The sequence below is a fragment of the Podarcis raffonei genome, chromosome 9, assembly GCF_027172205.1.
Source record: "Podarcis raffonei isolate rPodRaf1 chromosome 9, rPodRaf1.pri, whole genome shotgun sequence".
Taxonomy (NCBI): Eukaryota; Metazoa; Chordata; class Lepidosauria; order Squamata; family Lacertidae; genus Podarcis; species Podarcis raffonei.
In genome coordinates this window covers 23,022,400-23,166,578 of record NC_070610.1, presented here as the reverse complement: position 1 = coordinate 23,166,578, position 144,179 = coordinate 23,022,400, and the positions used below count along the sequence as shown (strand labels likewise).

Genomic DNA, 144,179 nt, shown 5'->3' with positions numbered 1-144,179 from the left:
ATGAGAAAGGGTGTTGCAAATATGTTTTATTTAAAAAAATTTTTTTTACAATTTTCAGGTTTATACATTTCAACAATTTTACAGTCATTTTAAAATTTCAAAACTTGACTTCCTTCCCCCTCTTTTTGTGGATCCTTAAAATTATTTTTAATATCTTCTGCATATCCAAATTCACTTGTTTATCTATTCAACTACTTTAAATATATACTCTTATGGAACTGCAGGTTATTACAATAATCCTGCCAACGTTCTTAACTGTCTACAATATATCTGTAAATATTCAATAAACCATTTCCATTCTTTTATAAGAAGTTTGTTATCTTGATTTCTTATTTTTCCAGTAAGTTTCGCCATTTCTGCATATTCCATCAGTTTTTGTATCCATTCTTCCTTTGCTGGGACTTCTACTTCTTTCCATTTGGGGGCAAATAACGTTCTTGCTGCTGTAGAAGCATATATGAATCAGTTTCTGTACAGTTTGGGTAGTTAGGCATGAGAAGGGGTGTTGCAAATATGTTTTAAGACGACGAGTAGAACATGCAACAAAGGAAAAGAATCAAATAAATGATATTATTGAATATCTTGTTATTTCCTAAATGTCTCAACGGAAAAGTTATTGTGTATTTTAATTATGTATTTATTTTATAGCTGCAAACCACTTAGGAGCCATTTTGGCATTTAAGCAGTAGATAAATAAATAAATGATATATAGGCCAAACCATTTTAGTATTCTAAGAAAGAAATAAGGCTGTAATCCTATGCACCTTTTCCAGCAAGTATGTTCCACTGAACTCAATGAGACGGACTTCTGAATAGACATGCACATGATTAACTTATTAGGGAGGTACATTTACAGTGGTACCTCGGGTTAAGAACTTAATTCATTCTGGGGGTCCGTTCTTAAGCTGAAACTGCTCTTAACCTGAGGTACCACTTTAGCTAATGGGGCCTCCTGCTGCTGCTACGCAATTTCTGTTCTCATCCTGAAGCAAAGTTCTTAACCCGAGGTACTATTTCTGGGTTAGCGGAGTCTGTAACCTGAAGCATCTGTAACCCGAGATACCACTGTAGTTCCTTGCCAGTTTACTTTAAAACCAGCTTTAAAATGTTTTTTTTTTTAAATTAAAAATTAAAAAATCAGTTGGTTAAAGACAGTGTGCTGGTTTTCAAATATTTAATTTGCATGCAATTGGGGACATTGTGTTTTTGTAAAAAAAAAAACTTTTATTTTTATTGTTGGTTTGAAATGTTTTAATAAAGTTCTTTTCATTTTAATGTTTAAGGCAGCAGTTTTGCTTTTAAACTCTTTTTTTATGATAATAGATTGTAAAGTCACTTTGTTTTCGGTGTTGGCATGGAAATCCTTAAACAGAACATTGTGGAAGCTGCCACTTTTGGGAGAGCTGAAACCAGCCAGTTAGAAGAACATCGCTTGGCATTTTATGGAGATGTGATGCTGTTTCTTCTTTTCCTTCTTTCTTTCTTTTGTAACACGTTGTAGCAAAAAACCATTATGCATTTACGCATCAAACATCCTTGCTTCTCATGCAAAAAGAAAACAAGTGAAATTTTTTTTAAAATGGAAAGAAAAAGGCACATGAAGAGAAAAAACTAAAACTCCATAATACCATGAATATATTAAGAAGGAAAATATCATCATTTACTTTGTCATTCCAGAAATGGAAAAACAAGGCCCACCTCTCAATAAGTTTGTTTTCTTGATTATCAAGTATTACATTTCTATTGTATGTAAGTTTTATCTTTCAGATGATTTGCCAAGCTTTCCTTAACCAATCAGTTGTGGCAGGGGGACCTTTATTTTCCCATCTTTCTGCAATACACAGTTTTGCTGTCGTTAGCACTGTAGTGGCCAGTGTTGCTTTTTAATACAGATGTAGGAGAATGGAACAGGAGATAGCAAACCAAAGATTCTGCCAACCCAGCCCAGCGCCTTACTCCTGACGATGGTGGACGCGGTTGCCTTGCTCACTGCTGCACTGCAGCATCACAACTGCAAATGACCAGAGGATGAATCATGCTGCAGACTTCAGCCGGCCCTGTAGGATGCTGCTGGGATCAGGAAGAGCCAATTTGGCTCTGTAAAGCTACTGACTTGGACTCGGCTTCTCGGCTTCAGCAACATGTTGCTCAGATGCAGGCTAAACCATTGCGTGTTGAGACCCCGCATCTAATACTGAAACTACTATATTCCATTGGATTTTTTTTTTTTTTCCTTTTTAAAAGGCAGGTGCAACGGATCTCAGTATAGCCTGATGGCAGGTACTTCAGACTCGGATCAAGGCCCAACCATAGATTTGCTGGGTGGTCTCACCTATGCATCTGCCTCTTAGGTAAAGGTAAAGGGACCCCTGACCATTAGGTCCAGTCGTGGCCGACTCTGGGGTTGCAGCGCTCATCTCGTTTTATTGGCCGAGGGAGCCGGCGTACAGCTTCCGGGTCATGTGGCCAGCATGACCAAGCCGCTTCTGGCAAACCAGAGCAGTGCACGGAAATGCCGTTTACCTTCCCGCCAGAGTGGTACCTATTTATCTACTTGAACTTTGATGTGCATTCGAACTGCTAGGTTGGCAGGAGCAGGGACCAAGCAACGGGAGATCACCCCATCGCGGGGATTCGAACCACCTACCTTCTGATCCACAAGTCCTAGGCTCTGTGGTTTAACCCACAGTGCCACCCGCATCCCTTTCTGCCTCTTAACCTGGTTCATGAGTTTTCCAAAGCTATCTGGAGTGATATCCAACTAAGTCATATGCAGAGCTGACCCGTTTAAATCGATCAACATCTATCGTTTCAGGGCGTCTACTCAGAGTATGATTAACATTGGATATCCCCCCGGCAGCACCATGTTCACTTTTGCTATCTGTTTATAAAATACTATAGTCTGGTTTATGTAAGTAAATGAAGTGATGGAGGTTTGAATAGGATGACCTCCTGTTTTTCTAGCTTTGGGTCCTCTGGCATTAGATTTTTATTTGTACTATCACCTTGTGATTCCCTGAAGGTCCCTTCTAAAGGCAAACAAGGACCTGAGTCATCCTATTAAGACCATCTCCAGTCTCCAAAGTGTTCTGCAGTAGCCCTCACGGTGTGCAAGATTGGAACAGCAAAGGTGGTTATTTCATACGGTGGGGACGGAATTAAGAATTATCTCTTACCTGTGGAGCAAGGTAGCTGTTGCATGTCGAAACCCTGCAGCCACCCCCTCCTTGGGAAATAACTCACACAAGGATACAGATATTAGGTTAAGTTATTGGGCAAATTTGGCCACAACTTTATTGAATTACAGAATGTGAGCGGTATTGGCTTAGGCATTGATTGGACCCAACTATATCTGACTCCTGGCCGCCGCGCAGGACATCCAGTAAAGGTAAACCACTGGTAGAGGGAGCCCTGTCGATGCAGACCAACTCGAACTCCCCCTGGTGTTCCCGTCGGGGTCATGTCATGGCCCTAGCCCCCGACCGGGCTTCGGACAAGATCAACACCCCTGGATTCCTTTAACGGAATACCCTTAAGCATGGAGGGGCAGGTGATGGCCACACCTCCCCTCCCCCCCCCCAAGGTCAAACAATGCCTAACCGCAACCCTAACAAAATTGTGACGATTGCTACGAGGTAGGCAAAAACCAAGTGGCCAGTGCCAATTTGCCAAGTGGAAAAATTCCTACCAGGCCCCTCAGACAACCAAGGCGACCAACCGAGGTCCATAGCAAGGCCAGCGCCTAACCTGCAAATAGAGAGGGAGGGCGGGTGATTGAGGAAGTGAGCCAAAGAGGAAGCCCTCTGGCTCACTCCTCGGTTTAAATCAGAGGATTGGCTGGCCGGGCTCTGACGTGGCCGGGATCCCTGGGCAATGGGGGGACAAAGTCCCCCGCCCCCGGTGGGGAGTGGGTGACCATGCGGTCCACCGCAACTCCTCCCAACTGGGAAGTGGAGCAGATCTCTTGGACCTCCTCCCCATCAAACCTTCCGGCTTGCTTTTCTACTGAGCTCTCTGCAAAGCCATCAGCCATGACTCCTGGACTTACTATTTATGCATCACAGAATTTTCTAAATATTGTTTTCTTCACCCAGCAAAAATAGATAGCTAAATACTGAGACTCTGTGGCAATAACAGCTAGGCTGGGTCTACCCTCTAAACTTGGGGTGGCCAATGTGAACAACCATCACCCCCAGCCAAGATGGGCAATAATAACACAATGCATCCACCTGGTCGCTCTCTTCAGCGTTCTCTGAGCATAATGGCTAAAAGAGTAACACAGGTGGAATCTATGCACACATTAAAAAATGATGTGAAAATGCTTTTTTTAAAAAAAGGTTTGATTTTTTTTAAAATTTGCCATAGCTCACCGTCACCATCTAGAGTCACATTTGTATATTGCACTTTACAACACACTTGAAATGTTCTATTTGCAGCTACAGCCAAGTCCACAGTGACTGGACGTTGAGAGCTAGCTGAACAACACAACACAGAGCAGCCTAAATCCCCTACTTAGAAGATTGCCATGTTTGATTAGAACTAGGTGTATCATTTTAAAAATATCCGTGACTCACTTCTGTGGTTCTGAAACAGAAATGTACAATGTGCTAAATGGTGAAGTTGCAATATTGTGACAAAGTAAATTGTTAGCATTGAAAGTCTAATCTTGCACTTGTACAATGTAATTTTATTAGATTACTTTAGCTAAAGATCTAATATTAGAAAACAGAGTCTCTGCATCAAAGTCTGCACAGCTCCTACAATGAGCAGAGATTTTAATGAAGTAAAATGTAAAAGACACCTCTCTCTGCTTCAAGCAATGGGTGCATAAAACAGGACTTGGACCCATTTGTCTGCCCTCCAAGAAATCAGAAATCATCTGTGCTAGATGGCTGAGCTCCAAAAATAAAGGAGTCACCCTGAGTCATTATTTATCTTTCTCTCTAAGCTGCATCCTGCCCTTCCACTTAAGGCAGAGCTGAGGATATTGTATTGTATTGTATTGTATTGTATTGTATTGTATTGTGCCCCGCCTTTCCTCCCAGGAGCTTAAGATAGGGTTACCAGATGTCCCTGTTTCCCAGGGACAGTCCCCGGATTTGCGAATAAGTCCCCGGACAAATTCCATCCCCGGAATGTCCCTGGATTTCATCTCATATCCCCAGGAAATGTAGCAGCAGCAGTCTCAGCAGCCCGGAGCAGTTGGCTTGGGCTGGCTTCAGGAGCTGCTCAGAAGTCCCCATATGATGGTGGTGCAGGGGCTCTAAGATGCAGCTTCCACGCTGCCTCCACCTTCCCTGACCCCAGCAACTAAGGGGATCCCTCAGCTGGGAAGGGAGGCTTCCCGTTGCCTAACTGAGAGATCCCTGCCCCCTCCTGCTTGCATGCAAGCTCTGATAGGCAGTGTGAAGCCTCCCTTCACAGCTGAGAGATCCCTGCCCCCTCCTGCTTGCACGCAAGTAGGAATGGGATTGGGGCTGCTCCAATGGGAAGGGAGGCATCGCGCTGCCCGAGCCTCACCGTCGCCACCGCTCTTGGCCCTCCTTCTCCACCTTCCATGCCTAACCAATCGCGCACCACTTCCCCACCACCACCACCACTGAAGAACCAACAACTCAGGGGTTGCCCAGGCTCATGGAGAAAGGAGATAGAAGCCTCGGAGGAAGGGGAAACATGGTGATTGAGGTCAAGGTGGCAGCCGCCCCTCTGCCACCACCATCACTGCAGCATCAACGTCCCAAACATGTAGTATTTATATATTTAAAGTGTCCCCAGATTCCTTGAAAAAAATCTGGTAACCTTAGCTTAAAGGGGAGGACCCCTGTCCATTAGGGCCAGTCGTGGCTGACTCTGGGGTTGCTGCGCTCATCTCGCTTTATTGGCCGAGGGAGCCGGTGTACAGCTTCCAAGTCATGTGGCCAGCATGACTAAGCCGCTTCTGGCGAACCAGAGCAATGCACGGAAACGCCGTTTACCTTCCCGCTGGAGCGGTACCTATTTATCTACTTGCTTTCGAACTGCTAGGTTGGCAGGAGCGGGGACTGAGCAACGGGAGCTCACCCCGTTGCGGGGATTCGAACCACGACCTTCTGATCGGCAAGTCCTAGGCTCTGTGGTTTAACCCACAGCGCCACCCGCGTCCCTAACCTTAGCTTAAGGTGGCATGAATGTGTTTCCCCCTCTCCATTTTATCCTCACAACAACCTGTGAGGTAGGTTAGGCTAAGAGGTCCACAATCCTTTGACAGCAATATGTCAGAGGCTCCATACTAGCAGTGAGTGGGACTGGAGCCCAAAATAACTGGAGCCTTTGCCCTACCACAATGTGACCCTAGGACTACAGGAAATCACACCTAGGTCCTCCCAACAATCCATTGAGGCAGCTTAGTAGCTTAGTCTCTCCCAACAACCCTAGCTTAGTCTGAGAGAGAGTAGCAAGCCTTGAATCCTTCAATGAGCTTTGTGGCTGAGGCAAGATTTGAACCCTGGTCTCCCTAGGTTCTGTCCACTAGATTACTCTGTCCAGAGGCTGAAACTGCCTAAGGAATGCGTGCACAGCATCACACACCAATGTCGTTTCAGCAGTCTCTTGCACAATGCAAAGAGACAAAAGGTCTGTTCTGCTATGCTATATGTGACATGCAATCCCCGTCTAGCTTGCTCATTACAGAATACAACGCATGTGGCTTTTAGTGACCTAGATGGCTCTGTCAGAGGAAGAATGCCCTGAAGCTGCAGAGGTGAAATCTTCTTATGAGAGGGAACATAAACAGCCATAGTCAATGGAACTGGCATCTAAAACACAACTTCAGATGCTTTGCTTATAATGAAATGTTCTGCCCTTAGAGTAACCCTTGTTGAAAAGGAAGCATATCTAGCTTGCTAAGTTCAGCCAGGTGCAAGCAAAAAGGTTGAGCACAGCATGTGGCTGAATCCAAAATTAGAGCATCATATTGTCAACAAAGGTCCGTATAGTTAAAGCCATGGTTTTCCCAGTAGTGATGTATGGAAGTGAGAGCTGGACCATAAAGAAGGCTAATCGCCGAAGAATTGATGCTTTTGAATTATGGTGCTGGAGGAGACTCTTGAGAGTCCCATGGACTGCAAGAAGATCAAACGCATCCATTCTTAAGGAAAGTAGCCCTGAGTGCTCACTGGAAGGACAGATCGTGAAGCTGAGGCTCCAATACTTTGGCCACCTCATGAGAAGAGAAGACTCCCTGGGATAGACCCTGATGTTGGGAAAGATGGAGGGCACAAGGAGAAGGGGACGACAGAGGACGAGATGGTTGGACAGTGTTCTCGAAGCTACAAACATGAGTCTGACCAAACTGCGGAAGACAGTGGAAGACAGAAGTGCCTGGCGTGCTCTGGTCCATGGGGTCAAGAAGAGTCGGACACGACTAAACGACTAAACAACAACATTGTCTCTCCTAAAGTCCATGTCTGAGAGTGAATTGGGACCGTGACCAAGAACCCACTGCACTTCAGTGGCTTTCAGCACAAAAGCAACATCTTAGTCTTGGCCCAATCCTATGAAACCTTCAACAGGATCAGCTCTGGTGGGCTGTGAACCCTCCATGTGATAGATTTCTCTCCTGGCTTTTGCTGAAAACCAACTCACTGTAGACCATCACTCATCTTCTCTCCCACCAGCAGGAATGAAAGACATCTGCTGCAGCTGGGCACAGCCTTTGGCAGAAGTAGGACTGTGCCATATCTGCTGTCCAACATTCCAGGCAACCTGTTTGCTGAGCATGTAGCCTGACTTGTCTGTGGGGAGATTAGACGACGTTGCATCAAGCATCACAGAAAGTTTCCTGCTTCTCATGCCTGTTAGCACAATAGGCATAATCTACATTCCCTGCGTCTAAGAATCCCCCTTTGTGGCTCTCCAGTGCTTAAGAACGGGAGCCAGTGTGGTGTAGAGGTTAGGAGCGGTGGACTCGTAATCTGGGGAACCGGGTTCACGTCTCTCCGCTCCTCCACATGCAGCTGCTGGGTGAACTTGAGTTAGTCACACTTCTCTGAAGTCTCTCAGCCCCACTCACCTCACAGAGTGTTTGTTGAGGGGGAGGAAGGGAAAGGAGAATATTAGCCGCTTTGAGACTCCTTTGGGTAGTGATAAAGCGGGATATCAAATCCAAACTCCTCCTCTTCTTCTTCTTCTTCTTCTTCTTCCTCTTCTTCTACTTCTTCTTCTTCTTCTTCTTCTTCTCAGTAATATTAGAGATACAGTGGTACCTCGGGTTACAGACGCTTCAGGCTACAGACGCTTCAGGTTACAGACGCTTCAGGTTACAGACTCCGCTAACCCAGAAATAGTACCTCGGGTTAAGAACTTTGCTTCAGGATGAGAACAGAAATCGCGCAGCGGCGGTGCGGCGGCAGCGGGAGGCCCCATTAGCTAAAGTGGTGCTTCAGGTTAAGAACAGCATCAGGTTAAGAACGGACCTCCGGAATGAATTAAGTTCTTAACCCGAGGTACCACTGTAATGTGGAATGGTGTGGTGAAAACCATACTAACATCAGAAGATGGATCAGAATGCAACATCAACATGGGCCTTCTCGCACAAAACCTTGCCTCTCTTGTGGTTTCTATAAAAGGTGGAGTCATGAGGGAGCTTCCATAACCTAAGAATAGGACCCAGGAAAGTGGTGGTGAATGAGTGGTTCTCCAGATAAAAGGTAAAAGGTAAAGTTACCCCTGCCTGTACGGGCCAGTCGTGTCCGACTCTAGGGTTGTGCGCCCATCTCACTTAAGAGGCCGGGGGCCAGCGCTGTCCGGAGACACTTCCGGGTCACGTGGCCAGCGTGACGAAGCTGCTCTGGCGATCCTGCCCCAGTGCAGCACACGGAAACGCCGTTTACCTTCCCGCTATAAAGCGGTACCTATTTATCTACTTGCACTTTAAGGGTGCTTTCGAACTGCTAGGTGGGCAGGAGCTGGGACCGAACGACGGGATCTCACCCCGCCGCGGGGATTTGAACCGCCGACCATGCGATCGGCAAGTCCTAGGCGCTGAGGTTTTACCCACAGCGCCACCCAAGTCCCCACCAGATGCAGAATCTGGTTCTCCAGATGCAGAATCATAAAATCATAGAATTGTAGAGTTGGAAGGGACCACAAGCATCATGTAGTCAAAATCCCTGCAATGCAGGAATATTTTGCCCAATGTGGGTGTCAAACTCATAACCCCGAGATTACGGGTTTCATGCATTATGAACTTTGCTATCCCAGACTGGCACCTTGTTCTACTCCAACTCCCAATATCCCAATGGCCAATGGGCAGGGATGGTGGAAGTTGTAGTCCAGCAACATCTGAGGGAGGCCACAGGTTTGACACCGCTGACCTAAAACATATGAATATGCAAGCTCCTTTCCACCTCTTTCATAAGAACTGTTATCCCAAATATCCCAACTTAAACTCATGCACAGAAAGCACGATCATTATAGATACGAGGAACTGGCTATATTTGCCTCTGCTGTAGAGAAAGGTTATATAACACTGCATTAAGACAAGATGATAAGTTTTACTAGAGTTTCATAATGAAGTTCAAACACATTAGAATGTGCTGAAGTGTGAAGAGGGATCGTTTTGTTGCCATAGCAGCACCAGAAAATTTGGAAAGTTCTCAAGGTCTACCCTGGAAGGGGAGAGTACATTTTTATATCTCTAGGATGGGAAAGAATGCCATGAGCCCATAAGACTTTTGCACTAAAGTGAATTGGAAGGGCTTCCACTTAGTCCGTCCTCATTTGGGGAAATTGCAAGTGCTGTTTCGGAACTTCCAGTCCAAATCTGTGGGTGCTTCAACCCATGTAGGTTCCCCACATTTCACACAGCTGGAGGTAGGAACAGTTCAGTCTGTGCATCTGCAATATGCACCTGAAGAGAGATGTATACTATATAGTTCATTAAGAGGCATTGAAATGGAGCAGCCTGGGTCCTGTTAGCCCAAAGATGGAAATAATAATAATAATAATTTATTATTTGTACCCCACCCATCTGGCTGGGTTTCCCCAGCCACTCTGGGCGGCTTCCACAAAGACCAAAAATACACTAATATGTCATACATTAAAAACTTTCCTGAACAGGGCTGCCTTCAGATGTCTTCTAAATGTCAGGTAGTTGTTTATTTCTTTGACATCTGACAGGAGGGTGTTCCACAGGGCGGGCGCCACTACCGAGAAGGCCCTCTGCCTGGTTTCCTGTAGCTTTGCTTATCGCAATGAGGGAACTGCCAGAAGGCCCTCAGTGCTGGACCTCAGCGTCCGGGCAGAACGATGCGGGTGGAGACGCTCCTTCAGGTATACTGGGCCGAGGCCATTTAGGGCCGTTTAGGAAAGAAGAACAGTTGCAAACAATAGAAGAATGGCAAATAAAACTTACGGACTATGCAGAAATGGCAAAACTGAAGGCAAAACTCAAGAGACTCAGACAATGACATGTTTAAAAAAAGAATGGGGAAAATTTATTGTGTATGTGCAGAAATACTGTACACAAGTTGGTACATTGGCAGGTTTAGATTAAGCACATGTCAGTAGTAAAGAATTAGAGAATGTAAAGGTGTAACAAGTGGATAAAAATGATAACAAAACACAGAGAATGGTGTAAGATGTAAAGAACCAGTAGAAGGGGGTGGAAGGAAGTCTTGAGGATTAAAGAACCTCAAAAGAAGGTTTCTAAAATAGTAGGATTTTTTTATTAGTATAAATGTTAGATGGTGGTTTGATTTTTGTATCCTTATTTTATTGATTATTATTTGGGGGGGGGAATTAATAAAAATTTATTTACACAAAAAAAGAAATGGAGATTTCAAGGCACATAACTTTTAAGCCAAGATACGTCCCCTGATCAAGAGTCATTTTATGTACAAAATGATATGGTTGTGTAATAAATAATTATTGCCTGCTTCCATCTGAGTTATTTTCTTCTATACACCGTGTAGCACATCTTGTATCTTACGGCCACTTTGCATGTGGCAAGATGGAAACAAGATGTGCAACTGTCTTGCACTTCATGTTTTCAACATCCCTCAGAGGCATCTAGTATTTATCTTGGCCGTTTCCTCCACTAAAAGAGATTGATGTGGAACCAACCAGAGGATTATGGGGAACAGGAAGCACAAATAAACTGTGCTTCCTGTTTCTTCTGCACAGTGTCATAGCCATCTGAAACAGCCCATATCCACACAAAGTTCTCTACACCAGGCATAAAATAACAACATGCCTCCGGTTTACCAAAAGCTTTTTATGAACTCTTTACTCCTTCTTAGGTAAAAGTAAATGGACCCCTGCCCATTGGGTCCAGTCGTGTCCGACTCTGGGGTCATGGCGCTCATCTCGCTTTATTGGTCAAGGGAGCCTGCGTACAGCTTCCAGGTCATGTGGCCAGCATGACTAAGCCGCTCTGGCTTAGCAGTGCACGGAAACGCCGTTTCCCTTCCCGCTGGAGCGGTACCTATTTATCTACTTGCACTTTGATGTGCTTTCAAACTGCTAGGTTGGCAGGAGCAGGGACCAAGCAATGGGAGCTCACCCCATCGTGGGGATTTGAACCGCCAACCTTCTGTTCGGCAAGTCCTGGGCTCCTTCTTAGTCCATTACTAAGTTTCGACAAACAAGAGATCTCTGAAACACTTTGGTGTTTCATTTTCCTCAGTTTTGTTTTTAGTCAAGAGATACATTCAGTGCTTGTTTTATTTTCTGTCTCTTTGACACTAAACAGCAGTTTGTACGTTCAGAAAAAGGAAAATTATTAGTGAGGGGAAAGGTGTGGCCCTGCAGATGTGTAGGACTCCAACTCCCATCATCCCTTTCCACTGGCCATGCAGCTGAGACCTGGAGTCCAGAAACATCTAGAGGACCACAGGTCCCCCCCCCCTATACACACACACACACACACACACACACAGTCATACCTTGGAAGTTGAACGGAATCTGTTTGACTTCCAAAACGTTCAAAAACCAAATCACGGCTTCTGATTGGCTGCAGGAAGCTCCTGCAGCCAATCAGAAACTGTGGAAGCCCCATCGGACATTCGGGTTCCAAAAGAACATTCGCAAACCGGAACAATCACTTTTTTTAGGGTTTGCTGCATTTGGGAGCCGAAACGTACAAGTTCCAGGGCATTCGACAACCAAGGTACGGCTGCATTTACGAATTAAGCTTCAAAGACAGCTCTTACATTTCCAGCCCCCATAGGTATTTAAATTAGAGACACGGTCACTGTGCTGAATAAAGTGCAAAAGTACTGTAAAAACCACTGTACTGGAAAAAAAGACATTAAAAAAATAAATGGGATCAGCTGCAAGATCGAAAGCTCAGGTTTTCGTGAGCTTACAGAAATAGAACCCAAAAAAACTCCAAGTGTTTAAATTACTTTGGGATTTCAGTTCTTTTCACTTGACTAGAAATAAATCTGACTAACTAGAAAATAATGAGTTCTTTCTGCCAAACATGCTTCCCTCATAATTCGGGGTGTCTGCCACTTACTATCCCATTATCCAATCCAGTTTCATCAGGTAGGTATCCTGTCCTCACCCAGTTTTATGTGCCCCAAATCCGTTGATTTAGTAAGACATCTGGTGATTCAATATGTGCCTCCAGCAGGAAAGGACTAACGCATTTCTACTACCTGGGTCTCTCTCCCTCTTTTTTTTACAAAAGGCAATCATAAAAACAAACCACATTCTGCCTGGTTAAGAGACTAAGCATTGTGAATTGTGTGGGAGGAGGCACTTAACCATGATAAGGAGATACATTAGAAAAAGGAATTGCTGTGATAAAGTGCTGCAATAAGATTTGGAGAGATATGAGAAAAGATTGAAGGTGGGGGTTGGTATCATAACACAGTACATCATAAAGCAAATAAAATAGGGAGGATCATCAGTAGGGCTGTGTGCCCATATAATCATAATTATACCACCAGAAAAACTGGATTGTGACCTGAATAAATTGTGCAAAATAACAGACCCTCCAAGTGCCCCTGTTTTCCAGGGACAGTCCTGGGTTTACAGAAGCCATCCCAGTTGATCCCAGAATGTCCCACTTTTCCTTAAAGGTAAAGGTAAAGGGAGCCCTGACCATTAGGTCCAGTCGTGGCTGACTGGGGTTGCGGCGCTCATCTCGCTTTATTGGCTGAGGGAGCTGGCGTACAGCTTCTGGATCATGTGGCCAGCATGACTAAGCCGCTTCTGGCGAACCAGAGCAGTGCACGGAAACGCCGTTTACCTTCCCACTGGAGTGGTACCTATTTATCTACTTGCACTTTGACGTGCTTTCGAACTGCTAGGTTGGCAGGAGCAGGGACCGAGCAACGGGAGCTCACCCCGTCACAGGGATTTGAACTGCCAACCTTCTGATTGGCAAGTACTAGGCTCGGTGGTTTAACCCACAGCGCCACCTGCATCCCCACTTTTCCTTAGGACGTCCCTATTTTCATCAGGAAAATGTTGGAGGGTACGGAGTTATGCGACCTCTGAGCCAAGGAGATAAGTAACTATACAACCTTTCGAAGACATCTGAAGGCAGCCCGGTATAGGGAAGTTTTTTAAAAGTTTAATTTTGTATTGTGTTTTTGTAAATGTTGGAAGCTGCTCGGAGCGGCTGGGGCAACCCAGTCAGATGGACAGGTTATAAACATTATTATTATTATTATTATTATTATTATTATTATTATTTATACCCCACTCACCTGACTAAGTTTCCCCAGCCACTCTGGGCAGCTCCCAACATATATAACAACATAATAAAACATTAAACATTTAAAAACTTTCCTATGCAGGGCTGCCTTCAGATGTCTTCCAGAGGTTGTATAGTTACTTATTTCCTTGGCTCAGAGGTCACATTCCTTGGCTTATTATTATTATTATTATTATTATTATTATTATTATTAGGACGTCCCTATTTTCATTGGATAAATGTTGGAGGGTACGAAATAAACAATCATGAGTTCATCTTATTTTTCATAATTTAGTTTGCATTGTTACCATTTAACATAATTTGTCCTGTTATATAGGACACTAAGACCCTAATCCTGCTACTTGAAATCTTATTCAGCAACTCAGATGGCCGCTGAGATTTCGCTTTGCATTGAGAATCTTCATAAGGACTAGAAACTGGCTCTTTTTAAAATGAAGGCTAAGATTTCCCAGAAGCTGAATTCTGCATCCAGTATCACATTTCTTGGCCTTTTTGTGCTCCACCAGGATTGCAGTATAGCTCCAACCCTTATCACAGATAAACAACTCTTGGTCTCTTATTCTTTTCTTAATCGTTAAAGCTCAGGCTTACGCAAAGTTTGCCACGCCTAGGGCTGCTGAGATGAATGGGTCCAGGAACAAATAGCTTTACACAGAAATGCAGCCTAGTATAGTTTGGTCTGCAAACCACAAATCTAATTCACAATGAAATGATCTTAAAGTAGATACAGCCATCTCTCCAAATTTATTTTTTTTAACGTGTACAGTTATTGTGTTATTGCTATTACATTGTGAATTATAATGAAATTTCTTTTTAGAAAACAAAAGCGGTTTACGGCTCATTACACTAAATAATAACTAAGGCTCACTGAGTTGCTTTATTAAGAACTTAGCTCATGATGCTCTTTCCCTAACTAGCAATCTTTCAAAGCGATTGGGAACGAGAAGAGAAGAAATAATTTTTTTAATTTAAAAAAAACCTTATTTACAACGTCGTTCATTTTGAGAGCTTTCCCTTTTTATAAAGGCTGAAACGAAAAAGCTCTCACTTTATTTTCCACCCCGGGGGAGGAATACTCCTGGCATTGGCTTATGATGGGCGTCTCCAAAGAGCTCCATTTGTAGCAAAGACAAATGCCATCTGGCCAGAACTGCAGTGCAGTACTAGTGGAGAACAGCTTTAGAGAAACAGAGCCAGCACAGCCAATCTGCAAGGAAGGAGAGAATATTATGCCTAGAGCAATGAAGTCAAGCAATGCCAAAAGGCAGACCAACTAGCTATGATCAGAGGATCTTGATTACTCCTAAATGCCTGCATCTCCTATTCCCCCGTCTCAGAATTTAATACACACAAATAATATAATTTATTCTCCCCCCCCCCAGTACATTCTCCAGACTAGAACAGATGATTGTTTGTTCTTTTCTTCTTTGAAAGGGCAATACAAAAGAGGACATAGAGACATAGTTGTCAACTTACAGATTTGAAAATAGGGACCAGCAGCCTCGAAAATAAGGGATCAGCAGCCAAAATAAGGGATTTTACTTCATTTATACAGAAATCCGGCACTGATGAAGCCATGCTGCTTTTGCTGCGGCTGACTGTGTTTTGCAGGGGGTTAGACTAAATGATCCTAAGGGTCTACAACTCCCACCAAAGAAGAGTGGCAGACAAAACTGATGAATGACGTCCAGATGGCAAAGTTTACAGGCAGAATTAGAAACCAGGAAGAGGACCTCTTTAATAAAGAATGGGGAAAGTTTATAATTTATTGAAAAGCTATTGTCAAGAGTTACATACATTGGTAGGATTGACAGAAAACTTGTAGTAAAAATTTGAACTATGGATGGACAAATGATTTATAAAAATAGAGTTATGAAAGGGATGCAGAGGGGGAAATCACTACATTAAGATGCTGCACTGGTTGGAGGGTATGCTAAGCAGCACATTGGGGCTGCCGTTGTCCTGGTGCAAGGAGTTCCATCGGCCCTTCCCTGCCCGAGAGGGGGGGGAGGGAGAGAGACTCTCGCCTACGCCACCCGCGAGCCTGGCATGAGGTGATTGCGGCGCCGCAGCGGCTGCTGAAGCGCCGCCCTTCTGCGTCCCTCCCCATCCCCTCCTCTTCCTCCTCCCTCAGGCCGCCTCCTCAGCCGCCGCCACTGCCGCCTCCGGCTTCCCCTGGCAGCGCGGTGGAAGTCTCACAAGAGAGGGGCTGCCTGCCTGCCCACCGCCACCCGTCTCCTCACGACGCGCCCCTGAGGGGGGAAAGGGAGAGACGGAGACGCAGCAGCTCGTGCACGTGCTCTCTCGCGTGGCAGAGGGCCCCGAGCCGCTGTTTCCCTCCTGAGCCAGGCGAGCATAAAACCCGGGAAATTTAAGGGACATCATCAGTAAGGGACAGCCGCGGGACACGGCACTGGGATAAGGGAGTTTCCCGCCAAATAAGGAACAGTTGACAGCTATGCATAGAGACATGCATGCCGTACTTGAGGAAGTGGTGCTTTCTATATTCAAAAGCATATAATGTCAAATAGGAGTCCTCAGCCAGCATACTGTGGGCCCCAACCTGCTCGTGGGACGTTATTGTATTTTAATGTTTTTCTGGAAGCCGCCCAGAGTGGCTGGGGAAACCCAGCCAGATGGATGGGGTATAAATAATATATTATTATTATTATTATTATTATTATTATTATTATTATTATTACTACTACTACTACTACTACTACAGTGGTACCTCAGGTTAAGTACTTAATTCGTTCTGGAGGTCCGTTCTTAACCTGAAATTGTTTTTAACCTGAAGCACCACTTTAGCTAATGGGGCCTCCTGCTGCTGCCGCACCGCGGGAGCACGATTTCTGTTCTCATCCTGAAGCAAAGTTCGTAACCCGAGGTACTATTTCTGGGTTAGCGGAGTCTGTAACCTGAAGCGTATGTAACCTGAAGCGTATGTAACCCGAGGTACCACTGTATGATGATGATGATGATGATGATGATGATGATGATGATTCCAAGCTCCTGAGAGACTCCCTGCATCAGGATTTGGGTGTTGCAACCACTGCTATGTGCAGTGGGGCTGCCTTCTGTGGAAGCTATTTCTACCTCCTGGAGCTATAATTTCTTCCCCAAAGGGGTTTATTTGGCCTCCAGACCTAGGCCTCTAAAGGGAAAAGCACAACCCTCCCTTGGAGAGTACAGATCTGAGCAAGTGGAAGAGGGCAATGCATAGTCCCATAGCTTAGGAGGAAGGCTGGAGATGTACTATTTGGGGGTAGCTATGATAAATAGATTGACTGTCAGGAGTCCCAGGTCTCAGCTCGATAACACAGTAAGCGTAGGTAATTAAAAAGGAAGATTTATTGCAAAAACAAACAGATAGCTCCAGATGGCTCTAACAAAGCCTCCGGCATCATTACTCAAGATGACTCTTCTGAAGACTTCTTCCGGTGTCTACAGAAGATATTGAACTTATGAGCTTTACGTCTCTTATTTTGCTTCCTATCTAGCAATCCTCCCATTCGCCGACTCTTCAGACTTAGCGGATCAGCTCCACCCTCTTCCTGGTGTGAGAGGATGTCTCTGAGACTGTTCGTGCCTTTTTGTGCTTTCTGCGAGCTTTGGCTGTGTTCTAGCCTGCTCTCAGCTACTGCCTTATCAGCCTGCCCGTCAAGGTCAAGAAGAGCCGGAGTCTGCAGCTGCCGGCTCTCCCCTGCCTGACTAACATCTAAGCCTCTCTGTTCCTAGCTTCTTTCTGCAGTTGGCTGCAAACCTTCGCTTGGAGCTGGCTCATTCCTGACATTGGCACACCTTTTATCCTCGCCCAGCTACTCTGTAGTTCAGGACAAGCATGATCACTTGGGGGGCTGGCCCCCTATTCCACATATAGGCAGAGATGTCTCTAAGGGTGGCACTGTGTCAGGAACTGGAATCAGGCATAGGTCAGCAATAAAAGAATAAAGCACCTGATGTCAGTGAAACAAAACAGCTCAGGCCTAGTTGTCATAGCAAACCTTCCCAGTTGTGATGGCCTGGGATTCGGACTCAGAGGCTGAACCTGAGGAATCCCAGCCTGCACAGGAGTCCCTGCCTCCAGAACCAACTGAGCCAGGGCTGGGGTTTGAGCCTGAAGGGTCCTCACCTGTGCTGGATCCTCAGGTGCAGGCACCAGCTGAGTCTGCTCTGTCTCCTGAGGTGATAGAGGACTCATTGCCTGCAGGTGCTCCACTCTCAGCCCCGTCAGGGGAAGCTGAGGTTGCCTCTGGGTCCGGTAACCCTCCAGTCTCTCCTGAGCTGCAGAGGCTCAGGGCAGAGAGGCGGAGGGAACTGAGTTCCCGCAGGAGGAGTGCTCGCCTCCAGGCCAGGAGAGGCAAGTCACCTGTGGACCAGGGCCGCCCTATGCCTCGGGGCAGATAAAAGCCGGCCAGCCCCAGTCCCAGGCTGCAGGAGCAACGTTGTTGGTAGCCTATTCCTGCCTGCACCCTAACCTACTCTTCTGCCAGAGTTCCTGACCTCGCCCGACTCCCTGCCTTGGACCCAGCTTCAGCTTTGACGGACAGCCTCCATACCGCACCCTCGACCCCGGACTGGACTGGGACCTCGCCGCACAGTTAACCCTCGGAACCAGCACACCAGTAGATCTTGCCCCATTGAGGCAGTTGTGAGAACTGAAGGTCCCCACCTTCCCACCACACTCAAAAGCTCCTCCCCCAGTTCCTAGCAGCCAAAACTCTGTTGTCTTGTCTCTCTTTGCTCCACCCTCTTATTTTCTGTGTGTTCTGGGAGACCGGGGGGGAGGGCAGTTGGTTGCAGCAGGAGGGGGGAGACTTCCTGGATTCTTCAGCAGCTTGCCTCTCTTTCTCCTAGCCCTCCTCCTCTCCAGCCTCTGCTTCTGCCTCTGATTCTGGACTGCTCTCTGCCACAGCCTCTTCCTGCTCACTAAAACCTGTCGTCTCTTCAGCTTGTGAGACCTCCTCCTCCCAGCCTTCTCCTTCTTCTCCCTCTGACCACTCATTGTCATCCCACCACCAGTCCCCTGGATCTGAGCCTTTTTCCCTTGGGGGTTCCTCAGCTCATGCCTCTCACCACTCCTCTGTATCCAGCCAGTCCATGACAGGCTGCCTGGTCAGCCCTGATGTGTCCCACTCATCCAGCAAAGCTCTCCATCTCCTCTTCCTAGAGCAAGGCAAGGAGCTGGCAAATGGTAATGGAGGGCTCAAATTGTGTGATTTGTGCTGGGCCCCACATTCCTCTAAGGATGGCCTTGCAGACAGAAGCCAACTGGATGACCAGCTGAATCTTACTTCACTGCTGCAATGGGACAGAGTCGTCAATCACACAAGTGTTGACAGCAGGCTGGAGTAGGGAACGCAAGGCATGTGGCTCTTTCTTCTAACACGTTGGCCCCATTCTAACAGTTCGGCCTCAGGCAGCTGCTTCACTCTGCCTAATAGTGCGGCCGGCACCAATCCCTTTGTTTGAAGGGGCAAACAAAGGGATACAGTCATGAACAGTCTTGAGAAACCATTTGACTGAGCTTCGTTGACGGGCAAAAGACTGGATATATGGGTTGCTGAACTGAGCTCTCTGAAGCAGGTCACTGAGAGATCAACATAACATCTTCAGGTGTTATATGCATGCTGCTCGGGTATCATATTGACTTAGCGATGAGGCATTAGCTTTTAAATAAAAGCCACGAGCCTATTCGTTCAGAAGTTGGTCAACAATAAATCACCCAGATTCCATTTCAAGTATTAGCGCAAACAACACCCATGCACCAGAAAGAGAAAAACCATTAAACAGTCAGACTGAGGAGGAAGAGATACACAAGAGATAAACAGAGCTTTGCCTTGGGCATGTTTCTTCCTAATGAAGAGCAGGGCATGCAATTTCCTGAAGTTTCAGCAGGAAACAGTTGTAAGATATTGTCAGGCTCTTTGCAATATTTACCCAGAGCTTGGAGTGGAATATTAAGCAGAGTAGGAGAACCACCACTTTATCTATTCTGAATTATTACATTGCATTGTCGTCGTGAAACCATATCAGCGTTATATGAGACATTGTGTGTGGCCTCAAAGGCCTGGCTACATAACATGATGATAAAATCATTTTTAAAAATGCAAAATAAAATCCCCAGCTTGCTCCTGGTTAGAGATGTGCACAACTAGGTGTGAGTCTCTTCCCCTTTTTGGCAAGGAAACACCCTGTGCATATCAGTCCAATTGGTAGGGATGGGGAAGAAATTCAATTCCATTTGCATTTAGAATTACAAGGAACTCTCGGAAATGATACAGAAAGCAAAACACAGCCATCCTACAGAATTGGCACTTTTGCGAATTTTGCAATGCCATGCAATGTGTACAAAAATGCATATATTGAGGCAAAGTGTGCATAAAAAATGCACCTATTAGTGAAAGTAACATACAAAACTGCATTATATTGAGGAAGGTTAATTGGTATGTGTGTATTAGGCTCTGCCCATCACTACGCATGGATATGGAAAATCTAGAAAAGCAGAACTCAAGGCTTGAGAAAAATGCTCATTGCACCAAAGGGCAACGAAAACAGGCTGAGTTCTACAATCAGGGGAAGCACTTTGGAGCAACTCTGGATGTCCTCAGGAAAGCTTCAAAGATCCAGAGCTGCCTGAAAGTACAGCCAACTGGTATTGCCCTCACAACTCACATTCCACTCTTGATGAGAAGGGAGGTTGCAAGCCCCTGTAAGTAAATAAAGAGATGTGGAGGCTGATGTTTCAGAGAGAGAGAGAGAGAGAGAGAGAGAGAGAGAGAGAGAGAGAGAGAGAGAAAGTAACATGGAAATGTTAAAGATGAGTAAATATGTGGCCGAAATAGCTAACTGATGCAGCACACGAAATCAATACAAAGCCTTTCTTATTATGACACTTTGTGATGACTACAGAAGCAAATGAAGAAAAACATATCCTCCCCCATTTCACGTTCTCAGAAAGTGTAACAGAAACTAAAAGTCTGAATTGTTGCACGGTTTCTCAGTATAAAAACCACATTGCTTACTAGGAAATCTGGGGGGGGGGCACATGCCAGTGTGGGTGGGACCAGAGTTAAATGAAGCAATGGATTGTCATCTGATTCTTACCTTTTTGCAGTTATAAATCGAGATTTGTATACACACACACACACACACACACACACACACACACACCACTTTCCAGGCAAGCAAGACACATTGGCACACTTCAATGGCACATTTAGCCAGTCAAAGTGCCTTGCCTCATACCCAACCCATGCAGACCTAAAGTAAAAGATCTTTATTCAAGCAAGCAACAGCACAGGCTTGGCGGCAGACACAGAGATCAGGAGCCATGATTCAGGAATCAGGCAAAACAGAAGAAACAGAGATGTCCCAACAGCTTCCATGCCCTGCCCACCAAGCTTTTAAAGACAAGGTGTGACATGCTCACTCAGGAGACTCGCTCACTTTGCGGGAAAGGCTGGGTTGCAAATGCACCCTCACTCCTCCAGGAGTACAGGGTCTGCTCTCAGCTGCAGAGGTGGCGGGCTGCATCCTGGGCTGTCTTTCTCCTTGGCTGCCCAAAGCACTCCCCAACCTCCACTAAGAACCTCTGCTCTGCCAGGAGGTCAGGGACAGGCGCTGGTAACCCTGCTCCCCTTCCAAAGCAACTGAGGAGAGCCCCTGTCCTGGAACCCCAATTCTCACCATTCAACTCCTGCCCTGTTTCTTCCTCTGTCAGCGTGTCAGGATGCTGCCAGTGGCTCCCAGCTGGTTGCCCAGGAAATTATAAAGACAAGGGAAAGTTTCTTACAGTCCTTTTTTATATTAGTCTTCACAGAAAGAGGCTAAAGAACCCAGTCTCTTGGATAATGGCATTGTCCCGAGTGAATCTCCACACACACACCCCACCTCTTCCACTTCCTGATTCGTCACTTCTACGGGTGCTGCTACGTGCCCTCTGTCTTTCAGCTCTTTGCTCTCCTACTTTTAAGGCTCGCCAGGTTCTGGGAGATGGAGAGTCTGGGATGCTTTCTAATGACACCGTGTCAGCCGGCCGCTGCTCTGGTTCTGCCTCATCTCCCATTATTTCCCAACTTTCCCCCTCATCTGCCTTTGAGCTGTGACCTCCCGCAAACCACTGTTGTAAATCCAAACTGTCTTCCTCCTCCCTGGAAGGGTCAGGATGGGAGGGCAGTCTCCACCATTCCTCCTCTGCCCAGTCCCTGGCACAGGCCCTGCCAACAGAAGTTAGTTCCTGTCAGTGCTTCAGGGCCCACAGCACAAAACATGCAAGGAGGATATGGAGCAGGATTGGGGAGAGCTTGAGCAGGGACATGGCCTAGGAGAGTCCAGGGGTCTGCATGGAGAAGCTTGGAGGAGTGCATTTGGCTCCCAGGGCCTAAGGTTCCCCAATCCCGTATTATTGGCATCGGGGTTTGTTTGTTTGTTTGTTTGTTTGTTTGTTTGTTTGTTTGTTTGTTTGTTTTGCTCCAAATCATTCCCACAGTGCATTGGGAAGGAATTCCATCATAGGAATTATTGTGGGATCCATCCCATCATAGAAAACTAAAACTTTAGCTGAATAATGTTGAATGCATTAATAATCCTCACACACTCAGTTATATCCTCACAATGTTTTGTGAAGTAGGGAACTTCAAGCAGCCAGTGAACTTAATGGCTGAATGCTTATTTGGCTTCACGTCTCCCTGGTCCAAGACCTATATCTGCCATTCCATCAGAGGCGGAATTATTATTATTGATACCCCGCCCCATCTGGCTGGGTTTCCCCAGCCACTTTAGGGCAGCGCAACCGGTTCCACCTCACTGGGTGTTGCTCCTAGGAGATGCCTCAGATCCCCACAACTGTGACGAAAGGTGAGAGGTGGAGTAGCGCCATATTTTTGCCTCACATAGGTTGCTGCTGAAATCTGAAAGATCAAAGTCTGCCCCTGATTCCATGCTGGCTCCCATCTCTCTTTTTTTGGCTGCCGCCAACTGCCAAAACAGAGGGATTATCAAAGACCTAGCAGACCACAGAACATACCTGATGGCGGCCTACATTCAACCTAATGCATCTCAAGTTGCGCTGGCCAACACAGGTTTGTCTGTTAAAGGTATGCACATCCTCATCGAGCCCCTTTTAATCTTGGCATTCTGATGCAACCGTTCTCCATTTTGTCAAACTGAAACGGGAAAACTGGGTAGAATTTGGACTGGGCTGTGCAGAGCAGTCGGCAGCCTTCTGTCTGTTGAATGTGACTGCTGTTCTAAAGCCTGTCAGAGCGGTTGTCTTGAGTGTGTGCCTCCCATTTATTTCAATCGGCAGACGTTCCGAGGGTGGTAAAACGGCAAGACTGAGTGGTGCAGAGAAAACGGGTAGAAGAGGACAGAAAGCAGCTCTTCACACAAAGGCTAATTAACTTATGGAATTTGCTGCTAAAAGATCTTGTGACAGCCGCTGCCTTTAATGGCTTTAAAAGGGTACAGGGATGGGGGGAGCTGTGGTGGATTAGTCCATCAATGGCCATTAGCCATGAAAGCTAAATGAGAATAGCCTGAATACCAGTTGCTAGGAGAGGCGAACAGTGTTGCCTTCCAGCCCTGCTTGTGGGCTTTGCTGAAGTATCTACCTGACTGTGGTTGGGATGGTCTACTAGCTCAGCATTCGGACTGCAACTGGATGCCTCTGGGAAATTTACAAGCAGAAGAGTTTGGATTTGATATCCCGCTTTATCACTACCTGAAGGAGTCTCAAAGTGGCTCACAATCTCCTTTCCCCTCCTCCCCCACAACAAACACTCTGTGAGGTGAGTGAGGCTGAGAGACTTCAGAGAAGTGTGACTAGCCCAAGGTCACCCAGCAGCTGCATGTGGAGGAGCAGGGAATCGAACCCACTTCACCAGATTACGAGTCCACTGCTCTTAACCACTACACAATATAATAATCCTGCTCCACTGTGCATCCCAACCACCCGATAGGGTATACTGCATCTGAACACAGAAGCCCCACAGAGGTTTCAATGCCTAATAGCAATTGACAGACCTGTCCTTCAGGAATTGATCTCAAACTTCCAGAGAAAAGTGTGAAGGTTGTTGTGGTGGTGGTGGAGCGGGTGGCGCTGTAGTCTAAACCACTGAGCCTCTTGGGCTTGCTGGTCAGAAGGTTGGTGGTTCAAATCAGCGTGATGAGGTGAGCTCCCGTTGTTCTGTCTCAGCTCCTGCCAGCCTAGCAGTTCAAAAGCACACCGGCATAAGTAGATAAATAGGTACCGCTGTGGCGGGAAATGAATGGCATTTCCATGTGCTCTGGTTTCTGTCATGGTGTTCTGTTGCGCCAGAAGCAGTTTAGTCATGTTGGCCACATGACCTGGAAAGTTGTCTGTGGACAAATGCTGGCTCCCTCGGCCTGAAGCGAGGGAGCCTTTGACGGGATTTAACTGTTCAGGGGTCCTGTTGTTGTTGTTGTTTCAATGGCAACCAATCCAGAATGTTTGGTGTTGTTAAAATAGTGGTCTCACTACTTACTTTAAGTTATGTTTGTACTCAGGACTTCTGTGTTAAAACAGCAAGTCTAACAAGTCTAGCATTATTCAACGATAAAAAGAAGTCTGTGGTTCGGGGGACGGGACCTGTGGCCTTCCAGATGTTGTTAACCTACAACTCCCATCATTCCTGGCCACTGGCCTTCCCAGCTGGGGCTGATGGGAGTTGTAGTCCCACAACATCTAGTTCCCCACTCCTACCTTATTGTATCGCTAGACAGATCTTCTGGATAGTTGACCCATTCCCTTTCATTGCCTTCAGTAGCTGGCAGGATGAGCTAAACACTGGGAAGGAACTCTCTCCAACATCCTTCTCCACCATTATGCTGGCCAACCACAGTAGAGGTTATTTGTGGAGCCTCAATGGTGCTTGATTCTATGGATTTATGACTTAAATGGGTTGGGTTTTATTCTAGCCTTGTTTTCAGTGTATTGTTTAAATGCAATAAGCCATATTAAGTTGTTTTTTTTGATAGTATGAATAATTGCAAATTGATGTATGCTTTCAGCTGCAATAGAAAAGCATTCTTAGAGGCTTCATCATCTAGCTTCTCTAAATATCTCAATGCTTTCATTTTGCAAGCTGTGAAAGATAATTTCTCAATGAAGATTGTACACATTTTATAAAACAGGGACAAAATTTCCAATACCCACAGTGCTTAGAAGAGTGGAGATTGTATAATGACACTGATAGGGAATTCTTATAATCTGCAGTACATAAAATGAAATCACCACCTAGAAGCTGGAAGCAATTAGAAATCTATTTGTGAAAATATGCACCCATTGCATCACCATCTGTTTGCATTAACGGCAGTAACATCATCAAAAACCAAAAGCAGATTGCCAGCGTGATAGCATTGAATGCTCCATTATAGGGTTGCCGAAAGTTGTTGAGTTTGGGGGGGACAATGCCTTCCCCAAAATGTGATTTTACTTGTTGAAGATCCAGGACAAACCACCTTTGTGGTTGCAGCACTCATCTCGCTTTCAGGCCGAGGGAGCCGGCGTTTGTCCACAGACAGTTTTCCAAGTCATGTGGCCAGCATGACTAAACTGCTTCTGGCACAGCAGAACACCATGACGGAAACCAGAGCGCAAGAAAACTCCATTTACCTTCCCGCCGCATGAGTACCTATTTATCTACTTGCACTGGCGTGCTTTCGAACTGCTAGGTTGGCAGGAGATGGGACAAAGCAATGGGAGCTGAACCCATCACGGGGATTCAAACCGCCTACCTTCTGATCAGTGGAAAGGTAAACGGCATTTCTGTGCACTCTGGTTTCCATCATGGTGTTCCGCTGCGCCAGAAGCCTTTTACTCATGCTGGCCACATGGCTTGGAAATCTGTCTGGGGACAAACACCGGCTCCCTCAGCCTGAAAGCGAGATGAGCGCCGCAACCCCATAGTCGCCTTTGACTTGACTTAACTGTCCAGGGGTCCTTTACCTGGAACACTCTGCCTCATGAGACCAGGGCCCTGCAGGATCTGATTTCTTTCCGCAGGGCCTGTAAGACAGAGTTGTTCCGCCTGGCCTTTGGCTTGGAGCCAATTTGATTCCCTCCCTCTCTCTCTTTTTTCTTTTCCTTCTCCTCCTGCGATGAGGCTACATTTTAATATTTTAATGTTCCATTATTTTAATGTTGTATTTTATTTTTGTTTTTAAGTTGTAATCGTTCATCTTGTTTTTATTACTGCTTGTAAGCCACTCTGAGCCCGGCCTTGGCTGGGGAGGGCGGGGTATAAATAAAAAATTATTATTATTATTATTATTATTATTATTATTATTATTATTATTATTATTATTACCTTTACCCAGAAATGGAGAGATGTGCATCTGAAGTCTAATCTAGTTCTATTCTGTGCTCCAAAGCAAGTGTGATGCATATTATTTTATGTAGAGAAAAACCAATAAGCCCACAAAAACAATCAATCTTTTAAAAGAAAATAACTCTGACATATCAGGTTCATGTTGTCTTCACTTTCAAGCAGTTAATCAAAACGTTCATTGATTTCAGCATTTCATTAAGAAAGTTGTCACTTCGAATGCTGCATTCCTCTCCACACAGGACCACAAATGCAAAAAAGGAAAAACTAGGCTGAAACCTTAGTTTGTCATTGTGGTTTAAAACTCATGGGGGTTGGGTGCACAAATTTATTTATCACAATCGTATCTCACTCCCCTTGGGGCTACTTTCATGGGCTTGCCCTATTTGATCCTCACAACAATGTTGTGAAGCAGCTTCAGCTGAGAGGCAGTGACTTGCTCAAAGCCCACCTAGTGACCCTTATGATAGTGAAGGGATTTGTGAAACCCCTTGTGATATAGTGGTTAGAGCTTTGGACACAAAAAATATGAGTTGTGTCTAAGTGAACTGTTCACTCTAAACTTCTGACATCCCAGTTTTCTATGTACAGTGGTACCTTGGTTTAAGAACAGCTTAGTTTATGAGCAACTTGGATTAAGAACGCTGCAAACCCGGAAGTAGGTGTTTTGGTTTGTGAACTTTGCCTTGGAATAAGAACATGTTTTGCTTTCTGTTGAGTCTGTTCCATTTGTAAATTGAGTCCCCCGTTGCTATGGGAAAGCACACCTTGGTTTAAGAACGCTTTGGTTTAAGAAGGGATTTCCGGAATAGATTAAGTTTCGTAAACCAAGGTAAAGGTAAAGAGACCCCTGACCATTAGGTCCAGTCGTGGCCGACTCTGGTGTTGTGGTGCTCATCTCGCTTTATTGGCCGAGGGAGCCAGTGTACAGCTTCCGGGTTATGTGGCCAGCATGACTACGCCACTTCTGGCGAACCAGAGCAGCGCACAGAAACGCCGTTTACCTTCCCGCCAGAGCGGTACCTATTTATCTACTTGCACTTTGACGTGCTTTCGAACTGCTAGGTTGGCAGGAGCTGGGACTGAGCAACGGGAGCTCACCCCATCGTGGGGGTTCAAACCACCGACCTTCTGATTGGCAAGTCCTAGACTCTGTGAGTACCACTGTATATAAGTACCTGAAGGGCCGTCTCTTTCTGAACCTAACTAGACCCTGAGAACAACTTCTGAGGTTCTTCTTCATGTGCCTCCTCCACAAGAGGTCCAGAGGGTAGCAACTTGAGAATGGGCCTTTTCTGCAGGTGACTCCTCATTTGTGGAATGCTCTCCCCAGGGAAATTCGGCTGGCACCTTCATTATACACCTTTAGGTGCCAGGCAAAAATGTTCCTCTTTAACTAGGCCTTTGGCTGATGGACATCTGGTGCTCTTTTAAAATGTGTTGGGGAGGGGGCATTCTTAGGTTGTTCTTGTTTTTGTTTTTATTATGTATATTTTATTATGTATTTTCATATTATGATTTTATCTTTTAAACTGCCCTGAGACCTGTGGGTATTATTATTTTAATAATAATGCAGTCGTACCTTGGTTCTTGAAGGGAATCCATCCCAGAAGTCTGTTGAAAACCAAGGCTAGGTTTCCGATTGGCTGTAGGAGCTTACTGCACTCAATTGAAAGCCAAGGAAGCTGCGTCAGACGTTTGGGTTCCAAAGAATGTTCGCAAACCAGAACACTCACATCCGGGTTTGTGGCGTCCAGGAGCCAAAACGTTCGAGTCACAAGGCGTTCGAGAACCAAGGTACAACTGTAATAATAATAATGCTTTCAGTTGTAGCCAACATTAGTCACACCCAGAAAAGATAATAAGAATGTACGAAGAGCCTGCTGGATCAGGAAATGGCCCCTCTAATCCAGAATCCTGTTTTCACTGTGGTCAGCCAATGTCTGTGGAAACCCTCGAGCAGGATTCGAACACAAGAGCACTCTCCCATCCTATGGTCTCCAGCAACTGGTATTTGAGAGCATTACTGGCTCTAGCTGTGGAGGCAGAAAATAATAATAATAATTATTATTATTATTATTATTATTATTATTATTATTATTATTATTATTTATTTGTACCCCGCCCATCTGGCTGGGTTTCCCCAGCCACTCTGGGCGGCTTCCAAAAAAGATTAAAAATACATTAAAATGTCACACATTAAAAACTTCCCTGAACAGGGCTGCCTTCAGATGTCTTCTAAATGTCAGGTAGTTGTTTATCTCTTTGACATCTGATGGGAGGGCGTTCCACAGGGCAGGCGCCACTACCGAGAAGGCCCTCTGTCTGGTTCCCTGTAGCCTCACTTCTCGCAATGAGGGAACTGCCAGAAGGCCCTTGGCGCTAGACCTCAGCGTCCGGGCAGAACGGTGGGGGTGGAGACTTAATTAATGGGCATGACAATTCAAGTAGAAATTATTTGGACACACTGGCGGAGGAAGAGGTGTGCAGGGGGAGCGCACCGCCCCTGGCAGCGTGATCCCAGTGGGGTGCCATCGCGGCTGCCCCCCCCGCTCACGCTGGGCGCCACACCCCTATGGGCGGCACACCACGCCCCCAGGATGTGCACCACGCCCCTACTGGCAGTGCGCCCCACCCCCGGGACTCACGCCAGCCCCGCCCCCACCTGCTCTCCACCCCCCGGTGCCAGAACATGAAGCTCTGCCACTGTTTGGACACAGACTTTTATTGGCGTAGCGGGATTCTCACTCATATGATCGTGCTGATCTTGCAACCTTCCCCCAAATAACCTGAAAGAGAGTAGGACAACACAAGTTCAAATAACCAGAAATGTTACATTCATTTGCTGCTTGAGCAAGGTTTCTTTTAGATTAGTTTAGTTTTTTTTTCCGCTGGGATAAAGATCTGCTCAAAGGTTGCTTGCATGTTTTGTGGGCCTTGGTGTTCATGATGTTTGTGAACAGAGTTTCTAAATTAGTCCTTGTAAATATAATTAGTAACTTTAATTAGAGAGACCATTCTCCTGAATAAGAATAGGGTGAATGCTATTCTCACACAGTATGCCTGCCCTACTTTTGGCTCATATAATGCTTATCATGAGAGCTCTCCACTTTAAGCACTGTTACACAGTGTTCTATTATTCAGGAAAATCATAGTCCAGCTGGAGGACCCAATTTTCAGCACACAGTTTGCATGGCTCCCCTGCCCCTGTTCACTATTTCTCAAAACACCTTATCTTCCCACCACATCTTTCCCAGCCCCTCATGCGCTGATCGAGCTATTGCAGCGTCACTTCCCTGTGGAAGTCCAAAATGGCAGAGCATATCCATCCCTAATGGTTAGTTGTTGTTTTTCCCAAAAAATTTATTGGTTTTCACAATATTATAAACAAACAAACAAACAAACACACAAGACAAACAAACAAAACAAACATAGATCATAGCCTTATTAAAAATTACAGTTATTAACTTTGTTAAGTGACCTCCTCGCTTCCGCTTGGTTGAATTTCATTGCATGTCCTTTTAACGGTTTTCCAAATCCCAATTTTTATGAAATTTAACTTAAACATTAACATCCTTAAATCTTCACCTTATAGAATTAAACATATTAATTCATCACTTAACATAAATAAAATCCTAAGCCCATTAAGTATCTGCAAGCTATTTCCAGTTAGTTTAACTTAACAAATTTAACTAAATAATCATTAAATTTATTCCATTCTTCCTGATACTGCTCCTCCTTCTGGTCACGGAATCTTCCGGTCAGGTCGGCTAGCTCCGAAAAATCCATCATCTTCATCTGCCATTCTTCCACTGTTGGTAATTCTTGGGTCCTAATGGTTACTTTATGTGATGGAGTACATCAGTGGCCATAAAGCTAGTATTTGAATAGGTAATGACTGCTTCTTCAAAACCTCTTATTTTTTTTAAAAAAGCCTGGACATCTATCTGGTAACATTAGCCAAAGCACAAATATAGGTGGGCCAGGGTGTGAACCCATAAGGCACAGAATGCAATTTAAAAATAAAATTGAATTTATTGAAGGAAATTAAAATGGAAGGAAAAGTTAAGAATAACAGGGAAATTGTAATAATCACAATTCGGTTTTCTATACACTATTTATCAGGTCAGGAGGGTCCTCAGGTAAATGTTCTTCCTTGTGATAAAACCTTGACTATAACCAAAACATGTGGCCTTTGAATCTTGCTCAAAACCAGCTGGAAGTTCTCCCCAGTGAAATGAAGAGAGACGGCCCATTTATTAGTGGTGCTTTTCTATAAGAACTATTGGATTTATTTATTTTTTCGTTCTCTCAAGCTCCTCATGAACAGTTGTAGACTTTTGGAGAATGGAGCATGGAGAATGTCTGGTGAATCCATCAACGAATTTTGGACCAGTGTGAACTAACCAATCAGCTTAATTCAAAATACAGTGAGCAAAAGACTGCTGGAGACTTTTGTTCCCTCCTCAGAAATAGCTGGCAACACACCCACCCACCATTTTGATGCCTGCAAATAAAGTAGAGAATTTGGAGAGACAAATTGCACTTCGCCATACCTTACAATGAGCTTGTCTCAAGCTCATTATATCAGTTGTATGTAGGGGGGCATGCAGAGGAAAGTCTTAATAGGTTAAAACAGGTTAAAAATGGTTAAAATAGGATGCATGAGTTGTATCCAGGCAGGTGCCTAGCATAAATTTTTCAGAGCACAACTAACAACCATTGCCACCACTCCCTGGGTGCTTTCAGATAGTATCAGAAATCTACATCCAGATGAGACAAATCATCTCCTAACACTTCTGTGTTAATTCCATAGTTCCTGTGGTATTTGCACAGCTCTCTCTATTTGGGTCATGGGCCTTTTCATAAGTCTCCATTCATGACAGCATGTTTCCAGGGCAACCAGAGGCAACACAGTCATAAATCCTAAGGTTGACCCATAAACAAACAATGCAGCAACCACAGATAGAATCTGCGGGAAGATGTGCTCAAGAATAGTCAGGTTAACATATTGCCCCAGGCCATTCCTTTTGAGGCAGCTATTTGGTTAATCAGTTGACCGTATTTTTTAATGAGAAGCTCAGAAAGCTCCTCCTAAAATCTGTCCTTTCATGTCAACTTTTTCCTTGCTCTAGGTCCTTCTCCCTATATACTGTATCAAGAAAGGCACCTTTTCTCATCTGACACTGTTCATTTTTTCACACAACGAACTAGGCCGGCTTCAGCGGGATCATTTCCTCTTCCTCACAATCTGGTTGTGCTAGAAAATACAATATCATGACATAATGGCGCCAGGCGAGCCTCTCTGGGGAGGACATTCCACAATCAGGGAGCCACCGCAGAAAAGGCCTGTTCTCTTGTTGCCACCCTCTGAACATCTCAGAGAAAGGTCTCAGATGATAAAAACAGAGTCTGGGTCAGTTTATACTGGGAGGGGGTAGAGTAGTTGCTTTGGGAAAGGATAATCGGGCATCTGCACAACATGACTCTATTCCGGAACTTTAAAATGGTAAGCGTAATGCTGGTGGTCAACAAAAGGCAAATCTTTTAAAATGTAGTATAAACACCGACAACTGGGAAACACTGGCCTGCGAGTGCTCCAATTGGAGAACAGCCTTTACCAAAGGTGTCGTGGGTTTTGAAGACGCTTGAACTCAGGACGAAAGGAAAAAACGCACTCAGAGGAAGGCACGCTTGGCAAACCCACATCGTGATCAACTCCCACCCGGAAACCTATGTCCCCACTGTGGAAGGACGTGTGGATCCAGAATTGGCCTCCACAGTCACTTACAGACTCACTTTTAAAACTGTGTTTATGGAAGACAATCTTACTCGGCTACGAGTGATCGCCAAAGAAGAAGAACTGGGAGAGGCGATCCTTAAGGTATTGAGGTCCAGAGCCATGTAAGGCTTTACAGATCAACACCAGAACTTTGAATTGGGCCCGGAAACTAATCAGCAGCCAGTGCAGATGTGCCAGGGTTGGTGTTACGTGCTCAAACTGCCTTGTTCTGGTGAGCAGTCTGGCCATTGCCTTTTGCACCAGCTGAAGTTTCCGAACCATCTTCAGAGGCAGCCCCATGTATAACACAAGGCAGCAATCCAACCTAGAGGTTACCAGAGCGTAGGCTACAGAAGTCAGGCTATCCCTGCCCAGATGTGGCACAGCTGGGTCACCAGCTGAAGCTGATAGAAGGCATTCTGTGCCACCAAGGCCACCTGGGCTTCAAGTGACAGAAGGGGATCCAGGAGCGCCCCCAAGCTATGTACTTGCTCCTTTACCATCCTTCATGGCCCATTTGAAAATTAGTGTGAGGGTCAAGTCTGCATCTGTATTGGAATTGCTTGTAAGATGTTTTTATTATTTCTTCACTTATTGTTTGCCACACTGGATTCCTTTGGGAGAAAGGGAGGTATAGAAATACAGTGGTACCTCGGGTTACATACGCTTCAGGCTACATATGCTTTGGGTTACAGACTCCGCTAACCCAGAAATAGTGCTTCAGGTTAAGAACTTTGCTTCAGCATGAGAACAGAAATCATGCTCCGGCGGCGCGGCAGGAGCAGGAGGCCCCATTAGCTAAAGTGGTGCTTCAGGTTAAGAACAGTTTCAGGTTAAGAACGGACCTCTGGAATGAATTAAGTACTTAACCCGAGGTACCACTGTATAAGGGTGGTATAGAAATATAAGAAATAAATAAAGTAGAAGAAATGTAGAATTGTGCCCCGAATATTCTGCCCAACTGAATTCTCACCTGTCGAATGGAGTTACGTTAGAAACATGCACATAAACAATCATGAACTTAAGAAGGGACAAATTAGGCAAATATACCCAATGCTTCGTTTTGTGTGGCCAATCAGGTGAAGTTAGTAGTAGTTCGTGGAAAACAAATGTCTCCATCGCTTTCACACTGTGTGGGAGAGGAAAATGAGAGTGAGATTGTATGCTGACTACTGAGTCATTGCTTTGGTTTGAAAATTATTTTTGAGCTAATAATGTTTGATCAGTAGGTGTTGAGTAATGGTTTGACTTTGCAAACGCTTGGAGTAAAGCAATATGCATGTAAGATTAATGGTAATTTACCAAGTGGAAAAGAAAACAGAAGTACAATGATTCTGTAATTATCTCAGGCTATAACCCGAAAAGCATTTACTTGAAAGTTAGTCCCTTTGAGGTCCGTGGCCCATATTTCAGAATACAGGCAGCAAGTTTACACCATTTACGCACGTTTGATATGTGCACGACCATGTATACACACGCATTCCACCGAACCCAGGAAACCAATGACCAGAAAACACCATAAAGATGTCACCGAAAAGTCAGAAGTAGGGGTGCTTGCAGGCTTTTTCACTGGGTTTCAATTATATGTGATTTCACAGAGACACGCGCTGCCTCAAAACAGGGGGCTGCCTGTATGCATTTATAGGATTGTGGTGTAAAAGTATAATGATGTGCCTTTGGAATGATCTTAGAATCGTTTTATTGGATGTAAAAACTGTAAATGGAAAATGACCTTTGCAGAAGTGCTGTCAAACATTTCGTCGCAAACATACAGTCTGTAATAAGCCTTGTGATAATGCAAGATTTCTGGAGTGTATTATTGTTTGCAGGCGTTTCTGTTGCACTTAAGGGTATTCAAAGTGCCTTGCCATTTTTGCCCAACAGCTCTGTGAAGCAGGACAAATGGTATGAGAATAACTCCCACCAAGTAATTATCACAATAGATATTGGCCTTTTCTTGGCATACACTAAGAACTTACAAAGAAACCAGCTTGATCAGACAAAAAACCCATCTAGTCCAGCATTTTGTTCTTCTGGTGACTAATCAGATGCCCATAAGCAGAATTGAGGGTAACAACACTCTTCTGTACAGTGGTACCTCAGGTTACATATGCTTCAGGTTACATACGCTTCAGGTTACAGACCCCGCTAACCCAGAAATAGTACCTCGGGTTAAGAACTTTGCTTTAGGATGAGAACAGAAATTGTGCTCCGGCAGCAGGAGGCCCCATTAGCTAAAGTTGTGCTTCAGGTTAAGAACAGTTTCAGGTTAAGTACGGACCTCCAGAACAAATTAAGTACTTAACCCGAGGTACCACTGTATCTGCAATCTACTAGAAGAAAGCCCAACTGAGTTCAGTAAGGCTGGCTGAAGGCTGGTAATCTCTTTTGGGGGGAGGGTTTATAACTTTTTTTATAAAAAGAGAGGTCTTGTTTCCCTGTCTTATAGAACTTGTACCCATCAAAAGGCATTTATTCAAGCTCCTTTTTCTCTGATCAGCATCCCATAGAGATGATACGCTCTTTGATTATTCCCTTTTCACTAAATGCAAATCAAGATCTTCCATTAAAATCCACTCTGCACAGAGTGTGTGTTCTAAAGTGTTCCATTTAGTTCCAGATCACTGTGCCCTTTGGGTTATAAACATTCTGTAAAATGTATTTCAAACCTTACATGGGTACAGACAGAGTGCTGTCTGCGTAGCACCGCTAGTGGCATTGTAAGAAATATTCACGATAGCACATAATCATTGCTATAACTGTCGCTTTTCATTAAGGTCTTTACTTGTGCAAAAAGGAAGGTTTATTTCTGACGTATTTTATGGGAAAGGGAAGCAATAGTGTATAAAAACAGCAGCTCTGGCTGTGTTTGGCAAAAAGTATTCAGTATTTGAAAAGGCAGCACTATAGTGTTGTTCTAAAAAGTTTCATTTAAAAACACATGATGTAAACTGATGAAACCACTAGCAGCAGATGTGCTCCTCTATTCCTTTCACATACTGAAAATGTAACATGCATTTACCATATATTTTGAATCATCCCTGCACAACTCAGCAAGTGGCACGCAGTTCCACTGGCTGTGAATGGGAGCAACCAGCACCTTGATAAACCTTGCTTGCCTAGGACTGGAGGACTGCCATGCACCTGACAGCCTACGATCCAAGGCTTGTGGACTTTATTCAGCTTGCTAGATCACTAGTCAAGCTTGATGGATACCTGTCAACTGTCCAAATCTGACCAGGACATCCTGGAATTACAGAAGCCATGAGTTGCCTTGCCCTCGCATGAAATCTTGGGTTTACAATTTTGGGAGAGGGGAGACTGCGGCACTGGAGAGAGGGTACGCTGGTGAGGCCCCCTAGTTTTAGCTGCCGTAGGCTTCAGCCTACTTAGCCTATACAGTGGTACCTCGGGTTAAGTACTTAATTTGTTCCAGAGGTCCGTTCTTAATCTGAAACTGTTCTTAACCTGAAGCACCACTTTAGCTAATGGGGCCTCCTGCTGCCGCCATGCCACTGGAGCACGATTCCTGTTCTCATCCTGAAGCAAAGTTCTTAACCCGAGGTAATATTTCTGGGTTAGCGGAATATGTAACCTGAAGCGTATGTAACCCGAGGTACCACTGTACATAAATCCAGCACTGCCCCCACCTCCATCCAGACGAGCAAGGAGCATTATCAGAGCTCAAGGACGTATTCTAGCCCAATGGTTGCATTTAATTTGATTTTGAATTGATTTTAGAATGAATTGATTTTCGAATGCTGTGTTACGTTTATGGTTGCTAGCCGCTCTGAGCCTGGCTTCGGCTGGGGAGGGCGGGATATAAATAAAAATTATTATTATTATTATTATTATTATTATTATTATTATTATTCCAGCCAGGTGAAAACAGTGGCATAATACGACTTGTCGAGGCAGTAGCTCAGTTGGTACAGCATGAGATTCTCAATCTCAGGGTTGTGGGTTCGAGTTCCAGTTTAGGCAACAGATTCCTGCATTGCAGGGGATTGGAATAGATCGTCCTTATAGTGCCTTCCAACTCTTCAGTTCTATGATTCTACTTTAAAGGTATAGTTCAGGTGGGGTGCTGATTTTGCATGCTTCCTCTCTTCACTTTCCTTCAATTCTTCTGTGTCAATTTCTAGATTGAAGCCCCTTGGGGGTAGGGACCTTTCATCTTTAACTCTGTAAAGCATCATAGTAAGGTAAAGGTAAAGGGACCCCTGACCATTAGGTCCAGTCATGGCCGACTCTGGGGTTGCGGCGCTCATCTCGCTTTATTGGTCGAGGGAGCTGACGTACAGCTTCTGGGTCATGTGGCCAGCATGACTAAGCCGTTTCTGGCAAACCAGAGCAGCACACGGAAACGCTTCCCGCCGGAGCGGTTCCTATTTATCTACTTGCACTTTGACATGCTTTCAAACTGCTAGGTTGGCAGGAGCAGGGACCAAGCAACGGGAGCTCACCCCGTCACAGGGATTTGAACCGCCGACCTTCTGATCGGCAAGTCCTAGGCTCTGTGGTTTAACCCACAGCACCACCCGCGTCCCTTTGTAAAGCATCGTACACGATTGCAATTCTTTTTTTAAAAAGAACCTCAACTTTTTAGCACCAGCTACATGCTACACACTATGCAGATTACAGTAATTGCCTTTATGTCACAGGTAGGAAGCCGTGTTGGTCTGCCGTAGTCATAACAAAATAAAAAAAATTCCTTCCAGTAGCACCTTAGAGACCAACTAATTTTGTTATTGGTATGAGCTTTCGTTTGCATGCACAATGTTTGCTCAGAAGGTAGTCTCACTGAAATCAGTGAGATTTCCTCCCAGGTAACGGGTGGTAGGGACTTCAGAAATTTGCTTAAGCTGCAACTCTCTATTCATATACCTGGGAGGAAGTCCCACTGAGCTTAATGAGGTTTCCCTGATGCTGGGAAAGATGGAGGGCACAAGGAGAAGGGGACGACAGAGGACGTGATGGCTGGACAGCGTTCTTGAAGCTACCAGCATGAGTTTGACCAAACTGTGGGAGGCAGTGGAAGACAGGAGTGCCTGGCGTGCTCTGGTCCATGGGGTCACGAAGAGTCGGACATGACTAAACGACTAAACAACAGCGGGTGGTAGGGACTTCAGAAATTTGCTTAAGCTGCAACTCTCTATTCATATACCTGGGAATATGTCCCACTGAGCTTAATGAGGTTTACGTTTGAATAGATGCATATAGGGTTGCTCTGTTAATTGCTGTAATGTCAAAATGCACAGGTTATTAAGATTTCCGTGCGCCCCCATAGATTTCTCAGCAAGCCGCCCACTGTTTCTCTGCTCCTCTGTGCAGATTTAGGTTGTTGTTGTTGCTGCTGTTGCTGCTGTTGTGAATTGGAGCAGAAGGGAACCCTGCATAGGTGTCCATCGTAAGCCTTTGAAATGTTCCACAGATATATCTCTGCAGCAGCTGTTGCGGTCTTTGTAATGTTATTAGCCTATGACTCAGAGGGATTTTTGTATTAGTGGATTCTGGCACGTAGCACAGCCCCAATAATTTCCAAGACCGGGGAAATCACTCCCGCTAAAGAAATGAGGAGGTATAGTGTGTAGATGAATCGACCAGACAGAAAATAGTCTGCACAAGCCATTTTAGAAGATTGGTGTCATTTTCAAGCCTGTGGAGGCACACACCGCAGAAGAATGAGTAAGTTTTCATCTGTCTAGGCACACCAGACTTGGCTGCAGTTGAAAACACCGCATATGCAACCAGTCTGAGATTTTTAGGAGGGCGATTTTTGTCTCTAAAGCTTATTTGTGTAATTGTGTCAAAGCAGGGGATGTTTCTCACATAACCTAGTTTGTAAAATTACGGCTGCAATCCTGTACCCACTTACCTGGGAGTAAACACCACTGAAAACAACAGGACTTACTTTTGAGTAGACAGCATGCATAGGGACAAGGGGTAGACAGCAACAAATTTGTGTGTTCCTCTTCCTGATATGCTTCAAATAGATCTCTAAAACGTCTTCATGTTCAAGTTTTTAATTATGTCTTTATGGATTACTATTATTATGTACTTTGTACCTTGGAAGCTGCCTTGATGTATTTTATGAATGTGTAATAAATAAACGTCAGCATTTTCCAAGTGTTAACTAAGCTTCTGATTGTCAGGGAGGTTTGGAGACTTTTAAAACCGTAACATTTTTTAGGATTAATCACAAACATTCCAGTGAGACAGCCACTTCCCGGATAACACAGAGTCTACCGCCTCTGTAGTACATGTTTTGCATATACAGTGGTACCTCAGGTTAAGTACTTAATTCATTCCGGAGGTCCGTACTTAACCTGAAACTGTTCTTAACCTGAAGCACCACTTTAGCTAATGGGACCTCCTGCTGCCGCCGCGCCGCCAGAGCACAATTTCTGTTCTCATCCTGAAGCAAAGTTCTTAACCCGAGGTAATATTTCTGGGTTAGCGGAGTCTGTAACCTGAAGCGTATGTAACCTGAGGTACCACTCAACTGTAATATGTAGCTATACAAGTAGCCCAGGACAACAAAGTCCAATTGCATACCCTCTACAGTACTCTATTTCTCCCTCGCTAAAACGTTAGATTTACGTTACATTTCAAATCGTATTATGACTACTCGGTTAGACAGGTGATACCAATAACTTATAGGCCCCATAGATCACTTTGGAGGGTCCTTACGCAATGCGTTTGACGGAACGTTTCTTTTCAAACATATTTTTTCATAACTGGCAAAGCTATATATGTCACACCGGAAGAAAAGTGCTTTCATCTTTTATGTATGTACAATATAAATTTGGTCTGCCCTGCATGAAGCATATTTAAAAGATGATTTCAAACACGTTGAGCTCAAGTTAGAACTTATGCAATAATTCACGGATGTTCAGCCTGATCCTAGCCATATTAACCCTGATCATTCTCATTTGGACTTATTTCCAGGTAAGTTTATCTTGGATTTCATCCAAGGCCTGGTTGTATCATTAGGCAGTAGATACTAGAAGGCAAAGAGCAATGATGCTGAGGGCACAGAGTTGTGTGAACTCCAAGACTTACACTGTGTCCCCATCACCACCACTGAAGGAATATTCAGTCCTGAGGCCAGCCTGCTTCTGTAAGTGAAATAGGAGGTGTGTCTCCTTTCCTTTCACCTTGGGCAACAAAATGGCATGTCCAGGCTCTGAATTTGCATCCTGAAAACTTTTTAAAGCCTAGGTACCACGATGTGCTGGTATGCATATATGGACATGAATTATAGTGACAGCCCACATACTCATATTTTCAAGATCACAAATGTTTCTGTTTCCTTTTTTTAAAAAAAGTAATCTTTATTGGTTGTTAATAATAATAATAATAATAATAATAATAATAATAATAATAATAATAATAATAATACTTTATTATTTCTACCCCGTCCATCTGGCTGGGTTTCCCCAGCCACTCTGGGCAGCTTTCAACAGAACATTAAAAGCAGAATAAAACTTCAAACATTAAAAACTTCCCTAAACAGGGCTTGCCTTCAGATGTCTTCTAACAGTCGGATAGTTGTTTATTTCCTTGACATCTGGTGGGAGGGTGTTCCACAGGGCAGGCGCCACTACCGAGAAGGACCTCTGCCTGGTTCCCTGTAACCTCACATCTCACAGTGAGGGAACCGCCAGCACTGGACGTCAATGTGCAGGCTGAATGATGGCGGTGGAGACACTCCTTCAGGTATACTGGACCGAGGCAGTTTAGGGCTTTAAAGGTCAGCACCAAAACTTTGAATCAACACATAAAACGAAACAAAAGAAGCACGATACATCTCTTACAAACAAAAAAACAATAGAACAATACATCACAAATTCACAAACATGTTCCAACCATCAACTTGCAATGCTCCAAATGTTGCTGTTTTCATCCAGTTCTGAGACACTCGTTTTTAAGATCTGGCATACTTTAAATGTGTTTCCTCATGCCATCGACATTCTCGGCAAAGGCGATGAGAAGGCATGGTTATCTTGAAACACACTGCACAAGAGCAGAACGGTATGCAGAAGCCTGATCAGGGATAAGAATCTGTCCCTAGATCACTGAAATCTTTGTTATCTCTCTTTGCTCATTTGTACTTTGGCAGATTCCTATTACAACGACACATTATTCTCCTCTCCCAGTAGAACGCTCTCCATAATTCCAGCTGCAACTGGAGAGAAGAGACATTATATAACAGAGAACTCATTCATGAATGGTTTGTCAGTGGAATCCTGTTGTCTTAATGCAAAACAATTCGACAGTAAGCTGTCACTTGAAGAAGTGTCGAAAAGGTAGAGCTTTGTGCCAATGGCCGCTTGAAATTCTCCACCCTATTTGTGGACAGAGGAATTGGGGGACCACTTCAGCAAATCTCTCCATGGGAAGGAAGGATGTGGCTTGGCATTAACAATAACAATAGCACAGGTTTTTTTGTTGTAGTTGCCACAGAAAAGCTACTGTGTGGCAGCCTGGCAACCATTCACATCCTCCACAATGCCACAGAACTAATTTTGTTCCAGGGTATTGGTGGAGAATTGTCAGAGAAAGTTCAGCAGTTGTCTTCCTTTTCTAGGAGAGAAAAAAAGGGGGGGTCATAATTTTTCTCATAAAAACATGTCTTCTGAGAAATGTTGACCTTGAAAGAAAAGACAAGACTGGGAAAGACCTATTGCTGTAAATAAAAGTATTTCACAGTGCATGTTAATTGAGGTAGTGCAGGGGACAGGACGCTAAGAGATCAATAGAGGCTATGATGCTGACCTCTGCAGGAGGTATTTAATTCAATTTTCAAAAAGTCACCTAAGCAAAAACAAAACCATTGTAGATATAGGATAATGACACTTGACTCTGCAGATAGATTTGACAAATGGCATCAGCCTAACGCTGGGCGGCGTCCGTATTATCTGAATAAAGAGCAGCCATGATGTTTCCAGAAGACAAAGATTACTTGCAAAGACACAGAGGCTCTGTCTTCTCCCTTTCCAAAAGAAGAAATCCATTATTGCTGAAGCATGACTGGTGGAACTGCTATCTGTCTAGGGTGAAAACAAGTCAGAGGGAAAACAGCCAATGAATTGCTTCTGAAAGAGCGTAGTCACTTTTCTGCTCAAAGAATAGCAGCAGCAGCTGCTGCCATGAGTCTGGCATTCTGTTCACTAGGACAATGCATTTTATCTCTTTAGCTTTTTGCAAAAGATTTGTGACAAACTCTAGCGCCCAGGGGCGCCAACTTGAATAAAATATGGGGGGGGTAGGTAAGCCCCGCCCCGCATAATCATCACATGTTGAGGTGCACACACATCATTTGAATGACAATGCCCAACTTTGGGGGGACCTACCCCCTCAAATATTTTATGGGGTGGGGGTGAAGACCCCTCAGCCCCTAGGAGTTGGCTCCTATGCTAGAGCCCTGAATAGAAACATAGACTAGAAACCTGCAGCTAATGACATGGCTATTTGGTTTAAGCCAGCCTTCAGCAATCTGGTATCTACAACTCTCCCAGTCACTACAGCCAGTTGTGACTGATGCAGTTGAACTAGGTAGAGGGCCTTCTCGGCTATTATTATTATTATTATTATTATTATTATTATTATTATTATTTATACCCCGCCCATCTGGCTGGGTTTCCCTAGTCACTCTGGGTGCCTCCCAACAGAATATTAAAAACATGATAAAACATCAAATATTAAAAGCTTCCCTAAACAGGACTGCCTTCAGATGTCTTCTAAAGGTCAGGTACAGTCATACCTCGGGTTAAATATGCTTCAGGTTGTGTTCCATGGCGACCCGGAAGTAACAGAACAGGTTACTTCCGGGTTTCGCCGCTCGCGCATGCGCAGATGCTCAAAATGACCACGCACATGCACAGAAGCGGCAAATCGCGACTCGCACACGCACAGACGTGGGGTGCGTTCTGCTCAGGGTGCGAACAGGCCTCCAGAATGGATCCCGTTCACATCCAGAGGTACCACTGTAGTTGATTATTTCCTTGACATCTGGTGGGAGGGTGTTCCACAGTGCAGGTGCCACTACTGAGAAGGCCCTCTGCCTGGTTCCCTATAACCTCACTTCTCGCAGTGAGGGAACGGCCAGAAGGCCCTCGGCGCTGGACCTCAGTGTCTGGGCTGAACGATGGAAGTGGAGATGCTCCTTCAGGTATACTGACCCAAGGCCGTTTAGGGCTTTAAAGGTCAGCACCAACACTTTGAACTGTGCTTGGAAACGTACTAGGAGCCAATGTAGGTCTTTCAGGACTGGTGTTATGTGGTCTCAGCTGCCACTCCCCGTCACCAGTCTGGCTGCCGCATTCTGGATTAGTTGTACTGGCGCCCTCCCTTCCATCAGATGTTTCAGAACTCATCAGGATGTAGTTCTGGCACCTCTCAGGTGGGTGCTATTGCCATTATAAAAGAACAAGGGAGGCGATCGTGGTGAGCTCGGCCACCTCTTTCTCTCAAAAAATAGCACTGGCTACTGGCCAATATGAACCAGGCCTAAGAAAGAAATGCTAGAAAGAACATGTGTTGTAAATGAAGTAAGGGAGAAGAGAACTCTACAAAACGCATTCGTCACTAGGTATCATTGGAAATCATGAGGTGATGATGTGGCTAATGTAGTAATTGTGTGACTGGCTAGGCAGACAGTGTCTTTCACTACGATACAGATATATGAACTAAAGTGGAAAGGGAGTCGGGTATACATTTTGTCCCATGTTCCAACACCACGGAATGGGACGCTAGAACCTATAACCTTTCTAAATAGATAAAAGACTGAGGACTCAGCTACATTGGCAAAGAAAAAACGCTTTACGTGCGTTGATTATGCATTCTAACACTGCGACACCAGATGGCGCTGTGGAGTTCCGTTTTTCGCTTACCCGATTTCTCATGCAAAGTTTTGCAACGCGTTTAACTGAAATGCTTCCTTGATGTGTCTAGATCTAGCCTGGGTTTTGCACTACCCCAAACTGGTCATCATATTTGCACGTGCCATTTTGTCAGAGCACCAGATGGGAGAAACTGATTGTGTTCATATCTCTCCCTCTTCCTTAAAAGCAAGAACTATCAAATGCTGGAAAGTGCCATGTTAGTGTATCAGTGATGAGCACGCATCTACTAATCAGTCATGCCATCAAACAATACTAGGTTTTGTTTTACCAGGCTACTGTAGATGCCTACTAGGCTTATGCATCTACTCAGTTAGATCTATTAGAGTTGTCAGATGTCACAGAAAGGAAAGCAGAAAGGCCGTGACTTATCTTTGAAGATATAGCAGTTCTTTCACCTCTGAAAGTAAGTTGGTGGAATGATGTAGCAGCTTGTATAACACTGATTTATTTATATTCCTCCCGTCTTTGAACGTGAGTCATCAGAAAGCAGTTAATCACAAGCTAGGGGTTCTCATCTTATCTCCAAGAAAGTGGCATAACATACTTACTGCAGCACACAAAAGCCACATAAACTTGCAAAAACAGTCTGAGGTTGAAATCAATTTAGTTTATTCTGTTTAATTAGTTTGACATCTCTGCTTCACACTTCCCCTTAAGCAAGAAACTATGACAACAGATTAAAGCCAAGGTCCCATTTTCCCACAGATCATAATTTGCATAATATATCGTTTTTACATCGAGAGAAGACTTTGGTCCTGGTGTAAACAAGCAAACTAAAGAAAGTTGCTTAAATGTGAATTTCATACAATTATTTATGCTTAAACATGTAATATATATATATATGAACACAAATTACAAGGTCTCATGGTACTCTAGAATGCATGGTTGTTTTTTTAAAAAAAATTCAATATACTCCCAAATTAGATTTCCTGTTTTGCCATTAAACATGGAAATAAAATTTTATTTTGGCATATACATGATTCATGGTATTCCTCTGATTAAATTATTGGAAGAAACCAAGATGCTGATCAAAAGCACATGCTTACTAGATGACGCATACGAGCAAATTAACCCTTTGCATTCTTGTAGCAATAATAAATCATTGTATTGTTCAAACCACCTTATCCGCAGGAAAAGGATTTACCTTAGCTCAAGTGGGAAATTTGCCAGTTCAGTGGTTCCTCTAAACAGCTGCCACTGGCAGGGTTTTAAATTTAGACATGACAAATGCTCTCCTCTGAGTGTGGCCCAGCTGCTGCTCAGAGACACAGTCTGAGAATGCACCAGGTAGTCTTTGGATTATGGAATCAGAGCGTTAGATTGAACCAGAAGGCTGTTTAGCCTGATCCCCGTCACAAAGCACGTCCATCACCGCCACTGCTCTCCACAGATCGGACAGGTAACATTTTACAATCATTGTTCTCCTCACCTCGCTTCTAATAAGCAAAGTATGACCTGTAGATCTTAATCATGCTGAGATCTATGAGCCTCTCTTGAATATTAAAGTAGAAGTGAAGAAGAAGCAATAATTGCTTGCATTTCTTTGAGAAATCTGAACCAGCTCAAAATGTACCGTATAACTACATGGGTGCTAAGCATGGGTGCTAAAAGGGTGAGCCACACTTTGGACATCAAAAAAGTCTTTACAACATTTTTGTTTAGGCAAGCCTCTCCAGACATGTAGAATGTTGACATGGATCTTAAGCAGATTTTAATTGTTTTTTGAATATTTTAACTACAGTTTTTCTTAACTTTTCTTTACTGATATTACAACCAAGCAAGCTGCAATTTTGTGAAGTAAATAAATAAATAGATCGCAGTCATCCTAGTTGCCAGGAAATCGATGAGTGTTGATATTCATGTGTGATGAATATTGTCAAGAGATACACCAGTGAATGTTGACAGTCACCTACATGCAACATTCATGTGCACATATATCTGAAAAATGGACAAATACATCTTTTTCACAAAATTAATTTGGGAGTGTTGGGACTCACATGTGAATGTCAACATTTCCCAAATTTTGAATATCTGCAGCAGATATACAGTGGTACCTCGGGTTTCATACGCTTCAGGTTCCATACGCTTCAGGTTACAGACTCCGCTAACCCAGAAATAGTACCTCGGGTGAAGAACTTTGCTTCAGCATGAGAACAGAAATCGTGCTCTGGTGGCTTAGCAGCAGCAGGAGGCCCCATTAGCTAAAGTGGTGCTTCAGCTTAAGAACAGTTTCAGGTTAAGAACAGACCTCCGGAACGAATTAAGTACTTAACCCGAGGTACCACTGTAGTATCACTCATTCTCATAGTGATCTTCGGGGGTGAGCGCCGGCAGAAATGGAGTCCAGATGGAGCAGCTGATAATATTAAAAAATAACGATGTGAGAATACATAATGTAGGGGAAACAACAGCAGCCCCGTGAGCTTTGAGCATGTCTAGGAGCCACAGAATGTTGAGTTTTGTTTGATTTTTTAAAAAGGAAAAAGAAAACAAGGGGAAGAAATGGGGTGCCCTGCTTGAGTTCCTTCTAGATTATAGCATCCTCTAAGAACGATCTGGCAGGAACTCTTAAATAGGAGCATTACAGCTGGGAGGTGAAGATACTTGGCAACATTTTGTTACCGGCCCCACTTCTCCCCTTACATGAGAAACAAATATATGTCACATTGATTTAGTCTCCTTACCTCCCAGGTACCTTTTTCCTATTTCCTGCTAGGGACTGTAACAAATAATCACACGCAATGCTAACATCTGTGGAGCGGCTAGACACAGAAGCACAGCCGAGCTGAGAATACTGCAGCCTAATGATGCAGAGAATAACCTATTATTTTCCGGCAGCAGGCTGCTACTAGCAGGTTTTCTGGCGCAAGGCCTGGGTGGAATTCACTTACCTTTCTAAACCTCAAACCTACATTTCGCATCGTGTAGCACACAACTTCTCCTTTCGTGATAACTGGGGATTATTTTTGAAACAAACCCAAGGTCTGCAAAACCACCCCAGTCTCAGTGCGTAATCTTTCACCTGGCACAGCATGTCACGTCAGTTTGCATAACTGTTTCCCTTCACCGCAGAACATGCAAAGATATAGCTCTCATATCTAGTACTGCCACTGAGATTCTGTCATATGGTGTGCTTAGCATATTCTGCTAAGAAAAGCATTTCCTTTCATTTAGAGAAAATGCAAGACATTCAAGTTTGGTTTGTGAAGGTCACAATGTTAGCCTTTGTCAGGCATATCTGAGTGTGATGACCTTCTCAGAACAATAGCGGTTATATTTGTTTCTATTTATTCCACTTCAGTTTGGCAGGCAATAGTTTGTGTTTTAATGGTATAACCGCCGAACACTGTAGAATCAAGAAGCCCTGCAGAATGAAAATTCTGTAACAGCACTTCTTTTAAAAACCTTACCAGAGCCCTCCATGCTTAAATTAGAAATGTTTTATTTTACGCCTCTGACATTGTGAATCGGCTTTTCTTTGCCTGTTAACCATTGTGCAAATTGTCAGAGCTAGTGTCAAAATAAGTCAGAAAGCAAAATGCTGCTGATGTTTCTCCCGCGGAGGAAGCTATAGCTTGATCTTCCTTCTTTTTCTTATCTTGTAGGGGAAGAGGGCTTGATTTCACACTGGTGTAGATTTGTCAATGTGTGGCAATCTGGATGTTATCTAACAGCTCTGTGGTTGAAAAGTCTGGATGAAACAAAGTGCTGAAGAAAGACTTATTTCCATAAACGTAATGCTCAGAGTAATTATTTAAAAGCCTTCTCTTAGCCCAGCTCTCACAATGACTAGTGGTCAACGCTATGGATATGTGTTGGGGGAGATTTAAATGGTTGTGTCTTTTTTTAAAGAAACTCAATTTAACATTGTGTTAAAGAATCGAAATTACAAATCAACTCGCAAACCAGGTTGACTTAATAATGGTCATAAAAGTAATTTAAATTTTGCTCATTTGTTTCGTTGGGGGTTTCTGAACCCATTTCAATAGGTTTACTCTGAGTAAAACTTGGGTGAATATCATCCAATGGGTCTACTCTGAGTAAAACTCAGTTGAATGCTGCCCATTAAGTTCCATGAATGATACATGGCAAGAAATACAGTTAAATTTTTGAGGGAGAGAGGATAATTGACCAAATAGGTTTTTAAAACAAATATTAAAAGCAAACTCAGGTGTTGTATGCAGCTACAAGAAAACAGATGTCAGTGGTCCAATCAGCAAGAAATAATGTGTAGAAGATCAATAAAGTACAGTGGTGCCCCGCAAGACGAATGCCTCGCAAGACGGAAAACTCGCTAGACGAAAGGGTTTTCCGTTTTTTGAGCTGCTTCGCAAGACGAATTTCCCTATGGGCTTGCTTCGCAAGACGAAAACGTCTTGCAAGTTTGTTTCCTTTTTCTTAACACCGTTAATACAGTTGCGACTTGACTTCGAGGAGCAACTCATAGAACGCAGTGTACATAGTAGCCTTTTTTGAGGTTTTTAAAGACTTTGGTGATTTTTGAAGCTTTTCCAAAACTTCTTTTGCAGCCATTTGGTAAGTTAAGCTTTTAAAACTTTTTTTGGGGGGGAGTTGGATTTTGGGTTGGGGTGTTTGGAATTCAAGGACTTGGTGTTGGGGAGGGGTTTGCAAGAGTCTGGAAGCTTGTTTTTTCCCCCTGCATTTTTATGATTTTCTGTGACCATTGGGCCACTCTGCTGTTTTTTTAAAAAAAAATCTGGATTTGAATTTCTGTGTGCTGGGTGGCTGGGGGAACAGTTGGGGAGGGGTTTGCAAGAATCTGGAAGCTTGTTTCCCCCCCCCCCCCTGCATTTTTATGATTTTCTGTGACCATTGGGCCACTCTGCTGTTTTTTTAAAAAAATTCTGGGTTTGAATTTTGAAATGCTCTTTACAGTATGTGTGACTTTAAAGAGCACTTACCGTATTTTTTGCTCTATAAGACTCACTTTTTCCCTCCTAAAAAGTAAGGGGAAATGTGTGTGCGTCTTATGGAGCGAATGCAGGCTGCGCAGCTATCCCAGAAGCCAGAACAGCAAGAGGGATTGCTGATTTCACTGCGCAGCGATCCCTCTTGCTGTTCTGGCTTCTGAGATTCAGAATTTTTTTCCCCTTGTTTTCCTGCTCCAAAAACTAGGTGCGTCTTGTGGTCTGGTGCGTCTTATAGAGCGAAAAATACGGTAATAAACTCTTGTTGTACGAAATTTGGCTTTGTTTGGACTTTTTTTGACCATAGGAACGCATTAATTGATTTTCAATGCATTCCTATGGGATTTCGTGCTTCGCGAGACAAAAAATTCGCTAGACGAAAAAATTCGCGGAACGAATTAATTTCGTCTTGCGAGGCACCACTGTATTTATATTATCACCCATTGCCCCCCTCAACTTACGAACTTTGTTAAACAAATTTGATCCATCACTACAGACTTATACATTTATAAGAGGCAGGATAAGTAGTGGGTAAATTAGTTAACTCAACCACAAGCTTAGTCAAACCACAAAAATTAGTGTAAGCTTATTAAACCCAATTTCAGAACATAACGCAAACATAGTTTTCTGAGAAGAACCTGTGGTTCAGCATCTGCTCAGTTATACCGTATGGTAACTATAAATAATTATCCTAGACTAGTTCCAACTGCAAGTGCTGAACCAAACAGATGCAGAGGATTCAACGGAGTAGCATGTGAAGCTACCAATCGTAAGTGTTCAAAATAGTTGGCTAATGTAATAAGAGGTGACAGCCATTTAGCTCCAGGCATACTTGGATTAAGCTGGTTATTCAGACCCATTTCAATTTGGCTGCAGATGTGGCTTTGGTCACTTTGGTTGATTAGCTATTTTGGAAGGAGAACAAGGGGGGGTGTCACCCCACTAATTTTCCTTTACCAGCAGCTTTTGATGCTTTCCTTCTGAACAGGCTCTGTGGGCAGAAGTTAGAGGCGCTGTTACAGTTGTGCTCCTGCATACAGGACCACTTTTAGAGAGCGGACATTTGAATTAGGGGTTTAAGGTTGGCTGTGATGTGTCCTAGAGGAAAAACGAACAGAAACAACAAAATAGGGTTAATAGAAAGATATTTCGCTCTCCCAGAAGCAGAGCGTCTCTGCAAATGTGGTAGGCAGGAACCTGATACGTTGGAGCATATTTTCTTTTCTTGTGATTTTGGCATTTATGCCAGAAGACAATTGTTAGAGGCCCTACAACTCAACAGGCCGCCAACGGTTCAGGACCTGCTCTCGGACAGGAATGATCAAATTACTTTAATAGTGGCTAAATTTTTGAGTGCTGTCCATGTGGAAAGACTGGGCCGTTATAGAGAGATTTAGTGGTTCTTGATTGGTCGGTGGTGTGGTAGTGTTATACTGTATTATTTATGCAAATTGTTACGCCAAATTCGTATTTTCCACAATATTTATCTGGTGTTTGTTTTATAATGTGTGGTTTGCTATGTCTAATAAAGGATTGATTGATTGAACAAAATAGGGTAAGTTCACCACAAGGTGCTTTTAAATAATAAAGCCGGGGAGGGGCGGAGAGAAACAGGAAAGAATGGGGGGGGGGGAATTCAACAGTATAGAAAGTCTTTTGCTTCTGAAATTCTTCAGATGTTCTGTCTGTCTAAGGAAGAACCTGAAATATCACTTTAAGCAAATGATGGTGGCAACTCTAGTTGCATGCATCTGACTCTACCTCAATGCCCCTCAAGGCATGATGTTTCCTCATACATAACCATGCCAAAGTAACGTGCGGGGCTTTTTTTCAGCCAGAACTCATTGGAACTGGGTTCCAGCACCTCTTTTGTGTGTTCCTGCTCCTCTGAAGTGTTGCGGTGCCATTTGGGGCTGTGTGTTGGAGGCGGGCAGCAGGCAAAAGAAGAGAAGTCATTGCCCTAAAAGAAAACCTCAACAGCTATGGCTGGTTGCTCCTCCTAAACAAAGCTCAACAACTTACCTCTTTTTCTAGGGTGAAAAAACACTGTGGTAACATGTGACATAATTCAACTATTGCTGAAGCTATGTGAAATACCAGCTACACAGAAGTTATTTTCAGTGGCAGCTATGTTACTGTGGTCTGAGTATAAGCTTTCGAGTTCCCATGTTCACCACTAGTTGTGTGCATGTGTGAGTGATCTGTCCCCCTACCATGTTTTGTTTTTGGTTTTTTGCTTTGTTTGCCCATGATTAAGAGTTCTGAAGAACTCAAAAGCTTGCAGTTTTTCCACATCTTGGCTGACCAAATAAAGGTATTGTCCTAACGTTTTGTTTGCTTACTTGCTGAATTTCTCTCATGGGCAAACACAGCTGCTTTTCTTTTTCGTGTGATTTGGAAAGTGTTGATTTTAGGCATTCAGCTTTGGAATCCTGATCTGAAGGAAGATTATCTTGTATCACCTGAAGATGAGACGTTATCCTCTAATGGAACATTCCATAAAACTGCTAAGTAATCCTACCCAGTGTAGTTTATATTGACATTTCTACCAAGCACTCCACCTAAATTTAATCTCTTGTCTGTGTTGCCACAAGGGCTACTTGGTTTCTCTGTTTTCATTTTGTCAGTCTCCAAAGAAACCTGGGCGTTTCTCCTAAAGGTGGAGGACACTCCTGGACAATGACTGGTTTCTATATTTGCATGCAGCCATTGTGTGTTTTTACGTTTCAGCTTTCCAAGAGCTGATACGTAAATAGCACCCAATAGACCCTCATTTAAAAGTCTGCTTCATCTCTCACTCTTTCTTAAAACTGATGAGAAGCACACAGAGATGGCTTTACTAAGTGCAATATTTTATTTTCTCCCCTGACATAGGCACAGTATTGCTTTAATGCGGATTTTAAAATTTAACATAGGTCAAATATCTTTCTACAATTTCTACTTTTTATTTCCTGGGGGGGCAGTTTCCCGCCCCCCTGCCTACACCCATTACAGATGGTTATAGTCTCAAAAGTGGACAGGACCTGTGCTCAGTCGGTAGAGCACGAGACGCTTAAATCTCCGGGTCGTGGGTTCGAGTTCTACGTTGGACAGATGCTTCCTGCACTGAAATGCACAACCAGCCCCTTTCCTCTCCTCCTCCTCCTCCTCCTCCTCCTGCTATTGTCAAGCGAAGGGGTCCGCCCCAAGACGCGGCTCGTTCCATTCTTACCCAGTTTGGGGGGGGGCGATCAGAGAGAGGCTGGCACGAAAGGCGCGAACGAGTCAAGCCGCCCCCCACCCCGTTTCGATCTGCCGGGAATGGAAGCCAGGCCTTCATCCGTGGATGAAGCGGCGCCTGACGCGGGCCTGGTGTTGTCAGGAGGGAGGGGATGAACAAGAGCCACCTCCCGCGGAACGCCAGTTGGTACGTTCCAGGGCGGCTGGGGGGGGCAGGAGCAGCAGCAGCGAGAGAGTGAGCGTCGCGCGCCCGCTGTCAGTTGGCCCGAGCGGCGGGCGCGAGAGGGGTGTCGTCGCGCATGTTCGCGGAGCTCTCGCGACTGCAGGCGTCGCTCTGGTGTCTCTGGTGTCACAAGAGATCTCCTCCCCCCTACCCCCAATATCTCCCTTTTTTTAATTCCCCCAAAACGGTGGTGTTTTGTTTTGTTTTTCCCCCCTCTCGCTTCTTTTTTTTTTTTTTTTTTTTTGCGCAAGGCGAAAGGACGGAACCGTGAGGGAGCTTTTGTGAGGGAGAAGAAGGAAGACCCGAGTCGGAGGCAGGCAGGCGGGCAGGGTTGTTGGCTCGCTCGCCCTGAGAGGACGCCTGAGGCGCGATGCCCGTCGTGCAGAAAACCGTGTCCGAGCTGCGGTTCAGGGCGGAGGGTGAGTGGGGCTGCTCCGGCGGCTTTTTCTGCGTGTGAGGAGGGAGGGAAGCGGGAGGGAGGGAGTCCTCGTGGCCCCGACCCTTGGCTGCTACCTTGTCATTTTACAGACCCAAACATCCCGAGTACATTCAATAAGGGAGCCTGTCGTGCTAATGGGGAAGGGATTCCTCGGCAGCCCCTCGTCCCACGCCCCCCTTTTTGCTGCTCTTTTCTTCCGTTTTCGGAGGAAGGCGCCCTCTGTATTTCCCCGCCTTCCCCAGAAGCGCCCCTCACGGTGGCGCCTGGGCGAGCAAGGAGGTAGCAAAAGACATAACCCCCCTCACCCCCCCGGGTCACCTGCGCCCTTCTGGTTTTACCCACATATATTTCACCCCATTCCTGTCAGTAGAAGAAATGTTATAGAAAGGGAGCAAGGGGTGCCAACTTGAATAAAATATAGGGGGTGGGGGCAAAGGTAAGCTCCGCCCCACATAATCAATCTCACTCACACACCATTTGAATGACAGTGTCCACCAACTTTGAGGGGGCCCAACCCCCCTCAAATGTTTTATTGGGGGAAGGGCTGAAGGGACCCCAGCCCCTAGGAGTTGGCTCCTATGAAAGGGAAAGGGAAGATCCTTTTCTACCTAGCACCCCATCCCACACCCACACAAACCAGTTTAATTCTAGAACTACAGCCACATCACCTTGCCAACAAAGATCCGTATAGTTAAAGCTATGGTTTTCCCAGTAGTGATGTATGGAAGTGAGAGCTGGACCATAAAGAAGGCTGATCGCCGAAGAATCGATGCTTTTGAATTATGGTGCTGGAGGAGACTCTTGATAGTCCCATGGACTGCAAGAAGATCAAACCGATCCCCATTCTGAAGGAAATCAGCCCTGAGTGCTCACTGGAAGGACAGATCCTGAAGCTGAGGCTCCAATACTTTGGGCACCTCATGAGAAGAGAAGACTCCCTGGAAAAGACCCTGATGTTGGGAAAGATGGAGGGCACAAGGAGAAGGGGATGGCAGAGGATGAGATGGTTGGACAGTGTTGTCGAAGCTACCAGCATGAGTTTGACCAAACTGCGGGAGGCAGTGGAAGACAGGAGTGCCTGGCGTGCTCTGGTCCATGAGTTGGAAGGGAGCCCTGAGGGTCATCTAGTCCAACCTCCTGCAATGGGGGGGGGTTTGAACCCACGACCCTGGGATTAAGAGTCTCGTACTCTACCAGCTGAGATGCTGCCGCGTTTCCACTCTCCTTTGTTCGAGGTATACAGTCTGGACCATCCTCCCCATCTCCGAGTCTGTTCCTCTGCATCTCGCTTGCGTTCATCTGACTGTCGTTTGACTGTCCTCCCCTCACCCCCCCCCAAAAAAATCCAGAAAATAGTCAGCATACCTGACACAATGGAAGCATAGACAGTGGATATTCCACAGCTTTTGTTGTTTGCTGTATGTTTTGTGATCATCAGGCTGAGGGAGGAGAGAATTGCTATTTCATGTTCCTACTGTGGCAGGGATAGAAATAATAAAATCATTCTCGTCAATACGTTTAGGAGTCAACTGTAGGGACTGAGGTCCCTTTGCCCCCTCCCCCAATCAGTGTTTTAGGGGGCCAGTGCACTCACTCCCAAATTAATGGGCATTGCCATTCAAATGATGTGTGTGTGCTGTGTCATGTGATTGATTATGCGGAGTGGGACTTACCTGCCCCTCCAGTATTTTATTCAAGTTTGCACCCCTGTCATTACACAACCTTACAGTCAACTGTTGATGGTCTTATACATGGTCCATGAAATCCACAGGCAAAGATGACATTTCTACATATTCCGGGATTTCCAAGCAATGCAGGGAAAAATGCGTTAGTGCTTTGTTGTTTTTTTAAAGGGGGGGAAAGTCCAAAGAGAACTGGGTGTGCTCATTGTCCTTCAGGGGCTTCAAAATGTTGGTGGCAGTTGAGCAACGGGGCGGGGGGGGGTTTGGCCTGCTCAAACCCTCAATAGTTTATAGTATCCTGTAATATCCTGAAGCAGGGTGAGTTTTGGAATGTATATCTCACAAAGAGCATCACTCAGCCATGATTCCCTCTCCTTACCAGTATGAGTTTTTAAAGACACTGATCCTTTTGAAGTTAATAGAGTACAAGGAGGCCGATTTTATAGACTTGGAGGCAGAACTCCTAACCGTTTAAAGTGTCTTGTAAAAATAGGGATGTGTGCACTGAGGTTACACCTCTCAACCCCAACTCTCCTTCACCAGCTCTTTAGTACAGCAGAGGAAGGCGGGGAGAAAAAACACCTGCTTCCGTTCAGTTAGCTTTGGGGTAGATGGGGAGCTTTCTGCTCATCTATTCCTAAACCTCAGTCAGTACTATAGGGCAGTTGCATTACAGCACCAAACTGCTGAAGCTCAGGGCTAGATGCAAAGGAAGCTACTCATCTTTCCCTGAAGCTCAGAAGTCTCATACCATTGCACTATGGGGATGATTTCTCAATAATTTAACCTATCCCATAGTTCCTCATTGGCCCATAAATTGGACATCCTACTTTATAGGATTTAGATTCGCATTTTACCCATAAGTTCCATAATAGTAGCAACTAAAGTTATTTCAAAATGTTCAAATCATGTCTCCTCTCTAATTCAGCATGCAAGTCCACTTTTTGTAATTTTTGAAGATGATTTTAAGGTTTCATTCATTTGCTTATTTATTTTTATTTATCTAATATGTAGCAAGAGAGACAAAACTTCACACATTAAGTCTCAATGTTTGGTAATAAAAATAATAAACTGAAACCTGTAAATGAAAGTAATTTTTTTGTTTGCTTGGATTTTTGCTTTGTTTGTACTCTTGCATGCAGTTACAGACGCAAAAATAAAAGGGAGCCCTGGTAGTCATTCATTCAATGATGTGTTTACATCTTTAGTATAGCATTACTCATAGCTCCACAACTTTTGTATCGTATTTCCATATCTTGAATGCTTACACAATATTGGCACGAAGGCTTGTGTCATGCTCTGTTTCAGTACAAGTTGTCTCACATTTTTGCATAGAAGAATTGTATACTCTTTAGCACTAATCAGATAAAAGCAGGCACAAGCAGTATTGCTTAACTTTTCATATTGGAACTATGTGAATCAGTTTATAAAATGGATGGGGAAATATGAAGTAAGAAACTTGGCTGAAAATTTTGGACATTAATATTTGAAGATCTGTTGGGATTCATGAGCCACTTGGTAAGATGAATAATGAACCAGTGTATTGGAGTAATAGTACAATAGAGGAGCATTGGTTTACTGGACTTAATGTAAAAACTAACACATTATTTGGCAGTTATATGAATATCAAAACAATTTCTGCAGTGGCTATAATAATTGCTTTATATTACTAAATGTAGTTAGTATCCCCATGTTAGTTTATATGGACTTACCAGATAAAGGGTAAGATATAGAAGAAATAATAATAATAATGCCAGTGGGAGCTATTTTAGAAAAGCTGATGTGAATTTTAATATGCATGTTTTAATGTATTGTAAATTTCTCCTGATGTTTTATCTTTTTGTTAACCCCTTTGATTTTTGATTTTTTTTACAATCAAGCAGCGTATAATTTTTTTGAAATACAGTGGTACCTCTGGATGCGAACGGGATCCGTTCCGGAGCCCCGTTCACATCCTGAAGCGAACGCAACCCGCGCGTGTGTGGATCTCGATTTGCCACTTCCACGCATGCGCGTGACGTCATTTTGAGCGCATGCGCAAGCGGCGAAACCCAGAAGTAATGTTCCATTACTTCCGGGTCACCGCAGAGTGCAACCCAAAAACGCTCAACCCAAAGCTACTTCAACCCGAAGTATGACTGTAATAATAACACTGGAAGATATAAATTTGAATGAATGACTGCCAGCTTTCCCTTTCATTTTTGCAAGCATGACTGGATGACATATTTAGAAACCGTATTCACAAATAATATATTGCCTTGACTTGGCCATTCAGCAGTGAAAGGAAGCTAAGGTCCCAATTAAACAACAACAATTTTAATTTCTCAGTTTTAAGAATTCTATTTTGGAAGCAAAAAATAAAATTAGGTATTTATTATTATATTTATATCCTGTCCTTCCTCCCCAAGGATCCTATTTCTTTCCTTGATACTATTTCACTCTCCAGCAATGAGGCCCACAAAGTCTGCTTTCTCCTGAACTTATCAATCACTTGAATTAGTCATGCTCATTGGAAGGAATGGGAAATAAAAGTGTGCTCTCAAATGGAATAGAATAATTTTCTGCCATCCACATCAAAGGAGGATCACAGAAGTCACTCAGGCAGATTGTTTTCAGCCAAGAGAGCATGACTGAGCATAATTCCTATAGTAGAAGTTTAGGGTGGAACAAGAAATAATCTGAAAGTGTTTCTTTCCATAAGTAGTATATCTTGTCCCTAGTCTTTGAATTTTCACAGATATCAGTTATGCAGCTAACCCCTGATAAAAACAAGGTGCTATGTGAGTGAGCCATGAGATGCTAGAACTTTCTGCTGTTGTTCTGAAAGCCAACTTCCTTGTTTGTTACAGTAAAACTGTTTCTAAAACAAAATTCAAGCCAGTAAGGTTTGTGGGGTGTGGGTGTGGGTGTGGTTTAGGAGTCATTGGAGACAGGGCTAATAAGGCTATTGGGAAATGATTCTGTAACATTTCCAAAATTTTATTGCCTCCCAAGCCACAAACCTCTGTTGCATATAGTCAGAAGTGTTCTTCCAAAAATATTCAAACCAACCAGACTCTGCTGTCTTTATATTATGGCCTAAGAACTCTGCATCAAACAGTTTTGAGGAAACAAAATCTATTTTCAGTAAGATGGATTGGCTAAAACAAATATCAATATATTAACAGTAAAGGGTGGGTTAAATTTGCTTTTTTCAAATGTTGTTTTTGAGTGCCTGCCAAAACACAGAACTTCAGTTTTGCAATAATTTATAATTTGACAGTTGTAAACGGTACTCCTAAAACCTTTTCAATATTCTTTTTTTAACTAAAGTAACAGAATAATGCCATATTATCAACATATAGAACAATCAGTACTTTATAAATCTGAATTGGGGAGTGTATGTGTGAAATCAGGATTGCAGAATTATTTGACTACATTATTAATGTAAATGTTGAAAAGTAAGGGTGGGCTGACAACATTATATACCATCTCTAGTGGTTTTTATGTTCTTTATACTCAGAGATATTTTAAAAAACACTTTAAAAAACAAAAGGGTTTTATTCTTATGACTATGGAAATAAACTTTGACTTAAAACATAGAGTATGTCTGGTAAAATCTCAGAATCTATAGGAAGAGTAATCAGGAGTCTAATATTCAGATGGTTCAGTTTCAGTATTTTGCACAGCTTTGTGTTCCCTGCAGGGCTAATGATTGGCCTTGGAATTCCTAATCCTGTTACAGTGATAAAACTAAAAAAGATTGGACCTTGTCAGTGCATGAATGACAAAACTATGAAACCACCTTATATGTTCTTTTGAGTTTTTCAAACGAAGCAGTGAAGCAAATAACATAGCTACCTGATATCAGCCTCATATCCTTTTCCATTCAGTAATTGGTGAAAACAAAAAGCTTATATATATTTGGGATAGAAATTGAACTGTTTCCTTAAAACTTAACTGTTTCCCTAACGATAGAGCTATGAACGCTCTCACCACTTCCTCGTGTTAATATGTAATGATGCTAGTCAGCAGAAAATGTTCAGAGTAGTTTCCTGCAAGCTCACATTTGTAATTTTAATTTATAACTTGAAAGCTGACTTGTGTGATTTTGTCATTTCATATATATGTCTGTAAAAAATGGCTAATCTTTATTTTTCTATTCAGCTCTTTATTTTAACACATAATCTCTGTCTTTATGCCTATTTGCATGTAAACACTTGCGTGAGGAAGGCCTGGGATGTGAGTTGGACAGTCTGAGGATCCCTGGGTTATAAGAGATCATATTCCTATACTCCTTTTCCAACAAAACCACCTCTATGTTGAGTTGTGGTTTTCATTTGTTAGGGAGAATAGTATTTAAATGATGAAATAATAGAACATTTTTATCTCTTATAATCAGATATATTCAGAATTTTGTATGCCCTGTAATGTTCACTCCTGTACTAAGGTCTCCACAATCCTGCCATTGTGAAGATGTAAGTTAAATATACTAGGATGTGTTTCTTGTTCTTCATAATTTTTTCTTCATCCAAGATCCATACATTCAAGAAACACAATATTTTTCACAACAATGGCTTTTGCAAGACTAGATGGAATAATATATTCTCAACTAAAATAATATTTGATTGTTGCAAATAAACTATGTGTGTTTTATAGACTCAAACATGCTGTAACTCTTTCAGCAAGTAAGACCAGAAACATCTGGCTTTGAATGAGTCTTAAGACAGTCAGGAGACTACACATGGTTAATATTAAGTATTTCATTTGTTTGTATGAAAGTGTGTTCAATATAGCTAGCTAGCAAAGGGATGCAAATCCATACTCCAACAATTTATATTGAACCTCATTGGTTGCAGTTAACTTAAGTGCACCTAATACTAGCTGCATTAAGATGTTATTCCAAACCACTGTTTGGTGTTATATGAATGAGCAGTGACAAGTCTTGGGCTTCCTCCTCCCTCCCCCCCTCCTCTTTTCCTCCTATGGTGTGATTTTCTGAAGAACTTAACATTTCTCAGGAAACCAACAGTTTGCTCTTGCATGGAAAGATATCAAACCATGGTTTGTTTATAAAATAGGGTTTGATCTTGTTTTGCTGGCAAATTATGGTGTGAGCAGATCATAATTTGCTACATGTGCATGTATGCTTTGGCATTATGCCTGAATGCAGCTATTGTGTTAGATTGTTACTAAAACATTAGGGAAACCAAGACTCTGTATGATAAATTATTTATTGACAATGTCTTGTGAAGTTATATAAATAAAGGTTTAAAAAGTTTTATTGGTGGCTAAGCCAAACAATGTTAACAAGAATATTTTGCACAGAGAATTTATCTACATTTGAATTGAATCCCCAAAAGTTATGTGTTCAATATTGTCTCCCTTTTTTCAAATTTGAGGAAGTCTGGTGTTGGGAAAGCTTTAATGATTATTTCTAGTTGTACCAATGCCAACACAGAACTTGTACCACCTTAAAGACCAACATATTAATGTGGTTTAAATGGCTAGAACCTATTTTATTAGATACACGAAGTGATTGTGAATTAGCAGAACGGTAGTAACAACTGAAACAGGGAACAAATAATTTCCAAGATACACGTAAATATGGAGGCAAATAAAATAGTCTGCAGCAATGATGGTAACTGCTAACATGAGTGGCAGTGAGATCTAGGAATATAAAATCGACTTTATTTTATATTCCTATATAGTTTCACAGATTAGGGGAAACATTCCAGCATGGCTACATAGCAGAATCGAAGGGTAACAAAGTTTCCATATAAAAAGGGTACAAAATCCAGAAAAACAAATGTAAATTGACAATAAGGAAATGAGCAAATTTCTGAAAATATAAAAGTTACTAAACATTTAAATACTTAAAAACAAAAATCTAGAGGCTTCCTGAATGGTGCAGATGAAAGGGGGTGCTGAAGGGAAATAGGAGTGAAACTAAATTATTTTCCTGAAAATATGCCAAAATCTAAAAATATTTTTTCAGAGAGTGCTGCTGAAGGACCACCAAAGAGAAGTAGCAAATGGTGAAATTTTAGAACCAATTAATAGTTTTAAAAACTAACAAGATACCAGGGCACAATTGGATTCATGAAGAGTGTAAAATTGCTTATCTATTGACTGGAATGTGTAATATTGCTGACATTACCCTTCCTGTTGGGTCTGTCAGCTGCTTTTATCCATAACAGCTAACCTGAGCCTCCTAGCAGATGCTGGAAATGAACAGTAGAACATAACTACCATTTTCATTTCCTGCTTGTTAGCTTTTTTTGGTACTTGGCTGAGTTGGAAACAAAATGATGGACCTTGAATTATGTTCTTATGTACATTTTCTTATCTACAGTACTAGTGAATCATGAGGCTTTTTATGCTGTTTAATAGCTAATGGGTAGGTGTGTCATAAGAACGTAAGAGCAGCCCTGTTAGATCAGACCGTAGGCCCATCTAATTCACTGTTCTGTTTCCACTCAGATGCCTACAGGAAGCCCACAAGCAGAACATAAGCACAATGACACTCTCTTGCTTGTACTTCTTCAGTTCCTTCCTTCCTGAAAATGTCCATTCCTGTATAAGTATCTGCCCTACATTTTCTGCAGTGAGGACTGATGTAATCTCTCTAATCTCCTTTAGAACAATTTTCACACCCTTTGGATTCAACAGTTCAACTGCTTCCTTATCCAGTTTCCTGCCTCTGATATATTAAGATTTTTTTTTATTGTTGGTCTTTAGCAATATGCTCTTCATTCATATATATATATATATATATATATATATATATATATATATATATTTGCCTTCGTCATTGCTTTCTTGCATTTCTTTAATACAAATCTGCGTTCCTTTTTGTTTTCCTCAATTGGGCAATCATTTAGGCTTGTTAAGCAAGGAGATGAGATGGGAACCTCCTTGACTTGATGGGACCTGTCGCGATCTGTGATGTACATTTTAGCAGAGCATCTAATATGGTGGTTTTGAGTAACTGCAGGTGTTCTAGAGAGATTTAAATAAATAATATCTAAATAAGTATGTTCAATTTCCTTTTCAGCTTCCTTTTCACCAATCCCCTTACTTCTTCCCACTTTACTATAAGTTAAATTTGATACCACTGTAGTCACTGTTTCTAATTTGTGCCATTTAGGATTACCGTATTTTTCGCTCTATAGGACGCACTTTTTCCCCTTCAAAAATGAAGGGGAAGTGTGTGTGCGTCCTATGGAGCGAAGACGCCATAGCCCCGCTACCCTCTCCCGGCTGGAGAGGTAACGCGCAGCTATGGCAGGAGCCTCCATAGCTGCGCGTCACCTCTCCAGCCGGGAAAGCGTGTGCGGGGCTAAAGCAGCCCCCCGCGACCCTCTCCCGGCTGGAGAGGTGACGCGCGGCTATGGCAGGAGCCTCCATAGCCACGCGCCACCTCTCTAGCTGGGAGAGCGCGCGCGGGGCTAAAGAAGCCCCCCGCGACCCTCTCCCGGCTGGAGAGGTGACGCGCGACTATGGCAGGAGCCTCTATAGCCGCGCGCCACCTCTCCAGCTTGGAGAGCGCGCGTGGGGCTAAAGAAGCCCGGCTTACTCTCTCCCGGCTGGAGAGGTGACGCGCGGCTATGTCAGCAGCCTCTCCGCTGCGCCTTTCCGCTGCTCCCTGACCTGCTCTTTGGGGCTGGTGGTGGGCTTCCCCCCGCCAGCCCCAAAGAGCAGGTCGAAAGGAACCTGAAGCCTGGAGAGTGAGAGGGGTCGGTGCACACCGACCCCTCTCGCTCTCCAGGCTTCCAAGGTAGCCGCCTGAACGCACCTTAAACGGCACCTTGTTTTAGAGCGGGAAAACAAGAGGGGGGAAATTCTCTCATTCTCTGCGCAGCGCCTCCTGCCGCTTCGCTGAAGGGGTGCTGGGCAGAGAGCGGAAGAATTTTTTTCCCTTGTTCTCCCCCCTCTAAAACAAGGTGCGTCCTATTGTCCGGTGCATCCTATGGTGCGAAAAATACGGTAAGTCCGGGGTCAGTATCCCTGTGGTCAGTTCCATGAGCAACAAATCCAGGGTTTAGTCATTTAAGAAACATATGGGGAACCTATGCCCTGTTGCTGGACTACAACTCACATCACCCCCTAGCACTGGATATGCTGATTGAAGCTGATGGAAGTTGGGAGTTCAGCAACATCTGAAGAGCCACAGGTTTTTCCACCCTTGATTTTGAGTCCCTAGAAATTTTACCTCTTTGTCACAACTGTAATATGCATTTACTCAAATCTGTGTGAAGGTAATTGAAATCTCCCATTACTCTCGACACCTCCTTTGAATGCCTCGTTGACTTCATTCTGCATCTCAAGATCACTACTTTTATATGTGCAGAAAGCTCATTTTAATATAAACCTGTTGTCAAAAATGTTATGGTTCAGCAACGGATAACTTACATAAGGTTGCTGATCGGCTGCAGTCTCACAGCGCATGTGCAGCGTGCCTGGAACCCTCTACAAAAAAAACAGTGATCATGCTGATGAGTTGGCAGAATTAAATCCAACTCCCTCTCCCAAACAGCTGATAGATATGGCTACTGGTTTTTAAAGAGGGTTCTGTGTACGCATTGGGAAGTAGAAACCCAAGTACATTGCCTATTAGCACACACTGTTCTTGTTGCAGCTAGGGATACATTGTTGTTGCCCTGCTCGGCGTAGTTCATAGCTTCTCTGAGTTCTTCAAGCCCCTTCGCCACGTCTGGCAACTAAGTGGATCAGAGCTTATATATTTTACATTTGAGGCTGTGATAAATTATAAATAATTTGTCATGATATCTTCAAAATATTAACATTTCAAACATTAACCTGGATAGAGAAAGAATTTTTACAGATATGTAAAGAAACTGATCTGGCTACAGTTAACAACTACTGTACTTCCCTCGTCTAATTTTGTACAGAATTAAGACAGATAATACTTTATGTTAGTAATTTTATTCTGATTACTATAACTTACTCGTTAGAGGCTTACAAGGCCTTTATGTGCATAGAGTCAATCAAAGAATGCAATTTGTAATGTGAGGAACAATGAAGAAAAATTAATGCAGAAAAGCTTTGTAAATAGTATTGTATTGCAGAGGCCAAATGTATATTTTTCTGTTGCAGAAGCTAAACCTGGAACTGAGCCTCAATAACTTTATCAACATAATCTACCCCATATTTTCAAGAAACATGCTTAAAACAGAATATAAATGATTAGAATGCACAATACTCACATTTCAAAGGAGAATTAAAATGACTTAAATAAGTTTACATTTTTTAAAATGAGTCTACTCTTGTAGAACTGATACTTGGCAGAACCCTCCATATATTAACAACAGAAAATGCAATGTGTATTAGTTTCATTGAAACAAATGTTACTTTTACAAGACTATGGCTTTGTGATTCGTGACCAAACAAGCTATATATACAGTGTCTCTACATTGTTTAAAAAACAGAGCATGGAATAATAACAATATTGAACTTTCCTGCTCTTTACTCTTCACCACCCCACCATCCCTTCCCTTATTTGGATTTACTCATTAGAATTACGAAATATTTCTAGTATTTCTTAAGTCCTTATATGACAATGGCAGTATCTTTAAAGGAGAAAATCTTCAAACGTTTACTCAGTTAGATAAGCCCTCTTAACTGTCTCTTGATGCCAAACATTTCATTCTGTATAATTGTTCAGTTGATAAAGAATGACAATGAACCAAACCACTGCTTAATTTCTTGGGGGAGAGGGATACTGATATCAAGAATTTCCTGGAAGGCTTGTCCTTGAAATCTTTCTGCTAAAGCAGCATCTTGGAACTAACTTTGAGAGGGAGTAGTACTTTATTATTGGAATTCTTACAAAAATCTGCAAGGCCAACATTCCCTCAGTTCAAATTGGGGTTTTAATTCTCTGCTACAGCTGTAGATGAATTCCATTCCCCCCCTGTATTTTTTAGTGGAATGGGGAGATTCATTCTTTTGATCCCGTTTTAGACATAGAGTTAAAACCAGTGCATAAGGGTGTTGAAAAGGTCCAAAAGAACCCTAGACTTTCCTGAGGCTTTTCAGCTGGTGCATGCTCAGAAACTGAGGTGTGTGTACCTGTTGCCTCTATGCTGGTGTGGAAGATGTCCTCCAAAGCCCATAAATAAGTGTAGGATGATGGGGGCAGTAGGAATGGACCGTGAAGCACTCTTAGAAACCTCTGTGTGTTCAGTGCTTTTTTCTAGTGATACTCAATGGTATCACAGTACCGGCACAATTCCCCACCCCCCAGCAAATCTTGCAATAAGATAATTGGACGGTGGAGAGAACATGCAAGCAACTGTGGCTAAGAGGGAGATTGTGAAAATCAGGAGGCTGAGGCAGCAGTGAGGAAAAGGATGCCCTTGTTTGATGCTGCAGTTGACACTCTCAGTCAACAGGTTGCACCGTTCCCCCTCGGCTCCCTACAATGCATGCTCTCCCCCTGAAGGTGCTGCTATGCTGCTGCCTCACTGCACCACAAGTGGCTGGGTGAGCACAAGGCCTGCTTGCCTTTTGTCTCTGCTCTTTCCATGACCTCAAGAGGAAGAGGGGAGGGAGGGAGGGAGGGAGGGAGGGAGGGAAAGAAAGAAAGAAAGAAAGAAAGAAAGAAAGAAAGAAAGAGGAGGCAGCAGCCTCTGCTGCTAGCCATGCTGTCCTCCATGCTGTGGCTAGGGCAAGTCATAGGGAAGAGCACAAATGGTGTGGCTGGTGGCTGGGAGGAGTGGAAGGAAGGAGAAGGGAGGGCGGGATGCTGGGTGGGTTTGAAGAGCAGATGGGGTCAAGTTGGAGAGGAAGTTGAAGAAGGGGAAGGGGTGTGCAAAGTGGGGCTTTAATTAATTGAGGGGGAACAGGAGAAAGTGTGTGAGAGAGAAAAGAGTGGGAAGAGGATCATGATGAGTACCAGCAACCTTTTTCCTAGGGGAAAAGAAAGTACTGCTCAATATGTGCCTGATGGCATCATTGAGGTTATGTGATATCATTGGCATCATTGAGGTTATGTGAGGGTGACTCACTTATGTAACTGGTTTTCCTATACCAAATCTGATCTATAGATCTGTCTAGGTGAGTGTTTGTATTTTCCATTGAAAATAACGGAATGTGTTTCCCATTGATAATAATGGAAGTGGTAGTCTGGTAGCACTTTAAAAGCTAAAGAATGAGGCAAGCCATAAGAAGGGATATGAATACCAGAATTTCTCCATTTAATAAAATCTCCTTCATTCTTTTTCCAACCATTGCCAGCCAGATGCCTCTGGATGCTGACAAGTAGGGAGTGAAAGCTTAAATAATGCTCTCAGAACTTGATTTGTGAGCTTTTAATGATTAAGTATAAATGATGCAGTAATCTGAAATGTGGGAGGGGAAATCATTGAGATGTCCCAAATAAAAATTAGGGGAGTCTTTGGGTAATGTCTTGGGAATGGCAAGGCAAGAATCTGGGTGAAGCTGAAACTAGAGGTGGGCTGGGTTTGAATGGGGGGGGGCTGTTTTAAAGTTGTATCGCACTTCAGAAACATACTGTCAACCAGTGCTATTTATGCAAGAGCCACATCACATGCTCTGACATGCTCCACCAACATCTGAGCAGCCACATTTTGTTCCAGTTAATATTTCTGGACCCTTTTAAAATGCAGATCACATTAGTCTAATAAAACACATTACAGTAGTCTAGTCTGGATGTCACTAGTACATGGGTAACCAAGGGCATAGCCACACTTCCGTTTGTCTCGTGATTTCAAGTCATGGGTCCAAGAGGTTCTTTTGTCCTGCCACTTTTCCTAGGAAAACCCATTGTTTACTGCTGAATCTGAGCAGACATTAATCTGCAAACACCCTGATTGATGTTTGTTCAGATTCTGCAGTGGCTTTGCAACAGGACAAAAAAAACACCCCACCACCTCTCAACCCGTGACTTGAAAGTATGTGACAAATGGAAATGTGGATGAGCCCCCAGTTTAGATCTGCCTTCTCTAGATAGGGTTGCAATGTGGTAAAATGCACTCCTCGGTACTGCTTTCACAGATAGTGCCAAGACTGGTAGCACACATCCATCCAGATACATCAGGTTTCTTGCCCATAGTGCTATCGGCTTGTCTGGATTATCATAAGCTTGTTTTCTCTCACCCAAAACAAAACTACCTTCAGATACCAATTCATTAAGTCCAAAGCTTCCTGGGATATAAGGCAGAGCTGCATGTCATTTGCATGTAAATAAATGGTGGTGCAACCCAAACCTCTGGATTGGTTCTCCCAGTGGTTTTTATGTAGGTCATTGTGCTATAAATATGTTTAATTGTATATTAAGTGGCTAATATTTTACAGGCTATGAGAAGACAGATGATGTTTCAGAGAAGACCTCACTAGCTGATCAGGAAGAAGTGAGAACTATATTTATCAATCAACCACAATTCTCTAAATTTTGTAACAATCACGTCAGGTATTTATAACTAACTCTTATAACCTCTTTATAATTTGCAGTTGTTAATTTTGTTTTTATTAAGTTACAATTTTATATTGTCACGATTTATGTACAGTTTTAAAGAAATGGGAGTGTTAAGAAAAATCTGGCAGGACATGTTACCTACTCTTAGAGAAAGTCAATTCACTCTGAATGGGGACTTGTAAAAAGAGATTCATGTTAGCAGTTAAATCAGTTAACTGGAAGTTAATAATAATTGATGCCTGAAAGAAGAACATTCCTAATGTTTTCCAAACAAAGCTACAATAAATTCTAGAGTGTTTGAGATTGATGTTGCTATTTTTTGTTTTTAGTACCCAGGCACCAGTGCTAAACTGAAACGGTTATTATTCATTATAAAAATATTGGATGGGATCCAGAAAGCCATTCCTATAAGAATCTTTCCTATTCTCTGTTCCTCCCTGCAACCTCCATGTCCTCTCCCAAGTTTCTCTGGAGGATCAGAGGAACTTGAAGAATGTATTAGCTGAGGGAGATGCAATGGGGTAGGAGAATATCTCCAAATCTGAGGCACATTGTGCAAATGGAGCTCAAATTGCCAAAGCTTCGGATCCGACCTGTTGTTGGATATGCCTTCATCTCTTGTTCTCAAAACGCAAACATTCATTGTAGCTTTGGGGCGGGAGGGATGAGCATTTTGTGCAGCTAATTTATTAATAGCTTCCCTAGTGGGGAATATCCTCAATGGGAGGATATTGAGAGTGCATGCTCCCTGGGCCTCAGGTGGGATAGATCAAACCCTAACAGTAGCTTTATACAGTAGCTACAAATGCAATGGAGATGGGCAGAACTCTGTTGTGGAAGGAAATGGTGTGCTGCTTTTCCTAATTGCAGCTGCTTCCAAAGTCAGCGGTGTATTAGTGAAACTGGTCAGATCATTTATTCATTCATTCAACAAGAAGGTTATAAAAATAAATCATTTTCCTAGGAAGGCTTGCTGAAATAACCAAGCCTTAAGTTGGTACTTAAAACTTATTGTAGTGGGTGCCAGCTTCATATCATTAGGCATGCAACTCTCTGGAAGAAGCAAAGACCTGTCTCACTTATGCAGCAGTTTGGAGAAGGTTAGAAACAGCAGGGGATTCTCCCACTATTTCCTATGTACTTCAAACATCCACATATGAGACGAGACTGTTTCTTTGAGTTCTTTGGTAAGCACAGAGGACTTGGAAGAAAGATGCACTTTGGAAAAGGGAAGGAAAGGCTGCTGGGACACTTGCTCCTGGCATGCTGGCAAGTTATATTGTGGACACCTGCTCAAAGGAGAGAGGACAATATCCCGTTTTTTTCCATACAACAAAAGTGTAGTGTCTAATATGCTAACGCCATCTACTGGATATTGAAGGAAATAGAATGAAAGATTTAAAAACAAACATTTGATGAAGAGCCATGGAGAGAAAGTACCATAGACTTTCTTATGCAAAATTACCTCAGATGAGAGCTTGGGACATTGCAGAGTAGCATTATCTGAAGCAACAACACCTTGAGGCTTCAGTATAAACACATAGGCCCAAGAACAATTTGAATTACATGTGCACAAGTTGTTATGACATTATATCGCATGATTAAACAACTGTGTGTAGTTTATTTTGAAATACATTCTGGATTTCTTCTTCCATATACACATAAAAACATAAGGCTATTATCACACAGCTCCCACAGAAGGATTTGAGATGCTGCATCAGGATCCTGGATTTGCATGAAGTCAAGGCATGGGAGGGAAACAGAAGGGAAGGTAGATTGCACAAACGTGGCAATAGGAGTGAGAAGGGAGAAGCACAGAGGGGGAAAGTGCTGGTTTAAAACAACACAACAGTTTGAGTAGGGATGGAGGAAACTGCGAGAAAAACAGTGGTTTTAAATTACTGCAGAGGTTTGCATAGAATACTTTGGAATATTTGATGGCTCTGCATCCTTGATCTCTCTCACATGAGGCAACTGAGGAATGGAGGAGGCAGAAATTTGGATACAGCAAGCATGGGGTGGCACTTTAAAATATAAGTTTGAGTAAAATGAGAAGGGAGTTAGGAAAGGCCCTGTTGAAAGGCCTTTTGGTGTTAGCTTGTTTGTTATAGCAGAAATGGGTACAACCAGGGCCAGCCTGCACATGAAGGGGGCTGAAGCAGCCACCTATGGTGGCAGGATCCTACAAGGCGGTGCGAGAGTTCCTCGAGGTTTTGCAGGAGTTCTGCAAAATCTCCTCGAAAGCCTCCATAGCCACACAACCCCAGTAACCAAGGCTTTGCAGCGGGGGCACCTTCCCACTTTGCCCCAGGCAGTGAAATGGGACAGACCTCCCCTGGGTACATATCCTTGCTAAAACTTGCAAAGGTGGCTGCAGAATAGGAGAGAGGAGGAGCCATGGAAATGGAGGTGGTGTGTGCGCGTAAGGGAGAGTTGAGAAAAGAGAGGAGGAAAGTGGAGTGGGGGAGAAGGGAATGAATGTGCAAAAGTGGTTGCAAAAAAGCAGGGAGTAGGAGGCATGGGAACTGGTTGAAGACGAAAGCAGAGGCATGAAAGGGTCTGACAAATAGGAGGGGATTGTGGCTTCATAATTGGGCAGAAGGTGAAAAGAGTGCTAAGTCGTTGCTATGTGCAGAAGGATGCAGGAGATTACCATGGGAGTGGTCTGTGTGCAAAAGGGGGTTGAACAACAGGAGGGCAATAAGGAGGTGGGAACATGTTGCAAAGTACCGTATTTTTCGCCCTATAGGACACACTTTTTCCCCTCCAAAAATGAAGGGGAAATGTGTGTGCGTCTTATGGGGCGAATGCAGGCTTCAGGAAGCTATCCGCTAGCTGTGGGAGACGCAGCTCTCCCACGGCTAGCGGAGAGCTTGCCTGCACCCAGAAGCTTGGGGTGTGCTGAGCTCAGCACGCCCCAAGCTTCGGGCTTCGCACAGCGCTCCGCTAGCCGTGGGAGAGCCGCACGGCTCTCCCACGGCTAACGGATAGCAGCCTGTTCTGGGGGCTGGGCTCGGGGGAAGCTCGGGCTTCCCCCGCCCCACCCCCGCACCTGGGGGGGGAAATAATTTTTTTTTTCCTTTATTTCCCCCCCCAAAAAAAAACTAGGTGCATCCTATGGAGCGAAAAATACGGTAGGTCTGCAGAACAGCAGGGAGAAGTGGCTTCAAAAATGGGGTTGGGAAGTTGAAAAGTGAACTTGGTAGTTATATGGGGTGAGAAGGGCAAACTCTAGGAGGTTAAAGCGGAGGAATGATGGTGTAGTTGGTGAGTAGAGTGAGCAGGGGCACAACCTCTAGTATGCAAATATTTTTGTGTTTTGTATTTGGTATATGACTTAGTGGAGCATTTTTAATTTAATTTTTTTAGAAGTATACACCATGTAGTTTTTTTTAAAAAGTGTCCATGACATTCACAGCAAAACTTATGCATGTATATGGCACTGAAAATGGCTGTGTTCTGGGGCTCATTTTGAGTTTTCTTGGATACAATTTGAAGCACTGTGAGAAACTGCAAAATAGTTTTAAGCAGTGACCACAAAAGGAAAAATAAATAATTGTACATTGTGAGCATTGACTGTTCCATAATACTGTCTCCACAGTACTGAAAGGTATCTTATGGATTAGTGCATTCTGAATACAGGGTGCTGTGTGATTTTTATCTCTATCTCTTAACTACATACAGTTTTAATCTCTGTTTCTTAGCACTGCAAAATACAACTTAATCACATTCCTGCCGAGGTTCCTCTATTCCCAGTTCAGAAGAGCTGCTAATGCCTTTTTTCTTTTCATTGCATTGCTTCAGGTAAGCTAGACGAGGTAAATATATATTTAATAATATTCAATTGTTCTATGTCAAAAATAAAATTGCTTTGAATGTCCCTGAAATGCCAGGTCCTCATCCATTCGATTTGTGTGGTGTGGTACTACTTCATGGGAAATGTCTTTGAAATGCATTGTTTTAACACTGGAGAATTGTCGTGTTTATAAACAGTGATGCTTTTACAAATGCATAATGTCTGTGTTCACATGTAATAATGAGCCAACTATATAGGTGAGCTGCAGAAAACTTGAGCATATTGGGCTCATATGCTCCCACTCCTCTCCTCTCCCACAAATTTACTGTCACTTCCAAAGAATGGTGGCTTGTTGTGTCATATGAACAAGGAATTCTGGCTCACAACAAACTGTTATGCTTAAAAACCTGGTGCATATGACAGAACAAGCTGACACTCTCTGAAAGTGAAACTGATCTTTGCCAAAGTCCTTCTTCTGCCACATGGGAAGAGGAAAGGGGAGCGGGGAGCATACAAGCCCAGCTCTTTGCTTTGGCTCACTGCAGCTTATCTACATAACACTAAACCACGGTTTAATGTTCTTACTGATGCTGTCACGTTGTTGTAACAGAAGCTTACTGTACACTCACTTTAACAGTTGTATTTTTCACACTTGACCCAAAATTAATAGGAGAAAAGGAAATTTGTGTGTCTACTCATCACACTGTTTAGAAACTTTGCCATAGTACCTAGAATTCCTTAAGGGGTTGACATTTCTTTCTAGGGGTTGACATTTCTTTCTCATTGCAGTTGCTTCTTCTGCAAGGAGTTGCAGTAAAAATAATAGGGTACCTGGGGACAGAGGGGAATAAGACTGTGTCTGGGCAGCTAGGAGCAAGCCGATCAGGCACCTGGGGCAGCGCATGTGCCCTGCACCTGGGGGTGGGGCCAGCCGCCCCACAGGGTGGAGCAAGCTGGCACAGGATACTCTGCGGGGGGCCCCCAAGGAGTCTGCCTGCCTCCTCCCACTCAGCCGTCCTACAGCTGAGGGGGAGGAGGCGGGCGGACCGTTTGGGGTAGTGCAGAGCCTGCGGGTGCCCAAGCCACCGTGTCACTGAGAGACACCTGGCTCGGGCACTCTGCAGGCCACGCTGTGAGTGCCGCCCAGCATTTTGTCCCCCCCTTCAGTGGTGACACCTGGGGCGGACCGTCACCACCGCACCCCCCTTCCTCCGCCGCTGTGTCTGGGAACGTAGGCTGGCAAACTGCTGCTCAGATATGGGTTGTTGGGAGAGCAGAAGAGTAGGGTGACAGGAGTATTTGGAAGCAGTATTGTGGCAGGAATGTAATGTATGACAGTGGTGGGCAATTGGACAGTAAAGGTAAAAGTAAAGTGACCCCTGACCATTAGGTCCAGTTGTGGCCAACTCTGGGGTTGTGGCGCTCATTTCGCTTTATTGGCCGAGGGAGCCGGCGTACAGCTTCCGGGTCATGTGGCCAGCATGACTTAGCCGCTTCTGGCGAACCAGAGCAGCACACAGAAACGCCGTTTACCTTCCCGCCAGAGCGGTACCTATTTATCTACTTGCACTTGGACGTGCTTTCGAACTGCTAGGTTGGCAGGAGCAGGGACCGAACAACAGGAGCTCACCCTGTCACGGGGATTTGAACAGGCGACCTTCTGATCGGCAAGTCCTAGGCTCTGTGGTTTAACCCACAGCGCCACCTGTGTCCCCTAATTGGATAGTACTTGACATCAATTCTATTCCATGCTTCTGGGTGATGCTTGAGTCAGTTTTTCAAGTAATGGTATGTCTTGTACGAAGAAGCAGGAGACAAGAAATACCCAAGAACAATATGGGAGGTGCTAAGGGGCAAAGTTGGTTATATCCCAAGGTTCAGGAATCTAGCAAGATTAGTATGAAAAAGAAGCTTAGGTGATAGGAGGTACCGTATTGGCCTGAATATAAGTCTCACTTTTCCCCCAAATTCTGACTGTGAAAATTTAAAGATGTGGCTTATATTCGCAACCTTATGGTATGCAGCCAGGAGCATGGGACAAACAGCACTAGGAGCCTGGCAAAGCGGCACCCACCCCGTGAGTAGTCTCCCGTCCTCTCCCCCAAGGCCAGGAAGAGAGAGAATGAGGAAGGGGAAAGGCCAATGGCAACGCAGCGCAGCTCCCCCCCCCCCCAGTATGCAGCCAGGAGCAGCGAGGAATGGATGGGCTTATATTCGGGTATTTAAAATGTTTTTATTTTCCCCCCTCCAATTTTAAAGGTGCGGCTTATATTCGGGTGTTGCTTATATTTGGGCCAATATAGTAGTAAGTGGAAAAAGCTGAGTATTGAGCAGTTAGCAACAGTATCCCAGGGTTTCCCATTTAAAAGTGAAATGCCTGTTGCTTCATTCAAACTTTCAAAATGTATTTGAGAATTGTCATTTTACATTTAAAAGTGGGTTTTTGTATTAAACTGTAGGTTTTGTATTGTTATTTATTTCTGCTTATAATAACTAAATAGTATTTTTCGCAATGAGGTCTACATTTCCGTCCTCTCTTTTTCTTTAGCAAATTCCAGATGTTTCTCCAACTGGCCGTTATACAACATTGGTTCCACTCTTATTTATTTTAATTGTAGCAGCTGTAAAAGAAATAATAGAAGATATTGTAAGTATTTTTTCCAAATAACACTAAATCCTTGTATTTATCTTCAAATAAGGTATATTCTTTAAATTATGTTGGGTTGAATCCAGAGGTACCCTTGTGCAGGAGGTTATATTTGGATCCAACCTACAAGTTTTTAAAAATGATGCCACCATCTTGTAGTAGCTGTTTCAAAATACATTTCTCATACCCTTCTAATACCCTTTGTTTTCTGATATATTTAATTTTTTTTCATTTGAAAAGACCTGTAACTCTTTTATGCCTGGGATGCTGCTTTGTTTTTATATTCATATTGATAAAATTTCTAGAAACGGGGGTGTTAATAAATGCTATCAATTCTTAAAGCTGCAATCCTAGATATAATATTGTATGTGCTAAGAGCAATTAGATTAAATTGATCTTAAGCGTGACAAACTACAGTACATATTTACTTGGAAGTAAGTGGGACTTGTGTGTGTGTGTGTTTCCCCATCCTAGGGTCAAAAGCTGCTATTGAAAAAACAAAAAGGTTGTTAGAATTATGGATCCATTGACTGCCTTGTTTGTGGTATGTGTGTGTGAATATGATGGATATGGGCATGTGTATTTGTTCCTATACAGTCAACTAGGAGGCGATAACAAGATGTAGGTTGATGTGAAGTTACACCATCAGGTTTTCATTGTTGCATTGGATTGTTAGTTGGGAATCAAGGGAAGCCAGTGGTGGGTAACCTCTTTCAGAGTGAGTACCTTATTCCCAGCTGGACAGGATGGGCAGCAGAAATATGAGCTTTGCAATCACTCTCTACTGTCCTGAAAGGATGCATTTGGCCCTTTATCTAGGCAGTGGAGAGTGATTGCAGAGCTTATATTTCTGCTCCCCATCCTGCCATAGGGCAAGAATCTAGTGGCAGTGCTGCTGCAAATGAACCATTGTGCAACAAGAACCCCAATCCCCCACTCCCAGACACAGATTCCTAAATGAACGGCTTTCACTTTTAGTTTCTACCCATCCCCACCCCCTAAATAGCGCAGCATTCTGATATTTCAGTACAGTAGCTTCTAACCTTGTCCAATTTTGTTTCAGAAAAGGCATAAAGCTGATAATGCTGTGAACAAGAAGAAAATTCAAGGTAAAGACATGCCACAGCAATTTTTAAAAATGTATAGTGAAGAAAATTGAAGTCATATGAATTAATTTGGCTTCCATTGTTACTATGACTACTTTTGAAAAGCAGATATAGATACTTGAATAATATGTGCTCTACCTAGAAAGTTGGCTACTTTAAGCCTCATTTGTCATCTCTAAAATGTGGTTGTGGATAAAAGCATCTGTGTTGTTGAGAAGAGTGCAGTCCTAAGTGGGGAGGAGAGGGAATGAAATGATGGGAAATCTACCAGCCAGGTCAGGAAGTGTCCCGACCCCACCCCCGAATCCATTGGACAATTGGTTACACCACCTTCAGGCTGTTGTAGATGAGCAGCCTGCTCCTGGGGCCTCATTGTCTAATGAAGGGTCCCCATTCCATTCCTAGAAAGTACACTTTGAGACCTAACCCTGGCTATTGCCAGTAGGAACACCACTGATGATAGATCTATGCCTGCAGGGCTTTTCTTGGGCATAATATAGGCCTCTGCAGCAAACGTGATCACCCACCCACCAGGGAGCATTTTCTCTGCTGACAGCAGGACAATTCCGTAAAACCCTAACCCCCTCCAGCCAACCTGTGATTTAGGATTGCTTTGTAAGTTCTTTGCTCCATTCTTGAAAGAGAGAATTTTGTGCGAAAATAAAATAAAAATAGGTGAACCACAAACGTTTCCTAGTCAATAAGCATGGTCTCTATGTTGACACATGTTAAGTGTAGAACTGCTTTTATTGATAGTGTGACATGGTTATGATGCATTTTTGTAGTTATTTATAAATTGTTTTGTTAAACCATGCCTATAGTTTGGTTTTATTTGATATCAACATTTGTGTTTTCACTGGTTTTTAATTTTTTAGTACTGAGAAATGGAGCTTGGGAAATTGTGCACTGGGAAAAGGTAGGTGATCTCTTTAGTGTTCAGCATAAAAGTGTAAATACTGGATTTGATCCAAAAATAGAAGAGATGGAAAATACCTGATGGTGCTGTTCTACAGATTCCTGGCACCAGATTAGGCATGGTACTAGGGAGGTTGAAGTTCCGGTCTTAATGCAGGAGCTTACACAAGCTTTTGTGCAAATGAAAGAACATCTTAGTATTTCATCTCAGTCTTCTTGTGGAACTTCTGCACAAAGAAAGATACCAACAATAGAAATAAAGTAAATTAGAAAAGAAAAGCTACTTTTAAATGTGAATTTTATTTCTTTAGTTAAGACCATTTCTGTATGGCTTAATATATGAAATATATAGATTTTCATGCATTTCCACACAGAGGCAGTTTAATACTGAATCTGGCACAAATGCATCCCAGTGCCTCTTTAAAAAGATAACTTGTGCCTTTCATAGTGCTGTGAGTTGGACCCAGTCCCTGTGTTGGAACAGCAGTAGTAATCAACACTGTGAGCATTCAAAGAAACCCTTCTGCAATGTTGCTCTGCCACCAAAGGACTTTGGGGGAGGTAATGGTTTTCCAACGGTTCCTTGTCTCATTCCAAAGTTGGTCAAAGTGGCCTCCTCCCCTTAGTGTCAATGCAACTTTGTGCTAATGAAACACCACAATAATGAATTTATTGCCTCACTTGCTTAACTATTCTGGTACAAGCCAATTCTGTTGTCCATTAAATGAGTCATGTAACCTGACTGCAATATATAGTTAGGGAAGACTAAGAAATGGACTGCTGGAATAAAATAAAAAAGGGTTATGTGTTTTTTAATTTCACTAAATATGATTTAATCAAGTTTACATAATCACAAGAGTGATTTATCTCTCCTTCAGAAGTTTCAGCTGGGCTTTCTCCATTATATGCTTTGACTGAAGCCAGGAAAGATCTTTCTAACCATTATCATAATTATCCTCCTGGGACTCCAATACAGTAATTTTGCTTGGAAGAGCCCATAGCTCAGTGATAGTAGATCACATGGTGTGCATGCAGAAGGTCTCAGATTCAATCCTATCATTAAAATGATCCCAGGTATTACTGCTGGGAAATAATATCTGTTTGAGGCTTTGTAGAACAAATGCTAGTTGAAGTAGACAATACTAGTCTAAACAGACCAAAGGTGTAATCATGTTGCTCCTCCCTGGTCTTTATTTTACTCCTGTGCCATGCAGAGGAAAACCAATCTGTTAAGTATAGAAAGAATATAGACAGATGAGATTTCACTTCCAATTTATTGCAGTGGAACTCTGGTATTTTTGGAACACCTTTGCAAGTTCCAGTTTAAGTAGTTTACCAGTTTTATTAGGCAACACATATTTAAATATAGTAAAAAGATTAAGAGCTGTTTGTTAGTCTCAGATTATTAACCAAATCCTAGTTTTCTTTCAGGTAGATGTTGGAGATATAGTTTTAATTAAAGGCACAGAATATATACCTGCTGATACTGTACTACTCTCATCAAGGTAGAGAATACCCATCAACGCTTCTGGTGTAGAGGCTGGTTTCTCTACCCTTGCACTGACTTTATAAATGCTTCAAGGAAATAAAGAATAAACAGAAGCGCCTTTTACCTCTATTCCCAGTTTGGTTCAAAGTACTGAAATACTGCATTACTGAAATTATTGATTTACAAGCTAAGCAAAATCAACTTACAATGACTGGATAAAGGCCTTTATAGGACAGAGGCTTCCAATCAGTCTGATGCTATTTACACAAAACGTATTTTAATACTTAAAGTTATTTAGAAGACCAGAAAGCATGCCATTGGGGGTATTCTGAGGCCATAGTTTTCACACATGAAAAAACATCCAGTTTCTTCATAACATCAGCATGCCAAATATTACATTTAATATTTGAAAGATTTAATCATGGAGGTTGTTTATCTTTATTTCCTTGAAAAACTTTATTTACAAGTCCAGACCAAATATTTAGAGGATGCACTTTTTTCAAAATCTATTAGACCATATCATTATATGAACTTTTAATAACCTTAAAAGAAGATTTTTTAAGATGTTAATTGAACAATTTGTCATAATGTTTACTTGGTTTTTTGTTGTTGTTTTTGTTAAAATGAGGCATCTATTATTTATACTTTGCAGTATGAATTGGCTTGTAAGGCCAGTATATATATTACCATATTTGCTCGGCTTACTGTCTTAATGGGCGTTCTCTTTTCAATACATGTCTCAGTGTTTTGGGGCTGGAGTTCTAAGGTGCAGGGCGAAGGAATCAAAGGCCTCATCCAGAGCCCTGCTGTGTTCTCACTGGCAGGATAGAAGTGAGAACGTCCATTTGCTGGATTTTTTCCTCTCCCAGTAATTCTAGTATGAGGGAAAGTGATGAGAAAAGTCTAGACTCAGACAGCCACCCTTACTTTGGAACTCCCTGACTACTGGCATCAGGCAGGCAGCTTCACTGTAAAAGGTAAAGATAAAGGGAACCCTGACCATTAGATCCAGTTGTGGCTGACTCTGGGGTTGCGGCGCTCATCTCGCTTTACTGGCCGAGGGAGCCGGCATACAGCTTCCGGGTCATGTGGCCAGCATGACTAAGCCGCTTCTGGCGAACCAGAGCAGCGCACGGAAACGCCGTTTACCTTCCCGCCGAAGCGGTACCTATTTATCTACTTGCACTTTGACGTGCTTTCAAACTGTTAGGTTGGCAGGAGCAGGGACCGAGCAATGGGAGCTCACCCCGTTGCAGGGATTCGAACAGCCAACCTTCTGATTGGCAAGTCCTAGGCTCTGCGGTTTAACCCACAGCGCCACCCGTGTCCCTTAGCTTCACTGTATTATACACTAAAAACACTTTTGTTTAGCCAAGCCTATCCAGATATATAGAAGCTGTCATGTGTTTTAATCTGGTTTCAGTTTATTGTTGTTTTTAATTATTATTTTTTAATCAATTCTGGTGCCGGACTGTGCCTAGCAGACAACCAATTTTGGATTTACTATCCTTTAATAAGTGGACAGTCATTGTTCCATTTGATGCTTGTATTAGGAGATAGCTTTTATTGATTGGCCTTGCCAACTAGCCCAATAAATAGAGAAGAGGTTCTTCTGGTACCCATCCCACATCTCATGCAATAGAAGAATTGCTTTATGTTTTGTTTCTTAATGGATATTTTTAAAGAAAAAAGCTGCAGAGGAAATAACTACTTCAGGGACCATTCTAAACTGGAAGCGTGTTTGCTTTAATTGAACATGAATCCTGCTCATTTTTAAAAAGCTGATGCCCAGAATTTTGGCAACATTATTATTATAATTATCTTCCTCATGTCCTATTCCATTGCTAAAAGAAGGTGTTAATTTCAAAATAAAATCAATTCTTAGGAGAGATCAAGCGGGAGTTTTTATTTTTACATTTAGTGTTCATTTTAATTTCTTGAGAAAATGTGGGAATACTTTTCTGGGAACCTTGGAGAACCATGGATTCCAGTAGTAATGGAGGAATCCTCCAGAAGTGACTCCAGAAGCATCCATATCCTTTCCCCATAACTCAATATAATTCTCAGAGCTACAGTATCATGACTTTGCCACTGCATATCTTAAATAACCAGATGCTTACATTTTAACTATTCTAAGGGTTGTTGTTTTTCCCTTAAGAGTTTGTACCTAAATATATATATTTATTAAATAATAAATAATATTTTAATTATGTCTATATCATTACCATATTTTCCTGGATCCTATTAAAATAGATTTTGAAAAAAAAGCCATCAAGCATTTATTAACATACTTTGTATAGTAATTTCCAACTTTTTGTCTCTTTTTGTCTTTTGTCCGTTTGATATCCTGCCCTTTACTTGTTGTGTTATAATCATTTTAAAAATTTTAAATTGGGATATATAGGTTGCAGTAGGGGAAATAGTGAAAGTGACCAATGGGGAACACCTCCCAGCTGATCTCATCAGTCTGTCTTCAAGGTTAGAATGAACCAGTTTCAGAACAAATGTGTATGTGGGTCCTCTTAGGCCAAAGCAGTGTTTCTGCCATCAACCATTTACATATTAATTGTGTACAGAAATTGAATTCTAGAAATAATGCAGCATTCGTATAAAATAGGAGAGCAAGAGAGGTTTACCTGGGCTTAAGCAAAAGGACTATTTTAGCTGAGTTCTTAAAGACTATTAAGACTGCAATCCTTTCCATGTTTACTGTGGTATATACCCCATTTAAATAAATGGGTCATACTTCTGAGTTAACATGCATAGGATTGCAGTAACAAACACAAATGCAAGCATATTTGAACATCCAGAATTTGCTTTTCTTGCCTTCCTGTTACGTATGTAATTACACCATAATAATGCTATATTATAAAAGAAACTGTTTCTTTGAAATGGTTCAATGTGCAGCTGCCTGTATTGAAATTAGTTAAATCTTTACATCATTAAATACATTCTTTTTAAAGTTTTAACTAATGTCCATATTTATATTCTAAAGAACCTGCTTTCAGTAATTTTATATAACACTCAAAAATTAGCAATTATTATACTTGAGCTTTTATAGTGGACCCTCAATACAAACGTAAATGTTGCACATTTTGTACTGCATGCAGTTAGCAAATAGTCATATTTTTCTTTGTAGAAATATTGCACGATACTTGGTATACTTCAGATTTTGAAAGTCTTTGTGCTGTGATTGCATCTTATTTTGATTTCACTAATCAAAATCCAATCTGATGTCTCTAGTGGAGCATGTGTCCTTTCTTTTTAATGTTTGTGCTGCCTTGTTTATTTTCAAAGTCCATACAAAATATGCAGCCCCATGTTATGCATGTTAACTCAGAAGTAAGCCCACTGACATCCGTGGGACTTACTCTGTGAATAGGATTACAGCCTTACTTTGTATTTATAAAAACACATGAAGTACGGCAGAATGTAAATATGTATCAACTAATTAGTATAGTGAAATAGTCTAAATTCTAATCAGTATTCAGTCATTTACACTTAAAGAAAAGAAGGCCAGAAGATAGCTCAATATCAAATTGAGAAATGTGGTGTGGAAACATTTTGTAATTCAACTAAAGGTTGGCACCAATCACACTGCTAAAGAGGATATTCCACAAAAGACCCTCTTCGGTATCACTGTATAATTCACTTCCTTTAATGATGAGGCATAGAAAAGAGCCCCATTGGAGCAGCTTAAGATATGGCCAGGCTAGTATAGGTTCATTCAAGTAATTGGTCCCCAAGCCGTTTGAACCTTGTCTTTCAGAATCAGATTAATAAGAATATTTCTTTATTAACTGGTTGATTTTAAAAGACTTCTAAACCACTTAACATTTAGGAATTACAAAGTGGTGTGCTATATAGTAAATTTATACAATAAGAGTAAATATAATAGTAAATTGGAAACAAAATAAAATACAATTTCCACAGTTACCAGCAATATACACCCAATAGTCAGGAAATGCTTTGGGGAACTGAAAGGTCTTCAGCATACATTAAAAGCATAGAATAGGCAGTGCATCTGGAATAATGGTTCTGCTTCTGTCAGTTTTTCCCCCATATGTGCTTCATGTTGCATAAATTCAAAGTGCAAAAGTTTGGCTATCTCTGCAGAGTGCTTTATTGTTTTGTGGTATGTGGTTCTGCAGATTGTAGTGTTAGCATGTTGTCAAATATGTTTATTTGGCTAGAATTCTTTGCTTAATATTTTTCTAATAATCTCTTAAGATCTGGAATATTTTCTCTACTTAAAGTATAAGGCAATATGATCACTGATCAACTTTGTGTGGCTTACTATATGGATTAATATCAAAGGTCATACTTTGATAATTCTACAAATGTGAATGGCTGATTATAAATATAATTTATTTTTGAAGATAACATACTAAAGAATGGATATAACTTTTAAAGTGATCAACTCACAAAAATGAATCTTTTCCCCCCCTCTAAGTGAACCACAAGCTATGTGCTACATTGAAACATCAAATTTAGATGGCGAAACCAATCTAAAAATACGACAGGTAAGTTGCTGCCTATCAATTAAAAATGTTTATGTTGCCATAAAGTGTTGCTTCTGTCGTCACTAATGGATAATGAATGGGAGATAAGATATATATAAACGAACTGCCATTCAGGACCAGAGGTGTGCATACAATTCTTCTGGACTGCATAATGCCAAATGATTGGGTATCAAGTGTACTTGTTGCCTCCATTTGAGCAAAACGGGGGTAGATTTCAGTGGCACCCTCCAATTATCTACGCCACAAAAACTGGGACTGGGAAAATTGTATTGTGGAACAGCACATGTACCCCCAGCTATAAGACGCTTATAGTTTATCCACCAGTTGTTGACAGTGTGGTAAAGGGATTGTTACTTTCAATCCCATATTTTAAACCATACCACTCCTTTGCAAATTGGGTTGTAACTTGCTCATATTTTAGTAATGAAAGGTTAACACATAAATGTGTGTTAAGCAGAAGTTGGGTTTCAATATAAAGTTTGCGTCTTTGGAAGCTTTGGGGTGTGAACTCTTGCCAGCTGCCCTGGTGCTTTTGCAGGTGAGCAGCACACCTGCAAACAGAAGTCTTTTACGGCAATATTTGTGTCACTCACTGTTAGTAATCAGTGTGAGAAGGAGTAACAGTCACACAAACCAGCAGTTGTAACTCCAGGGCACACACGCATACACACACACTCTGAGAAATAAGTAACTTGTTACATCTCCAGATTGAGGGTTAGCATTTCTGGGGAACCTGATGCTGATGACATGTTTTTCAAAAAGCATGAAGAAAGGTTGCCAGAAAGCTACCATTGTTACTGTCACTGTTTAATTTAGGAATGTTTTGGTGTTCGCCAAGGAATCTTATTGTCTCAGGCTTGTATCTAATATTTGTGAATATTTAGATAGGCACTTGTGACAGCTTTTTTCAGAATACAAGTAGGAAAACATAGTAGTGTGAGCAACTCTGGTTCAGTAACATATCATATTACTGAATACATTAATACGTTGTATTAATAGAATTTAACTCTGTGTGCTCTCTAAAGAACTCGCTGTTAAACCAAAAACAGTTTCATTTGAGCCAAATTACTGAAAACTGTAAGAAATATTCAAGGTAACAATGTTCAGATTATTCAGGCACAATTTAGCCACAAATTTCATAGCTGGCAACTTAAATTTTAATATTTCAAGAGCACTTCAACAGTAAAAATAAGATTGGAAGCCATCTGTTCTGGCAAATGGTGGATTAATGCTATAGGAATGAACTCTTTGCATCCACGGTAACTTCCTTTTTTGTTTGCAGCAATGCGTAGGTTCTTGTTATATCAGAGACTGTAAACTCTGGTTTGCAAACAGTATTTTGAAGCAGATTTGTAATCCTGGTTTGGAGGAACAAAGACAAGCCATTGTTTTTCTTGGTTAGCTATAACAGCAAATACAGCTCTTCATTCATTCTCTAGTCATGCTACTAAAACAAGTGAGTGGGGCAGTACAGTTGTTCTGTGTTGATATAGGAAGTTGTCCCAGACTGAGAAAGCAAATACTGCTGTGTTGAATGTTTCCTGTATTGATTTGGTTATAGTGTTCCATAAAAATTTGTTGATTCAGGGTTTGCCATTGACATCGGATATCAAGGACATTGACAGCTTGATGAGACTTTCAGGAAGAATTGAATGTGAAAGTCCTAACAGACATCTTTATGACTTTGTGGGAAATATCAGACTAGATGAGCATGGGTATGTAACCATCTAAGTATCTTTTCATCATGCCATTAAAAACCTGTAAAGGATATAAATGATATAAATATAAATGTATAAATGATATAAGAATATAAATAACATAAGAATATAAATGATATCCCGCCCCCATCATTCAGCCCAGCCACTGAGATCCAGCGCCGAGGGCCTTCTGGCGGTTCCCTCATTGCGAGAAGTGAGATTACAGGGAACCAGGCAGAGGGCCTTCTTGATAGTGGTGCCCGCCCTGTGGAACGCTCTCCCATCAGGTGTCAAGGAAATAAGCAGCTATCCTATTTTTAAAAGACATCTGAAGGCAGCCCTGTTCAGGGAAGTTTTTAATATTTAATGCTGTATTGTTTTTAACACTCGATTAGGAGCTGCCCAGAGTGGCTGGGGAAACTCAGCCAGATGGGCGGGGGTATAAATAATAAATTATTATTATTAATAATATTAGTGATTTTTTTTACAGATAATAAGCAAACATCAAGTGTTAAGTTATATATACTTTATGAATACATAGAAGAGGTATGAGTCTTCACAAGGCTTTGTGCTTTCATGGAGAACAAGCTGCTTACCATATGCAGCTGAATTGCAAACCCTTTGAAGTAAATTAAATATTCTGGTTCCCCTTTATAAACTTTAGCCAAAGGATCTCTTTTAAATCATTTAGGCTCCACCTTCAGGGCTGGGAAAGCAGGGCTGAAAACATTACTTCTTGCTGGCTCTAAGCTACCCACCAGCCTTGCAGATTATCTTCCTACCTAGACAGAGAGGGATGTTTTCTGCAGAACTCAGTGCTTTGTTTCAAACTTTTTTTAAAAAAAGATTCTAGGAGAGGCTGAGACACATTCTGAGAAACTATGCTAGGCAGATTCCTTTTCCAGCTTCTTTTCCTTGTCTCACCTGTGAAGAGCATCTTCTTTTACCTTATCAGCTCTTTTCTATTTCACAGCATTTATATGCTGCTTGATCATAATAAAACCTCTAAACCATTTAGAAAAACTAGGATGTGAAAGTTGCCACGAGAGAGAATGTTGGATAAAATGGTCCAAGCTAGTACCCGTAGAGTACTCAATGCCTTTCCTTGTGATCTTTTTCTTGGCTAGCAGGCTGCCTTATGTTGATTAGAGTTATTTACTTAGCATCTTCCAGCAGTGCAGCAGATCTCTGCTTGGAGAGGTTTGCATTGTGTAGGTTTTTTGGAGAACTGGAAGATGGTTTTACCTTGCAGTGGAAGTTAGACTGCAACTTTGTGCTGCTAAGAGTTTAGTGTGGCTATGAAGCTGCTTGTGCCTCGTGTGTGTTTGTTTGTGTGTGTGTGTGTGTCATCCGCATAATGTTCTCTTCATCCAACTAGCAGCCCACACTTCCCCACCCCATTAAATATAGATTGTTCAAATCAAGATGATCCAATAATAGAGGTAAACCCGGTATAAAATTGCATGTTACTTAGATGTGGATTCCTTGAAGTGTATTGTCTTTTTCTTTTTACACTTTTCATCTAAGCGTTCTCCAGCGTAGAATGCTTTTTCAAACCTATGGAGAGGGAACATATAATTTCTTTCTAACTCCTTATTTTTCCATTACTATATTGTGATGTCTCAGGTTGATAATGTCAGAAATTGAAATAAAATAGACATTAGTTGGTATTTCCCCAAGTGGGTATTTTACTTAAAACTCAACCTAAGTCAATGTTTATTTTATTATTTTTAGCACTGTTCCACTGGGTCCTGATCAAATTCTTCTGCGTGGAGCTCAGCTAAGAAATACACAATGGGTTCATGGTATAGTTGTCTATACAGGGCACGATACCAAACTCATGCAGGTTTGTCTTATAATTATGAATAATATTTATTTTTGGTTTGGATATTCTAATTCATGGTTACTACCTGTACCAATTTCAAACTGTACATTTATGAGAAAGCTAAACACAAGTAGCAAGGACCTTGGTCCTGTAGCATAGGGTTATACCTAAAATGTAATTACTGCCTATAGTGCAGTGCTGTTGAAGCTCAGTAAACTAAAGACCAATCCATCACAAATCACAGGAGTTGTATATGTAGAACTGTGGTACAAGCTAATGTTGTAGACTTTATAGTGTTGGTCACCAATCCTATTTGGCAAATACACCGTATTTTTCTGTGTATAAGACTAGGGTTTTTTCCTTTAAAAATAATGTCCAAAATTTGGGTGCATCTTATACACGGATAGATCTCCTCCCCCCATTTTCTTAAATTGGAGTCCCCAAAAATAGGGGGTATCTTATACATGGGGGCGTCTCATAGACGGAAAAATACGGTAATTGCATTAATTAAAACATGTGAAAGGAGTTCTTGATTTGCTAGTTATAAATTAATGGTTAAATGTACTTCATGTGCGTCATAGCAAAAAAATGCTTTTCTGTTCTTGTATGCCTTCATTAGAAAGTACAGTATAGGGCCTAGGCAAAATGTTGTTTCATGGTGTAAAAACTGGTAATCACACTTATGGAATGGGCAACACATATGATTGTCTTTGATTTCCAATACTATCTAGTGGGGGGGGGGGGAATCACATGCATATGTCTTCTCTTATTTATGAACTCTCTTTATTCCATCCACAGAACTCAACAAGCCCTCCTCTTAAACTATCCAATGTTGAAAGAATTACAAATATTCAAATTCTGTTTCTGTTCTGCATTCTCATTGCAATGTCTTTGGTTTGTTCCATTGGTTCAGCTATATGGAATAAAAAACATGAGGAGCGGGACTGGTATATCAATTTAAACTGTGAGTACAGTGATAGTTAAATTAGCTTGTGTTCATAAAATAAGATAAATGTGTTATATCGTTAAGGTACAGTTTTGTTCATATAGAATAAGGGTTTTTACATCAAAATGTGTATATAAAATATACTTGCACTCACTGCTAGAAATTAACAAGAGAAAAGTTTTGTTCAGGACCAAATTATGATACGGGAAATGTCTGATTACAGCAGGCATGGAGGAGAAGCTTTATTCCTTTACACTCATGCCATTGTCCTTGTGAAAGGTGTGTCCCCAAGCTATTTGCTGTTGGAGGGAAGACTCAGAGAATACTTCCAGGTGCAACCTTGTTTGTCACACTAACCTTAGGGAATATTGCTGGGCAGCCATGTGGGTGTCTGAGGCAGTTTGTCTCTTCCCCTTTACCCCTGAGCTGATTTCCTCCCAGAGAATATAACAGGGATAATTTTGTTGGAAGTATAGATACCACAGATTGAACTTGGTTTGTCATTTTTTCTTTTCAAACCTTAAACTTTCAAAATGCCACCTGATAAATGAACTTTTGGCATTACTGCTGTTAATTTCCTAAACTATAAACATATTCTTATTATCTTTCTTTCTTTCTTTTTAAACAGATGGTGGCGCTAATAATTTTGGACTGAATTTCCTGACCTTTATCATTCTTTTCAACAATCTCATTCCAATTAGCCTGTTAGTTACACTAGAAGTGGTTAAATTTATTCAAGCATATTTCATAAACTGGGTAAATACGAACATTTTTTGTGCTATTTGCAGAGCTTTGATAAGTGCTTTCAATAATAAATGTTATATATGTCTTCCCTTTGCTATGAAAGGGAGGTTTTATTAAAGTAATGCAAACTTAATTACAATATTAAATGTTTTTATAAAGTTTAAAGTTTGCAACATCATGCACCTTTTCATATATAATTTCATAGGCTTTAAATTCTATGGATTGTTGAAATCCCTTTCAACCCAGCATTGTGAATCAGTTTTCTGAGTTTGCAGCCTAAAGGAACTTGCATATTCCTAGTACCACCTGATACACCATACTAATATGGAATCTGAGGCCAGATTGTGCATTTTGTGCAAAGGAAGCACATGCTGCCCCAGGGTCCACCTGTGAGATTTTATTTTGCCCATAGAAACTTCAGAAACAAGTGCAATAGTAATGGCATTCAGATAACTCCTCCACGCATATACTGAACACGTGGAAGGAAAACTGTGCCCTCCCCCTGCCCTCAACTCGTCCCTAGCCCCAACATTAGTTCATTGAGTGGTATGTTGGTAAGAGCTATATGCCAGCATTCAACTAAACCACAAAGTTTGGTAGCCTACCTAGGAACATGATGATGTAAAGGGCTGATGATGTCAGGGGCGGGGCCAGCAGGGGCAGTTCCTCCTTCATTTGCTATATGCAGTGTGGGAGATGGGCAGGAGACTTGTGAATAGCCCTTACATGCTGAGCACAGCTGATAAGTGTGCACTGTGCAGTATACTGCATCTACAATAAGACTTAGATCCAAATAAACATGCAGCTACTTTCACATGCCCAAGGGTGTTTGGATTTGCCTTTCTAAACAGAATGGAGGTTCAAAGCAGTTTCTAATTGAGCAAGACAGTATGTCACTTGAAGGGGGGGAATTAACAAGGGATCCAGAGAGCTAACTTTGACACTCAGGGACTCTTTTCTTGCAACTTGAAGCCATTGGTTCGAGACCTATCCTCCAGGGAAGGAGAAAACAAGCATGCTCCCTCCTCCTTAAGATATTTGAAGGTGGTTATCATATCTCCTCTCATTCTCCTCTTCTCTGGGCTTAACATAGCCAGTTCCATGTTAAACTTGTGGTCCACCACATGTCCTTTTCACATGTGCTACTGGCAAATCAGGGGCCCCCACCCTATATTTGTGCATCTGGTTCTTCCTGCCTAAGTGCCATTTGTACCTGTTGAAATTCATTTTGTTAGCTTGCACCCAGTTCTCCAATCTGTTAAGGTCATTTTGAATTCTGATTCTGTGGCATTAGCTTCTCCTCCCAGTTTGGTGTCATCTGCAAATTTGATGAGCATGCCCCCAATTCCTTCATCCAAGTCATTTATAAAGACATTAAACAACAACGGGCCCAGGACAAAACCCTGCGGCACCCGACTTGTCACTTTTTTTCCAGGATTATGAGGAACCATTGATGAGTACTCTTTGGGTTGGTCAGTCAACCAGCTACAAATCCACCTAACAGTTATCTCATTCAACCCACATTTTACCAGCTTCCTCGCAAGAATATCATGGGGGACTTTGTCAAAAGCCTTACTGAACAATATACACTATGTCCACAGCATTTTCCTGATCCACCAAGTTTGTAATTCCGTCAAAAAGAGAAATCAGATTGGTCTGGCATGACTTATTTTTGAGAAACCCATGCTGGTTCTTAGTAATCAAAACATACTTTTCTAAATGCTCACAGACCAACTGTTGAATTATATGTTCTCGGATCTTCCCTGGTTTCGACGTCAAGCTCATTCGTTACCTGGGTCTTCCTTTCCCCCCTTTTTGAAGATGGGGACATTTGCCCTCCTCCAGTCTGTAGGGACCTCACCTGTCCTCCAAGAATTCTCAAAGGCTCTGAAATTACAGAAAGGCTCTGAAATTACATCCTCGAGCTCCTTTAGTACCCTTGGATGTAGCTCATCAGGCCCTGGAGATTTGAATTCATTTAAAGTAGCTAGGTGTTCCCTTAATACCTCTTTTCCTATCTTGGGCTGCAGCTCCCTCCTTACATCATTTATTCTGTTATCATCAGGTTGGGCATTTGCTTTCCTTTTGGGTGAAGACAGAGGCAAAGTATGTGTTGAGTAGTTCTGCCTTTTCTTGGTCACCCAATAGCATTTCTCCATGTTCCCCATGCAGAGGACCTACCACTTGCTTGTTCTTTCTCTTACCTCGGGCATAGCTGAAGAAACTTTCATTATTATTATTACCCTCTCTTGCAAGCCTGAGCTCATTCTGAGCTTTAGCGAGCCTGACTTTCCCCCTGCAACTGTTGGCTACTCCATTTCTTATGCTTGTCCAGTAGAATTTTTTTGCTAAGTGATATCAGCATACATACGGAATTCTGGATAACTGTATCTACATGAAATAGGTCACACTGACAATGAGAAACATTATTTTCATGTAACAACATGAAATGGTGGCTTATCAGCTTTATAAATGTTGCCTTTTCCTTTTGATAGGATATTGACATGCACTATGAACCTACAGACACTTCTGCCATGGCTCGCACATCCAATCTCAATGAAGAACTTGGGCAGGTATGTTGTCCCTCCTAACACTTAATGGTTTCGAAATTCATGGAAATTGGTTATTAAAAGTTTCCATGAGCAATTAATAGGTTCCTAGATTTCAGTATTTTTTCTTAAATTTTTTTTGCTATAGTTTGCTTAGAAACAGCCTGAAACATTCCTCTGGTTTCTTGCATCACCTATATTTATTAGTAATAATAATGATTACCCACCTTTCACTCTTAAAGTCCCAGGGCAGGTTACAACCATTAAAACACAATGCTAAAAACAGTTTAAAACTACTTACAATTACAAACATAAGGTGGGTCCTAAAAATAAACATATCACATGGCAAAAACCAGGGTAAAGACCATCCCAATGTTGGTAAAGCAGTACCAATATTTGCCCTAGTCCTAAAGATTAGAGACACTTCATCTGAAGGCGTGGCCCAAAAGAGACACTTCACCCCATCCCTGTCCTGATTAGACGTCTCTATGCCCTCCTAAGAGAATGGAGAACTCTCTTGATAAGAGGGTAGGGCTTTTTCAACAGTTATGTCAATAGATATTTAGTGAAGTGCAAATTCCACACGAAAACCCAGCAATCTGTTGTGGCATGGCTGAGAAGGGGAGATGTCCTGTTTATCAGCTGCATGCAGGCCTTTCTTCGCATCTCATGAAGAGACATCACCAATGAGCAAGACAAAAAATAAACATTCGCTCTCCCATTTATTTGTGAGAAGGGCAGGCAAGGGCTACATAATCCCAAACAGTAAGAAGCCTCGCTCTCTGCTATAAAAGGGCTTAGAATTGCAGCAATCCAGTGGTATCCACTAGAGGGCATGAAAGAACAAGAAAAACAAAACAAGCTCTTTTTAGCTGGGAAAAAAGGATTGGGAGCTACTTCACTCCTAGACTAGGATGCAGAGGACTCTATCCCAGGGATCAGCATACTTTTTCAGCAGGAGGCCGGTCCACTGTCCCTCAGACCTTGTGGGGGAGCCGGACTATTTTTTTTGGGGGGGGGGGTGTGAATGAATTCCTATGCCCCACAAATAACCCAGAGATGCATTTTAAATAAAAGGACACATTCTACTCATGTAAAAACACACTGATTCCCGGACCGTCCGTGGGCCAGATTGAGAAGGTGATTGGGCTGGATCTGGCCCCCGGGCCTTAGTTTGCCTACCCATGCTCTATCCCTTCTGAATCTTCCTACATGCAGTTTAAATATGGTGATAAAAGCTCTGGAAAGACCTTCGTCTGAGCATGGGGGGGGGTGTCACTTGTTTAAAAACATTAACTCTTGTCTTTATGGTAGAACAGAGCTTGGATTAAAAGGAGAGTTATGTGTTTTCTATCACATATGATTGGAAATCCATTGGGTAGTCTGAGCTTGTAGGCATGTAGGCTGCTGCAGAAAGTTACATCCATACTGAACAACTGGTAGCATTGGAGGTGAAACAGGAGTTCTGAGGGGACACAGTGATTAGAGGAACAAATGACAAACATTCCATCCAAACCAGCCAGTAATACTTCTTTTGCTAAGGTTGTTTAGCATTTTCAACATTTATTATTTATACAGCATGTTAAAACATGAAGAGTTTTTAACCGTTGAGACATTAATAATAGGAATGTAGGCTTAATGAGAAGTCTTAATCAGCCTTATCATTTGTTTAGGTCAAATACATATTTTCTGACAAAACTGGCACCCTGACATGCAACGTAATGCAGTTTAAGAAGTGTACTATTGCAGGAATTGCTTATGGGTAAGTTTTTCCATAAATATAGTTGCATTTGTACTGTTTGCTGCTTTAGTGAAAATAGTTTTTATTATTTGGGGTTTCAATCAAGTCAGAATTTAAAACATCAATTCAAATTGGAATATATCTTTAGCAGTTAAAAGCAAAATGCAATTAAAAAGGCCAGAAACCTATGAATTACTATGATTTCAGCAATATTTTACTGGTTCTTAAGCAATTTAATAATACCTTCACTTTATAGCACATGAACAGACATCTGGATGTTTCATATATACATATTATACCTATGCAGAAATTATAATTGAGACTTTGAGCAGTTGGGTTAAGACACCTCATAGTAACCATAAGACTAATAAGTATCTTTAGAAGTCCTAGTTCAGAAAAGTAAAATAAAAAGGGTATTTTGATTTTAAAATATTTCCTATTTAACTGCTAAAATGAATTGTTGTTGCATAATTGAGGACTGTGTAGGTCCTTGATGCTTCTTGTGAAAGTATCTTTAGGCTTTTCAAGCAAAGTGGAATATTTTCAATTTAGGAAACCAGCCAATGAGATCTGCAGTGAAATGTTGCAATGTTGAATGCTCTTATTTCGGGTTCAAGCCAGCCCGCAAGCGATGCTCTCTTCCAATATATTTTCTTCCATTTCTTCTCATCGGCCCCTTGTCTTCTATTTATTCTGCTCTCTCCCCTCATCCGTGTCTCCTGAACATGATCCTTCCTCATTGAACTATTTCATGTGTTTGTGTCCCTCAGGAGTTTCTTTTCTTCCCTAAATATTTCTTTGTTGTTGTTGTTTTCCAAACCATTTTGGTTACATAAGGATACAAAGTTGGAGAGTTAGATGGCATAGGACAAGCCACTCCATCTCCAATGACTGCTATAGCTGGAATACACAGATATTTCTGTCTTGATGAGTTGAGTACAGTGGTACCTTGGCTCTCAAACGTAATCCATTCCGGAAGTCTGTTTCAAAACCAAAGCATTCCAAAACCAAGGTGCACTTTCCCATAAAAAGTAATGCAAAACAGATTAATCCATTGCAGACTTTAGAAATAACCCCTAAAACAGCAATTTAACATCAGTTTTACTATCTTATGAGACCATTAATCCATAAAATGAAAGCAATAAACAATGTACTGTACTATAAAATAAATAAAACAGTATTGTAGATAAAAATTAAAATTAAAACTTTTACTTACCTGCACTGATGATAGTCATTGTTTGGATGGGGGGCTTTTATCCATTTCCGCAGTCACGCAATCAGTCTATCAATCAGTGGCTGCACTGGGTTCCATACAGTCACAAAAACAAATTAACTGAAAAAGCCTCAAAACAAAAAACGCAAAATAAATAGCAAAAACAAAAGCACCAAATATAAGCTCCAAACACTTCAATCAGAAACAGAAGGCTTGAATTACAATGGGGGGATGCAAATTAGCAGTGCAAGAGGAAACACAGGGGGACGCAAAACAGAGCACATTCAGCTTCCGAAAAAAAGTTTGAAAACCGGAACACCTGCTTCCAGTTTTGCAGCCTTCAGGTTCCAAGTTGTTCGTGAACTAAGCTGTTGGAAAACCAAGGTACCACTGTATATAATTGCAATTGATTACTGAATAACTGAGTGAAATGAAAAACACTATTAGTTTTTTTCATTAGCTGTATATTTTGGCTAAGCAAATGCTCTTAGGCTTACAGGGGAAAGGGTGGACAGGTTGATTGAAAGAATCCTCTCATCCTCCACTCTCCCTACAGCAGGGGTTGGGAATCATTTCCAGTTTGAAGGATCACTTTTTCTTCTGGGCAGCCATCCGAGGGCCACGTGCCAGCAGTGGGCAGGCTCAGGGGCAACACTGAGTGGAATAGTCAATGTAAATTTATTTATGGTTTTATGCATAGGCTTATTTCTACACATGCACAAATCTCTGTCCTCCATGCCAGGAAGCAAGAGGCATTATCAGAGTTCCAGGATACATTTCAACCCAGAAAAGACATTCAGAATATGAAGTATGGCCAGTGAGGGGTACAGACTGGGAAGAGTTCTGAGGGCCACATAGAGAAGCCTGGAGGGTCCTCATTTGGCCTGCAGGCCTGCACATCCCCACCCTGCCCTACAGCATCAAGTCAGTATCGTCATACCTTAAGACATTATCCCTTACCTGGCATATTAACTCAAACTTTGTTCACTGAACTAATTAGCTCTCAGCAGACGTCCACAGTGTGTTTCATATCACAATCCTTCTTTTTATTTTCTGTGTTCATTTTATTTTCATTTCCTTTTCATTAAATTCTCCTTTATGTGCCATCTGAACTTGACGCCTTTCAAAGCTATTTCCTATTTCTTTACCTCCTTTCTTTCCACACAGCCATTCTCCTGAATCAGAGGATTATGGCTATGCTACAGACGAGTGGTAAGCACTAACCTTCTTCTAGCGTTGGTTGTTTTTGCTTGGGCGAATGCAGACTGTCAGTATTTTGTGAGTAGGATTCACGTGCACAGCAGGAAAATGAAATCTGCATGTTTAAAACACTGTGGCCCTGGCACAATAAATCTTCTTTAAGAAAGAAACAGAATTTTTGTGGTCAGGAAAGTGACAGGGAAATGAAATGAAAAGTGTAGAATGAAGGAATGATTAATCATGAGATAGATAGATAGACAGACAGACAGACAGACACACACACACACACACATACACACCACAAGCACTGCATGATGAATGCTCATTGTCATTTAACCTCTTGGGGGGGGGGGAATCAGAATAAATGCTCAATAAAGACTGGATGTAATAACTTCCAATCCTAACCTCCACATAAGCTTTGTAGAAGCAAATCAAAATCAATAAATGGGTCACCTGGAGGATGAATATGAGTGTGTATCTTTATTATTAACTATAGAACAACTTTTTAAATTACATAATAATAATTTAATAATAATTTATTATTTATACCTCGCCCATCTGGCTGGACTCCCCCAGCCACATAGTGAAATTGATAGTGTACATAAGTGGCACAATTCCTGACTCTGAAGGAGAGTACCTCTTAATGCAGTGTCACAGTTTGAATGCCACAGGTATCTCCCTGTTGAGGATATAGGCATTGGAAGCTTTGCTGGTCACACAGGTATTGGTTACACAGTAAAATGTATATTTTTCTCCAAACCTGTTAAATTTCTAAACACATAAATACCCTGAGCTTAGAGTTCCCTTGTTAGCAAAACATTCATAAATGCCAGAGTCCAACAAAGTGAAATTCTTGCCTGATAGAAAACCTGGTAATAGCAGAAGTTGCTTTGCAACTTGCACATCCAAGTCATGATTTGATGTTGTAGTCGTCAAGTTATTAATATGCATGGGTAAACTAGCAAAGTTATAATTTGTTTATTATGTGTATTTGTATATCAAGATCCTATCTGGAACCCGCATATGGGCATTTCTTTTGTTGAAGTTAGCTGAACTATGCAAACAATCACTCAAATGAAGAGTAATTAAAATTTCAGGATTCCTTAATAAATACAGATTGCATTCCTGTATTAGTTAATACTATATTAGTTGATACTAACACACTGTAATCAAGCCCTGTGTCAGCTCTATAGCGTGTGGTCCTAGGATGTGTATTATTAAGAGATAAATTAAATGTTTGTATGCTTTCATTTTTCTTTTATTTCTTTTAGGCAAGGCTCACAACCTGGAGATGAAAAAATGTTCAGCGATTCATCATTACTGGAAAACCTCCAAAACAAACATGTAAGATATAGAAATAAATACTATGTTTTTATGAAGAAAAAACAGAAATTCAACAAAGCAAAAGGAGCGTATCACAAACAGGAAACTTAATTCGTATTCCAGTCATCTGCACATGTACTTTCAATAAAGCCACATCAATTTAAATAAGATTTACTTTCATAAGGGTCTAACTAAAAGTTCCAAGTAAATGTGTGTAAAACGCTGATGGCCACTTTTGTAAGAGGAGGATGTGGTTTGGAGCAAAGAACCAGTGACCAGAGGGGTAGCCTTTTCTACTACAAAAACCTATTCCCTTCACGGCTTGAGGTGCCCATCTACCCATGCAATCAGGTTTAGGCTCCCATGCCTGCCTGTTACTTTCATGGAAGAAAGTTCTCATTCACTCCAGCAGGATATTCCCCCCCACCCACACACACACACATGTAGCAGGTGCAGGGGCTCCATTACACTGTCTCTTTGTGAAAAAGTGTCTTGAACTTAAAGACAAAACAGGTGACCAACACAAAGTGTATTTTGACCCTTCTGTTTCATTACCTTGATCCTTTCTCTCTTGCTGGCCACTTTTATTTAACTCCTTGCACATCCAGACATCTTCCCTTTAAATATTTAAATAGTATTTTAAAGTATCTCTTCTCTCAAGTTCTTAAACCCTGAACTTCCCTTATCTTTTTCCTTTCCTTTCATTTGTGTCCCTTTCCTATTCCTTGTCTTTCTTAGATTTAAGCCTGCTTAGGGGTTTATTATGTTAAATTCAATTTATGTTCACATTCAATCTGTTATAATTATTCCAGTAGGAATCCTTTAACTGGTGCATCTTGGGAGCACTAGTCCCCTGTATTAGCTTGCTTGACTCTCTGTTTTCCTTGAATAGCAGAAATATACCATATGCCCTGAGAATATACTGTTTAAGACAATACACTGTTTAATACCTTCCCATGTCTCCTTGTAGTTGACTGAAAATAAAACAAGTCTTGAGTCTGATAAAAAAATAATATACTCTCCACAGCAACGGTTTGAACTATTCTTATATGCTTATAGCTTTAAATTTTGGAATGAGGCATAATTCATTTGTATTGTTTTATGTGTGTCTGTTTTAGCCAACTGCACCTATAATTTGTGAGTTTCTAACTATGATGGCAGTGTGTCATACAGCAGTTCCAGAAAGAGAGGATGATAAGATCATTTATCAAGCAGCTTCTCCAGGTAAGGTCATTGAAACCTGTGAAGAACGTTATACCCTTGTTGAGCAGATTGATTAAGTTGATCCCCCCAAAAAAAGTTTTTTAAAAAAGTGACATAAAGTCAGCATATTATTAATGAGCAGGTTACGCTCCTCTATTGATCATAATGCATTCTGTTGTAAACACGTAAGATCATCGTGGGGACTCACCTGGTAAATCACTAGAATAAAGGATTTTCTTAGGTACTTAATACCAGTGTTTTTCTTCTAGGAAAAGGTGCCGGTACTGCTTACCCTTGAATACCCCCAGAAAAGAAGCACTGCTAATTACAACTTGATTGTGTCAAGTTAGTACAACTGCAAGCAGAAGCATAGTGTAAGGGCACAAAAAATTAGTTTTTTGTGCTTCCCCGGCTGCAGGTGCTCCCCATCCTGCCCGCCTGCCTCACCTGAGCAGCCCACCATACAGTAGCTGGGAGAGGATGGGCTCTTGCATCTCTCAGCCATGCAGCATCCCCCACCAACAGGGGAAGCGAGCAGACAGCACAACCAGTAGCAGTGGTGGCACCCACAAATGTGACACCGCTGCTCCTCAGCACCTTCCCACAGCAGGAGTGCTACATGGAGGCACCTGTTAGGGCAGAGGTAGGCAACCTAAGGCCCGGGGGTCCGATGCGGCCCATTCGCCTTCTCAATCCGGCCCATGGACGGTCTGGGAATCAGCGAGTTTTTACATGAGTAGAATGTTTCACTTTATTTAAAATGCATTTCTGGGTTATTTGTGGGACCTGCCTGGTGTTTTTACATGAGTAGAATGTGTGCTTTTATTTAAAATGCATCTCTGGGTTATTTATGGGGCATAGGAAATCATTTCCCCCAAAAAAATATAGTCCAGCCCCCCACAAGGTCTGAGGGACGGTGGACAGGCCCACGGCTGAAAATGGTTGCTGACCCCTGTGTTAGGGAGTGCAATGCTTTCTTTACCCCGGACCCTGGCAACCCACTCTATGCCACCAACAGCAAATTCACAAAACAGTCTCTCTATATATGTATATGAGAGAGAGAATCTGCCATGAACAGAGACTACCAACAGCATTTCACCATATGTATGCTCTGTTCTTGTGGGGGATGTGGAAGCAGGGTTAAAAGTATGGATCACTTCCTAAGCAGTGCTTCATGTGCAGGAAACACCCTTACTTGCTGGAACAGCCTTTGATTTAAAAGCCGTTGACTCACTTTCAGTTTAGAACTGAAATATCCTAGTTTAGAGATGCCAAATAAGGAATTTCTTTCATATACAGAAGACAAAGGGGAAACTGTAACAGAGGTAGGAAGAGGCTGAAAGGCTTTACCAGGAACATTAATCACACGCATTAAGGAGTAAATACACCAGGAAACTTTAAATGTGTACTTTTTCTTCCCAATATTTAAGACATGAACTGCAGAGTATATAAAAATTGAGATTTCATTGTTTTCACTTTTAGCAATTTGCTAGTCAAATAACAGGGAATGGTTTGTTACAGATGAAGGAGCATTGGTTAGAGCAGCCAAGCACCTCCATTTTGTTTTCACTGGAAGAACACCAGACTCTGTGATTATAGAATCTGTAAGTACATCTAAAATAGTAAAGATTTAACTGTTGTTGCTAATAGTTTTATTAATACAAACATTTTGGAAAACATGGAATGGAAATGGAAAACATTTTTAAAAGACTGAATTAATCATGATTTCATTTTTTTTCCCCTAGCTTGGACAGGAAGAAAGATATGAAATGCTAAATGTGCTAGAATTTACAAGGTAATTAAACACCTGTGAATTTTTTCTTGTTTAGTATTTAAGAAACAGTTTTTTCTTAGGTAAAGGAAGTCTCTTTTTGAAAAGGAAAAGTTTGAGAAAATGGACATTCAAAGCGTAATTTAATTCATGAAACGTCCTACATTTGGGCTTTTAAGCATAAGCACAACAAAATAACTCTAGAAAACTAGAGTAGGACATTGTGTGTGAGAGAGAGAGTGTGTAATATAGCAATAAAGTACAAAATAAGATTTTTAAAGAGACTGATAAAAGCACAAAGAAATTAAAAGAAAAAAATATGAAAGTATGCAATTCATTGTCCACAGAAATAGTACAGCTGTAAAGTCCATCCTATTTATCATTTATTAATTATTAAATAACCCTTAACACCTCATACTGCTAATTTTCTCATTCCAACAACATAAATTTAAAACAGCATTATATTGAATCTTTTTAGTTACTCACCCTTCCCAGTGTTTCTTATAGTACATAATTTAAAAAAAAATTATAATTCTATTGTCATATACCATTTCCCCCAGGTCTTTTAATGTTGGGGGGGGAGGAGTTCTGCCCCTCATTTTTTAAAACAGAAAACCTATGTGTGAAAAGACCACTCTTATTTTATCAAAACTTACATTGTTTCATAGATGGAATATTTTGCAAACATTTGTAGGGCGGGGAGGGGGTAGGCCTTATATTTTAGAGGATATTTATTTTTTCTCTCCGGTAAACATTTTCTCATTTCAAGATATGTGGAATCAATGCTTATGCTCCATCTTATATATGTTTATTGTATAAGTCTATCACACCCTACTAAGTTGCTTAAAACCTGTTTGAAATGGAACATGCCTTTCATTCAGTTCTAGGAAAAGAATGTCTGTGATTGTCCGCACACCTACAGGAAAATTAAGACTTTACTGCAAAGGGGCTGTAAGTTGTTGGCGATGTTGTTGTTGTTTTCATTTTCCATTTCTTTGCACTATTTGCTATCAAGGATTGGCTGTGAAGCGTTATGTTAGACGTAGGCCCAATAGAGATTACCGTTTTATGGAGTGGAAAGACGTCCCCGCATTTACAGTGGTGGTTATTTGTATTATTAATACATGGCAGGTGACATTAAGTGGGGAAGATAATTCCTTTGAACTACAGATTCTCATAATACAGTTTTAGAGACTACATCCCAGCATCCCTAGTGCGTTCCAGCAACACTGAGATGGTGGTCCGTGGGGCCTACCTTTCAATCAGCGCTCTGAACTTGATTTCTCACTGAAATCTGAATCACAGAAAGTCAATCCCATACTCCCATGCTTGTAAGATGTTCTCAGCTGGAATGAGCTTCCCCTCGTGGATGGAGGCAGGAACACTGAGAGAGGTTCTGAATCATTCCTTCATTCCTGTCTTTGCATGAAGCAGGTGCTGGGTACACTCTCAGTCTTGTCTTCTGTAGCTCAGGCCTGAATACAGTGGTACCTCAGGTTAAGTACTTAATTCGTTCCGGAGGTCTGTTCTTAACAGTGTAACAGTAACCTGAAACTGTTCTTAACCTGAAGCACCACTTTAGCTAATGGGGTCTCCTGCTGCTGCCGCGCCGCCGGAGCACTATTTCTGTTCTCATCCTGAAGCAAAGTTCTTAACCCGAGGTGCTATTTCTGGGTTAGCGGAGTCTGTAACCTGAAGCATATGTAACCTGAAGGGAATGTAACCCGAGGTACCACTGTAGTGTAGTGTGCGTAATTATGTTTTATTGTTTCAATTTTCTGTTATTTTGTGGCATTAGTCATTGTCTCTGTTTTCCTTTGGTCCTGTCTTGGTGACTGTGGTTTAAATGTTTTCCCTCCATGTTAGTTCCCTCGCTCTTGGTCCTGGTGTTATCTACCCTCAGCATCCTGCTACTGTATTTTTCTTATTCTAGTACATTCCCCATTTTGTAGAGCCTGTGTTTTTAAGACTTTTTAAAAATAGTATATTGTTGCCTCCCTATTCCTTGATCTCTCCATCTGTCTGTCTACCTTGGCCCAAGCCCTTCTAAGTCTTCATCCTGTTTCCTAGTTTCCTATGTGCTCCGAGCTGTAGACTGCAGCAGCAGTGAGCACACATAAACACCTAAAGCAGGACTGGAAAACTTTTGGCCTATTGGGCCACAACTCCCATCATCTCCAACCTTTGGCCGTGCTCTAGCTGGGGCTGATGGGAGTTGTAGTCCCACAATATATTGAGGACCAAAGGCTACCATAATGGGGATAGTGTATATTATCTGTGTTTTGCAGGATGCTCAGGTTATGTTTGTACGCTCAGGTTGAATTACACATGTGCTTTGCATGGTCTGGTCCTTTCCCTTTTCTGGCATCTTAAGCTTTTTAGTTTGGTTTGGTTTGGTTCTTTTGCCTATCCTGCACCAAATTACAGCTAGGATTTGCTTGTCTGTCAACCACCACTTTAAAAAGAAATTCATTATTGTGTACTGATGAAATATCAGACCAGTTGGATAAATCATCAAATATATGAGAAGAAAGGGCGATAAAGGGAAGGCAAATGGCATAAATGACAGCTAAATGGCAGGTTTAGGGTATATGTCAATTAGAGGCACTACTGTGGGTTAAAGAGTCCTGTAGACTGTACCTATTTAATAAGGAAGTATATAGCCTGGGACAATCCACCAGTGACATAAGCACCAAACATTTGCAGTACAGATCCCATAAATCAGTTACATATCAAATGTGCAACTGACCCACATACTACAGTAAAGGCTGTGAATATTGTCTGTATATTGTGTGTATTGCACTGGTGCAAATACAACTGCTACAGAATTTGTTGAGTAACAGGAATCAAAAATCCGCTTTTCAGTCATAACCTTAAAAAAAAATTCTGTGTGACTTTTTTCTGAAAAGCATTATACGAATATTCTGCATAAATAAATAAATTAATAACAGTATGATGATTTACAGTTGGACTGTAGTTATTACAGAAATGCATTTCCTCTTTTAATTTTTCCCCCATTGCTTTGTAAAAGAAATCTTGCTTCAATTTGTTTTGTTCCATTATAGGACACAGTAATTTATGATCGCCTGGCTGAAAATTCAAGATACAAGGAAATTACCCTGAAACATTTAGAGCTGTTTGCTACAGAAGGTATTATTACTTGCATAATAGTTGGTTATGTATAAAACCATTAATGTAATAACAATACTATGATTTTGTAACAATTGGTGGTTATTGTAAAAGAGCCCTCACTTTCTTCATTGAAGTTCATGCAATGTAATGTAGTGGTTCTTCCTTTTTCATCGTGACTGAGAGATGCCTTTACGCATGTACATAGCTTGATTTCTCTTCCGTTCATTTCTCTGCTTTTGATTACATTAGTTTGGTAGATGAATATGTGAAATGATCTCATTGAGAAGCATAGTGTTTGAGATAATGTGAGGGAATGTGAAAGGTGTGTCTGTGGGTATTATGCTCCTGTTGGTCCATTCACACATGTAAGTAGCAATACGATGCAACAGTTATCAAAGGAAAAAGAGCTTGTGCGAACAAATACAAAATTTTAGTTCATCTTGAAATTTAAGATTTTGATTGGTTCAAAAACATCTGATACATTTAGCAATTACCTATACCCCAAACCAGGTGCACTTCTCTTATAAAGGAGGTGGTGATTTTTCATGGAAGAGTAGCAGATTGGTGGCAAATGTTTGCAATTATGTTGTCAGATGCTCACATACAAGCTGGCTGTCCTCTGAGAGGAATACTATCTTTGTAATGGAGTGGTCACATTCTTTTAGATTCATTATAACTAATTATCCAGACGCAATATCATTTCTCATTTCCATATGTTGGTGTATTAATCAAATTAGCGCAATACTTTTGTGTTTATTTTGTATGATTTACTTTTATGTCTTTATTCTGCTTTCCTAAATATTTATTTTTGTTTTAGGAAGAATAGTTTGTGCTTTGGTGTTCTGAACATCTTTCCTTGACTTGAGTTGTAATACTGTATAGGAGGAGGGGTGGGGTGATTTGAAAGTTATGGTAGTTCCCATTGTTTCTAGTGTACCTGAATACCTGTGAACATTTGGATTGAAACACTAACGTGAAGCTACTATATACTGGAAGAATCTGGAGTTATGATGTGCTGTTTTTTAGAAGAAGCAGGGGGTGCATCATATGAGGTGTAGATGTTGCTTCTGTCTGGATATCAGTGTAAGATAAAAATGGTTCTGTGGCTTCTGTGGCTATTTTATATATTTAGGAAGCATTTTTTGTTTCCAGATTCTAAACTCTACTACAAACTCAGATGACACAGGATATTTGTGATGCGAGGTACCATATGAAACCAATACTGAAAAATGATAAAGAAATGAATAATTATTGAACCTTGTATGACCATTTTATTTCCTTAGGCTTGAGAACACTTTGTTTTGCTGTTGCTGAGATTTCAGAAAACGACTACCGAGAGTGGCTAAACATCTATCAAAGAGCTGCAACTGCTGTACAAAATAGAGCACTGAAACTTGAAGAGAGTTATGAACTAATTGAAAAAGTAGGTGTTGTATGTTGCCTGAATATGTTACTTGTATCTGGCATATCTTGCATCTTTTGAAGCTAATGCTGATCATATTTAGAATGTTATTGCATCTCAGTTTGCTCAAACAATTTAAAAAGAAGCCCAGTGCCCCTTTATACTGAGCTGAAAGGTGGTAAATTATGTGGAGGCATCCCTCAGTCCAGCTCTCTTGGTTGAGGCTGGTGAACAAATGATCAGGAGTTTGATCAGTGGGTTGCCCATCATCGGTAGCCAGCATAAAGCCCCCAAATAGGGTGTTCCATGGGTGGGAAGGCAGCAGAACTGAGCCAGGCTGGATCCTGCGAATCAGACCTGATTTGGACATACTGTGCTAGCCTTGAGCTGGCGCAGAGATCAGTCCAGATCCAGCCTCTCCACCTTCTACTAAAGATGTGGGGAGGGGAGGGGAAGTGGTTTGAATTGTGCCATAAGTCTATTTTGGAAAACCCAAAATATGGCCAACACACTGATTTGAAACAAAGCCTTTTTAATTTAATTTGTTAAGCTTCATCAAATAAAGTCAGTTATATACAAGAAAGTCTTGAAAGAGAGCTGAAGCTTTTCCCTGCTAAGGCCATCCCTTCCCAAATGTCTTGCCCTTGTCCTCAAAAATACTACTACTGATGAAATGCCTAATGCCCCATGGTTTTCCAGAGTAGCAGGAAAGAGAATGAACTGCCTCAAAATGAATGATCACTTCTAAAAAATGGTAAAGAGGCCAGAAAGATCCAGATGATTTCCTCCTGCTGCTATTGCTGTTCCCAGAAAGAATGAATGTAAGAACAAATCAAAATAGACATGAAGAGCAAAGAGTTGCAAATCATACATTAAGGCATTGAGCCCAATTCTAAGCAAACATTGAAAATAAGTGTCACTGAAATATTTCAAAGTAAATGCTTCTTTAGATTATGCTTATTTGGCTAGAGTCCCTGTTTCTGTATTTATTTATTTTTACATTCAAAACTGTATTTGTGGTTGTTGTTTAAAAATCTCTCTGATATGCTCTTTTCAAAGAATCTTCAGCTACTTGGAGCTACAGCCATAGAAGATAAGTTACAAGACCAAGTGCCTGAGACAATAGAAACTCTAATGAAAGCAGATATTAAAATTTGGATCCTTACTGGAGATAAGCAAGAGACTGCTATTAACATTGGTAATGTGTAAGACTTCAGTCTTCATACTACATTGTTCTTTTAAGTCTTTAAATAATAGTAAAAAAAAATATGGAAAGAAATATGCATTTGTGTACTGGGAACAAGTGAGTGCTGCTCTTTCTGACATAGACCTGCATTTACCCTAAGGTGCCCTGAGATGCAGGTGTCACTTATGAGAAAGCGCTGCCTCTTGGCTACAGGCTAGGGTGCAAAGATGAGAGACAGAGTGCCCTTGCCAAGCTAGAAGGCAACAGGATATTTCTCGCTTGAGAAAGAAGAAATAATGCCATTCACTGTGCTGCCTCTCCTCTCCCCCTTACACCCCCCACTGAGGTAGACGCATTGTTAAGGCACAAGCTTAACCCCAAAGTGGCCTTTTCTCTTGCCACTTCACCATAAAGAGGAGCAAGCAATACACTCTTCACACTGCCCCTCCCTCTCTCCCCTCCCTGGGGAAGGCATGATCCAGAGAGCCTGGCTACAAGTATCAAACCATCTTTTGCCCGTTGGTAGCGGCGGACATTCCTTCACAGGGTCCAGGTTCAGGATGCCTTTCTCCTCCTTCCCAGGGGAAGGAGTTGCTCTGCCCCCCACTGTGACCCTCCACATGGTTGAAGATACCGTATTTTTCGCTCCATAAGATGCACTTTTTCCCTCTTAAAAACTAAGTCTGTGCGTCTTATGGAGCAAATGTGTGGTCCCTGGAGCTAAATTGCCGGAGTGCGGCATGCTCCTGAGCTGCTCTTTGGGGCTGGCGGCGGAAACCCCAGGTGCCAGCAGAGCAGCCGGGGCTTCCCTCTCCAGCCCTGACAAGCTCTTGCTTAGCCGCACGCAGCCTCCTCAGCCCGGGAGAGGCTGCGCGTAGCTATCCCATAAGCCAGGAGAGCTTGCTGTCCTGGCTTCTGGGATTCAGAATATTTGTTTTCTTGTTTTCCTCTTCCAAAAACTAGGTGCTTCTTATGGTCTGGTGCGTCTTATAGAGCGAAAAATGCGGTAGTTGGGGTCCTTTCAGGTCCTCAGGTGCCCTGTGTTTTCCTCTGCCCTTTTCATGAGTTTCATATCTGTCCTCTCCTCTTGTTGTTGTTGTTGATTGTTATATTAGGTGGGTATGCACATTTGTGAGTTTTCAGATCCCTTCCTTCACCTATTTCTCTCTCCTTGCTTGCCCACTCCATCTGGTGTGTCTGTTTGATTTCTTTTGTCACTGTTTCCCTCTCCCTTTTTGTGTCTGTGGGTTTGGGAGATCAGGTTGTTGGTCGCTTTATGGGGTAGGTTTGGTCAGTCGGGGTTTACCCTGTGCCCTTTGGGGCCATAACTGTGATCAGACCAGAGGTATGCTCAGCTTACGCTGCGATACTTGCAATATAGGGCAAGTCTGTATTAAGAGACACATTTTTCACAATTCCCGCACTCTCTGGAATACGGGATCACATTTGTGACAGGGGTTGGAGAGGTGCATTCTCTGATTCTAGCTCAGAGAGGAGCATGGCTCTGTCAGTTTTGTGCCTTTTTTGGTCTGATGCACAGCATCTAGCTTTTCTCCTTATGGCCGCCCCTGCTGGCTCACCACATTACAGCATGACAGAAAGAGGGCGAGAGATTACACTGTACTGTCTCCCTCACCCAGAGCCTCACAAACAGATGCCTTCCCCCTTCCCCTGCAGTGGGAACTCCCCATATTCTTATCAAGGATGCACACATGAATATCATTGAAGATCCAATGGTGCAGGTGGCTGGCCCTGCTGGCAGGGATAGGTCAAAGGGCAGACAATCCCATAAATCCAGGCATAAAAGTCAAACACCAACACTAATTTCTCTTAATAAAATATTGTATTTCTTTCTAACAGGGCACTCATGTAAACTCTTGAGAAAGAACATGGGGCTACTAGTCATAAACGAAGGCTCTCTCGATGTAGGTATAATTGAAAAAAATGTGCTAATGCCTATGTGCTATCATTTACAATGCATGGGTCTCTGGAAAAACTTTAAACCGTCAGTATGTGTTTGGATCAAATTACTAAAAAAATTTCAGACAGGACTGATGGAAGTAAAAAAAATTTTGAATAAGATGTAAAAGTGTGTTTAATTACTGTTGAAAATGATACGTTAAAAAACTAATAAAAATTTATATATATATAAAAAACTAAAAATATACAACATGCAGGAAAGCATGTATGTGGCTGACATATATATCCCCTGATAGCATCTAATAAAAGAATTCAGCTTTTTCTTGCTGCTGCTCCAGTTCTTGTTCTTCTGCTTGGAGGGGGCAGGATAACACTGAACACAATGATGGTGTGTCATGTGTTTATTTTACTAGGTTTTATCAGAGAGAGAAATATGGGTCGGTGACAGCGATGCATCCTTGTAAAGTCGAGCCAGTCCCTGACTTGTCTCTCCTCACTTCAGATGCTTCCTAATTTGAGATTCAATGTAGCTGACTCTTTGTATGCCACCAGAGGGTGGTACTGAGTTACTGAACTTAAATGACATACAAAAAGAACAGTAAGACAGGGACAATATGTAAAAATAGCAAGTGATAAGTAATACAAATTGAAGTACTGATACAGTATATTGGCTAAGAGTAAGAGCTATGCATCCATTCAAATCTCACCTCCGTAATAAACTTTATAGGTGGCCTTAGGCAAGCTATTACTCTATTAGCTTCATCTCCTCAATCCCCATCTGCAATATAGGGATAATAATAATAGCCTACCTTACATGGATGTTGAAGATGTTTTAAGTGACATACTTTTGAATTGCAAAATGTTAATGTTGTACAATAATGTGAAAATGCAAAAAAGAAGAAGAAAGGCTAGGCATAGTTAATATTTGGAAATTCTGTGGATTTCCGTAACATTATTCTTCATAGTTGTAAGGTAAAGGTAAAGGGACCCCTGACCGTTAGGTCCAGTCGTGGCCGACTCATCTCGCTTTATTGCGGCGCTCATCTCGCTTTATTGGCCGAGGGAGCCGGCGTACAGCTTCCGGGTCATGTGGCCAGCATGACTAAGCCGCTTCTGGTGAACCAGAGCAGCGCACGGAAACGCCGTTTATCTTCCCGCCGGAGCGGTACCTATTTATCTACTTGCACTTTGACATGCTTTCAAACTGCTAGGTTGGCAGGAGCAGGGACCGAGCAACGGGAGCTCACCCCGTCACGGGGATTTGAACCACCAACCTTCTGATCGGCAAGTCCTAGGCTCTGTGGTTTAACCCACAGCGCCACCCAAGTCCCTTCTTAGTAGTAGGATGTGCTTAAAAATTGAATTCCTTGCTGTGGGTCCCATTATACTGAAATGGCATAATTTGATCAGTTCCTGAAAACGGAGAACACAAATGAACATTGAGAATCTGATTTTAAGATAGCTTGCACCCATACAATTCATGGCTAAAATAGTAAATGTCATTCATCTGATGGGGGGAATGAAAGAACTACAAATGTTATAAATCATGGAATTTACATTTCTATAGGTCAGTGGTCACGAGGCTTTCTGGGTCAGTAGGCACTGGTAATAATACTCCTAGCTAATGAATCTGTAATAAAAGGCAACAGGTTACATCAGTGTAATCCCACTGAACTTGATAGCAGTATACCTGTGTATGTGGTAAAAAAGTTATCCACTAAATATCATCCCAAGAGGGTCTCCTGGCTTTTACAGTGGGATTTTTATTTTCCCTGGCTATTTTGTGGCAATACTGATGTGGTCCTTATTCATCTTTGTTGTTTTAAAAGCTACTGATGTATTAGTTACATCAAGGCACAATATAATAGTTTCATAGTTAACTGATAAATGTATATCAAAAGTATAAAACTGTTCAACAGAATTGAAGTGATTCATATTTTTGGTGGTGATTTTTTTTATAGGCAACAAGAGAGACGTTAAGCAATCATTGCAGCACTCTTGGTGATGCTTTGAGGAAAGAAAATGATTTTGCTCTTATTATTGATGGCAAAACACTGAAGTATGCATTGACATTTGGTGTAAGGCAATATTTCCTCGATTTGGCTCTGTCGTGTAAAGCTGTTATTTGTTGCAGGTAAAACTTTTTCTTCTTGAAAACAAAGCATTCATACAATTTTGAGAGGTATAGCTCCTCAAAAAGTGTTATCTATTTTTAGAATAATTTAGGATATTAAGTAGTTTTTGGAGTGGGATTTTTAAAAAAAGTACAATATGGGGGGGGAAGGGCATAATTTTAACAGTCTGCTACAGTGCCATGTGTCCTTTTTTTCCAGGACATGACCTCTTTTGGGGGGTAAAATTTGGGACAAACTGCATTTATTTGCTTTTAATGGCCATTTTGCTCTTCAAAATATGGCAAACCCTACACTTAAAAATATAGTTATATGAAACATTTGTTCTTTTGTATTGCATGTGATATAATCGACAGTCATAATTTCTTAGCAATACCATATTTCCTAAATTTCCTAAAGCCTGCCAACAAAGTTGGAGAATGGGCTCAGTTCATGCTGGTGCCAGGCTACCATAATTTACTGATTTTGGTTTCTTTTGGCTTCTCAGTTTTCCAATCAGTTTCCTCCATTTCTTTTTCAGTTTGTGAATCTTTTTTTAAAAAAAAACTACATGAAAAAACAATGGCTTCCAGTGTAATGTGAAATCATAGAAGTTACATAAAAAGCATGCAGTAGTAATTGTGATTTTCTTTGCTGCCTTGCATTTAGAAAAATAAAATGGTAAAGTGGAATTTCTCAAAACATTTCTTTTATAGAGTTTCACCTCTTCAGAAATCTGAAGTTGTAGAAATGGTCAAAAAGCAGGTAAAAGTGGTAACACTGGCAATTGGCGATGGAGCAAATGATGTTAGCATGATACAAACAGCACATGTTGGTGTTGGCATTAGTGGCAATGAAGGGCTACAAGCAGCTAATTCTTCAGATTATTCAATAGCTCAGGTAAATCCCTTGATAAATGAACTTTTAAAAGACAGTTGTTTCAAGTGATAGATGCTGTGTACATATACCTAAACTTATTTCCATTATCATTTATAGTTCAAGTACTTGAAGAACTTACTATTGGTCCATGGTGCCTGGAATTATAGCAGAATTGCTAAATGCATCCTATACTGCTTCTACAAGAATATTGTCCTTTATATTATTGAGGTAATTATGGCATCCTATGCCAGAATATTTCTTTTCAAATTGGAGCAATCTGTGAACTTTTTAAAAAAACCATCTACGAAGTGTAGAATTATTCTGTGTGTATTTTTTGTGCATTTTACAGGGGTTGCCAGCACTGTGTTTGCAGGCTCCATTTCGCTCACAAGTACTTCCTCTTGCCATACCTAGCCAACTGTGAATAGTCTCAGTAAATCTGCTCAAATATCCACAGTGCATGAGGCTGCTTGCTCTTCCTGCTCTGCTCCTGTTTGCACTGACTTAGCCTCTCCTACATGCCCCCATAGCAGCCATCTTATGTTATGCCACACCCCATGGCAGCCATTTTATGACTGCTGCCCACGGCTCTTTATCAAACATGTACTGACTGGTCCATGAAGATTGGCAACCCATATATATATATATATATATATATATATATATATATATTCTATTTTGATACGTAAAACCCAGTTCAAAATAGAAATACTAATTACTCGTTGCCAATATGAAAGCAGCACACATTTTTACATATTTGTTTTATGGTTTATTGTGTCTAAGGCACATCATAATAACATAATTAAAATAATTAAAATGAATAAAAATAAATATATATACGCTGTGCTTCATCTTCTAAAGATGATGAGCTACTTCAGCAGGAAATCAGTTAATTTTCATCTCCAGCAGGACGCATTTTTCACAAATGTGGGATCAATATGGGAATTGTGGTGCATCATCCCTGACCACTAGTCCTGTTAGCTGGGGATGATGGGAGGTGTAGTCCCAAAACATCTGGAGGCCCGAGTTTGCCTATGCCTGATCTACCTCATGGAAAAGGCCTGGCACTCAGTTGACATGTGCAGAGCCTTTAAAAAGAGCATAGTTAGAACCAAACCACACCGTCTCACTGAGACCTTGTTTGTCTCCTTCCATCCCACTACTCTGAGCAAGGTGTCGTCCACAGTCATACCTTGGATCCTGAATGCCTTGTGAGTCAAACGTTTTGGCTCCCAAACGCCGCAAACCCAGAAGTGAGTGTTCGGTTTGCAAACGTTCTTTGGAACCCGAACGTCCGACGGGGCTTCCAATCGGAAGCCGCGCCTTGGTTTCTGAACGTTTTGGAAGTCGAACGGACTTCTGGAACTGATTCTGTTTGACTTCTGAGGTACCGCCGTACATGGAAAACTTTAATAGGCCCTTGCCTATTTAAATCAAGTAATCCTTACATTTTGTTAATCCTTTAGCAATTTGAATTCCTACGTGTCTGTTCAGCATCCATGAGGATCAGAAATGTACTATTTTAAAAATAAAATTAGAACCAGGTTCCCTTGTGGCCCCTCAAAATATTGTGCATTAAAAGACCAAATTGTTCACAGAAACCAGTCACATCCTTATAAACTGGGAATTTATAACAATGCATACAATTGTGATGTTAAACAAAACATAGACCACGGCTAAGTCTGTGTCACATTGATTGCTAATTTCATTTTACTAACTTGCTCTTTTTAAACATATATCAATATTTGTACTGTGAAATATTTTAAATCAATATAATATATTTTGAATTCAAAAGAGAAAAAAATGGACAATGGTAAGGTATACTTCTGAGTGGAATTGTCTTTTTGTGAGCCATTACTATTGTTATATTTTAAATTTGTAAGGATTTTAGTGCTTTTTCATTTAAAGTGAGTGTGGTTTGTTACACATTAAAAAATTAGTTTAAATGGATATAGAATTGACTCCTCAATTGTGTTTTATTGTATGGTCTAATTAAATACTAAAGTGTTATTTCCCCCCCCCCCCCCGGTTTTTCTTGCTGAAATCGAAACTTTGCTCAAATTTAACAACACATTTTAAGAGTTAACACCAAATGTGTCCAAATAAGACTGACGAGCTTCAAAAATCTCTTCCTCAGATATGGTTTGCATTTGTTAATGGATTTTCTGGACAAATACTGTTTGAAAGATGGTGCATAGGACTTTACAATGTGGTAAGATATTGTACCCTATTTAGTCTGACATTTTAATTACTGTTAAAATACACTGATTTCTTAACAAATTGATCCCATGGTGTGTTTTGTTTATATGTTAGATGTTTACAGCCATGCCCCCACTGACTCTTGGAATATTTGAGAGATCCTGTCGAAAAGAAAATATGCTAAAATACCCCGAATTATACAAGACTTCTCAAAATGCCCTGGATTTCAACTCTAAGGTAGAAAATAGTTTAGTTATCTTTAGAATAGCATCATATGAATGTACATCCTGTTTCAGTTCTGCATGATTAAAAAGGATTAAATATATGATTAATAATGAAACTATTTTACATCACCACCAGGCTGTAAAATAATTGAATCTAATGTCACAAAAATGCAATCCACAAATTGCTATGTTGCACTAATTTTCCCCTCCATCTTAACGACTGCATAAATAGTAGAGACCCAGCAAGCCTCAAACACACCTTAACTCTGGACCTGGTAGCATACATGAATGTTGTGCCAGGGCTGTTTGCAGCCACATGGACACTAGACTATGCAGTGTCCTGGAGGCCAGGTAAGGCTGCAACTTGACTACAAGCATGGGTGAAATAGACCTCGAATTCCTTTCTTCTGCTGCCGGATGGATTCTGTCTGTCAGTGGGGAGGACAGTATTGAATACCATATTTAAAATGAAAATGGCACATGTTTTCATATTTGTCATTCGTGGTATTGGATTTTTTCTTTAAAATGTTTGATACCCTATTTTAATCTTTTTTGTGTTTTATTCCCATTTATTCTATGGTATTTTGGATTTTAAATGTTTGAATTTTAAACTTCCATATTTTATTTTAAATATTTTTAATTTATTTTTTCAACAAAAATAAAAAAACAAACACAACAACAAAGAAAACTATAGATAGAAGCAATATCCAATCCATAAAATGGGATTCTCTGAATCTCATCTCCCCACCCCCACCCCCGGTTCCTTAATTTTCTTTTTCAACTGCATATCATTTCTACTCCAAATTCTACCTCAAATTTCTTACATTATTTCTAAAATTACAAGTGTTCTTAAAATCCTGCCAATGTATTAGCCTCTTTACAGTACTTTTGTAAGTACATAATAAACATTTCCCATTCTTTTTTCAATTTCTTGACGTCTTCATTTCTGAGCTTTCCAGTTAATTTAGCCATTTCAGCATAGTCCATTAACTTGGTTTGCCAATCTTCTTTGGTCGGGACTGCTTCCTCTTTCCACCTTTGGGCTAACAGTATCCAGGCGGCCTAAACTTCCATATTTTAAAGCTTTTTTAAATTGCTTTTTACAAAGTATGTCAAAGTGACTTACACAAGCAGTACGGAGCATAAAACAAAAACAAAAAAGGCAAATTCGGTTTTTTATTAATAGAGTATGTTTTTGTTCTTTGCATTTATTTTGTTGTTGGTCAATAGTCAGTTGCTCATAGTCAGGCCTGGTTAGTACTTATGATGGGAGAATAACCATATAGACTAAACATGCCCCAAGTAGTGCAACAAATAATGTGAAAGCTAAATAAACTTTTCCAAACTTTTAGCAAATTCGGATTAGGTTCTCATATTCATATGATAAACAGTGTTTTTGCAGAATATTTGAAGATTCTTTTTAGTTGTGCGAGTCTCTCCGTTGTGACGGTTTTAATTCTTTGTTAGTTTTAGAAAGCTTTTGATTTTGCTGGGTTTATTTTGAGTAAGTTTTCTGAATAAACGCTTACAAGCTACCTGCGGAGACAGAATGGTTGATTCAGGCTTGATGTGCAGAGGATCTGGAATCATTTGTTGCGTGGGTTTGTTATGTTAAAAAGGGTCAGAGTTTGTGGAGCCACTACGGAGGTTAAAGGATTAGCATGTAACAATAAGTACTGGTCAGGAAAATGGAAAAGTAGGCCTAATTTTCTTGCATCCACCTGTGCCTTCTGTCAAATAAAACTTGTGGCAATGGCATAGCAAGGAGGAGAGAGAAAGGTTAATGAACAACACAAGTTCAAATGTGCTAAAGTATTGTGGCGTAAATTGGATCATACAACCTTACCTACTTGGGGAAAGTAACAAAGAAGTTGGAGACATAGTGGAACATTTTTTGAGGCAGGCAACTCAATTTCTGTTGTTTGAGCAACTTAAAACTATTAATGCCCTTCTGTTCAACACAATAAAGATTATGTTTTGGGAAAGTATATCTGATTATAAAACATGGGTATCTATTATATGAAAGAATTTACCAAAAGCTCTCTTCTTACTTTGTTTTTATATAATGTACAAAACGCTGGGTTTCTGCATTTGACTAGACTTGACACATTTTAGCAGGTGTTTCTAACACACATATAGTAAAAAGAAACAATTATAGAAAAAAATGTGTAATGAAGAAAACGTCTGTGTGTTTGTGTGTGCCAACAACTAATTCGTTTCTCTCTTTTTTCTTTTCACTCTATATTTTGAAATTGTTGTTTTATCATCTGTCCTCATGTTATACTGATTAGGATATAGAATAAAACCACAAACACTTAATGCTTAATGCTAATTTAGTGCATAATCAGTTAGTAGAACAAAGATGGTTTTACAATTTGGCTTTGCTTTTTCTATAGAAGGCATTCATTTCTTTAAAAACTAAAAAATTAAAAGTGAAAGATAGTGAACATCTTTCGAGAAACATAAACATAAATAAATGACCCATGAAGGGCTGTGAGGCAGAAAATGCATCAGTTATATTAGTTCTTAGCGGTTTGAAAAACACATTTTCTGAATCTAACTAAAAGATAAAAAGAAGGTCAGAGTTCACACAGTTAGTTTTACCTCAAATGGTTCTCAGGAATGTTTGTTTTCCCTTAGGTTTTCTGGGTTCATTGTTTAAATGGCCTCTTCCACTCAGTAATTCTGTTTTGGTTTCCACTAAAAGCCATCCAGTATGGTAAGTAAATGAAATACAGAATTTGAAAATACTGTATGTATTTAAAATGGCAATATCCAGGGTTACACTAAAGCAAATTCTGTATTGTGATCTTAAATGTGGTCTTCTAACAGTTGATCATTATACAATACCGTCCCTTTTCAGTTTGGGGAGCTAAAACATCTTTTTAAATTGCTAGTGTCATGTGATTTGGGGTATAATTGTTATGTAATAATGCAACAATGTTACACTAGTCTTATTTTAATACATATCGATAGAAGTTCTTTTCGGATGTCTTCTTTCAAGCTGCATAGAGGGTCTTTTTCCAAACTGTGTTGCTGGAGAACTAGGAGTTTATTCAACTTGTAGAGGTTAATTTGGAAGTGTGTTTCCAAATACAAGTATGTATCTTCCCAAGTTTGAATTAGTTATAAGCCAAAGGAGATAAACCAAGTAGATCAATAGGTTATAAACCAAAAACCTCAGCTTTATTTCAGACTAGTGGTTGGTAAATTAAAAGAAATTATTCTGGCAGAATAAAAACCATTGAGTTTGATGCAATTGTTTTCTTCAGTGAATGGAATTAACTTCTTCCAGCAGAAATGGTCTCCTGTCAGAGGAAAAGAACTCTTGGATCTAAGCCATAAGATGTCTTTGGAAATAACGATAAACTGGTTTATTGTTACAGGAATGAGCCTTGGGTTCACATGCTCCCCTCTCCTCTGTTTTCTAGCACAGCTTCAAGGAGGAGATAGGAAGATTTTGCTACAGTTTAATGTTGAATCCTAAACTGTGGTTAATCTTAACTGTGGTGTGTTGAAACAAGCTATAAACTTATTGAAACAAACCATACACTATGGTTTGAATGTTTTATTCCCTGGAAAACATAGTTAAGGTTAACCACCGTTTGTTCTGGTTTGTACATAACACTAATCTGCAGTTAGTTAAAAAATGGAAGTGAAAGCTTTCAATATCATCTGCACAGCCACCTAAGACTTATTCCAATAATGATAAACCATATTTTATTATTACCACCAAACACAGCCATAGAGTCTAACAGGAGAAGTGCAGTGACCCACACATTTTTGCCCAATGAACTTCACCATTTCTACAAGGCACTTCATAGAATCATCAGATTCTTGAGTTGAAAGATACCCCAAGGGTAATATAGTCCAGCCCCCTGCAATTCCGGAAACTCAGCTAGATCATACATGACAGATTCAACCTCTGCTTAAAAACCTCCAATGAAAAAGAGTCCAGCACCTTCTGAGGGAGCCCCTTCTACTGCTGAACTGCTCTCACCATCAGAAAGTTTTTCCTGATATTTTGTCAAAATCTCCTTTATTGTAACTCTAAACCATTGGTTCGGGTCCTAGCCTCCAGATCAGAAGAAAACAAGCTTGCTCTATCTTCCACATATAAAGGTAAAGGGACCCCTGACCATTAGGTCCAGTCGTGACCGACTCTGGGGTTGCGGCGCTCCTCTCGGTTTTTTGGCCGAGGGAACCGGTGTACAGCTTCCGGGTCATGTGGCCAGCATGACAAAGCCGCTTCTGGCAAACCAGAGCAGAGCACGGAAATACCGTTTACCTTCCCGCTGGAGCGGTACCTATTTATCTGCTTGCACTTTGACGTGCTTTCGAACTGCTAGGTGGGCAGGAGCAGGGACCGAGCAATGGGAGCTCACCCCGTCGCAGGGATTCAAACCGCCAACCTTCACATCGGCAAGTCCTAGGCTCTGTGGTTTAACCCACAGTGCCACCCGCGTCCCTCTTCCACATGATAGCCCCTTAGATATTTGAAGATGGCTGTAATATTTCCTCTCAGTCTCCTCTTTTCCAGGCTAAACGTCGCCATCTCCTTAAACCATTCCTCATAAGGCTTGGTTTCCAGACCCTTGGTCATCTTGGTCGCCCTCCTCCAACTTGTCAATATCCTTCTTAAATTGTGGCACCCAGAACTGGACACAGTACTCCAAGTGTGGTTTGACCAAGGCAGAAAAGAGCAGTACTATTACTTCCTTTTATCTGGACGCTGTACTTCCATTGATGCAGCCTAGAATAACATTAGCTTTTTTTATGGCTGCATCACACTACTGACTTGGGTTAAGCTTGTATTCTACAAAGACCCCTAGAACCTTTTCACATATGCTACTGGCAAACAAGGTGTCCCCCCCTTACATTTATGCAGTTGGTTCTTCCTGCCTAAGTGCAGAACCTTATATTTGTCCCTACTTAAATGCTTTTGGTTGTTTGAGCCCAGTTCTCCAATCCGTCAAGGTTATCTTGAATCCAGATTCTGTCTTCTGTGGCATTGGCTACCCCTCTGAGTTTGGTGTCATCTGCAGATTGGATGAGCATAGCCTCAGTTCCATTGTCCAAGTCATTTATAAAGATGTTGAACAGCAACAGACTCAGGAAAGAACCTTGTGGCATCTGACCTACCGCTTTTTTTCCAGGATGATGGGAACTCTTTGGGTTCAGTCAGTCAAACCACCTAACAGTTACCTCATCCAGCTTACATTTTACCAGCTTCTCTGCAAGAATATCATACAAAAGCCTTACTGAAATCAAGATACACCAAGTCCACAGGATTCCCCTTATTTACTCAGCTTGTAGTAAAAACAAAAACAGAAATGAGATTCATCAGGCATGACTTGTTTTTGAGAAACCCACAGCATCCTTTTCTAAGTGCTCATAGACCAACCATTTAATTATCTGATCTAGGACCTTACATAGTATTGATGCCAAGCTGACCGGTCAGTAGTTACTTAGGTCTTCTTTGATGGGGACAACAAACTGACCATATTCTGCCTCAAATTAAAATTGTTTTGTCCATGGAAAGAAACTCAAGGGAAACAGTTCTTTGGCAATTTAAGCAGAAATTTATATTATAGAATCATTTCTATAAATAACCCCCATTTTAATATTTCCGATGTTGTTATCTTACAGATACTGTATTTGCCAGTGGTAAAACTTCAGACTATTTGCTTTTGGGAAACACAGTATATACCGTAAGTATTGCTAATGTGAATGTAACTTGTGTCCTAGGCAGAAGAGTATGCTAGAAATTTGATACTGGGTGATTCTTTATTCCAATCTTAATATTATTATTTTAGCCTGTGGGTGGGTTGGTTGGTTGGTTGGTTGGTTGGTTGGTTGAATGATGGATTGATTTAACCAATTTATATACCATTTAACAAGGTATAAGCACAGTCTCTATGCAGTGTACAATAAAGTTAACAAAAAAAACCCCACTCAGATTCAATACATAAAATTGATTAAAATGAACTATAAAATCAGAAAACTTAAATTTGTGCACCCTGGGCAATCAGAGCAGGGTGTAAAACAACTTCTCATAAGAAGCCTGTGTAGCCTCCCTTCAGCAACCCGTCAGGTTCAATGTGCTACATCTTGGCTACATGTGCTACATCTTGGTATGGAGAGTCATCCATACCTCTTAAGACAGATTTAACCTGTTCACCTTTTGCATGCCATTCCAAAAGCAAGTTTTAAAACGTAATACTTCACTTGGAGTTGAAGCACTGTTACGTTGGTTAAGGAAAAGTAGCTAATTTTTCTCTCTCTCTTTAGTTTGTAGTAATAACTGTGTGTTTAAAAGCTGGATTAGAGACTTCATATTGGACTTTGGTAAGAAATTATGTTTAAAATAGCACATGTTACAATATATAATAAAGCGATAAGTGTAAATTTACTGTAATTTATGTAACAGAGTACTGACCTATATAGGTTGACGAGGGGTTAACTGGGTTGGGTTTATTCAAAGAACACCTGCATAGAAATCGGCAATATTAATAGACAAAATAGGCATGCTAATCTGCAAATTCTGATAGCAGTAAACCAAGGAAAAGAGGGAATGGGATAGAACTATAATCCTGTCTACCCAGAAGTAATTCCTATTGATTTCAATGGGGCTTAAATAGAATGCAGCCTTAGTCTGGCTCTAACCATAAAGGAAACATATTTTCTCCTATTGACCTATTTTGCCGGTTTGACTGTTTGATTTTTATTCTTTCTTTTCCAGTTCAGCCACATAGCAATATGGGGCAGCATTGCACTGTGGGTAGTATTTTTCGGAATCTACTCTTCCTTGTGGCCTCTAATTCCTATGGCCCCTGATATGTCTGGGGAGGTAATGTTCACCTTTTAACTAATTTCTGAATCTCTATGTAAAACCATACTTTTATTTTTGTTTGAGAATTGATTGGTCTGAGATTAATGACGTGCAACCTATTATCTCTTCAGAAAAAGTAGACTTTGGACATTTTGGCTTTGAGGTATCAGGTTTTCACAAGTTCTAAAAGCATTGACAAGTCTTTTGTTTTTTTGTGTGTGACCAATAACACCAGTTAATTGTAATTTGCATTTAAAATTGTTGGCTATATATCCCTGGGAGCCAAGTTTGCATCAGATTCCATTTGGTTTCATAAGACCAAGAGGGAAGGGTTAGAACCAGAAGAGACTTGGCATAAACCACGACTCTCATACATTAGTATAAATTTGTAAACCATCAACTGAAGAAAACAGAATCCGTCCTCAGAACAGGCTGCCCCTGTTAGCGCCATTGTCTAAAATGGATCAGTTTGCCATTTCCCAGCTGACCTGCCTATGTGCAGAGAGATGTGAAAGGTTTGAGACAAAAATGCTTCTACTGATCAAGGAGGGAGCTTTTTTCTACAGAAAGGAAGGAAATACCTCGGTGGGATTTTATTTTTTCTCCCTCTTCATCCAAATATACAAAGAGGCCTTCTGTCTTTAATGCGAATGTCGGCTTTAAATCTTTTAGTTTTGGATTAACTCTGCAAAAGAAAAAAATGTGACAGGCTTTCAAATATGACGCAGAAAAACTTTTTCCCCCTTCAATTCATGTTCTTCGTTTGTAAAGCCAAAGGCTGGATTGACTGAATGGTAGGCGCCAGTTTGTTCCTTCTTTCATAGTTAGCATTACAATGGTAAGAATTAACATCCTAAGACCTACATTATCACTTCTGCTGTTTCACCAAGGAACGTTTAATAGCGGGTGGCTTACAGAACGATAGCTCTTTGCTCTGTCACCCTAATCTTAAAAAGTCATTAATTTAAAAATAAAAGTATGTTGTTTAAATCACATCTAGATCCATTTTTGCCTCCCTTTTTCTTATTCAGGACTTACTGTTTATTAATTGCAATCTATAAAACTTTTACCTCACAGTGTTTGCTTGGGAGTGGTGGCTTTAAGAATTGGCTATGACAAAAGTCACGTTTTCCATTATAACATTGTTTATAAGTTAAATTATGATCTTTATCTTGCTTGTAAATCCACTTTTCCTTAAAACTGATTTTTAGTATTGAAACAGTTTTCGAAATTGCTTTATTTAAATTTTCACTTTAGCACTTGTGACATTAAATTAATCCTGCTTTACTTTTATATATTATTGTCTTAATGCTACAATCTTCCTTGCACATAGGTGCTTGTTAAAGCATTACATACAAACTTGGCCTTTTTTTGGCGGAGGGTGGGGGTTAATTGCCTAATAGCCTCCCCCCTGAAAGAATCATAAGCTGCTCTTTATATCAGATGGCATTTGAGTAAAATAATCAGCATATTGGTATTTTCCCTGAGCGCTAGGAACAAGGCTCTGAGCGATAGGTCTAATAAATAAACATTACTTTATATCCAAATGCTCAGCGCATGGAAGATGCTTCCACTATTGCCTGCAAAAGTGTTTAATATGAATTTCTTATGCACATATCTCTCGATTGTCATTCTCCTGTGTTTGGAACTGTAGGTTAAGCGATTTATATATCTGTTTCAAACGCAGCCAAATTGCAAGTGACTACAGGTACCTGTTTTCCACCCTAGTGACAATTAATAGGGTTAGCAGTTCTGATCACTGGCCCCAAGACCCCTTGAATTCTCAAAGTTTCTGGGAAAGAGATTTTTGTAAAACATTTCCCTTGAAATGAGGACATCGCTCTTTAATTGGCCTTTTCCTACAGCTGAAGGTAAAGAAGGGATTGTGAAATATAAATTGATAAGTGCCAGTCAACCCAAAACCGGTAGTGCCTTTATTTATTATTTGCTTATTTCATAAAATTTATATGTGGTTTGATTGTAAGGAAAAATCTCAAACCAGTTTCTCCGGTTTTTGTGTGCATTGGGGGATGAATGGTAATAGACAGCTGCTGGCAATGCTTTTTCAACATAAGTCTATAAGGAATACCAACATTCCCTCATTGACACCCCTTACTGAACACATTCCCAGTGGCTGAATTTTTCAATAGGTTACTATTTTTTCCCACCATATTACCTAGCTTCATCTGAAAAGTTTTGTATTTCTTTTCTATAAATGACGCCGTTGTTTAAATCCATGTAGGCAGTTATGATGTTCAGTTCTGGTGTTTTCTGGATGGGCTTACTAAGCATTCCACTGACAGCTTTGATCTTCGATGTAGCATATAAAGTGTAAGTATAAAACTCTTTATTATTATTTTTTAAGAAATTAACGCATCCATGTCTTAGTAACCCAAAGTTGTATTTAGAATGCTATCCTGTCCATGGGGCTTACTGTCAAGTAAGTGAGGATAGGATTGTAGCCCGACAGCTCAATCCTGTACATGTCTACTCAGAAGTAAGACCCTTTAACATCAGTGTCTTCATTCCCATGTAAATGGGTATAGGATTGCAGCCTTTTCCTACTAAATTATGATTCACCTTTATAGAAGGTTTATAGACTATTAATGCAAATTTGTGCAGATATTAATTCTTTAATTGTTTTTCATATAAATTATAATCTCATAGTTAATATAAAATGCTAAAACAAAGCAGACATGGTTTCTGAAGTATACACCTATGAATTGAATGCTTATTTTTATAACCTTTCTCCAACTGTTAATTCTAAAAATTTATTTACAGTCTGTCCTCTGTGTAAGTTACTGAAGTGTAACATGTATGTGCATTCTTATGTAGCATTACTTTGAAGCTTAACTTTATACTGGTGTATAAAATAGATTTTTATACTGGAGATTTCTGTTTTAGTTTCTCTCAAATTTCAGCTTCAGTATGAGTTACCCAAAAGCATTTTTCATTGCAGAGTGAAAAGAGCAGCATTTAAAACACTGGTAGATGAAGTTCAGGAGTTGGAAGCAAAATCTCAAGATCCAGGAGCAGTTGTTCATGGGAAAAGGTACAATAATACCTGTAAATAATCCACATCATTGCACAAGTGGAACCCCATTGTAATGTTGTTATGAAGCATTGCAATACCTTAGGGCTGATCCACACTTGCCAGCAAAATCTTGACTTTCATTGTTTCCTTTAAGATACTCTGCTGTTTCTTAATTGTGAAGCATTCAAGTCATAAATGTCACTGTGGAGATCCCATTCGAAAAGCAGAGGTTACTAGCATGTCTGATGGTTCTCTGCATTCATTGCTGTGCCTTAGGTTCTCCCATAAGTAGGAATTTAAATCTATTTTACAGTTCAGGCATATTCATGCATATTCAGAAGAAAGTCCCACTGAGCTCTGTGAGACTTACTCCCAGAAAAGTAGGTATAGGGCTGCAACCCTAGACAAAAGTGGTTATATCCACTAATCTGAGAGTAGGATTCAGTGAACTCAGTTGGACTTACCGTATTTTTCGCACCATAGGACACACTTTTCCCCTCCTAAAAAGCAAGGGAAATGTGTGTGCGTCCTATGGAGCGAATGCAGGGGGGAGGCAGGCGGGAAAAGCCCCCAAGAGCTGCACACAAGCTCCGTGCACTCTTGCGGGCTTTTCCACAGGAGGGAGAAGGGACTGACTGGCCGCATCAGTCCCTTCTCCCACCTCCCAGAAAAGCCAGGAGAAGCCACGATCTCTTTAAAGGAGTTGCACGGCTTCTGCCGGTTTTGCGGGAGGTGGGTGAATCCCCCCACCTGCCAGGAAAGCCCTGTGCAGCGTCTCCCAGCAAGGAGAGGCTGCACGGGGCTATGGATTCTTTAGCCCCACGCAGCCTCTCCCGGGAGGGAGAGGCTGCACGGGGCTAAAGGGGAAGCCAAAACAGCGAGCGGGATCCATCCCGCTTGCTGCCTTGGCTTGCTCCATAGCCGCGCGCAACCCCTCCAGCAGGGAGAGGTTGTGCGCAGCCTGTATGCTGCTCTTTGGGGCTGGGGGGGGATTTTTTTTCTTGATTCCCCCCCCCTAAAAACTGGGTGCGCCCTATGGTGCGAAAAATACGGTAATTCTTAGGATTGTGCTTTTAGTTAACTTGCCACACCCTGCTTGATAGCCCCTGCTGAACACTGAATATTGTTTCACAGCACTGGGTCATTATTTCAGATATTAGTGTGTTGACATTTTATTTTATTTTTTAGCTTAACTGAAACAGCTCAGCTACTGAAAAATGTCTTCAAGAAAAACCATGTCAACTTGTACCGCTCTGAGTCTCTGCAACAAAACTTGCTTCGTAAGTATTCAAGATTTGACAAGAATAAGTACAAATCCAAAAGACAGAAATAACAGAATCACAGAGCATGAATATGTTTGGTTCTGCTTTCATATTTATATTTGGCCCCATTAAATTACATTTCTTATTGCATAGCTTTAGTCACACGCACCATGATTTTTAACGTTGGTTTATTATTGTTATCTTATTGGTTCTTTGAAGATGCTTTGAAGACTTCAAAATGAAAAAGAGGGATACAAGTGTTTCCAAAAAAATATGCCAAGATGGGTTTTAGAAGGCTATTAATAATAGATCCTGTGTGCTTGGCTCCCCTTGCTCAAGATTTAATCACATGAAAGAGAGTAAATAGGAAAGCAAGAAAGGACCATAATTGGAACCATAAGGTTGAATGCAAGAATGCCTTGCACAGTGGAAAGGCAGGTCTCCTGGCACAAGGTGGCTGCTCTGAATTGTCCCATTTCTCCACTCCCACTACATGCCCCACACCCCATTCAGAGAGTCCCATGTGGCTCCAACTGATAATTTTAAATGAGTAATGGAATTTGAATTCTTTCTTGCAACATTACTTTAGAATAGAGAACATATATCAGTTATTTTAGGTTCCCAAAAATAAGCACTGTTGCACTCTGATGAATTTTAATAGATATGTGTAGTATTGCACCAAATAGTTCTATTCATTTTGTTTTTGTTTTATTTCTTTATTGCGTTTTTAGTTGTTTTATGTAAAAAAAAAAAGTCTCGAAGCAACTTAACAAGCTAAAATGTAAGCAAGTAAAATCAATTAAAAGCTAAATAAAAACAACACCAATGCTATATACACAGGCCTTTTTTCAGCCAGAACTGAGTTCCACCACCTCTTCGGTGCGTTCCAGCACCTCTTTGTAGCATACCAGCAGCCCAGAGCTGTGTGTGGGCTGCATGTTGCTTGTGGCTTTGTGTCAGAGGTTGTGGGACGGTCTCCACCCAAAAACACCTCAACAGCCTTAAAGGTAAAGGGACCCCTGACCATTAGGTCCAGTCGTGACCGATTCTGGGGTTGCGGTGCTCCTCTCGCTCTATGGGCCGAGGGAGCCGGTGTTTGTCTGCAGACAGTTTCCAGGTCATGTGGCCAGCATGAGTAAGCCGCTTCTGGTGAACCAGAGCAGCGCACGGAAACACCGTTTACCTTCCTGCTGGAGCGGTACCTATTTATCTACTTGCACTTTGATGTGCTTTCGAACTGCTAGGTTGGCAGGAGCAGGGACCGAGCAATGGGAGCTCACCTTGTTGCGGGGATTCGAATCGCCGACCTTCTGATCGGCAAGTCCTAGGCTCTGTAGTTTAACCCACAGCGCCACCCATGTCCCTCTCAACAACCTTGGCTCCCCCCTAAAAGAAGAATTCCTTCACCTCTATTTCTGGGGGGGGGGGAGGAGCACTGGATATACCATTAATCATATCCATCAATGACTGTAGCCTTCTTGGTGTTCAGCCAAATGCAAGAAGGCACAAATTTGTCAGCTCAGTCAGTAGAGCAGGAACTGCTGGTTCCCTCTTCCAACATCCCTGCGCACAGCATCTAAACTCATTCCTTTCCCAAACTTTCCTGAAGAGTCCGAAGGGGGCTTCTAAGAATGACTGAACATGGTAAAAAGCTCCCTCACAATTGACAAACCCAGAACAGGGCTTCTCTGTAATATGTCAGCGCTGTGCTCAGCAATAGGCTTCTTAGCACGTTAGTATTTAAACTGAGTGATTCTTTTTGAAAACATTTCATCCGAATTAGAACTGTAGTCCTTGTTCCTCATTCCAGTTTGCCTTTATATTTGCAGATGGTTATGCCTTCTCTCAAGACGAAAATGGGATTGTTTCACAATCAGAAGTAATAAGAGCCTACGATACTACAAAGCAAAGACCTGATGAGTGGTGAAGGACTATGACACTGAGCCCTAATACTTGCCATAGTATGGCAAAGTAATATATATTTCCTGGGTCTGCTAGCAAGGTCCAGCAACAGATTAGAGGAAGATGTGTGTTGTTACTCTTATTCCCTGAAGTTTGAGTTCACATACTGAGTAGACATAAGCACTGTGCAACTATACTGTAATACACCATCTCCAAATTTTTCAACAAGTGTTACTTGGATTTTGTAAGCAGAGATTGAAAATAGCTTTCAGCCTTTGCCAACTACTTATTTACAGTGATGCTGAATACGTAACGTTCCTATATGTATATCCAGGACATAATGAACAGCCAGATTACTCGACATAGCATACATTGACAACCATCGCCGTTGCAAAGGTTTGCGAGCGGTGAATTATTTAAAGTACCTAGCCTTTGATTTCAACAAGTGCTAAATAACAATTTTTAAATATTCATTTATGTGTTGAAGTAAGATTTCAAAGCAAGACATTTAAAGGTACACGTGTCAAACTAGCCTAAAAAGTTTGCCAAAGAATTTCCATATTTCTCATCTTAGTAATCATTTGCGGAGAAATTTTAAAGGGTGGCGACGTCAAGTGTGATAGAAGAATTGCATGCTTGAAACTCTGTACTTGAAAAGTTTTACAATAATGTGAACTTGATACTGTTTGCTTTGTATTGCATTGATTTTTCAGATCTGCGGTCACTTTCACCTTTGGCCTTATACAAGCCTTTCATTCATGTTCATTTAACAGAAATGTGTACATTTAACACAGCAGCCATTTTCTATGTAAGGGGCATGTGTCTTTAAATTATAGACAAATGCTGGTCTGCCTTATATCCCTTCCATACACCTAAGGACCTGATCCAGGGGAACCTGTACACAGAAATGGGCTGTTTGCAGAAGTGTTGTGTTTCCCTGCCACCATCCCCAACATAGCACACTTTTCATTTTAATGGCACTGGTTACCTGTAAGGCCAGACAGAAAGGAAAAGGTGGTGACTTGATTCCAGTTTCCTTTCTGACAAACAGAGAGGAAAGAACCAGCCATGTTGCTCATTGTTCACACCTAGTGCCGGAGCACCATGCATGAATCCCATGTGAGTTTTCTTTCCCAAGATGCTTTTGCATTTATAGGACCCAAACCCAAATGTTGTATCATGCACACATGCAAATGCTTGCTCTGACTGGATTGGAGCGGTAGTGTACTTGAAAATGCTGGTTTTAATTTACACTTAAGTTGCCAGAGCAACTTGCTTACAAACAAAGTGATTTATTTCTGTGGTTTTTCACAAGAACGAGGAACCAGAGTCATCAGCATTGCACTGCTTTCTGTTTGCACTACGAGACAGTTATTTAGTCTTGCTGTCAAATATATGTGTACAGTCCAAATTTGATTTAAAGTAGGCTATGCTGAAGTTTGAGGATTTTAACCAATATTTCTTTTTTTAGGTGTAGATCTTGAAAGGTATAAGATGTAAAACTGCTAATGAAAGCAAGGAAAGTAAACTAACAAAAAAGGTTTTCCTACTCTAATCAGGAATGTAAGATTTCAACTTCTCACCCCCCAAAATATTGTAATTCAGTATTTTTAAATAAGTTTATCTAATCAGGATGAGAAACAGAATCTGATACAATACTGCAAATTAACATGTGCTCTGCTATGAAGCCATTTAAAAGCCGTTTCAGTACAGTGGTGCCTCGCAAGACGAAAAGAATCCGTTCTGCGAGTCTTTTCGTGTAAGCGGTTTTTTCGTCTTGCGAAGCAAGCCCATTGACGAATTAGCGGATTAGCGCTTTTAGCGGCTTTTAGCAGCTTATCGGCTTAGCAGATAAGCGGCTTAGCGGCTTAGAAAAAGGGGGAAAGGAAAAAAAAATCCGCAGGAACTCGCAAGACATTTTCGTCTTGTGAAGCAAGCCCATAGGAGATTCGTTTTGCGAAGCACCTCCAAAACGGAAAACTCTTTCGTATAGCGAGTTTTCCGTCTTGCGAGGCATTCGTCTTGCGGGGCACCACTGTATGTCTAATTTAAAATACATACTTTATATAGTAGGTTTCACCTCTGATTTGAGTGCACTGTACAAGTGTTCTACCTGTAGAAAGACAAATATAAATATTCTTATAAATGAAATATTTGTATGCGATGGTCCAACTTTTGAAAAGCAAAGTTTATAGGAACATTGTATTTATTAAATGACGTAGAACATTTTATATACTTGTGATACTCAGTTGCACTCATTCATAATGGCAAGGACACTGTTCTTTTTCACGAGTGATATTTAAACAGAAAATAAAACTGAAAAGAGTCCAAAAGAGAAAAACGAACCCTTGCGGAAAACAGCCTTGTTTCCCATCTCGCAGCCCAAAATTGCCTTCAAAAAAGCTACTTCAGGCATAGATAATGAATCGACAAGGAGGGCCAAATCACTTGACCTGGAGCACACACAAAAATTGGGGGCTTGTCCTTTCTCAGTGAGACGTCTCTTTCAACAGATTTCCCAAGTGAACGATTAAAAATGATAATCTTTTTAGAATACTTAAGTACAATTCTAGCAGTGCATATTTCTTTTTAGAATCAATGAATGAAGTCGATCCGTCGTGATTCAGCAGAAACGATGTGCTCATTCATATAACCTGTTCTTTGCTTCTGGCCTCATGCAGCCTCTTAGGGCATCTGAAAGCAGTAATCAGAAAAGAGTGTCTTCTCCGTTCATTTCCCGCACCCCAGCTAAGCAGTCAGAATTGACATGCACCATGTAAATCGCAGGTGCTGGATGCAGGTGTGTCCCCTTCCTCCTCTTCCTGAAGCATGAAATGGCAGTTTGCATGCAAATGACACAGGAGAATGATCTGCATGCAGATACCTATTTCAACACACACGCAATCCAGTTACCTCAAACAGATCTCCCTTGCTGGATCAAGGTGAAGGCATAGGTATCACATTAGCGATAGGTCAGGAAACTCTATGACCACCCTTATTTGCAAAAAAATAGACACAATAGGTATTCATTTTGGCTGTCATTGCTGCCTAAAAGTAGACTGTTCTTAGCACATTTTCTTGATCATGGGATTTTAAACTCTCAGTGATTATGTTACGTCTTTTATTTAAAAAAAAATGTTTAGCTTTCTAAGGAAGATGAAGGCTTATTCAGCTTATCTTGGCTATTCTGAGTAAGTGCGCCACATCTTAATTTTTCATTTTTGCCCTTCTGAATTAATCTTTGTTCTGATGTCATTTAACTTTTTAAAAATACTATTCCTCACACACTGGATGTCATTTTTTCTAACAGCAGTCATTATCACAGTACCCGATGATTGTGTGTTTGTTCTGTCTTTAATAGTTTGCTCCCCCCCCCCAAGATATTAAAATCTAAATAAAAACTTGGAGTTCCTAAAGAACATAACACCCAATTTAAACAAAAGTCTGGAGATACAATACATATGTTATTTGCAAACAAACACATTTCATAACAAAAGGCTATATAAGTGGTTTATTACATTATAATATAGGAATATATTATAATATATATATATTTGGGACTACTGGTTGGTGAGCAAAATGTTTTAGTAAACAATTACTCTACTCAAGTTACAGTACTTTACTATAATGTACTTGTTTTGAAATTCTAAACTTTTACATTTCTGTTAATTAAATCCAGAAAGGAAGTTGTATGTTTTGTAAGTATTAGGTGTATTGTGCAACAATTTAACGCTAATTTTTTTTTAAAAAAAATCATTAATTGAATGAAAAGGTGCCATTCAGAGATCAACGCCTACATATAGGTATTATTTTAATTACTTGTGAGAATGTAGTAACCAGAACATCAGCTAATTGGAATCACTTTGAGAAGCCATAAGTGGACTTGTTTTTTCTTAGTATTAGATTTATTTTTGCAGAGAAATTTTGACAAATTTATAAGCAACTTTCTAGTTGTATAAAAATAGAGGAAATATTTAAACAAATGCAATGGTGAAAGATTCCTGTTGCACTGTCTCACATGGGGAAACATCTGTTTTCATCAATTAATTAATTTTGAATTGTTTGCTTAGAGTCTTGGATCATGTATTTAGCTCCCCTCTTTTTCTGCCCATTTATGTATTGTGCAAAAAACAGGTGTCGTTCTAGTAAGTTTTATCAATCTGTCTGCATGAGTTAAAATGTCACAGTGTGAATCTGAGCTGGTGCATGTTTGTGCTGTAAAGCTCATGATTTCTTTTTCCTTCGGTTCAAACATGCATCAAACCATGTGTGTATTGGTAAGCAAAAGCAAGTGTTGGATCAACAACTGAATTAACAACTTGACTCCATTAGTACTGAATGTGAACTCGGAAAATCATACACAAGTTGACCAAGGGTAGCATTCCCAAATTTGTGCACAACCCACTGAACTAACTGGACTACTCAAACAGTAAGAGAACGGTAAAAAGAGGCAATCAAGTCTCCCTGCATTTTATAGGTTGTTCCAACACAGACTTTTGCATCCCTTCAAATATTTTGTAACTACGAAACTGTGGCCCGAATGTGTAAAAGTAAAATCATGTTTCCGTGTTTTTTCTCGTTCTACAATTGAAGCCATAATACATGAATATTAGTTTTCTACTGCAACTTGATTTCCATGCTGTCTTGAAAGGCACTGTATCAAAAGACTACATTCAAAGCAAAGTCGGACTTTCCAGCTCCACTGAACCATTACTGCTGAAACTGCTGTGGAATTTGTGAAGCTGCATGACTGAAGAGATTTTGACTCCGTGTTTATGGTAGTTTTTCTCAGGTTTCGTTTTAAATGGATGTCAAATGCACTGTTTTATAACGTTATTAAATTTTAGTAATATATTCAGTTCTATGCAGTGTTACATGTCATTGGCCTTTTGTGAATGTGCATGTTTTGAACTGCAAATTTTAAATGTTTTGTCTTCTAATTGTTCAAAAATAAACCTTGCCATTAAATAAACTCTGAAGCATTGTCCGCATCTTAAACGCAACCCTCTCCCAGAAGCACACTCCATTAGTCTGATTTTGAGCAATTAAAATCCTCTCGATAAAAGCTTATTTTTGATGTCTCTTAGTTAACTAACGTGACATTGTGCAATTTTTACTAAATAATTAGAAACCTGAGATAGCATGGGCAGTAAGAATGCTTTATCAAAAACATTATTCAGTGAAGGCGTTCATAGAAGAGTGTAAGTCGGTATAATGAAGACAAAATTTTAAAATATAACACAGCTTGATAGCCAAAGGATGATTTATTACACAGGAACACTTTGTTTTTATTATTGCTTGTAAGCCGCTCTGAGCCCGGCCTTGGCTGGGGAGGGCGGGGTATAAATAAAAATTATTATTATTATTATTATTTGCCTAAGAATATGTAGACTTTTAAAAGCATGCAACATGAACATACCAGTGTAAAACAATCAGAAACCAACATTTAGAAGAGGTAAGAAAAAACAAGCTACAGCATTAAAAAGTCAGTGCTGCTATAAAAGTAAAATACAAATGGATATATCTTCAAAATAAAAATAGTATGCATATTCCTTAAGGATTTCCTTTAGGCAATGAAGAAAATGTAAGCAAAGAAGAAGAAGAAATGAGGAACTACATTGTCTCCAGAGTCCTACATTAGTGCAATACAATGTAAACACTGGAGCTTATCCTGGCAATGAAAGTGCCCCTCCAGAAAGAAAGTTATTACTGGAGCTGCACAACAGAGAAACAGGTACCAAGTTTGAACAAAATTATCCGTCGGAGCCATTCCTGGCTTTCTTGCATTCTTGAATAAGCTGATCATCAAGTGCTAATTCCAAATTCTACCAGTATGCAGTACAAGCCCCCCTGAAAACAGCAAACCACTTACTACAATTGATTGGTAACCGCAACTTGCTTTTGCCTGACAGTTCTAACGCACCCTGGAAGTTACAAGTGATTTAGCTGGGGTTCTGTTGAGATTTGTTTTATTATTATTCACATGTGCTTAAAGAATTGCAATGTTTGGCCAGTGTCCCAAGCCCACTCCACCCCAAGTCATTGCTCTGCTTACTGGGGACTGCTCTTGGAAGCCGAGCTCTATTATCTGGGCTCGCAGGGAATTCTCCATTTGCCCACTTCATGCTGTGCTCTGGGTACCACAGCAATTTTAAAAGAGCGTGGCTGCTGAAAGGAGCAGAGAACGCAGCAGTTGTTCAGCTGTCCAACAAGGAACAAACATCAACTTCCTGGTCAGAAGGAAGGTGGTAGGTCTCCCCCCCCCCCAATTTTTTTTAATTCATTTTATAACACAAATAAAAAACACAGACAGAAAAGACAAACAATACAAACAAATTCGTCATATCCTTATTTTTCTAAACATTGTTAACTTGGTTTCCCCAAGTCCCAACTATCTGATTTTCATTTTACTTCATCTTTAGCAGTTTACATATACAGTGGTACCTCGGGTTAAGTACTTAATTCGTTCCGGAAGTCCGTTCTTAATCTGAAACTGTTCTTAACCTAAAGCACCACTTTAGCTAATGGGGCCTCCTGCTGCCGCCGCGCTGCTGGAGCACGATTTCTATTCTTATCCTGAAACAAAGTTCTTAACCTGAAGCACTATTTCTGGGTTAGCGGAGTCTGTAACCTGAAGCGTATGCAACCTGAAGCGTATGTAACCCGAGGTACCACTGTATCATAAATTCTAACCATCTTTTTTTAAAATTATACTTAAAATAACTTCACATTTTATCACTTACAAATAATACTATTTTAAAATACCCTATATTCTACTTCTAACCCTACAGCCTATAGCCACTTCCAAAGCTATACTAAGGTTTAAATATTAACATATTTTTTCAAATATTCCTTGAACTTCTTCCAGTCTTCCACCGTCTCGTCTCTCTGGTCTCAGAGTCTCCCGGTCAGTTCGGCAAGTTCCATATAGTCCATCGTCTTCATGTGCCATTCTTCGATAGTTGGTAAAGCTTGTTTCTTCCAATTCTTCGCTAATAATATTCTCGCAGCTGTTGTGGCATACAGGAAAAAAGTAACACCCTTTTTGGGGATTTCACCCCCCACTATACCAAGTAAAAAGGCTTCTGGTTTTTTAGTAAATGTGTTTTTCAACACTTTTTTCAATTCATTATAAATCCTTTCCCAGAAGTCCTTTACGTGGAAGGTGGTAGGTCTCCTGGACCAGCATCTGCATTGTATCCCTCACTGAGGGCAAGGAAGCGAGTTCATGAGTGGAACCCGCACTGGAGGCCTCTCTGGCTGCCATCTTTGATTTGTCTCGAGAGATCTGCTGAGGGGAGCACCTACATCATGCCCAGCTTTGAAATGCCCTGCCTGGTTTCTCTGGAGATGGGCAGCCTTACCCCAAGTTCCTTAAGCGGCTGAATGAGGAAGTAGTTGGGGATCTAACCTGATGCTCCAATCAGGGATAAAGTGGATGGGGTGGTTCAGCTCATCCTCATCTTCGTCTTCATCACCCCCTCATCCCAGCCACTCCTCTGAGGAGCCCTGGGAGGAAGTGCAGGCCATGATGAAGCCACATGATGGACAGCTTCTTAGAAAGCAGAGACATCACCTTGCCAACAAAGGTCCGTATAGTTAAAGCTATGGTTTTCCCCGTAGTGATGTATGGAAGTGAGAGCTGGACCATAAAGAAGGCTGATCGCCGAAGAATTGATGCTTTTGAATTATGGTGCTGGAGGAGACTCTTGAGTGTCCCATGAACTGCAAGAAGATCAAACCTATCCATTCTTTTAAAAATGAGCCCTGAGTGCTGACTGGAAGGACAGATCCTGAAGCTGAGGCTCCAATACTTTGGCCACCTCATGAGAAGACTCCCTGGAAAAGACCCTGATGTTGGGAAAGATGGAGGGCACAAGGAGACAGGACGAGATGGTTGGACAGTGTTCTCGAAGCTACCAGCATGAGTTTGACCAAACTGCGGGAGGCAGTGGAAGACAGGAGTGCCTGGCGTGCTCTGGTCCATGGGGTCACAAAGAGTCGGACATGACTAAACAACAAATATTCCCACAGAGCCAGGAAGAACCTCAAGGACCCTGGGCATGAGCGAAGTAGGACCATTGCCCCCACATAGGAGCCAACTCCTAAGGGCCAAGGTCCCTTCAGCCCCCCAATAAAATATTTGAGCCCCCCTCCGCAAGTTGATGGGCTTTGCCATTCAAATGGTGTGTGTGTGCTGTGTCATGTGATCAGTTATGTGGGGCAAGGCTTTCCTGCCCCCCCCCCCCGCATATTTTATTCAGGTTGGCATCTGTGGTCCCTCAGACCAGGCCCAATGGCACAGGGCCCAAAACCTCTCTCTCCTTCAGGCAGAAAGGAAGAAGCAAAACAGTTGGGTCTGCACAGCCCTCCGAGTCTGAATTTGAGCCAGATATGGAGAGGAGATGGCTGCCAGGTTATAAAACTTCTCTCTTTGTCCGTCTGTTATCTGACATCTGTCACCCAATATTGGGAATGTCATCAACTGAGCATTGCTTTAGTCTAAATCTGCTAAAATCCAAAGGTCCGTTCCACTTCCTAGTGGGGAGGAGTTGCGGTGGACCACATGGCCACCCACTCTCCCCCAGGGGCGGGGGACGAAGTCCCGCGTTGCCCTGGGGACCCTGGCCACATCAACAATCAGCCAGCCAATCCGCTGGCTGGTGGGGGCGTGACCAGGACCATTCAATCAGAGGCGCTAGCCAGAGGGCTTCCTCTTGGCTCGCGCCCTCAATCTCCCGCCCTCCCTCTTTTTTCTCTTTTTTTGCAGGTTTTCGTTGGCCTTGCTGTGGACTTTGGTTGGTCGCCGTTAAGGGGCCTGGTAGGATTTTTTTCACTTGGCAAATTGGCACTGGCCACTTGGTTTTCGCCTACCTCGTAGCAATCGTCACAACTTTGTAAGGTTTTGCGGTTAGGCGTTGTTTGACCTTATGATGGGGGAGGGGAGGTGTGGCCATCACTTGCCCCTCTGAGCTTAAGGGTATTCCATTAAAGGAATCTGGGGGTGTGGATCTTGTCCGAAGTCCGGGGCGGGGCTAGGACCATGACACAACCCCATTGGGAACACCTGGGGGAGCTCGAGTTGGTCTGCATCGACGGGGCTCCCCCTTCTGGCGGTTTACCCTTACCAGACTCCCTGCGCAACGGGCAGGAGTCAGATATAGTCAGGTCCATTCAGTGCCTAAGCCAATACTGCTCACATTCTGTAATCAATAAAGTTGTGGCCAAAATTTGCCCAATAACCTTAAGCTAATATCTGTGTCCTGGTGTGTTTTATTCCTCAATGAGGGGTGATTGCGGGGTCTAGACATGCAGCTAGTTATATAGCAGAAGCAAAATGCTCTCAAATAACAACAGCTTGGTTTTTGATTTGCTTTTACTCAAAGTAAAAAGAAAATCCTCTCAGGTATCTTCTATGGCTCTCAAGCATCTTCTATGGCCAAGTCCACAGGTGAACAACTCATTGAGAATTTCAGGATTTGTTTAATGATTGTCACTCACCAACTGCAATCCTAAACGATTAAGACACAGCTTGTGTGGATTCAGTGGTATAGCATTAAGTTCACCCTGTTGTAACAACTATTTGTCCAGTTCTGGTATAGGACTGGGTAGTTGAGATTAGTTTCTCAAAGAATTGTCAAAGCTCTAAGATCGGTGTCTACCTGTATAAGGGAGAATTCTTGTAAGTTAATATATAGATGGCGTTTAACACTGTTAAGATACAGGTACATTAACAAAACATCCTCGCCAATGCTTTGGAGAGGGTGTAACACAGTTGGTAGAACATCCCACATTTGGTTATGTGAACCTGCGCGGTCAGAGTATCTGCAGAAGCAAGCAATATTACAAACCAACATTTCCAGTGTAATCCAAATCTGGGTTTATAGACAATATTCAAAGAAGACCAGCTCAATTTACGATACAAGGAACCTTTTCTTTTAGTGGTGGCATGCTCTGAACAGCAAATGTGATGTGGAGGACTTCGCTGAAATTCAGCACACTTTTCTGAAATTATCTTATGAATGTTCCAATGAGTGGCATCCAACGAGTTTACAAACAAGGTTTGGGCGGGACTTGATAAATTGATTGTCTCTTCCGGGAGGAAGGCAGAAGGGGCACTTCTTTGTTGTGTTTATATTTGTTTAAAATTAATAATAATAATAATAATAATAATAATAATAATAAATGGGGGGGGGAGAAGTGTCAATGCTCAAACCCAGACTCTTTAGTAGAAAGTCCTGTTGCTAGTGCCATCTGTGCGAGAAGAACCATGCTTGATCAGTGCTGATGGCATATCCCTTTGTTCACAGGTGTTTACCTTCCAAAACTCATATTGAAAAAGATCTAGAGCCGAATCCTGGGTCAAACTAAAGCTCTTCTTTTGCATGTCAGCCACAGAAGCTTATCGGAAATGCAAGTAAAAATCCAGAGGAACCTTGTGGAAGAGGCATGCAAGACACTTCTGAAGGACGTTCTCCAGCTTCTGTTCCTGCCCCCCAAACACCAGCATCTAACTTCACCTCTTGACACGTCACTTTGAAGGGTCACCTGACCCTCAGAGACAACTTTGCAGGTGATATCAGGAACTGCCGGAGGAAGGAAAGGCTGTAGAAATCCTCTTGGGACACTGGGTTCCCGAGCTCTACATAGTGGTGTGTGTTTATTCTTGATCAGACTGAGGGCTAAAGGAAATGAGACATGTTTATTTGTATTTTGGTTAAGCCAGGGATGGGGAAGTTTCTTGGCCCAGCAGGCCTCACCTTTAAATCCCTCCAAAACCCACAGGCCAGCTCTGATACTTGTCCATCACCTGGTGTCATGAGGTGACTGTTAAGTGGGAGGTCCTGCCCATCTATCAAAGTTGACCTGAGGGTGGGGTGGGGAGGGTCTGCTTTGACAGTGCATTCCCTTTGAAGCAGCACCCATCAGGATTGAGTCCTCTCCTCACTAGTCGATGAGCAATGGGTTCAATCCTGCTAGCTCCAGGGGTCTGCATCACAGCACGTTTCCCACAGGCGAGAAAAAACCAACTGCACAAACAATATGGATAACCCCACATCCAGGTCATGCTCAGCCCTATATTTACACACGGGGAAATGGAAATGCCAAACTACTTCTGGCACACTGAATTTAAGTAGCTAGAATCAAAAAATTGAAAAATCGTTATCAGTGCAGAAATGTATGTTTCACCCGTTTCCTGTTATGAGTGGTATTCAACTATGCTTCACTCACAGCAGACCTACGGAGATTAACAGGCCTAACTTAGTCCTGTTCATTTATTTCAATGGGTCTACTTTGAGGAAAACTACCCTATATTTCTGCGTCTCCACCCCCTTCGTTCTGCCCGGACACTGAGGTCCAGCTCTGAGGGCCTTCTGGCGGCTCCCTTACTGCAAGAAGTGAGGTTACAGGGAATCAGGCAGAGGGCCTTCTCGATAGTGGCACCCGCCCTGTGGAACGCCCTCCCATTAGATATCAAGGAAATAAACAACTATCTGACTTTTAGAAGACATCTGAAGGCAACCCTGTTTAGGGAAGTTTTTAATGTTTGGTGTTTTATTGTGTTTTTAATATTCTGCTGGGAACCGCCCAGAGTGGCTGGGGAAACCCAGTCACATGGGCAGGGTATAAATAATAAATTGTTGTTGTTGTTAGCATTAAAAACAGGAAATCATTACTTTAATTGGCTACTCAACAGATTCAGAGGTGTATTCAAAAACACAACAGTGTTTGCAGTTGGACAAAACTCCGCCACATTTGTTATAACGGAGCTTGCTTCTACATATATTCTTAAATTAAAAACACATTGCTTTACCTGGGCTCCTTTGGGAGGAAAAGGGAGGATAAAAAATTTAAAAACAACAAAAGATTTCTTAAAATTAAGATGCAGCACAAGAGATGGGAAACCTGCAGTTCTCCAGCTGTTGTTCAACTCCAACTCCCATAAGCCCCAACCAGCATGGCCAGTAGTCAGGGATGATGGGAGCTGCAGTCTAGGAACTTTGGGGGGGCAAAGGTCAGCCACCCCCAGTGTAAATAGTTTACACACCTGTTAATTTTGATTTCTGACCATTTTAAGTTGTGCAAAAAGTTTTCATGTACTCTCAGCAGGCCAATAAATTCAGCAGTCTTACAGGCCATTTTGCCAATTCAGAAATATAAGCAATTGTAGGAAAGTAAACTAGTTATGCTAGTGGGAGCCAGCATAATGTGTTCCACTAGTGCCATGGGGGTTTCCCTCCTCCCCACAAGCTCCATAAACAGCTCTGTGGGGGTCAGGAGAACCCCCAAAACAGCTCCCAAGGGGCGGAGAGGGGATATTGCTCTATCTCTCTGCTGGCCTAATGGAACAGTCTCCCTAGTGCGACTCTGAATTCCACCCCATGTTTCCATTAATTCAAAACATAAACATATTGGACAACCAAAATATTGTTTCAGCCGTGGAGCGTTTTATTGGGAGAAAACCTGTGACTACAAAACATTGTCAAGCTTGTCAATACATTTTAAGTTACAGTTCTTAAACATTATTTTAGATAGTGCGGATTTTACAAAATAAAACTTTTATTTACCCAGCTTTGTCTTCTAAGTCACAGGACAAAAACTCAATAAATAGGCAAGGCTACTTCAGCATTTTAATGTTTTATACGCTGCACATTTGTGAAATTACTGTATAGCTTTTAGATGTTATTACAACTTATTCTCCTGACTGTGAGAAATTTTGTACAAACTCTTAGTTAAAGCTTGCATATTAGTGAAATACCCAGCAATCTCATCACATGTGAAACTGTCCTAGCACAACGGTCTATGCTATCACACATTCAAAACAGTGCATCACTTTTTTCCTGGCCCAACAAATGTTGGCATTGGTTAGTGTCTTTAATTCAGTGTTAAGATACCCTTTTTAAAATAAAAAATGGGGCTTATAATCATTAATTTTCTTTCATTTTATTATTGTTCTTTTAGTGACATGATCTTCCAATATCTATGAATAAAACTATTCCCTTTTTAATAAGTGAAACTAATTCTGGTGAATTTTTTAAGGTAAGCCTATATTTAAAACACACACAAAATGTAGGGCATGATGCAGTCAGATATCCCACTATCTGGAAATGATATATTTAAAGTTCACATCGAAACCATCACTAATGCTACCCATCGCCTAAATAAATTATCCAAACAATGTGGTTGTTTAATGTCTTGTTTTCCTTGTATCTGCCAGAACTCTGATCATATTAGATCACAGAAATCATAGAACTGTAGATTTGGAAGGGATCCTGAGGATCATCTAATCCACCCTCTTGCAAGGCAGGGATGTGCAGCTTTACTCACACATTGGTCAGGTGACACTTTCTGAATGCAGATATGCTCCAAATTGACATCAGTTGAGAATGTTCATTCTTTTACTCCAACAAGTCTAACATGTTTTAGACCAGTAAAGGTAAAGGGACCCCTGACCATTAGGCCCAGTCGTGGCCGACTCTGGGGTTGTGGCACTCATCTCGCTTTATTGGCCGAGGGAGCCGGCGTACAGCTTCCGGGTCATGTGGCCAGCATGACTAAGCCGCTTCTGGTGAACCAGAGCAGCGCACAGAAGCACCATTTACCTTCCCACCTGAGCGGTACCTATTTATCTACTTGTACTTTGATGTGCTTTTGAACTGCTAGGTTGGCAGGAGCAGGGACTGAACAACGGGAGCTCACCCCGTCATGGGGATTCGAACCCCCAACCTTCTGATCGGCAAGTCCTAGTACCAAACGAAAATTCCTGCAATAATTGACACTTTTTCTAAAGGGTAACTCACCCATTCACGTTATTTTCAGTTCCGTAAGCAGAGAACACCACAATGAAAACCACGTAACACAGGAGTCCATTGTGCTTCTTAGCGAAATCGCTGTTTCGAATGCTTCGCTCAGCTCTGGCTAAGTTTCCGGAACGCTCTTCCCAGTTAGAGACGGCTCGGAGTCCAGAGGATAGGAGAAATATGGTCCCGACACCAAAAACCCAGAGGGCTGAGAGAGGCTGACAGAGTGGCCCATTTGCAAGCAGCCTGGCGTGTAAGGTGGAGGTGAAGGTGCCGCTGTACAGCTAGACTCTGGCCTGGCAAATGAAAACTTGCCGAGAGAGCTGGCCGTGCAACTTGAGCTGGCGGCAGAGCTAGATTGCCTCGATGGAGTCCTTAAGCTAGTGGAGGTCAAGATCATTGGCAAAGTCTCCATCTGGTAGCTTCGGAGAGAAAACCGGATCGGCTGTGGCAGCGTTTGCTTCGGCCTTAAACACGTGCAGCAATAAACGGCGACAAAGGAGCCCACGAAAAGGAAGGCAAGGAATATTGATCCGACGATCAGGAATGGCACATAGACTGGTTCTGAGCGAGACAGGAAAAGTAAATTATGAACAGAATATAGCCAGGCTTTGTGCATTAGAAAATCATTGCTTATATTCTTCCGTTTTCGAACAAAGGGCTTCGCAAAGATGATGGCACAATAATCAGTCTTAATAGCATACCTGACACTAATTCTCTGGGTCACTCACTAATGGGTTGGAGCCAGACTAAATTAGTTCCACTTCGTTTCCAATCAAATCAATGGGACATAATTTAAGCTAAGATGAGCTTGTCCGATTGATTTTCATGATGCCTACGTTCAACAAACTGAGTCTGGATCCAACCCCAGCTAAAATTCTAACTGCAAGCATCTAAATTCTTCTTAGTCAGATCTCAACCAATTCCTGCACCAATCCATATTTTTTTTCTGGTCAGCCTCCACTTTCTACACATGGAACAAAAATCTCACTGGACAAGTTAAAAAAAAAAAAGTTTGCGATCAATGATTCCACCCTCTACTAGAATTCCCCAGTTAGTTCAAGCCGCCATTCTAACCCTGTATTTCCATTCAGGAAACTTTCCTTACTTGAAAGTTGTTTGCTGTTAGAAGAGTAACTATTTCCAACAATATTTTTTTCCACTTGGCATGTCTGAACCTACTTTGTCTACAGAATGCTTCCTTTTTCTTTGCTCCCCATTTCCTCTCCTTTCTGTTTAACACCGACCCTGATAAAAACCTTTGCGAAATTCACAAGGCTATCTCACCGCTTGTGGTTATTATTTTTAGATGGTCCTAAGAAAAGTACTGCACTAGAGAACCTGGCATAATTTTCTTATTTTCAAGAGTGAAGGAAGTGCTTTTGGTTTCCAGCAATTTCCCCCTCCATTATATGAAATGAACACGTACGTAAATTCCAAAACTGGAAATGTCTTAAACCAAAACGCTACAGCTCCAGAGCTCTAGAATGCCTTTTTATGAAGACAGTGAAATAAAGATTTTGTTGCAGAGTTAAGTCTGCAGTCCTGACAACTGCTGAACTCAGTGGAACTGGTGAATGGAGCTGCAAACCTAGGCACACTTTAACTTGGGAATAAGTCCCAACAAATCCATAGGAAGTCGGAGGAAAGATGCCCCAAATTTGGCTGCAAATAATTTGCTGGCTGTATTTGCAAACTTCTTCAATTTTTTTACAAGATGCAGAAAACGGGGCAGCAGGTGCACTGACTCAACAGGGATCCTGACTCTGAAAGGGATAGTAGAGCAATTCTGCTCTTTTGAATGTTAAGGTTACAGCTTTGTGCACAGTTACTTGTTACGGGAGCTTAGATCTGATGTCAATCTTTGTGATTTCAGTGGGGACTGTTCTATATTTTATTACTGTTTTGTGCTTGAGACTTTCTTTTCAAATTAGGTGGGGCAATTGGGTTTTTTCCTACAAAACATCAACAACGTGCTTTGGCACTACTAAGAACATAAGAAGAGCCTGCAGGATGAGGCCAATGGGCCACCTAGTCCAGCATCCTGTTCTCACAGTTGCCTGTGGGAAACCAGCTAGTAGTATTCAAACACAAGAACCCTCTTCCCTCCTGGTGGTTTCCAGCAACTGACATTCACAATGTGACCTGAATATTTTCCTATTTACCCAGTGATCCAATTCTGAAGATCTAGGAAAACAAAAAGGAAAGATAAAAGTTGCAATAATGTTGCATTGCATCTTCTTTTACTGCAGTATATTTGGGGTGGGCTTTAAAGGGATTCTATTTTATTTTATTGAAGTTGCTTTCCTGGACTGGACAGCAGCAAAGTTTATGATGGGTTGAAGGTTTTCTAATCCAAGTACTGACTGCCCAAGATAGCAGCTTTGAAAGTAGTAAGTCCATACTACGTACCTGAACAAGAAAAGTAGTGATCTCTCTGTAATATGTTTGTGTCCCATGAAAGGGCTGCTTTCTACCCCTTTTTAAAAGTCTAGGGAGTCAGTAAAGTTCTCCCAAGCATCGCCCATGAGCTCTGCTATTTATCTGCGACTCTGATCCTCTCTCAGCGGATTAAAAGCATGAAATAGAAAGGGGGAAAATGCTTGTCAGACTTTATATTTTTGAGGATTTACCAAGCCCACCTGCTTGGCTGGTGAATAACATTTTGAGCGCAATCGTGTGCAAGTTTACTCAGAAGTCCCACTGTGTCCAATGGGGCATACTCCTCTGTAAATGCACACAGAATTGCAGCGTTTGTCCCTTAATAACTGGTGAAAATAGCAGTGCCACACATGACCCCACATCTGATTTGGGGCAGATCCTGACCTCCTAGGATAGGTAGCAAATGGCCTTCACTTCTAGACAGAGTTTGACTTAAAGACACCCCCACTTAAAAAAATGAAAAACTTTTACAATGAATTCAGCTAATTAAACAGTCCTAAAATTTAGTTAAAGAAAGAATAGCTAAGCGCCAAGGACTATGCAATGTAGCGGCTTTTCTAAAACACCACAGTGAGCTTTTTGCTAGAAAAAGGCATCAGGGTTTTCTTAAGATTAAAGGTAACCCTGCAACAACTGCTAGAACGCTTTCCAGAAAGACAGGCGGATTTCAACGCTACCCAAACTCTCTTGGGAATAAAGTCCTGGGACTTCTGAGCAGCCACTCTCAGGGCTTGGCGTGAAAAATAAATTTAGCCCAGCAATTTTCCTTTCATCAAGGCATGCGGTGGGGACCCATACAGGAGGAATATTTAAGGCTGCCAACCTGCGCCCACTTTCTTCGCTCTAAGTTTCACAGAAATTTATGCCCAAGGAAATACACACATAAGCTGCCTGCTCTCCCTGAAGGTGCTTGTGGTTCCACACAGCCTAAAGGGCAGAATCGAAATGGGTGATTTGTAGTGGGATCCACAGGCACCAGGGCAGGAGGATTGGACTGCAAGGAGATACAACAGCCATCTTCCAACATCTAAACGGCTGCCCCATGGAGGACACAGCGAGCTTGTTTTCTCCTGCTACTAACCAAGGACTTCAATTTACAAGAAAGGAGATTCCAACTAAACATTAGAAGTAACTTTCGGACGGTATGAGCCGTTTGACAGGAGAACAGCCTCTCTTGGGAGGTGATGGGCACCCCTTCCTTGAAGGTTTTTAAGCCAAGGTTGGACGGCCACCTGTCATGGATAATCTAGTTGAAATTCTTGCATTGCAGAGGGCTGGACTAGACAACCCTCGGGGTTCCCTTCCAACTCTGCGATCCTAACACATCACATTGATTCCTGCAATCACAGAGGGTTCGACTAGATGACTCAGGATCCCTTCCAACTCTGCATTTCTTCCTGTATTGCACGGGGATGGACTAGATTATTATTATTATTATTATTACTATTAAATTTTATTTATACCCCGCCCTCCCCAGCCAAGACTGGGCTCAGGGCGGCTAACACCAGGTATAAAACAATTAATTGAAATACAACTTAAAAACAAGATTAAAACACAACATTCAAATGAAGACTCTCGGGATCCCTTCCAAGCCTGCATTTAGTCCTGCACTGCACGGAGGTGGACTAGATGACTTAGGAACCCCTCCAACTCTGCATTTAGTCCTGCAATCACAGAGGGTTCGACTAGATGACTCTCAGGATCCCTTCAATCTCTGCATTCAGTCCTTGCATTGCCCGGGGGTGGACTAGATGCCGCCCAGGGCGCCCTTTCCAACTCCGAGTCCGCGTTTCCTTGCCACCCGGGAACCCGCTTCTTTCCCCCGCAACCCAACCCCACTCCTCCCTCCCTCCTTCCCCGCCCGGCGGTTCCCGGCCGACACTCACGGGCGCTCCCGGCCGGCTGTTCCGCTTGCGCCGGGTCGTTGGTGCAGCCGCCCTGCTCGAGTCTCGCGCCGGCGTCGGCGCAGCAGTAGCGCAGGGCGCACGAGCCGCAGCAGATGGCGGCGTCGGGCGCGTCGAAGCGCTCGGGGCAGGCGAAGCCGGCCGAGTAGGCGCCGCGCGCGTCCACCCAGCCGTGGCAGTACTCGCCGCCGCCCAGCGCCGCCGCCACCGCCGGGCCGCCCCACCGCCCGGCCAGGCAGCAGCAGCAGCCCAGCGCCAGGCAGCGCAGCCACGCGCCCGGGCCCATGGCCGACCCTCGGGCGACTCCCGCTGCCCACCCCGAGGCGCCCCTGAGGAGGGAGAAGGCGGGGACGGCGCTCCGGGCCGCCGCCGGCCCCTCCCGCTCCTCCTCTCCCCGCCGAAGCCTCTGGGCCACCGGCGTCGAGGCTCCCCCTTCCGAGAGCGCCTCGGGGAGGGCTTCGCGCCCTTCTCGGGGATGGTGGTTTTCGCCTTGCCCTCCGGGGTACGTTAGAAGGGACCACGAGGGTCCTCTAGCCCAGTGGTTTCCAACCTTTTTTGGGGAGGGCCATGCCACACCTAAGCATCTCTAAAATCTTGATTGACACCCCCCCTACGTGACATATAGTGCTTATTATTCAAAAGTGAACTGTTCAAGTGGAGGAAGCCGAAAAAGCCGTTAACTGTTGATAACTCATTCTGGAATTGCCCCCCCCCTTAAAAATCAAATTGCCCCACGTTGGGAACCATGGCTCTAGCCCAACCCATTCTATGCTAACTGTTATTATGATGGTGCTTACATATACAGTGGTCCCTCGGGTTACATACGTTTCAGGTTACATACGCTTCAGGTTACATACGCTTCAGGTTACAGACTCCGCTAACCCAGAAATAGTACCTTGGGTTAAGAACTTTGCTTCAGGATGAGAACAGAAATTGTGCTCCGGTGGCATGGCAGCAGCAGGAGGCCCCATTAGCTAAAGTGGTGCTTCAGGTTAAGAACAGTTTCAGGTTAAGAACGGACCTCCAGAACTAATCAAGTACTTAACCCAAGGTACCACTGTATTATATACCCTGCCTTTTTCCTTGACGGGCTCAAGGCGGCTTACTAATTATTAAGAGAAAAGAGAACCGCTAACGACATGGATAATGATAACTTGAGGGTGTAATCGCAATAAGTAAATGTCATTCTTTCCAGCCAGCCTTTTAAGCAGACCCAAGCGTGTGAGAGCGGCAAGAAGGCCCATGGAGCCACCTGCTTCCCTTTCCCAAACAGGCCTTGAGGGCAGTGCAAGGGGGCGCAAAATAATAATAATTAATAACAACAACAACAAACAAACAAGGAATTGTCCCTATTGCCCAGGGGCAGTCCCGGATTTACGTATACTCCAACGTGAAAATAGGGGCGTCCTATTCCATCATCATCATCATACATTTATTATTTATATCCCCGCCTATCTGGCTTGGTTGCCCCGGCCACCCTGGGTGGCTTGCAACATATGTAAAAGCATAATAAACATGGAACATTTAAAGAACTTCCCTGTATAGGGCTGCCTTCCTATGTCTTCTAAAGGTTGTGTAGGTTACTTAACTCCTTGGCTTGGGAGGTCGCATAACTCCATACCCTCCAACAGTTCACCGATGAAAATAGGGACGTCCGATGGGAAAGCAGTCATTCTGGGATTAAATCAGAAACCGGGATGGCTTTTGTAAAGCTGGTACTGTTTCTGGGTAATAGGGACACTTGGAGGGTCTGTAATAATGACAATGGTGCCCACCTGATGCCCACTTGAGATGTGCTGGAACTGAGTTCCCGTGAGTTCCAGCTGGGGAAAAAACATCTTGCTACCTACATAGAAAACTGTAACTGAGGGTGTAATCGTTGTAAGTAAATGCAATTCTTTCCAGCAAGCCTTTAAGCAGGCCCAAGTGTGTGAGAGCTGTAACCAGGCCCACAGAGCCACTTGCTTCCCTGTCCCAAACATGCATTTAGAACAGTGCCAGGGGGTGCAGAATAATAATAATAAATAAAAACAGAATTGTTGCAAAAACAATAAAGGGGTGGGGTTTTGTCCTCGCTCAGGGCACTTGCCATGCCTCCCTCAGGCTGAAACACCTGTGTGAGACCTGCCTAGAGGCACCTCATCCAAAACTGTTTTTGTAGCCATTTCTTTAAAAGTTTGGTACAGCCAAAATGGGATGAAAATGTTTAAACAGGTATGATTAAAGGAGGGGGCAGAACTATAAGATCCAATTTTGCCTGCAAAAGGTCCCCTTGCAAAACATGTCCATAGACCAAGGAGCGGGGATTGGCATGTGCACAGTATGTATGCATGCACAGTACCAACACGTGTTAGCTTGTTTGCAATGTGTGAAACAACTCATAGAATCATAACATTGTAGAGTTGGAAGGGACCCCAAGGGTCATCTAGTCCAACCCCTTGCAAGGCAGGAATTGAAGCCTTAGATTAGCAGTACCCGGAGGTCCAGCGGTCCGCCAACCCCGTGGCCAGAGGGGAAAAACAATTCCAGAGACTTCTTGGTCAGAGAAAAGAGATTTATTGCAAATCTGTGCACAGAGACAGTCAGCAGAATATAGTTTCTGAAATCTGACTGTGTTGTTACCATGTTCAGCAAGCATTTTTATACCTGAAAGCATTCACCCTCCTCCCATACCTCCCCCCCAATATTTGCTGGCTAAGGCTGCTAGCTAAGCACTTCCTCTGCTGGTTAAGCATTTTCTCTGCTCAGTAAGCACCCCCTCCCACCTTCTTGTACACGTGTCTTTCTTTTGCTAGCTAAGCATTTCCTTCGTATCTCTTCTTATCTTGCATTACTTAAAGCAGAAGCAAAGCAGGAAACATCTTGCTAGTGGTTTTTAGTTGACAGCAGTTTTTGGCTAGGCAGGAAACGACCTTCTGACCTGTAGCTAGCATCAGCAGTTTCAGATAGCTGGTTAGACAGGAAACGGTCTCCTGACCTGTCTGATTTAGGCTTTGCAAATAACTGCATTTTTGAGTTTGAGCTTGTGTAGCCATCCTAGCAGAGTGCCGGAATTTACTATGTGTAGATAATATTAATGATTAACCGTTCCCCTCTCCCTTCACTCCCTCCTCTTCTTCTGAACAACCTAATACTTAGGTTCGTTCTGGGGTATGGGCCTATACTCCCTCATCACAGCGATGACTGTGGGTCCTAGCTTCCGTGACAGGAGTCTTTGCATCATTTGCTGCAAGCATTGCAATAAGCAGGGGATACAGAGGCAAAGAAGCAAAAGGATTAATAGCGGTCCTGCCAATAATACTATAACATTCCTGAGCCAACTGCCATCAGGGAGCCAGGAATACAACCAACCCCATGCATCACTCCCTGTGGCTTTCAGCGGGTTTTCAGCTATCATTGTTTCCATGTGGTTGATGGTGACTGAAATATTATCTAGGACATATCTATTTTATTGCTGAAGGGCCCACTGATACTCGTGCTCTATCAGCTGCCTTGCTTTTTGGGAGGTTGTGTCCCACCTCTCTGAGGAGGAGCCTATTATCTTAACCAATTTTCCCACCTGTCCTTGTGGATGCTT

The 144,179-nt window shown here is 41.8% G+C and overlaps 2 protein-coding genes across 4 annotated transcripts; one reads left to right on the top strand and one right to left on the bottom strand.

Annotated features, from left to right (window-relative positions):
• The first annotated feature begins 51,359 nt into the window (after positions 1-51,359).
• ATP8A1 (ATPase phospholipid transporting 8A1) lies at positions 51,360-123,139 on the top strand. Of its 3 annotated transcripts, none has more exons than XM_053402832.1 (37): positions 51,360-51,539; positions 65,563-65,677; positions 69,388-69,487; positions 72,028-72,126; positions 73,190-73,235; positions 74,108-74,152; positions 75,583-75,652; positions 80,090-80,159; positions 81,747-81,874; positions 83,591-83,702; positions 84,480-84,645; positions 85,256-85,383; positions 87,867-87,944; positions 89,594-89,682; positions 92,042-92,086; positions 93,346-93,418; positions 94,516-94,621; positions 96,122-96,204; positions 96,346-96,395; positions 97,253-97,322; positions 99,437-99,521; positions 100,787-100,926; positions 101,965-102,103; positions 103,952-104,016; positions 105,973-106,145; positions 106,839-107,022; positions 107,119-107,229; positions 109,139-109,213; positions 109,315-109,437; positions 112,065-112,143; positions 115,074-115,135; positions 115,716-115,772; positions 116,167-116,274; positions 118,499-118,587; positions 119,216-119,308; positions 120,479-120,570; positions 122,382-123,139. In XM_053402832.1, exons 1-37 carry the CDS (start codon positions 51,491-51,493, stop codon positions 122,477-122,479), a joined length of 3,495 nt encoding a protein of 1,164 aa, XP_053258807.1. In that variant the 5' UTR covers positions 51,360-51,490; the 3' UTR covers positions 122,480-123,139. The 3 variants fall into 3 exon arrangements, with proteins under 3 accessions (XP_053258807.1, XP_053258808.1, XP_053258806.1); XM_053402831.1 differs by lacking the exon at positions 75,583-75,652 and adding an exon at positions 78,041-78,114 and having other exon boundaries at positions 51,361-51,539; positions 74,108-74,148; XM_053402833.1 differs by lacking the exon at positions 92,042-92,086.
• Positions 123,140-135,873: 12,734 nt separating this feature from the next.
• Positions 135,874-140,903, bottom strand: SHISA3 (shisa family member 3). Its single transcript, XM_053402840.1, has 2 exons — positions 140,585-140,903; positions 135,874-136,820 (listed from the first exon to the last, which is right to left on the bottom strand). The coding sequence occupies exons 1-2, from the start codon at positions 140,886-140,888 to the stop codon at positions 136,375-136,377; spliced, it is 750 nt and encodes a 249-aa protein (XP_053258815.1). The 5' UTR covers positions 140,889-140,903; the 3' UTR covers positions 135,874-136,374.
• Positions 140,904-144,179: the final 3,276 nt, after the last annotated feature.

Excerpts from the sequence above, each read along its gene's own strand:
- ATP8A1 (XM_053402832.1), top strand. The coding sequence starts at position 51,491 with ATGCCCGTCGTGCAGAAAACCGTGTCCGAGCTGCGGTTCAGGGCGGAG. Across the intron at positions 51,540-65,562 it reads GCTGCGGTTCAGGGCGGAGG|GCTATGAGAAGACAGATGAT; the intron begins GTGAGTGGGGCT and ends AATATTTTACAG. Across the intron at positions 96,396-97,252 it reads AATGTGCTAGAATTTACAAG|TTCTAGGAAAAGAATGTCTG; the intron begins GTAATTAAACAC and ends CCTTTCATTCAG.
- SHISA3 (XM_053402840.1), bottom strand. The coding sequence starts at position 140,888 with ATGGGCCCGGGCGCGTGGCTGCGCTGCCTGGCGCTGGGCTGCTGCTGC. Across the intron at positions 136,821-140,584 it reads ACAGCCGGCCGGGAGCGCCC|AACCAGTCTATGTGCCATTC; the intron begins GTGAGTGTCGGC and ends TGTCTCGCTCAG.